General features: G+C 38.3%; 6 protein-coding genes and 4 non-coding genes across 17 annotated transcripts in view; 3 read left to right on the top strand and 7 right to left on the bottom strand.

Moving 5' to 3' along the window:
• st6gal1 (ST6 beta-galactosamide alpha-2,6-sialyltranferase 1) overlaps positions 1-2,857 on the top strand; it is a 34,934-nt gene extending 32,077 nt beyond the window's left edge. For both annotated transcript variants that reach the window (XM_067376555.1, XM_067376556.1), the window contains one exon: positions 1,967-2,857. In XM_067376555.1, coding sequence (XP_067232656.1) covers positions 1,967-2,244 — 278 coding nt within the window. In that variant the 3' untranslated portion in view covers positions 2,245-2,857. The remainder of the gene's footprint in view (positions 1-1,966) is intronic.
• A 13,693-nt stretch (positions 2,858-16,550) lies between these two features.
• Positions 16,551-16,622, bottom strand: trnad-guc (transfer RNA aspartic acid (anticodon GUC)). The gene has a single exon. It is a non-coding gene; the product is annotated as a tRNA-Asp (tRNA).
• A 636-nt stretch (positions 16,623-17,258) lies between these two features.
• On the bottom strand, positions 17,259-17,330 carry trnad-guc (transfer RNA aspartic acid (anticodon GUC)). Its single transcript has one exon. It is a non-coding gene; the product is annotated as a tRNA-Asp (tRNA).
• A 4,154-nt stretch (positions 17,331-21,484) lies between these two features.
• On the bottom strand, positions 21,485-35,505 carry zgc:152891 (uncharacterized protein LOC767741 homolog). 3 transcript variants are annotated; one of them, XM_067375661.1, is made up of 15 exons: positions 35,399-35,418; positions 34,330-34,503; positions 30,510-30,723; positions 30,338-30,419; positions 28,618-28,707; positions 28,380-28,495; positions 28,089-28,261; positions 27,862-28,005; positions 27,554-27,757; positions 26,021-26,107; positions 25,757-25,926; positions 25,562-25,683; positions 22,479-22,579; positions 22,206-22,376; positions 21,485-22,101 (listed from the first exon to the last, which is right to left on the bottom strand). In XM_067375661.1, the coding sequence occupies exons 2-15, from the start codon at positions 34,489-34,491 to the stop codon at positions 21,922-21,924; spliced, it is 2,016 nt and encodes a 671-aa protein (XP_067231762.1). In that variant the 5' UTR covers positions 34,492-34,503; positions 35,399-35,418; the 3' UTR covers positions 21,485-21,921. The 3 variants fall into 3 exon arrangements, with proteins under 3 accessions (XP_067231762.1, XP_067231760.1, XP_067231761.1); XM_067375659.1 differs by having other exon boundaries at positions 21,486-22,101; positions 35,395-35,505; XM_067375660.1 differs by having other exon boundaries at positions 21,486-22,101; positions 34,330-34,516; positions 35,395-35,418.
• A 286-nt stretch (positions 35,506-35,791) lies between these two features.
• On the bottom strand, positions 35,792-35,863 carry trnae-cuc (transfer RNA glutamic acid (anticodon CUC)). Its single transcript has one exon. It is a non-coding gene; the product is annotated as a tRNA-Glu (tRNA).
• A 504-nt stretch (positions 35,864-36,367) lies between these two features.
• On the top strand, positions 36,368-36,439 carry trnaw-cca (transfer RNA tryptophan (anticodon CCA)). Its single transcript has one exon. It is a non-coding gene; the product is annotated as a tRNA-Trp (tRNA).
• Positions 36,440-36,612: 173 nt separating this feature from the next.
• Positions 36,613-47,277, bottom strand: tpst1l (tyrosylprotein sulfotransferase 1, like). The gene is made up of 3 exons (XM_067376879.1): positions 46,783-47,277; positions 44,182-45,332; positions 36,613-37,696 (listed from the first exon to the last, which is right to left on the bottom strand). Exons 2-3 carry the CDS (start codon positions 45,015-45,017, stop codon positions 37,477-37,479), a joined length of 1,056 nt encoding a protein of 351 aa, XP_067232980.1. The 5' UTR covers positions 45,018-45,332; positions 46,783-47,277; the 3' UTR covers positions 36,613-37,476.
• Positions 47,278-47,608: 331 nt separating this feature from the next.
• crcp (calcitonin gene-related peptide-receptor component protein) lies at positions 47,609-56,197 on the bottom strand. Of its 3 annotated transcripts, none has more exons than XM_067376884.1 (6): positions 56,179-56,197; positions 53,787-53,823; positions 51,567-51,665; positions 51,332-51,426; positions 50,869-50,926; positions 47,609-48,093 (listed from the first exon to the last, which is right to left on the bottom strand). In XM_067376884.1, the coding sequence occupies exons 2-6, from the start codon at positions 53,802-53,804 to the stop codon at positions 47,956-47,958; spliced, it is 408 nt and encodes a 135-aa protein (XP_067232985.1). In that variant the 5' UTR covers positions 53,805-53,823; positions 56,179-56,197; the 3' UTR covers positions 47,609-47,955. The 3 variants fall into 3 exon arrangements, with proteins under 3 accessions (XP_067232985.1, XP_067232984.1, XP_067232982.1); XM_067376883.1 differs by lacking the exon at positions 56,179-56,197 and adding an exon at positions 56,069-56,143; XM_067376881.1 differs by lacking the exon at positions 56,179-56,197 and adding an exon at positions 54,975-55,241 and having other exon boundaries at positions 47,610-48,093.
• Positions 55,483-70,386, top strand: asl (argininosuccinate lyase). 3 transcript variants are annotated; one of them, XM_067376877.1, is made up of 16 exons: positions 55,483-55,761; positions 56,795-56,989; positions 60,412-60,495; positions 60,672-60,728; positions 60,815-60,912; positions 60,995-61,072; positions 61,455-61,532; positions 62,916-62,968; positions 63,178-63,240; positions 63,673-63,787; positions 67,158-67,242; positions 68,673-68,732; positions 69,299-69,382; positions 69,582-69,662; positions 69,758-69,864; positions 69,954-70,386. In XM_067376877.1, exons 2-16 carry the CDS (start codon positions 56,843-56,845, stop codon positions 70,096-70,098), a joined length of 1,335 nt encoding a protein of 444 aa, XP_067232978.1. In that variant the 5' UTR covers positions 55,483-55,761; positions 56,795-56,842; the 3' UTR covers positions 70,099-70,386. The 3 variants fall into 3 exon arrangements, with proteins under 3 accessions (XP_067232978.1, XP_067232977.1, XP_067232979.1); XM_067376876.1 differs by lacking the exon at positions 55,483-55,761 and adding an exon at positions 56,425-56,669 and having other exon boundaries at positions 69,954-70,385; XM_067376878.1 differs by lacking the exons at positions 55,483-55,761; positions 56,795-56,989 and having other exon boundaries at positions 60,415-60,553.
• A 549-nt stretch (positions 70,387-70,935) lies between these two features.
• On the bottom strand, positions 70,936-81,029 carry ca4c (carbonic anhydrase IV c). Its single transcript, XM_067376880.1, has 8 exons — positions 80,975-81,029; positions 76,980-77,027; positions 76,703-76,867; positions 73,914-74,059; positions 73,723-73,815; positions 71,572-71,638; positions 71,290-71,450; positions 70,936-71,135 (listed from the first exon to the last, which is right to left on the bottom strand). The coding sequence occupies exons 1-8, from the start codon at positions 81,027-81,029 to the stop codon at positions 70,941-70,943; spliced, it is 930 nt and encodes a 309-aa protein (XP_067232981.1). The 3' UTR covers positions 70,936-70,940.
• Between the last annotated feature and the right edge of the window lie 63,150 nt (positions 81,030-144,179).

Below are 144,179 nucleotides of genomic sequence, written 5' to 3' on the forward strand. Positions count from 1 at the left end.
AACATGTTATAATATGTGGACATGGGAACACTGCAAGAATGCAAGAATGCTCTTTGAAGCAACCTACCGAGTAGAGATGACACGGTATGAAAATTTAATCTCACGATTATAGAAAATGATCATGGTTATCAATATTATCACAGTATTGTGCTGGAATTGTTCGAGTACTGAAATAATACTGAAATAGAAACCACACACATAAATAAAATTAGTAGTACTATACACTTTTTGTTTGCATAAACATTACAATAATGTAAGATAATGCCTGGATTTTAAACTAACAAAAATGTTGGTTATCTACTAACATGTACTACATGTTCAAATAAAAATTTTAGAATCAGAAAAAGATTTATTGCCAAGTATGTTTTTGCACAAACAAGGAATGTATTTTTGCATAATATATATATATATATATATATATATATATATATATATATATATTTTTTTTTTTTTTTATATAAAATGATAAACCTCAAATTTCAGTAGATATTTTATCTGCTCCAATGTTTATCTGCTAAACATTTCTACATAGGCTACCTTATTATCTGAATTAATTCAATTTGTAGAATGCACATTAGCTTATTTTCAACCAAAATGCGGTCAGATTTTCACTTTCTGAACAAAAACGGCAGACAGGCTGAATGAAAATATAAACTCATTCTCTGACAGTAGATTGCACTTTTGAAAAAGGTTGCAAAAAAAAAGAAAAAAAAGAGAGAGCTGTTTCCCTAGTAACCTCTGTAAACAAAGCAGCACTGTGCTTTTCAACACTACTTTGAAAAGCAAATGCCATCAAAGCGTCTGAAGATAATCGGCTCCTCTTAGAGATACATGAATAGAATTCATTCATACATTCTTTCATATCATTTCTCTCAGCATTCTGCCTTCTATCATGCTTTCACACAAAACGAAACCAACACTGCATGCTGCACCTGCATGAGACTGTATCTAATGCCGAACAGTATTTACCATGAGTTTTACAAATCGCGATAATCAAGTACAGCTTTAACAATAATTAAAATTCAAAACAGTAATACTAACCATCAGGAATTTTTATCATGATTTATCGTCAAAATCGGTTTCATCCCTACTTCTAAGCATAAACAAAATATGACGCCTCCATCGATGGAGCTTGTGTGTTTTCCTTTAATGGAAATGAGCTGCTGATCCCGCCCGCTTTCCGGAAGAGGGCGGAGCTTTAACAGCTCACGATTCAGTTGCTCAACAACAACAAAGCTGGAGAATCTCACGCAGCCAAAATGACGACTGTCAGTAACAGTGTTCAGCCTTACATTGTTCAAACCGGAGTCGGACACTGATGGAGAGACACAGGAAGAAGTTACAACTTTTAGGATTCAGAATGTTTCTAAACGGTTAGTGGATAAATTTAAGAAGTTGCTGTGGAGTTGATTCAACTCATCAACTAGCATGTGCTGTCATGTTAATCTTTTGTGCAAATCCAGCGTTGAATTGACCCTCGTTTGTGAAACAGTCCTGCGTAAAATGGCAGCATGGCAAAAACACTCTACCTCTTCTCTAAAGCAGCCCAACATGGCCTCACACCCTTGGTTGCATGTTCTCATGGGCAGGGTTTATGTAAATTTCAGGGTTAGTGATGTCACCAATCCAGAAAGAAGCTCATTGTAGTCCCTACCAGCCTTTTGTTGTAGTCCTTAAACAGAGAATTCTTTAAAAGAAAGAAACTCCCTTTGCATTGAACTTTGAGCGTTGTAACTTTGCCGGTGTTATGCATGCTCTAACAGCAACATTACACACTAAATAAAGTTAAAAAAGTCATAATTAACCACCCATTTAACACTGTGCCACCTATATTTCTGGAATGCGTCATTCCAGTTCTGTACACACACGGAATGATAATTTAGGGGATTCACTGCTGTATTTAAATGCGGTTGTCATTCCTGAAACTTTACATTGTGTACCTATATTTTTCCTTCTACCTTCATAGGCACAGTTTTAATGATGTCCCTGTGTGAAGTGGTACACGTGTACGAGTTCCTGCCTTCGCGACGGAAAACCGAGCTGTGCCACTACTACCAGCGCTTCAGTGATGCTGCCTGCACCCTAGGTGCCTACCACCCATTATTATATGAGAAGAACCTGGTAAAGAGGATGAACCAGGGTTCTGACCGTGACATCTACACACATGGCAAGGTTACTCTCCCTGGGTTCACAACATTTAACTGCACACATAGCTCCACTTCTAACACTCTGTCAAAGACATAATTTGAGGGTAAACTGATTTTCTTGGCACACTTTCAGAATGTAACAGTGAAGCGCATGATTTAGTCTACAACTGCAACAAGTATTCAGTCTGGTCTCTGAGATCAGAAGTCGGCTCACTGGTGGAGAATGAAAAACTAACTCACTTACTGAAAGGAAATTAATTCATATGGACACAAAATGTTGAATATAGTGGCAAGTTCTGTATATGTGTAAACTACTGTCCATTGTTCCCTAACTAGTCCCATAGTGGTAAATTCATACTGTTTGCTGTTAATAGAAAAAAGATCTCAATACCACATATCTGCCTCTCATGTGAGATGCAAGCACTGGCTTTCAAACACTGCCTAATAGGGGTGTAACAGTACACAAATGGTACATACCTCAGTATTGAAGCTACGGTTCGGTACAGCAGGGGGAAGAAAACTAAAGATAAAGTTTTTTGGGTTTTTTTATTAAACAGTGGTTTATTGAACAAATTCTCCCTCTCTCTTTAAATAAATTCAATTATAATTAACATTTTCTTAAGGATAAAAAATCTATCTCAGCTAATACTGTATATATACAGGGAGCCCTTTCTTGCACATTACTATAATATTAAAGGTTACAATTAACAACAGACCCCAAACTATTTAATTCAGTTGCTATTTATTTTTAGATATAATAATCAACGCTCAACGCTTGCACACAAGGCAGTTTTTGCATTAACTTTTAATTTTAACATTAATAATTTTTCAATTATTATTCTATTCTAATTCATTTTTTAAATATAATCATTAACACATTACTGTCATAACTTATTTTCATGTCAAATTTATTATATATTAAATAATTAAGACATTACTAACAGCTAATGTAAATATAATTAATATAGTAAAGCTGCAAGCAGCAATGAAACGGCCCTTGCACCCGTGCCACCACCGCCACCTGGTGGCTTTAGGAGTTCACAGTGTAAAACATTGTGTAAAACATTTTCCTGTTGCCTGCAGGTGGCGCTATGACTGTAACTGAATATTGGTATGTAAATGTCTTCAGGCCAGGACTCTAATAAAACATGAAGTTTGGGGCAAATCGGACCTTGTATGCCCAAGTTACAACATTTCCTGTTTCAAGGCGAAACATCAAATTTTGTCAGGCCGTCTCAAAACTTGAGAGCTTCGCAATTTAATCTCGCAAAGGCCTTTAGATTAGACTGACCAAATATGATGTTTATCTGATAAAATCTATCAGATCTTAAAAGTACATCTGGAAATGGCAGAAACTGCAAAAATTTTGCAGAGAAAATTCAAAATATCTTACGTCCTGTTGGGTTTTCAGATTTTGCTCCCACTGACTTTTTTGTAGGTATTGGGCTATTAGATGTGTCTACCGAATTTCATACTTGAAATGTAGCGTTAAAGGAACACTCCACTTTTTTTGAAATTGGCTCATTTTCCACCTCCCCTAGAGTTAAACAGTTGAGTTTTACTGTTTTCGAATCCATTCAGCCGATCTCCGGTTCTGGCGGTACCACTTTTAGCATAGCTTAGCATAGTTCATTGAATCTGATTAGACCGTTAACATCGCGCTTAAAAATGACCAAGGAGTTTTGATATTTTTCCTATTTAAAACTTGACTCTTCTGTAGTTAAATTGTGTACTAAGACCGGCGGAAAATGAAAAGTTGCGATTTTCTAGGCTGATATGGCTAGGAACTATACTCTCATTCAGGCGTAATAATCAAGGAACTTTGCTGCCGTATCATGGCTGCAGCAGTGCAATGATATTACGCAGCGTCTCTCACAAACGTCTCCATGGTTGCAAGGCACGTTCCCTGTGAAAGCATGGGCTCACAGGCGCTGCGTAATATCATTGCACTGCTGCAGCCATGGAACGGCAGCAAAGTTCCTTGATTATTACGCCTGAATGAGAGTATAGTTCCTAGTCAACTTTTTATTTTCCGTCGGTCTTAGTACACGATTTAACTACAGAAGTCAAGTTTTAAATAGGAAAAATATCAAAACTCTTTGGTCATTTTTAAGCGTGATGCTAACGGTCTAATCAGATTCAATGAACTATGCTAAGCTATGCTAAAAGTGGTACCGCCAGAACCGGAGATCAGCTGAATGGATTCGAAAACAGTAAAACTCAACTGTTTAACTCTAGGGGAGTTGGAAAATTAGCCTATTTGTGTTCCTTTAAGGGCGCTTAATTGAAATTTTGTAGGTGGTGCTATTGAGCCATTTTGCCACACCTAATTCAGAAACCCATATCAGATGTAAATTTTCACCACTTCTGATGCGTGTGCAAAGTCATGAGTTTTCGAGCATGTTTAGGCCCTCAAAAATGTGATTAATTTTGGAGAAGAAGAATAACTGACTGAGCAATTACAATAGGGTCCTCACGCAATCGGTGCTCGGGCCATAATAAGCTAATATAATGCATATATTTAGTGAAATGCTTCCCTCTAGAGGTAATTTCTCTAGTGAACTAACATGCTGTGGAAACTAAATGACTTGCATGAGGTAAATGTAATGCTACGTGAGATATTATTCTCAAGCCAATTTATTGATGTCTTTCCGCGGTTGAAACACTGGTTGAGAGATTACACGTAAACATAACTATGCATAGATCGTATGTCTTTTGTCTTTTCCTGTTGTGGCGATTGGCAAACATCGTTGCATTACTGCGAGCGCCCCCTTCTGTAATGTGAGTCGTCTGTGACTGTATTCGTTATTGGACTGTATGCACCGAACTGTGACGTCCGTACCATGACCTTTCGGGACAAATACATGTACCGTTACACCCCTACTGCCTAATGTGACACATTAAAGGATTAGTTCACTTTCAAATGAAAATTACCTCAAGCTTTACTCACCCTCAAGTCATCCTAGGTGTATATGACTTTCTTCTTTCTGATGAACACAATCAAAGAAATATTAAATATCCTGACGCATCCAAGCTTTAACAAGTTTGTTTGCCCATATAATCTTTAGGGTATTAGGTTAGCTAATTTGGCTTGCTGTCCACTGAGGAGGGGCTTGATGAAGCAGCTTCAACTCGAGCTCTGATACACGTCGGTGATACTTTCGTCGGTGAATCCACCTGTGGACTTCTCCTTCCCAGATCTGAGTGTCTTTGCTGATGGAATCAACTCTAAATCCCACTTTAACGAGTCAGTGACATGTTCGTTTTCAACACAAATTCAGAGACAGTTGTTTGCTTGCAATCTCGGAGACTTGGCTATTGAAATTGGACTCTGATAAAGAGCTGCTAATTAATGGATATAGTGGCCCATTTCGAACTGACCGCGACTCTGGGATAACTGGCAAGACGCGAGGCGGGGGGGTCTGTTCATATGTGAATGAATGCTGGTGCAAGACTGCTGTCGTGAGAGAGAAACTATGTACAAATGACACTGAGATGCTCACGGTATCCCTCCAGCCTCATTATCTACCTAGGGAGTTTCCCCAAATTTTTGTGTCTGTGGTGTACATTCACCCAAAGGCGAATGTGAACTTGGCTATTGTCACAGACACGCCAGGCTCCACCTCACCACAGTACCCACGCACTCAATCACCAGCATACTAATCACCGCCACCTGCACCTCATTCACTCTGCAATCACCAGCACTACAAAGCCACCACTCTCACACACACTCACTGTCCGGTCTCGTTTGCACTACTCCATGTATATGCTTACCTTAAGGACTCCCCATCGACATACTTACCTGCTCCAGCGATCTCCTTCATCTCCTTCGTCTCCTGGTCCCTTCGTGTGCTTACCCTTCTGTGTGTGTGAGTGTCTCCAACGTCTCCCTCCATCTCAGCTCAACTCCTGGATCCACAAACCACACAAGGACAGTATAACTTTATATTCATCTCTCAAGAACCTGATAACAGCCATTATCACTCTGTGTTCCACATATTGTTCAATAAAGCTCACCTGGATTGCTTTTATCTCTGCCTCCGTGTCTATATCATAACAGAAGACCGGACCATAACAACTTAACGGCATGAGTACCGACGATCCATTCCAGGAACTCGTGGACGTGCTGCGTCGAGCACTCACACCACAGCCCTCAACATCGTCATCGCTCAACACGGCTGTCTCCGCACCCACCAGCACCGCTCCTTCACCTGCATTCACCGCCAGTCCCATGGCCAAACCGGCGCCCTACTCTGGATCGGCGGAGGAATGCAGCGGATTCCTTCTCCAATGCGAACTGGTCCTGGAGATGCAGTCGCACCTCTACACCACAGACACGGCTAAAATAGCGTTCATTATTTCAGAACTGCAAGGGAAGGCTCTGCAATGGGCAGATTCGCTATGGACCCAGAAAGGCCCAGTCGTCCAATCCTATTCGGCGTTCGTCTCCCACTTCCGGGAAGTATTTGGGAAGCCTTTGACTGATTCCACGACTGGTGAGAAACTTTACAATCTAAAGCAAAGAAACCTCTCTGTTAACGAATATGCCTTGCAGTTTCGAACGCTAGCCGCCACCAGCGGATGGAACGAGCAAGCCCTCATCACCACGTTCCGTCAGGGGCTGGAACCCTCCGTGCGGCTGCATCTCGCTGCATACGAGGACTCCATGGGATTAGAACGCTTCATCCAACTCGCCATCCGCGTGGGGTCCCGTATGCAGTCGTGTATTCAAGAACACCAGGGCCAGTCATCCATCACCAACCTCCTCCGTCGATCCGAACCCGTCAGCTCCCCAGAACCAGCCACAGAACCCATGCAAATCGATCATTCTCGTCTCACTCCTAATGAAAGACAAAGAAGGCTGGCCCTGAATCTCTGTCTCTATTGCGGGACTATGGGGCACAATCTCTCCACATGCCCAATACGTCCTCCTCGACCCGTGGTGAGTGCAATATTTCCCTCCATTCAGAAAATGAAACCACTCACTACAACTGTAACCCTTACTGCTGCTAACATCTCTGTTCCAGTGGTGGCGCTCCTTGATTCAGGGTCAGCCGGAAACTTCATCTCAGGCACCCTCTGTAGACAACTCAACCTCAAGATCTCTCCTTCACCGACGAGCTATCAAATCCACTCCATCACGGGCAAACCCCTAAGCCGCAGACACATCCGTCACTGCGTGGGTCCACTTCAACTCAGCATCGGAATCTTGCACACTGAACACATCCATTTGCTGGTTCTGGAGGAATCCACCGCTGACGTGGTTCTAGGGCGCCCATGGCTGGAACAACACAACCCCAACATCTCCTGGCGCACGGGCGAAGTCCTGAAGTGGGGCGATCACTGCTTCCCAGACTGCTTCCCAGCGCTTCCTGTTCCGAAATCTCCACTCTCCAAGCCTCTTCTCGTGAACGCCACGTCCATCGAGAGCCCTGTTGAGAAGCGCTCCGTGGATGTCCCCCCGGACTACGCCCCCTTCAGTGACGTTTTCTGCCCGCAACGCGCCTCCAAGCTTCCTCCACACCGGCCATGGGACTGCGCCATCGATCTGCTGCCGGGTGAACCAGTGCCCAGGGGACGCATATACCCCCTGTCCATACCGGAGGAGAAGGCCATGGAGGAATACATCAAGGAGGCACTCGAACAAGGTTACATCCGCCCGTCTACTTCCCCTGCTGCTTCAAGCTTCTTCTTCGTGGCAAAGAAGGACGGAGGCTTGAGGCCCTGCATCGATTACCGTGCCCTCAACAAGATCACCATAAAGTTCCGCTATCCACTTCCCCTCGTCCCAGCGGCCCTGGAACATCTCCGCGGTGCCACTGTGTTCACCAAGTTGGACCTCCGCAGCGCGTACAACCTCATCCGGATACGTGAGGGGGACGAGTGGAAGACCGCCTTTGTCACGCCCACAGGACACTACGAATACCTCGTGATGCCGTATGGCCTGGTCAACGCCCTCCGTATTCCAGGATTTCATCCACGAGGTGCTCCGGGAGTTTCTCCATAAGTCCGTTCTGGTTTATATAGATGACATCCTCATCTACTCCCGGAGCTTGGCCGAACATCGCCACCACGTTGCGGAGGTCCTCCAGCGCTTACGGCAGTTTCATCTCTTCCTCAAGGCGGAAAAATGCTCATTTCATCAACCCTCCGTCCAGTTCCTGGGGTACGTGATTGATCACAGTGGCATCCGGATGGACGAGGGGAAGGTCTCCGCCATACAGTCCTGGCCCACTCCTACTACTATCAAAGAGCTCCAAAGATTCCTAGGCTTCTCCAATTTCTATCGCCGGTTTATCAAGAATTACAGCACTATCGTCAGTCCACTCACCAACCTACTCCGTCACCAGCCCAAGTCTCTGTCCTGGTCTCCACAAGCCACCAATGCCTTTGAGACCCTGAAGAAAGCCTTCACCACCGCTCCCCTCCTCGTCCACCCTAACCCGGACCTCCCGTTCATCGTTGAGGTGGACGCATCTACCACCGGAGTGGGAGCGGTCCTTTCACAGCAGCAGGGGACACCAAGTAGACTCCATCCATGCGCCTTCTTCTCCCGCAAGCTCAACCCGGCGGAGGTCAACTACGACATCGGTGACCGCGAACTCTTGGCCGTCAAGCTTGCCCTTGAGGAGTGGAGGCATTGGTTGGAGGGAGCTACTCACCCGTTTCAAGTTCTCACTGATCACAAAAACCTCGAATATCTGAAGGCCGCTAAGAGACTCAACCCTCGCCAAGCTCGCTGGGCTATGTTTTTCTCTAGATTCAACTTCTCCATCTCCTACCGTCCTGGTTCTAAGAATACGAAAGCTGACGCCCTATCTCGCCTCTATGCTCCTGAGGAAAAGCCCGAAAAGCCTGATACCATTCTGCCGGAGTCCATCTTCGTGAACCCCATCCAGTGGTCCGAAGAAACTATTCCCTCCGCCAATGCCTCCACACGCACTCCGCCGGGTTGCCCCCAAGGCTTGCAATACATCACACGGGCACGTCGCACTCCACTCCTGCACAGCATCCACTCTTCACTTGGCACTGGTCACCCGGGGGTCAAGGAGACCCTCTCGTTGCTCAAACAACGCTTCTGGTGGCCCAACATGGCCAACGACGTCAGGAGGTACGTGCAGGGCTGCAGGGAGTGCGCCATCTCCAAGAGCCCACGCCATCTTCCCACCGGCAAGCTCTTTCCTCTGCCCGTTCCTGAGAGACCCTGGTCACACCTGGGAGTGGACTTCGTCACCGATCTCCCCGAGTCTGACGGTCACACATGCATCCTGGTGGTGGTGGACCGCTTCTCAAAGTCCTGCCGTCTGATACCCCTGGAGGGTCTACCTACCGCCATGGCCACCGCAGAACTAATGTTTAATCATGTTTTTCGCTATTATGGATTACCTGAAGACATCGTCTCCGACAGAGGACCCCAGTTTGTCTCACACGTCTGGAAAGCCTTCTTCTCCCTCCTGGGTGTGACCGTCAGCCTATCGTCTGGATACCATCCTCAGTCGAACGGGCAGACGGAACGGAAGATCCAGGAGATCGGCCGCTTCCTGCGTACCTTCTGTCACGGCCACCAGAACTCCTGGAACCAGTACCTGGGTTGGGCCGAGTACGCACAGAACTCTCTCCGCCAAGCCTCAACGGGACTAACACCCTTCCAGTGCGTACTCGGCTACCAACCCCCGATGTTCCCCCTGGGACGGGGAACCCTCCAACGTTCCGGCAGTCGACTACTGGTTCCGGGAGAGCGAGAGGGTGTGGGACTCAGCTCACCACCAGCTGCAGAGGGCCCTGCGCAGACGCAAGATGGCAGCCGACCTTCGACGCTCCGAGGCTCCTGTCTACCAGCCGGGGCAGAAGGTCTGGCTGTCCACCCGGGACATCAGGATGCGTCTGCCCTGCAAAAAGCTGAGTCCCCGCTTCATTGGCCCGTTCACCATCCTTCGGCAGATCAACCCCGTCACCTATCGTCTCCAACTCCCGGCACAGTATAGTAGAATCCATCCTACATTTCACGTGTCTCTACTCAAACCTCACCACCCTTCTGTTGTTCCCTCCACAGAGCCTGACGTGGCAGCCGCCAAGCCCCCCCTTCCACTTCTCCTAGAGGACGGCACAGCCTACGTGGTCCACGAGATCTTGGATTCCCGGCGCCGTGGTGGTAAACTCGAGTACCTCGTGGACTGGGAGGACTATGGTCCCGAAGAACGCTCATGGGTTCCCAGGAATGATATCCTTGATCCTCTTCTGTTACAGAACTTCCATACCAACCATCCAGACAGACCTGCCCCGCGACCCAGGGGAAGACCACCACGACGTCGGGGTCCGCGGCCCTCAGGAGCGGGCCGTGGGAGGGGGGGTACTGTCACAGACACGCCAGGCTCCACCTCACCACAGTACCCACGCACTCAATCACCAGCATACTAATCACCGCCACCTGCACCTCATTCACTCTGCAATCACCAGCACTACAAAGCCACCACTCTCACACACACTCACTGTCCGGTCTCGTTTGCACTACTCCATGTATATGCTTACCTTAAGGACTCCCCATCGACATACTTACCTGCTCCAGCGATCTCCTTCATCTCCTTCGTCTCCTGGTCCCTTCGTGTGCTTACCCTTCTGTGTGTGTGAGTGTCTCCAACGTCTCCCTCCATCTCAGCTCAACTCCTGGATCCACAAACCACACAAGGACAGTATTACTTTATATTCATCTCTCAAGAACCTGATAACAGCCATTATCACTCTGTGTTCCACATATTGTTCAATAAAGCTCACCTGGATTGCTTTTATCTCTGCCTCCGTGTCTATATCATAACAGCTATGGAGTACATTGAGAAGAGTTTTATGAAATATCAGTCACTATCCCCGGATGCTCCGACTTTTATCATGGGTGATTTTAATAATTGTATATTGGAAAAATCAGTAAACATGTATGGGTATGTAAAGTGTCCAACTAGGTATGAAAGGACATTGGACCAATGCTGTGGCTCTATTAAGGGTGCATAGAAAGCTTCTCTCTTACCTCCTTTGAGTTCGTCAGATCACAACTGTATTCAACTGTATTGTGAAATCTTGGACTGATGATGCTATTGAGAGTTTAAGAGGATGTTTTGATTGTACCTTATGGAATGTTTTTATGGATCTGCTGATATTGATGAGCTTAATATTCATCTGCTGATATTGATGAGCTTAATGATGTGGTTAGTTCCTGGTTAACTTATTGTGTTGACTCTGTCATTCCTGAGAAAGTTGTTAAGATATATCCAAATAGTAAGCCATGGGTGAGCATCAATCTTAAGGGTCTGTTGATTAAGAAAAGAACTGCTTTTCAACGAGGGGATTTGCTTGAAGTTAAAAATTTACAGAAATTAATTAGACAAGAAATTAGGAGGGCAAAAATACGTTATAAGGAAAAAGTGGAGATTAAATTAAGAACAGACTGTATAGGCTCAGTATGGGATAGTCTTAAAATGACGGGCCTAAATATTGGATGTAGAAAACAAGTGAAAGTAACCGGTTATGAGCTAGATAGTGTCCTTGCAGAGGATTTTAATACATTTTATGCTAGATTTGAAGAGCAGAATGGTGGCATAAGGCATGAGTTCTATAAACTATAGTTTATTTGTTTCTTTTAATGTAGAAAATGTAGTCAATCTTTTTAAACAATGTAAAATTAAAGGGAGTCCTGGTCAGGATGGAATAAGTGGTAGGGTCCTGAAACAATGTGCAGAAGAATGGGGTCCAATCTTTACTTATATTTTTAATTGGTCTTTTGAGGTTCAGTATGTACCAAAACTTTGGAAACAGTCGATAATTATTCCAATAGCAAAAAATAATTGTCCTAAAGGCTTGAAAGATTATAGACCTGTCTCATTGACTTCATTAGTAATGAAGGTATTTGAGAAATTAGTATAAGAGGTATTATTGGAAAAAAACAAAACCATTTCTCGACCCGATGCAATTTGCCTACAGGGCGGAGAGAGATGTGCAGGATGCAACACTGACCTTACTGGATCTGCAGTATAAACATCTGGAGGGTAGTAGTAACCATGCAAGTCTATTATTTGTAGATTTTTAGTCTGCTTTCAACACGATTCGACCAAGCTTTTTGGTTCACAAGCTTAGGTCGGGTTTTGGTGTGGATGCAAGAATGGCCGCTTGGTTGCTAGATTTCCTTACAAATAGGTCTCAGAGGGTAAGAATTAATGGCGTTCTGTCAGGCCCTATAATTACATCTATTGGCTCCCCACAGGGGTGTGTACTCTCTCCTCTCCTCTATATCCTATACACAAATGAGTGTCATAGTCAGCTTGAGAATCGGTACATTCTTAAGTTTGCTGAGGATTCGGCTATTGTAAGTTTGTTGGTTGGTGAGGACAGAGAACACAGGCCTATTGTTGAGTATTTAGCAAATTGGTGTCGAGAGGCGGGTCTACTTCTGAATGCTGGGAAAACCAAGGACATGTGCATTGACCTGCGGCGAAATCAGACAGCAGCTTCATGTACTGTTGTCAATAATCAATTGATTGAACTGGTTGAAAGCTTTAAGTACCTAGGTACTATTATTGATAATAAACTAAATTTTTCAGAGAATACAGATAGGTTGTGTACGATGAGCCAACAAAGACTTTATTGTCTGCGGAAATTAGCTAAATTTAATATTGATAGGACTTTGATGACTGCTTTTTATAAGGCATATATTGAATCGATTTTAACCTTTTCATTGATTTGTTGGTTTGCCTCTTTAACAGAAGAATTCTCTCTCAAAGGTTTTAAATTACTGCAGTAAAGTATTGGGTGTAAAATTGCCCGGGTTAGATTTGTTTGATATTCAGGTGATAAAGAAAGCGCAGCACATCATATCTGACACATCTCACCCTCTTTATGAATCATTTCAGACACTCCCCTCAGGATCTTTGTATAGGGTCCCTCTAGCTAAGACAAACAGATTCAAATTTTCGTTTGTTCTATATGCTGTCAGCCTGCTTAATTTAAATAGGAAAAGGTAGTTTTTAACGTGCTATTATTAATTTGGTGTATTTGTCTGTCTTGTATGTGTGCTATCATGCTGCAGAACAAATTGCCCCTAAGGGGGACAATAAAGTTTTTACAATTACAATTATATTACAATTACAAAAATCCATGTTTAACAAGTTATGAAGTAAATTATCTAGCTTCCAGCAAACCGCCTTTTTCTATCAAGTTACGAAGAAAGTGTAAACTGACGTCGTGTCAGTTACACTTTTTCCGTAAGTTGAATAAGGAAAGCATAGGATGTAGCTTAAGCTTTTTGAACTTCTAGAGTTTTACGCTTTCTTCGTATGCTGAATACAGAAGTCGGTCTGGCAAATGTTTGATGTTTTACTTCATAACTTGTTAAATATGGATATATTTTTTTTACACAAATGCATCGTTTTGCTTCAGAAGGCCTTTATTAACCCCCCGGAGCTGTGTGGAGTATGATTATGATGGATGGATGTGGATGAAGACACTTTCTTCAACTCATACTAGTTTGGTAAAGTTCACTGCCATTACAATGCTCGGATGCATCAGGATATTTAATTAATATTTCTCCGATTGTGTTCATCAGAAAGAAGAATTCATATACACCTAGGATGGCTTGAGAGTGATACATTTTTATTGGAAAGTGAACTAATCCTTTAAAGCACTGATGTCAAAAGATCTGATGAATGTCCTAGAATTTTACATAAACACTGAATCTACATCCAGATTATTAGACAAAATAAAGCTCTTTGTTAGAAAGTATTCCAAGATTCTGTCCATAAAATTGTAGCGCGCAAAGCTCTATGTCCAAAGCCAGCCTGCCGCTTCCATAACGTGCAGGTTTTCGATTTATGCAACTGCAATCCTAACACATCATTCATGCAATATTGTACAATAACTCGCAAACACACACATGCCATTAGCAAAATAATGCTTTAAATCAATGTGTTTTATGACATTTTTATTTCAAAGCCTGGAGATCTGTTTGCATTCAGTATTTACACTGTGACGCCTTTCCTCTCATAGCACTCTGTAACCATAGGGCCGTGGAGAATGCATGCTTTACTGAAATTGCACTATCACACCTTTGATAAACTTGTATTTAGTTGTATTTATGAACTTTGGTGAGAAGGAAAACACAGAAAGTGCATGTTTGTCCTGTTTTATATTGATCTGATTTCAATTACAGCCCTTAGAACAAGAAGGCAGATATACTTATGCATTTTGAGGAGGAAAAGGGCATTTATTTTTAGTAGTATTGTTTCTTGAATGTTTATCCAGAATGTGTCAATGTATCTCATCCATTTCTATTTACTCAAACACACAGATTACAATATGTAAATATCGAAACACAAATACGGCTTCTAGCGTTAGATGCTAGCGGGGCTTGACATTAACTTTTTCGTTCACCAGCCACAGTGGCTAGTGGTTTTCCGAAGTTACTAGCCACTCAGCATTTTCACTGGCCACAATTTTGCTGTTGGGAAATTACATTTTATATGATTAAAGTTGACTTTGGCATGCTAAAATCAATTGAGTCATTTTACTTGATTAACTAGATTTTCAAACTTTCAAATGCAGATTGACCACCTAAATCAAGACTAGGCCTACATGGTATATCAGCTGGTATGTCTAGTGAGAGTGGCTGTCTTACCCGCCACAGCTGAAATCTACCATTTGGCAGGTGTTAATGTCAAGCCCTGGATGCTAGTATGAATCCTGAATGATGTGGGACAGGACCTTAATATTCATATATTATACGTTTAGACTTTCTATCTGATAAACATGCTTTATTTTTGCCTTAAAGTTAACATGAAAATGAATTTGACTTTCTATGCTTCTGATACGACTTTTCGGCCAGCGCAAATGGTTTCATGTTGACTTTACAGTAGAATTGTTAAGTTGTATTGTGAATTTAATTGTTAAAATGTGGAATCATGCCTTTTTTCTCCCTTATAAACCTTATTTATATTGTTCTTAGTTTTTTTTTTTTTGACAGGAATCTTTATATGTGATTTATTGCATACAGCAGATTAGTATTATAAATATATTTAGAAATGAAATCTAACAGTTAGCATAGAATGTATTTTTGAATAGGTAACAAATAATTGTAAATTTTTAAAATGTCTGCAGACTGGACTTTGTTAAGTATAATTCAGATGCATCTCTTGTAAATGAACTTAGACATGTCTTGCATGGGTAAACCAATTCAAATTAATCAAACTAATCTGGGCTATGCACATGTAAACAACTGTGTCAAATGTATATATGTTTTATTTTTTTATTTGTATTTCATATGCTTCTCTAATGCAATGACAAATTAATTTTTATTTTTCAAGAATCTTCCCTTTAAGCATTCTGTCGGCATTAAGAAATTCTTTAAATTGATTTACTCTTTGTTAACATTCAAATGCCAAAGTTGTTGTATACATACAACTAATTGTAATGAACAGTGGGACTTGATGGACTGTGATGAAGGTTGTAAAATGAAGCATGACTCAACAAAACCTTTGTGCATTTTGGATAGTATTTTACTTGGATGACATCCAGTGTCCTTCACTTAAAGAAGAATGGGAACAGCCACTTCACCTCACTTGCTATTTTAAGTTACTGGAACAGATACAGATCTAGATAAATCCAGATTAATATATGGTTCACAAGTTTAGGCTATTACTGGGTGAACACGTGGAACATTGTGTGCTCTAAAAAGGCGAGCTTCTAGTTCTTTGTTAACTTGCTGGTGAAGACACTGTAATGAGACCTGGCTGATAAATCTCATCATGAATGACATGGAAAGTGAAAGTGTTACTGAAAATCTCTCAACATGGCAACCTTTACATTTGATTGGTTAACACTCCCAAGTGTTCTTCCTATGTATAAATAATGTGTCACCTTTACTTTGTCGGTATTATTGTTTCAGTTTATATACTGTATGCAGCACTGTACAGCAACGTGGTAAACTCTATAATGTAATGTGATAAATCCTATTAAGAGACTTTAACAAACTTGTTTCTTAAAACAAGAAGCATTTTATAAAATAGACAATTCTGCCATTTGTATAAAGAATACTTCATGCAATAGTCAAGCACTGTTTAAAGTATATCAATGAAATTCTATTCAAATCTGAATAAATTTAAAGCATCATTAAGACTCAGCTTGTACATACTATTAAATTACATTATATTGGCTCCTGGCAACCTTACCAAAATAACCCTGCCTGTCATATTCACTGCAAGACGGCACTTCACTGCAAGTATTAAAAGACTAATAAAACAACTACTGCTTACACTGTGATTTTGTCACTTTCTTCTAGAGTTTTCAATATGGTGTAATATGACAAAAAACTAACAGGCCCATACAAAATTCATGACTGTCTATTTCATAGAAAGAAAAAGTTTTGGTCTCCCCGTCGGGGAATCGAACCCCGGTCTCCCGCGTGACAGGCGGGGATACTTACCACTATACTAACGAGGAGCTCCATGACACCGCATTGCTGATTAGGCCTGAAATACACAGTAATAACACGGTAATAATCATTATTATAATAATCATTAACAGCAGCTATATTTTTTATGAAATACAATACAATTATTTGTTGAAATATATCTAGTTTATTGTTTTATCTATGCTGTCAAAAGAACAGGAAAGGCTAGTCTATCTACCACAACTTTACTCACTGTGTAAACGGAACAAAAACAGCTAAATGACTTTTCTAACAGCTATTACATTTTAGCACACAGGAAATTAATGGGAATTAGCTATTTTATTACGTTCTTCACTGTTTGATAGGTTTAACAAAGTATGCAAATTTGTATACAAAGATTACTGAGACTAGTTACATTATTGTGACAGGTGTCTGTATATTCACTTTGCTTTGTACATACTTCCATTTGTTATTCTGTATATTCTTCAATGTCCACTTAACATTGTACATTTTATGTGTACATGTAGATTTCTGAGGCTGAGTCAGTTTTTTCTTGTAAATGCAAATGTATTTGGCCATATTATTCTGATGTTCGAAAAATTAATAAGTGCTTCAAAAGCCTATGCTGTAGTAAAATAGTATTACATGTTAATAATATAATATTAAATAGGCAAAAATTGTTGCATCTCCCCGTCGGGGAATCGAACCCCGGTCTCCCGCGTGACAGGCGGGGATACTTACCACTATACTAACGAGGAGTGGCTTGGTGGTCACATGCTTCAGGCTGTACAAGAAGAATAACAAATCTGACTCTGAGTCTTTATGGTTTTTCAATGTCTAGTTAATGAACAATGAGAAGGATTTAATTACCTTTGCTCCACTGTCCAAAGAACTGGAAAGATAATAGTGGTCTTCTGATGTCATTTCCTGTACAATAAACAAACATCATGGTTTTTATGAGCTGTGGTTATGGTTTGTCATTTTAAGCTTTTCTCAGTTGGAAAAGGTAAAGAAACAACTAGCAATTAATCACATAAATAAACATATTATAATTTTTTTTATAATCTAAATATAGTTTATATTGTAGGACTAACACCCTATAAATCCCCCTTAAACTTGATTAATTTAAAGCAAAGCGCTGCTAGCAGGTCTTCTACTCAAAATGTTACATGAATTCGGCTCACTAATAACTGCACAAAAAATGGGATTGAACAAGCTTACACTCTAATATTGTAGAACTGTTACAATGTTGAATGTACTGTGTAAAGATGCGGACACATTAGCAATATTTCTGATAGATTTCGCTAGCAAAAGTAAAGCACGGCTCACACAACTTAGTTTCAAGCTTAGCAGCTTTCTGTTGGTCAGCAAGGCGAATTTGCTTGACCAGTCTGAACATGACTGAAACTTTTTCACCCTCATGCTAAACTCCTGAACGCCAGTGAAATGACTTTAGGTGCAAGCGTCTGTTGCCTGAAGTGGACATCACAGGGTATTGCTTGAAATTCTAAAAAAAAGAAAGGAATTAAAAAACAAAACGCCAGTTTCAATTTCATAAATCTGGTCAGCTTAATATATAATATATTTATAGATAAGAAAATAATAATGCGTTTTGTTACATGTGTTTCTGATGCATTTGTTGAGGACTATTGCGCCGCCCGGTGGTCAGTCAGTGCTTTGAAAAATGTAATAGGCTATGATTCTGATTTTATGACAGTTACATTTATTTATTTATTTATTTAAACAACAGTTTTAATGCTTTTTAAATTATGGTTTTATGCTAAGTTTACGGGATGCCACACGGTGTAAATAATGATAATTAGTGTGAAATGGCAACAAGAATAGTTCAAAAGTCGTCTTGAGAGGATGAAAGAAAACTTGAAAGTTACGAAGTAGACCATGCGCCACCTAAATGTGCCATACAGATGATAGAAAACAGCTTACCTTTCATCCTTTCATTAAAATTAAAAGAAAAACAGCTCACCATATTATAGCCGCAATGGCGCCCTGAAACGGCTCCAATCTGTCGACTGTCGCTGAAATGCAACAATATGATTTTATATGACCTGCAAACGCTCCAAACTGATTATATTGTGGATTTTAAAAAGATTAGCTCTACTAATTATGCTTAATAATATTTCGAAGCATGCTAGTTCAAGAGTGTCAAGACAAAATATTAATTACTCAAAAACACTTTCACCTGTCATGCGTTATTAAGTGGGTAGATCATCCAATGCAATAAAACATTTAGCAAAAACTGGTCTTCAAATCAAATTTTAGATGTACGAACAGTTATCAACAGTTGGATGACCGCTGGAAGCGTGACGCAGGAAAAATTGATCCAAGTGCCTCTTTTGCGCCACTAGTGGCACCAAACAGAATTACATACTGACTGTTTCCACACAAGTCTCCTGAACACTACCACCCCTTCTGCCCTGGAAAACACCGCGCGACTTCAAGATTTATGTATTTCAACTTATTGCACTTTACAGAGACAGTCATAATACTGATAATACATCTCAATTAACACGTTTTAATACTTTCAGACATTATTATGTACCAGGGGTTGATTTTTTATTACAAATATCTACAAATTAACAGATTTGTAGATATTTTTGAGGTCATATTTAAAAAAAAGTATAACTTTATCATTATCATTATCAGTATTAAAGGGTTAGTTCACCCAAAAATGAAAATAATGTCATTAATTACTAACCCTCATGCCGTTCCACACCCGTAAGACCTTCGTTAATCTTCAGAACACAAATTAAGATATTTTAGTTGAAATCCGATGACTCTGTGAGGCCTGCATAGCCAGCAATGACACTTCATCTCTCAAGCTCCATTAATGTACTAAAAAAATATTTAAATCAGTTCATGTGAGCACAAATGAATCAGCGGTTTGAATCATGATTCGGATCGCTTGTCAAACCGCCAAACTGCTGAAATCACGTGACTTTGATGCACCGAACTGCTGATTCGACACAGATGATTCATAACGCTCTGAAGCTTCCTGAAGCAGTGTTTTGAAATTGGCCAAAAAATATTCTTGTCGCTTTATAATATTAATATTGAACCACTGTACTCACATGAACTAATATGTTTTTAGTACATTAATGGATCTTGAGAGAGGAAATGTCATTGCTGGCTATGCAGGCCTCACTGAGCCATCGGATTTCAACAAAAATATCTTAATTTGCGTTCTGAAGATGAACGAAGGTCTTACAGGTGTGGAACGGAATGAGGGTGAGTCATAAATGACAGAATTTTCATTTTTGGGTGAACTAATCCTTTAAGTCAGTGAAGAACATGTTTCAGATGAAATATGATACGTGATGTGTGAAGAAAACCTTACCTTAAGAATTTTTTTTATTGTGCATTATGTCCAACAATGTTGTAAATTTGTCAAATAAAGGAACATTGTGAAAATATTATTTAATGCTCTACAAATAATTAAATGAAATATAATTTTATTATAAAAATATTTCTGTTATGACAACTCTTGGAGTGTTTGGCATGGTAATGAATATAACAATGTTGATGTTTGGTCTTGGTGGAATAGATCTGCTATGCTGCTGCTGCTGTTATTTCTTTTGCAGATCAAGTACGCGACTTGCTACTGCCAATACTTACACAACGCTGCTGTGAGCAGGTAAGACATGCTCTGCTGTACAATATAGCGTATATGAATTACCTGTAGCAAATCTATACAGGTGGAGCTGGGGAAGGTGGAGGGTTTCTGAAAGCGCACTGCAACTGCTACAACAAATGCTGACCAAGTATTTGAAGGTTGAGCAGTGAGCTCATTGGTTACTGATACAGCAGGAACCAATCCGCTGTGCCCTATAGAGAATGATGGCTGCATCTGAAATTGCATACTCTCTTGAGTAGGTATTTATTTTGAACAACTACTTCATGACAACTAAAAAAGTACATTATATATATAGTATGAATGTAATCCGGTCATACTACATTCGCCATGCTGTCATTATCATGTGACCTACCAGCGTCAGTTCCACAAAATCCCCTCCTGTGGCTTCATGGGATAGTGATGTGTCCATCACATGTCCAATTCAGAATTTCGCCGGAAGAAGTAGGTCATTCTGGTACTTTTTACCTACTTTTTCATGAGTATTGTGAATGTGACAAACTTCTTTTGTCACATATTGTTTTTTTGCCTACTTTATATTAGGGAAGTGTGTGATTTTGGATGCAGTTGATGTGATTGCAAGCAGATTGTACCTATCATCAGCCTGCACCATCTAGAGTTTCATGACAGAACTTTATGTTTCCATTAATGCCGCGATTATGGAAGCTTGTTTCCGCCACTTAAATAAAAAAGGTAATTGCAACTTTTTCATCTCACAATTCTGACTTTTTTACAATTGCGAGTTTTTATCTTGCAATTCTGACTTTGTAACGCAATGTAACGCAAAAAGTCTCTTTTTCTCAAAATTGTGAGTTATAAAGTCAGAATTGCATAATATAAAGTTTTGCATGATATTGCATGATATAAAATTTTGAGAAAAAGTCTTTTTCTCAAAATTTTGAGTTATAAAGTCAGAATTGTGAGATATAAACTTGCAATTCTGAGAAAAAAAGTCTTTTTCCTTCTGAATTGGACTTTATAACTGAATTATGAGTTGCAGTTCTGACATTATAACTTGCAATTGTGAGTTTATATCTCACCATTCTGACTATAACATGCAATTGTGACTTTATATCATGCAATTCTGACTCTATAACTCAAATGTGAGTTTATATCATGCAAGTCTGAGAAGAAAAGTCAGAATTGCGAAATGTACACTCGCAATTATGAGAAAAAAGTCAGAATTCTGAGATAAAAAGTTTTTTAATTCAGTGCTGTAAACATGCTTCCATAGATAGCTGCACATTTTCTGTTATAGCAGGTTTTTAGAGTAAACTGATATATTTTAGGTTAATCAGTGAATGAGAGACTAAAACCTTTTGGTATTATATTACTTTTTATTTGCATTGTCTTTGGAAAATGAATGATGCATATATTCATCATAGGATCCTGTAATAAACACAGCACAGTTGATTTTTAATCAAGAGCAGCCTACTGTTGAAAGCAAGCCCAAAATATCAAACCTCAAACTTTTAAAGCTGTAAATGTAAGTATAGTTGAAATTGAGACAAAAAATCTACTCTGACTTAGAAGCATACATTTAAAATGCAGACACAAATTTAATACATATCACTGAGGATACACTTTGTAACTGCAGTGGCAGATGAACAGTGGCAAAACACCAAGTTGTAGTACTGTAAACACGTGGCCTTACAGTTACACTCAGACATTTTAATTAATGATTCAACTGGAAAGTGAACTCAAATAGTCACGCTGTTCTCAATGTTGTCTGGAGACAGGTACGGATAGGGCAACACCAGCTGGCTGTTCCTGTTTGCGATGTCTTCTGCTATCATCTTCAGCTCTCTCTGGACCTCCTCCACAAGCTTGACGGTTGCACCACTGCAGAAGTACCACTCACTATAATGGCACAAGGGTACCTATAGAGGAAGTAATGGTTAGATGAACATCACATCTGCATCCTACAGTAAATATAGTGTAAAGTCCATGCAGCGATACTCTGGAGGCCAGTGTTAACACTCACAAAGTCAATGGCAGGCTGTGACAGTAGAGATAGGACACTTAGGACGTGGCAAGAGGAGTTCACCTCCGGAAGGAAGGAGAAAATCTCCTCCTCAGACACTGAGTTTTTGGTCTGAGAAGGGGGGCGTGACATGGACGGTGGAGTGTTCGGTATCCAAAGGTTATAATCCAGCTAAACGTGGAGACAGGAAAATGAGTTAAGTCATTTGAATTTAAGTTGACATAAAATGCTGTTCTGGAGAACTGCTGTCCATTTATTAATCAGTGAACATACCTGAGAGAAGTTCACAGCTGCATGAAGTGCTGAGCAGGAGAAGATCATCATGGTAACAAACTTGCACATTTCGGATGCGGTCTGAAATGACTGTGGAACTCCTGGAGAACATGATATGTAAGTAAAGATCATTGTACATCTCTTTGAAGAATACTGTAAATGAAGTAGATGGATCACGATAAAGTGTTCACGATAAAGAATCTTTTAAAAATCTAATTTAAAATATTTTAAGCTCTTAGAAGCCAAATCTTTGTATTCATGTTGGTTTCATATGATTTTGAACATTTACAAATTAAATTAAAGGATTAGTTCACTTTTAAATAAACTTTTCCTGATAATTTACTCACCCCCATGTCATCCAAGATGTCCATGTCTTTCTTTCTTCAGTCGAAAAGAAATTAAAGTTTTTGATGAAAACATTCCAGGATTTTTCTCCTTATAGTAGACTTCAATGGGCACCAAACATCTGAAGGTCATAATTAGTTTCACTGCAGCTTCAAATTGTTCTACACGATCCCAGATGAGAAATAAGGGTATTATCTAGTGAAACCATCTCTCATTTTCTAACAAAAATTGAAAATTATATAAGTTTTAACCAGAAATGCTCATCTTGAACTAGCTCTCTTCTTCTTCACCTCTTAGAATTCCAGCAGTGTAGACACTGCTAGGTGTATTACTGCCCTCCACAGGCCAAAGTTTGAACTAATTTTTATATGCAATATGCTAGTTCAATAGTATATAACAATTAGTTCAAACCAGAAAATGAGCAATGGTTTCACTAGATAAGACCCTTATTTCTCATCTGGGATCATGTAGAACAATTTGAAGCTGCAGTAAAACTAATTTTGACCTTCAACTGTTTGGTGCCCATTGAAGTCCACTATATGGAGAAAAATCCTGGAATGTTTTCATCAAAAACTTTAATTTCTTTTCGACTGAAGAAAGAAAGAAATGGACATTTTGGATGACATGGGGGTGAGTAAATTATCAGGAAAAGTTTATTTAAAAGTGAACTAATCCTTTAAATTTAATGATTCTAATGTGGTGTAACCATCAAGTAAAACATAATAAAATATTTTCCTTATACCTTGAATACATAATAAAAAAAACATATTATAAGTATATAAGCTATACATTTCTTTTCCTCATATGCCATGAATTGTTCATTCATAAAAAATGTTTTTGGAGTCGCACCACATGACATTTTACAACCTGAACTAATCTAGCCTGGTCGTAAAAAGGTCAAATTATCTGATGTTTGTGAGACATTTGCAAAGAAAAAAACAATAAAAGATTACATACATTACTTAAGGTTTTCTTTTCCAGAATTTCATTCAAATTATCTAATATTTTAAGAGATCTTTAATCTTAATATTTTAAGAATTTAATCTTAATGACACTTTTTGTCTTCATTATGATATCAGTATAGAATCTCACTGACATTTTTTACTTTAAGCAATGTCATTACCGTATTCAAGGTCCAGAGAAGTAGCAAAGACATTAAAATAGTCAACATTACTACAGTGGTTGAAAAAAAAACTTGTTTAAATATGGATTTTTTTTTTTATGCAAACGCATCGCTTCGCTTCAGAAGGCCTTTATTAACACCCCGGAGCCGCGTGGAGTACACATTTATGATGGATGGATGATAATGGAAGCACTTTGTTCAGCTCATACTCAGTGAACCCTATGACTGCCATTATAAAGCTCGGATGTGTCAGGATATTTATTAATATTTCTCCAATTGTCTTTATCAGAAAGAAAAAAGTCATATAGACCTAGGATGGCTTGAGGGTGAGTAAAGATTGGGCTAACTTTCATTTCAAAGTGAACTAATCCTTTAATGTTATGAATACTTTTTGTGTGCAAAAACAAAAATAACTTTTTTTCTTTACCCTGTCAGACTCGAACACAGTTGATGCAGTGAAGGCAGTTCAGCTCTTCTGTGTTTAAATCTGAACGCCGGCTCATTATTGGCTGACGCTGTTCACGTGAGCAGCACAAGACATGCGTGTGATGCTGACGCAGGAGCCGGCCAATAATGAACCAGCGTTCTGGCGTAGAACCTGAAAGCGCTGAACGTAAACAGTGTAAGAGAATGACACGGAAGAGAGGATATTGTTGAATAGAGTCATTATTTTTGTTTTGATTTTGCACACAAAATGTATTCTTGTCACTTCATAACATTAAGGTTGAACCACTGTAGTAACGTTGACTATTTTAATGATGTTTTTACTACTTCTCTGGACCTTGAATACGGTAATTATGTTGCTTTCTATGGAAGATAAAAAAAAACTCTTGGATTTCATTAAAAATATCTTAATTTGTGTTCTGAAGATGAAAGTTCTTACGGGTTTGGAACGACATGAGGGTGAGTAATTAATGATTTCATTTCAGGGTGAACTATCCCTTTAAAACCAGTGTATCTATTCTGGTATGTTACAGGAAATGTCTGAATTTGGTACCTGAGAGGTGACTGAGGGTCTGACTCATGTGAGGAATACAGTAACAGTGTTTTCTCATTTAGCCTGGTTTAAAGAATTGCCAGTTTAATCTTTAATCTTATTCAATTTATTCTGCTTTTCTCATGTTAGCTGTATGAGGCAACTGTGTCTAAGGTCATGAAGGTCAACAACAAATTACATGTATCCACTAATGCATATGCATACTTAGCATGTGTAATTCTTTTTAGGATTTATAGCACCATTGGTCACTATACTGTATGTTAAACTATGACAGCGAATCATGTGTAGAAGTTTCTATCAGAGCTCTGTGTGGTAGTTTTCATATTCTGTTCGAGAGACCTGACAAAACGTATCCTTAAAGAGAAAAGATATTGCCTTTGTTTTATCTAATTGTGCATTCAGGGGTTATTTATTATTAGAGGCATGTGACCACGCCAAAGGAATAGTCTCCAGGAAAGTTCAACAGGTTAGTTCGAGGCTAGATCCTCTTACTCTTTTTCTACGGCCTGTAAAGTGTGGAGGACTTTGCCTTCAGTAAACTCTCTGTCAACTTGATTAACTTCAGCTTTGACTCATATTGGTCTCTTTATGTGGTCTAACTGTCATTCCCCTACAAACCTATGTGAGTGAGGCCGAGAAATCCCTCCGTGAAGATCTCTCTAATCCAGTTCTGTAGTTCACAGTCATGCTGGACGTCCTCATCGTTACAGTAATACAAACGAATCCAGCCTGCAACAAACCTGAATGGGAAATGCAAATCATTTGCTCACTTCAAACCTAAAGACGCAGATTCAGATAATGCTGATGATGTACCTGTGTAGAGCGTCCCAGACCCTGAGAGCATCTTCTGCGTAATAGCAGATAGGTAGTGCATCCAGACCTCTCTCTCTAATGTCATCTGGCACACACAATGAGCTGTAGCGGAGGCGTTGTGTTCCTCGAACAATCAGCTGCGGAATTGCCTCCAGACCACAGGCTATTGACTATAGAGAACCGAAACAGAAACTGTGTAAAATTAAACTAAATCTCTCTTTCACTCTCTTCACAGAGTAAACGGTAGATAATAAACACACCAACCTTGTCAAAAACACCTTTTGTGGCCAGAAGAGTGGCTCTAGCCTGAATGTTAATCTGAAGTGTGCTGCGGATATGAGGCATCAGGAGCTGAAAAGGCACAAGTTACAGGTTTGGCTAAAGAAATCAAACATTCACTCTCAAGTGCAACCATGTTGAGGCCCAACTCTTTAAAGCAGTACATGAACATGTCTGTAATGAGAAAAAAATGGGAGCCCATTTCTACCTTATAAGAAAGAAACATGCTTTGGAAAATCATAATTATGACATAAAAAGTAAAAAAATATGAGATATTATTAAGCCATAATTAAGAGATAAAATGTCAAAATTATGACATGGCAAAAGGTCATTATATGGAAGCCCATTTCTGCCACATAAGAAAAAACAATTATGCTTTGATAAACCATAATTATGAAATACTAAGTCATGAAATAAAAAGATGAAATTATGACATTCTAAATTGCAATTATGAGAGTAATTCACAATAATGAGAGTAATAAGTCTAAATTAGTATAAAAACTCCCAATCATGACATAAAAAAGTTTGACTTATATATCATAATTATAATTTGCCAAGGCATGCTATTTGTTAAAAGATATTTGGGCTTCCATACAATTATGAAATAAAAGTTTACAAAAATCTTTTGTTGTTAAATTATGGTTTTCATCTCATAATTTAGACATTTTATGTAATAATTTTGACTTTGTAATCTCATAATTATGACTTAGTATCTCATAATCGACTTTTTATGCAATAATTATGACTTTTATGTCATAATTACGATTTACCAAAGCATGATATTTGTTTAATATTGTGGCAAAAATGGGCTTCCACATAATTATGAAATAAAAGTTTACGAAAAATGACTTTTTTTGTTAAATTATGGATTTAATCTCATAATTTTGATTTTGTAACCTCATAATTATGACTTAGCATATAATAATTGACTTTTTAGGCAATAATTATGACTTTTATGTCATAATAACGATTTACCAAAGCATGATATTTGTTTAATATTGTGGCAGAAATGAGCTTCCATATAATTATGAAATAACAGTTTATTAAATTAAAAATTATGGATTTCATCTCACTTTTTATGTCATAATTAAGATTTTGTAACCTCATAATTATGACTTAGTATCTCATAATTTACTTTTTATGCAATTATTATGACTTTTATGTCATGATTACATTTTACTAAAGCATGATTTTCTTTTTTATGTGGTGGAAACGCTTCCATATTTTTCCTTAAAAAAATAAATAAAAATCAATCTTCTCTTTTAGGGCTGCTTAGGCCACAAGAATAATAATTAAATAGATGCTGCCCCCAATGGTCAGTAGAGACACTGCATGATTACTTTTTTATTATTATTAAGGTGTTGCCCTCCCAGAGCACCTCAAATATCTGGGAAAAATGATAATAATAAATAGAAAATTATTTCACTTTGGCCTTCAGGGCTTCTGTAAATAACTCTTCTGCAGAGAAGATTAATTTATTTGTCCTGTATCTTTAGGTTGAGCATTGTCTGTTTCTACCTGGTGTAGAGGATGAATCTCCGGCAGCTGTCTGAGCGTGGCGGTACAGCACACCTCTCCTAAAAGATGAGTGCGCAAAAAATGGGAAAGTAGTTGATGGACCATGAAATCTGAATTACGGACCCACATCTTTGCTAACAACCAATCCGGTGCAGCATCAGACGGCAAGAAAACAGGATTCTGTGGACCAGGAGCCTGTTGAAGCTGAAATATTAAGTTTAAGATTTCAGCTTTCAATAAAATTCAGCCAAAAGAGATTTTTGTGTAACTAATCACAGATTGCTGACTATTACAATATGAAACCATACTTGTATGGCAATAGGCTTTAGTTCTCCATGTCTGTTGTAATGCAGCAAACATAAAGGAGCAGACAAGTAGGTCTGTTTCCCATTGACAATATTAGCAGGCAGCTGATCAAGCACTTCATAATCCAGAAGATACACATGTCCTCTCTGTGGAAAATACAAGTTATAAACAACAAAAATTATGTTACAAAGTCATAAATACAGATGCCCCCAAATTCACACAAACACACCTCCATCTCCTGCTCCAATGTTGAGTTCTCTGGTAGAAAAGGTCTGACCATCTCTGAAGTGACAGACAGGTTAGGTGGCAGGTTATGGATCTTTTTGATATACAAAGGATTGCAACCATTGAGGCACTGATATCCAAAGAACGCATCCTCGTGCCAGTGAGCCTGAACATATCCTACAAGAAAAATGAGAGAAAAAAAGAAAAAGAAATATATACTTATTCATATTTATTTTTGCATTTACCTTTGATTTGTTTTATGTATTGTAAAATGCACATTATTTGTTTGCCATACCAGCAATTGTGTTCTCCCTTCCATTGAAAAGGAAGAATGTCTCAAGTTCCTGTAGGCTGCCCCAAGATGTTTTTCTTTCAATTAAACCCTTTATGTAGTGCACATTGTGAACTGGGCTGACAGAAAAAACAGAGTGACAATATCCCACTGTCAATTTCAGTTCAGGTGACATAAAAATTAATTAATTAATTAATGTCAAACTAGTTTGTAGTTAAGCTTTAATAAAGTGAAACCATACCGTTTACGGACGTAAGTCAAGTTGATTCCTAGAGATGTCACACTGGACATGTCCACACAGTGAGGACCACCTTCAACAAATGTGCCCCACCTATAGATAAAAAAAACAAACAACTTCTTTATTAACTAATAAAAAAGATGAAAGGTCAAGTACAGCTGCACGATTAATCGTTGAAAGATCGCGATCTCGATCTTAACACCTACACGATCACACGATAACTGACAGTGATTTGCATGTGTCTATTAAAACTTTTGACAAAATCACACCAGAACATTCAAATTTGTGTTCGTGCTGCCATTGACCCAGAGAGAGCATAGAGCAGTTATGATGTATGGGCAGTGTTGGGGGTAACACGTTACAAGTAACTTCAGTCATGTAATCAGATTACTTTTTCAAGTAACTAGTAAAGTAATGTGTTACTTTTAAATTTACAATAAAATATCTAAGTTACTTTTTCAAATAAGTAACTTAAGTTACTTTGTCTTCACATTTATTGACTGAAAGTTCTTCTGTCCCCATGCTGAAAGAAATCGAGAGTAAGTGCAGAGGTGTTAACATGATGGTTATTGTAGTTCTAGACTAAATCATCTCACTGGCACAAAAACAGAGTCAGTATTTCTCAAAATGAAGAAAAAAACAAAACGGTGAAACGCAATCTCAGAATATTCCACAAACCTGCAATAATTAAATATATTGAATTAAACAAATATACTTTATATATTTAATCTCACTTTATTAACCAATGTCTTTGCTGCTGACCTTCAATGATCCAATTTAACCATACTAATAAGCAAAAAATGACTTCAGGAAAACATCACATTTGTGATCAGCCTGAGGCTTATTCATTACACTTTTGGGGTGAAAGGGCCTTTACATTTGCCAAAAATAGAACTTTTTTGTTATTAGAAAACAAACAAGCAAGCCCAGCCCATGTGAGAATAAGTAACGCAGAAGTAATGTAACGCAACTAAGTAAAAAGTAACTGAATAACACAATTAGATTTTTTTTTGAGGGAGTAACACAATATTACTTTTCATAAAAGTACCTAAGTGATGCAATTAGTTACTTTTCAAAGGAAGTAACGCAATATTGTAATGCATTACTTTTAAAAGTAACTTTCCCCAACACTGTGTATAGGTATGAAACAGCTTCAAACAGCTACTGTGTGGTCTTTTCAACCACACTGTATCGTTATTTTTTGCGTTGTAAATTTTCAAATTATATTAATACTGTTGTCTACAGAAGCGATTATAATAGAGCAAACCACATTTTGAAGTAATTTGGTGCTTCAAATAACGACTGTATTGATTACATCATTGCGTTACTAGGTGGCGACAAGTGATTGTAAAAAAAATAATTGGCATTGAATCATTCTGTCAAGAGATTTGTTCAAAAAGGCTGATTCATCCAGTAAGGAAACAAGCAAAGTATTGTGGGTTATGGGTTAAAGTGTCTCAGCTGGTACTGCAGTGACTCATTGAATCATTCATTCAAAACGATTTTTTAAAATAGCTCATTCAACTTAATTGAACATTTTAAATAGAATGCAGCAATTAACATTTTTTCAGAACTTCTAGTAAATTACATGTTATTTTGTTTAGTTGTCTGTTCAAAATCATGGGAGAATCGGGAAAATCTCTTTTTGAAACAAAAAAAATCGTGATTCTTAATTTATTCAGTATTGTGCAGCTCTAACTGATGTATAAAAATTTTTTTTTACCTGATAAACTGTTGTTTATGTTGGAGATCCCTCTCCCTGTGATCGGTTAGGATAGCTAATGTTTCCTCCTTTTTCAGACACACTAAAAGAATTGTGGGAAAGATTGAGAGAATTTGCTATGAGGTAAAGAAAATAAATAAATTAAGAAAGAAAATAGACAGAAACAGCTCACCTTTGTCATTCCGAAGCTCAACATAACCATCTGCCGTCCTTATCCATTTATGACAAGGAAAAACCTCCATCTCAGGATCCTCAGCACTCCGTCTCACCAGCACATCCCGACAGTGCCAGTCCAGGTCTGGAAAGCCAGGCTGCGCCTCAAGACGGAGTCTCAACAGAACCACTACGCCAACTTCCTCTTTAGGCTTGATGACAACTGTACAGGCCTGTCTCAAAAAGATAAACAGCACATTTGCATGCATTCATGCTAGATTAATTTACTATGGGGTCATAGTCCGAAAGAACGCTGCCATAGTGAATGAGTCTGTTAACAGTCAGCTGATATATTATAGTGCACTGTATAAATGAGTACACCCCCTCTGAACAAAAACAAAAGATGTATTTTCTTTATAATCACTAATACAATTCATGGAATGATGGCAAAACTAAAATGTATTAAACATATACATAATACAAACTGAGAAATATATGTCATTAATAGTTGATGAATTAATAGTTAATTAATAAAATAAGTAAATTAGCCAATTTTGTTTAAATTAAGGATTGCAGAAATGAATACACCCTAGGTTTAATTCAACAAATGTATAATATTCCATAACTTGCCCTCCATAATTTTGAATATACTGCTCGGAACCTTCTTGGCACGGAGTGCACAAGTTCATGACAAATTGTCACATCTGTCCTGTTTAACTCCTGGATGATGAGCTCCTTAAATGCCCTGCTCTTTAATGGGGAGTGTTGCTCAACTCGTCTCTACAGAATCCCCCACAGGCGCTCAAGAGTGTTAAGATTGAGTGCAATACATGTCCACACAAGGTTTTTCACCTTGGGAGAATGCATATCTTCATTGTCATGTTGAAAAAATGCCCAACAATGCAGGAAATGAGGAAAGGGTAACATCTTCTGTTTCAAGTTTGTGCATTAATTTACACAGTGGTGTGGGAATTCATGACAGCATTGATAAAGCACAACTCCCTCACACCTTCAGCACTCATTCATCCCTATATAAGAGCTTTACTACCACTGAACTTTACTGTGGGAACCAGGCACTTCTCACTATACTCCTCCTCTAGCAACACCATAACGTTTTGGATGCTGTTAGATCCAAAATGATTGATTTGGTCTCATGAGACCAGAGTATTGATTCCTAGAATCTATATTTTGTAAATATGGGCTTTGGAAATGTCTGACTTTATTGTGCTTTGGCTACAGTAGGTAGTTCCAGTGAGAACAACAACCATGCATGTCATTTCTGCAGGCTGCATCTTACTCTGTGAGATAAACAGTTACTCTTTTCATAGCTTTTGCTGGCTCTGAGACACTCGCTTGGTATTTCTCCTGCTCTTTGTCTAGCAAAAAAAATCCCTCATCACTAAATGAAAGCTTAAAATGAAGGCCTGATTATTTCTGGGGCCTTGTCACACGTCCATTGTTTTTGAATGTATGTGTTACTTTTGCTATATTTTCACACTTAAAAAACAATGTTTCGGCAATCCTCTTGTTCCACTGTCCTCTTTTGTGCTAAGAAAGAAGTCCCCTGACAGTTCTCTCCCGAGTGCTTTCATTGTTGTCAGCATTAAGTCTGAGAATGATTCAGTGGGCTATATAACACTTTTAATTGTCAAGAAATTACTTCTCGTTAAATGTTTTGGTTACACATATTTACCTGTTGATCAATTATTGCCTTAAACTTACACCAGATTATTATTATTATTATTTTATTTAGTAACTTTTGGGAGGATATACTCATTGTTGCTACACAACATTTCATCACCTTGATAAGAAAATCTAATTTTCCTGAATAATTTTAACATGCTTCTTTGGTAAATTATTAAGCAGACTTGCTGGAACATTATATCTCTAAAGAACCTTAACATGTCATGTCATGTAATTGAGTTATTGCTGACTTTCAGAAGTTTCAGAGAGGGTGTACTCATTTATGCTGTGCACTGTACATGCTGGCATATCTAGTTGGGTTAAGTATGGGTTTAAGTGCTTCAGCAGGTACTGCAGTGACCTGCAGCTGTTATATACTATATGTTTTTTAGATTATTTACATTTAGGCATTTAGCAGATGCTTTTATCTAAACCTACTTACAACAAAAGTAATTTTTCAAAGAGCCAATATTATTCGTAATATACAATGCCAGGTTTGTTAGGCAATTAGATTAGAAAGCAAGCTGCAGAAGAAGATGCAGAGAAAAAAGAGAAGTTTTTTTTTTTGTGCAGTGTGTGTGAATGTAAGTGTGTAAATGCATTGGTTTAGGGGTGTTGCTAGTGTTGCATTGTTTCAATGTCTGTGCTTAGTATGTTACCGTACAAAAGACGGTAAAGAAACTAATGCTTTTATTAATTAAGGATACATTAAATTAATCAAAAGTGACAGTAAAGAGATTATTTCTATTTCAAATAAATGCTGTTCTTTTGAACTTTCAAAAAAATCCTTAAAAAAGGTCTCACGGTTTCCAAATGTTTTTTTTAACTGTTTTCATCACTGATGATAAAAAAATGGTTCTTAAGCAGCACATTAGCATATTAAGATGATTTCAGAAGGATCATGTGACTGAAGACTGTGGTAATGATGCTGAAAAATCAGCTTTGATCACAGGAATAAATAACACTTTATAATATATTCAAATATAAAACTGTAATAATATTTCACAATTTTGCAGTTTTCACCATATTTAATAATATATATCAAACTTTTGAACAGAAGTGTACGTAATTATTTAATGTTTATTGTGTTCTAATATTATTTACAACTACTCTTGTATTTGATATTAAAGAGACTTTTTAGTTTTGGACATAAATAGGCACAATGTTTATGCGGTTCAAAAAGAATATACCTCCATGAAAGTAAAAGCCAAATACTGTCCCTTAATAACAAATTAAATTTTCAAACTGTATGGGCTTATGTTCTTATGATTGCATCGTATTTGTAACTGTTAAACCTGTACTGTTAACGTTCTTAAAGGGTTAGTTCACCCAAAAATGAAATTTTCTGTCATTAATTACTCACCCTCATGTCGTTCCAGACCCGTAAGACCTTCGTTCATCTTCGGAACACAAATTAAGATATTTTTGATGAAATCCAAGAGGTTTCTCCCATTGAAATCAATAAAATATGACCAAATTCAAGGTCCAGAAAAGTAGTAAAGACATGGTTAAAATAGTCAACGTGACTACAGTGGTTCAACCTTAATTTTATGAAGAGATAAGAATACTTTTTGTGTGCAAAAACAAAACAAAAAGCAGTTAACGCAGTGCAGTGCTTCCAGATTCTACGTCAGAACGCCAACTTATTATTGGCTGGCTCCTGCGTCAGCATCATACACATCACACCGCTGTGGTGCTCACGTGAACAGCGTCGGCCAATAATTAGCGGCGTTTGTGCGTAAACATGGAAGTGCTGCACTGCGTTCACCTCGTCAACTGCGTAGAAGACTGACAGGGAAGAGGAAAAATTGTTGAATAGTCGTTATTTTTATTTGGTTTTTGCACAAAGTATTCTTGTCACTTTTTAAAATTAAGGTTGATCCACTGTAGTCACATTGACTATTTTAACAATGTCTTTAGTACTTCTGTGTACCTTGAATGTGGTCATTTTGTTGCTTTCTATGGGAAATAATACTTCTTGGATTTCATCAAAAATACCTTAATTTGTGTTCCAAAGATAAACAAAGGTCTTGCGGGTTTGGAACAACATGAGGGTGAGTAATTAATGACAGAAATTTCATTTTTTGGGTGAACTAACCCTTTAATTTCATCCTCATAGCCATGTGACCTCTTCTCACAAAAAGCGAATATCTTACTGAGTCTGGCAAGAGACGCTGTTCCACTCTTACTGGAGGGCTCTCGCACAGAGTACCAACCAAAGAGATCCAAACGCTGCCATACGTTCCTGAGAGAGAAAATGCTGAGGTTCGAATGGTCACATGAAAGCCATCCATTTCCAGCGTAGAGTTCCCGAGCATTAAAAGGTGCACCTATGAATGAAATCTGTTGAAAACAGCCAGACCTTTACAATATACACATTCACAAGAGCTCAAGACTGTTGAAATAAATGTATAGCTTCCATGAAATCACAAGGACTGAAGTTGAAATTTTAAATAAAAATTAGAAGGGAACATAGCAAAATAATGTGCAAATGAAGAAGGAAACAAACAAATTTGAATGCAGAAGCAGGGGTGTGAAAAGAAAACAATAGGAAAATAATTTTTGTAGACGTGTAAGGAATATTCAAATGTTATTCGATGATAAGAAAGGTTAATTTCCAACTAGCAGTGAGTTTGATACAAGATACACTTGATACTTGAATAAATGAACTTTCAAAACAGCAGGCAAAAAGGGCATACTCGTTTATGCAGGTGCATGAATCACAAAGACCTCACTGTAGCATATGTTTACTTTCTGATATGTAGTATGCTACATTATGTTAATAAATCGCCATTTTCTCTAGGCTATGTTTTGTATTTTTACTCGTGTCTTTTTAATCTCTCATCGTGATCTTTAGAGGATGGTAACACTATTATGTTCGTTATTTGCAAATATTTGCATATTGATGTGACAAAAACGGCATTCCGTATTTGAATTGTAAATATTATTTTTTTATTTGCCAAAATAAAACAACTACATTCCATCTAAAAACTAAAGAAACATCAAAACGACATAATTCAGACCTTTTCTAATCTTTTAAAAAGTTTAAACATTATTTGATATCAATATCTTTAAAGTAAATCTCATTAGATTATTGCGACGTTTAGTGCTTTTCTTCTCATCAGTGTAATATTTTTCACGCTGGGTAACATGACAAGATCAGTACAAAAAACAACAACACAAAAGACAGTGAATGTGCAAGTAAAAATGCATGAACTTACCGACCCAACACTTTAGCTGAAGATCTGAGCCGATCGCACTGATGGAACTCACAGTTTAGCTATCACATTATCTCACCTCAACCAATCGCGTGCGTGAGGAGGCTAGGCGCGCTCTCTTCCGGATGTCCTTGGTGTTTATGGTTATTATAATTAGGAGTTACGTGTCCTAAAGTAGTGTGAGAAACGTTGTGTAGTTATTGTAGTCTGCATAAGCTAGCTAACCTTTACTCTGACGTTCAATTTACATGCAGTGTAAGTGGATCACCAAATAATTATGTTCGTGCAATACTTATTTCTTACAAATGAGGTCCAAATATAAGGGATGTATTTTATTATAACAACTAGTGTGTATACAGTTGATGGTTGTTAAAGTATAATAATAATAAAAAAACGTATGTTCCCTGACCGGGAATCGAACCCGGGCCGCGGCGGTGAGAGCGCCGAATCCTAACCACTAGACCACCAGGGACATACGTGTCCAAGTAAACACTAGGAGTTATGTAGTCATCCTAAACTTCATGCGCGTTCAAACGACTGGAACGATTTTCAAAACCTTTTTATATAGCGATAGATGTTTTTCGCCGGTTTTATATGATAAAAAAACTACATTTAAGTTACTGTCTTTACTTTAATTAACATATTTGGGAAACACCGTGAGCGTAGATAAAAGTTTTATAACTGATAAATGTGCTTTTCGAGATTGTGAAAATGTTTTGTGATCCCAAGATACAATTTAATGAAATCTGAATGCATGGACTATGTGGACCTAAGTATTCCAGTTTGTCTTAGAAATCATGTGATGCATGATTATGAAAAGGCTGTTGACAAGCTCATCCTTTGTGTAGTGACAAATTACCATAAAGAAAAGTTTTATGTACTCCAAAACTGCAATAAAACTTCAAAACCAACCAAGTCGATAAATCATATTTATCGTATCATTTCATATACATGTAATGTGTCCATAAAACCACAAGACCTCGTGGCGCAACGGTAGCGCGTCTGACTCCAGATCAGAAGGTTGCGTGTTCAAATCACGTCGGGGTCAATGTTTTTTTTTTTTTTTTTTTAATCATTAAATAAAATGAACTTCTCAATGGAATGACAATTCGACGCCTATATAAAGTAAAAGTAAATTATTTAAAAAAAAAAAAAAAAATTCTGTAAATTTATTTTCATGACACCATATAATAATAAGACTATCTCACACAGGTTTCTTTCAAAATAAGCAACATTTAATAAATATGTTTTTTATGTAACAAAAAGTACATGTTACAACAAGCATCAAAAAGTGACATGATGAGACTGACTGGTCCATTGTTGCTGGACTTTTATTATGAAAGCATGTTGAGGACTGAGTTCATCCACATAGAGATCAAAAAGAGATCAAAAGTAGAGTCAGGAATAGCTGCAGTTTGGAGAAACATATGTGCCAAACCCCTAACTCTACCTTGCACCCTTCACAACTTTCAAAGAACTTTCGAGACACCTCCATTACTCTGACCTGCAGATACACACTTACATATTTGGACCACATTTATTATGCAAGTCATATATTCATAATAAAAGCCATACAGCGAAATGAGATTGTCTTTGAAAGCTTAACTTGAGAAACATGTCTAAACTTCCTTTGTACTCCTGCAGTCCAAAGAGAACAAGACAAAAAGTGGTAATTCTGTGTAACAGTTGACTTCCTCTTTCAACAGGCATAGTTTCCTGTGTGATAATCACTCATTTGGACACATTTGCAAAGACATGCATGCATTAGCACTTACAAAAAATATTAAAAGACAACCACAATACAGTCGTTAGACTGACATTATTAGCAACACCATAGCATCATCTATACAAAAAACATCTAAAGTGAATTTAATTGAAAAAAAAAAAACTTACAATACATCATGAAAACTAGATTTTAAAACATTTTATCACTTTATGAAACTCTTGCCATAAGCAACAATAGTGCCTGCGGCTCTGTTTTGTCATCCTACATGTTGTTAATTCAAGTAGAGGCTTTGTGTGCTCATAAAATGCACAATGTTTATTGCTTCCAAGTATTCCCAGGTTGTATCCACAGACGGCCTTTTAATTTTGGACTAACTTCACTATTTTTGTGTTGTTCAGAAATAAGAAATCAGGCTTCTTGTAATTTGGCGGGTTAGCCAGAGGGTCATAACCTAAGCGACTTAACATGGGGGCAAGGTTGGCCATATCATTCACCACATCAGCAGGGATCTTGCCCACCCATTTAGACAGAGCCTCCGTATTCACCGGCTTGACTACTTGATCAGTTGACAGCTCCACCCTGGAAAGGAATAAAAGAGACAATGAACAATTATATATTTATTAAGGAACACTGTAGTTAGGATTATGGCAGACAAGGCCTAAGTGCTAGTCTAAGATATTATGAAATTAATATAAGCTGTCTTCTAGAGAGTAAGTGCAGTACGAATTGACAATTAAAAGTCAACTTATTCCAGTGGAAGTTTTAACGTCTACCATTGGTTCCATTAATACAGGCCTGTGACCAAATTAGTGCTCACCAGAGGTCTTTGAAAATGCTTTCTGATCAAACAAACACCCTATTTACCCCTAATATATTTGTTTTACAGCTCGTATTACAATGCAGTGATATATTTACACAGAGAACGCTAAATCCAGCTCTTGACAAGGAAATGTAAACCTGCATGTCTGACCCATTGTCTGAAAAAGCCATAGATGTTAAAAGGAAATGCTGGATGGAAATTATTAACAGGTGACAGACTCAAATAGAACAAAGGTGTTTTTCTTTTACTTACATTCATAATGCCATATCAGTATCAAATACAGCCTTTAGGGTTAGTTTACCCAAAAATGAAAATTCTGTCATTAATTACTCAGCCTTATGTCATTCCACACCCGTAAGACCTTCGTTCATCTCCGGAACACAAGTTAAGATATTTTTGATAAAATCCGATGGCTCTGCATTGAGGCCTGCATTGAAAGCAAGTTCATTTACACTTTCAAATGTTAAGAAAGCTACTAAAGACATATTGAAAACAGTTCATGTGACTACAGTGGTTCAACCTTAATGTTATGAAGCGACGAGAATACTTTTTGTACGCCAAAAAAACTTTGTTCAACAATATCTAGTGATGGGCGATTTCAAAACACTGCTTCATGAAGCTTCAAAGCTTTATGAGTCTTTTGTTTCGAATCAGTGGTTCGGAACGTGAAAGCTACGTGATTTCAGTAAACAAGGCTTCATTAAGTCATAAGTGTTCTGAAATTTCAATGGTTCACCACTGGGAGGGGTGTGTGTGATTTTGGCAGTCTGATACACGCTCCACACCACTGATTCGAAACAAAAGATTCGTAAAGCTTCTAAGCTTCATGAAGCAGTGTTTTAGAATCGCCCATCCCTAGATATTGATGAATGAAGTTTTTTTTTTTTTGGAGCACAAAAAGTACTCTTGTCGCTTCATAATATTAATGTTGAACCACTGTAGTCACATGAACCATTTTAAATATGTCTTTAGTACCTTTCTGAGCATCTGTGAAAGTGTTAATTTTCTTGCTTGCTATGCAGGCCTCGCTGAGCCATCAGATTTTATCAAAAATATCTTAATTTGTGTTCCGGAGATGAATGAAGGTCTTATGGGTGTGGAACTACATGAGGGTGACTAATTAATGACAGAATTTTCATTTTTGGGTGAACTAACCCTTTAATTAGAAAATGAGGGAACAAATTAGGTCAACGTGCCAATATTGAACTAAAACGAAGGGAATTAATTAATAAAATGTGGCCGCAAATTAATAAGTCATGGGAACGAATTCTATTTTTCCCTGCATGTGTGGGGCTTATGTGTGAGGTTATATTCAAGGAAAAAAAAAAATAAATAAATAAACATTATTATATTATACACATATATAAAAACTTTCCCAGGTGAACCTGTTTTAAAACACCCATTACAGTTTTTCTCAATTGCAACCACACTGGTTCACTGGTTCAGTTGGCCCAGCGTTCCAAATTTCTCAATGTTTTCTGCAAAACTCTACACAAAATGCCCTCATTTTGCACAGGTTTAACAGTGTTCTCATTCAGAAAACAAACACATAATATATCCAGTGTTGGGGAAAGTTGCTTTCAAAAGTAATGCATTACAATATTGCGTTACTCCCTAAAAAAGTAACTAATTGCATTAGTTACTTTCTATGGAAAGTAATGGGTTACGTTACTTTTGCATTACTATTTATCATCTGGGCTGTTTGTTTGTCAGGAAAAAAGTTCTATTTTTGGCAAATGTTAAGGCCCTTTCACCCAAAAAGTGAAACGAATAAGCCTCAGGCTGAAGGAAATGCAAATTAATGCATGTACAGTAGAGGGCGCAGCTCAAACTAACAAGCCTTTCAGCTGTACTGCCATTCTGGAATATAAAGAATAGGATGTGTATGCTCTTATTTAGTCTAGAATAACCATCACATTTACACAGAGCACAAAACACCTCTGCACTTACTCTTGATTTCTCTCAACATGGGGACAGGAGAGCTGTCAGTCAATAAATGGGAAAATGAAGTAACTTGCGTTACTTATTTGAAAAAGTAACTCAGGTATTTTTGACGAAAAGTAATCTGATTATGTCACTCATGTTACTTGTAATGCATTACCCTCAACACTGAATATAATTACCTCAGGTATACTGTGAACTCAAATAGCACACATTTATACATGTGTAAACATTGAGTAGCAAAACTGATGACACACCACTCGGAATATCAGGATAATATAAATAGGGCCACATGTGATTGTGTGCTTTGGAAAATGAATCCAAGTGGTGGGAGACAAAGAGAAAGAGGAGAGGAAAAGTAGGGGACAGGATCAAAGGACATTTATTTTTGATGAAATACAAAGCACTATAGTTGACCATGTTCCGGTGTAGGAATGACTATGAGGGAAGTTCGTCTACAGGCTCATCTACAGGGTTTTTACACATACAGTATCATTACAGTACACAGTAGCAGTACTTTAGCCCTCAAACTCACAACTGTGAAATTGATTTTTTGCACAGTACTTCTTACATTTCTTATTTTTGGAGAACTTAGAGAGGACTGCCAAGGGGAGGGAAAGTCTTGTCAGAAAACAAAAGATGTGTCCCAATTTGCATACTTTGCATACTATGATGTTTTTAAGTATAAATAGTGCAAATAGTGTGTTCACACTGAAAATTCCAAAAAGAAAAAGTACATTTTAAATACCCAGATGATGCACTAAATTAACGGAAAAAACTAAGCGTGGAATGTTGGGCACTTCATGCACTCAACTGTCGCAGCTTTAATTACGTAGTGGAGGGGAAGGTTAAATGACAAAATTGTTAAATGACAAAATCTTTTACAATTCATGCACTACATGGATGAGTACATAGTGCCTAAGTACACAGTGTATAAGTGCATATAATATATAGTGTTGTTTTGGATACAACTTAAACTGTTAGTAAAATAGTAGAAAAATAGTATGGTAATGCTGAATTTATTTATTACTGTACTGTAATTGACACTATACTGTATTGCAATTCCAAGTTCATGTTCAATTCTTTGGTATTTTAACTTCATCTACTGCAAGATATTTTTACAGTAATGTAATGAAAATAAACTTAAAACTTGATAGCTAATTTTTAATGTATCTGCATTTATGTTGCACACTCTAATAAACATTGAGCGGTAAAATGATACTTGATTTCCAAAGGAGGTTTTTGTAACAGTGTTGTGAATTAATCTCACTAGTGTGTAACATGTTGTAGTGTGTGTGTTTTTGAGGGCATGAGTTTGCTTTTTCAGCAAGATTGAATGGTTTTGAGAGGAGAGCTTCATTTTGACCTGAAAATAGGAAGTATGGGGAATTTGGTGAGAAGTGGATTTGCGTTTACAGTTTCGAGAAAAGGAGGCTCAATTTCAAGAAATGTGTTTAAGCAATCGAGAAAACTATTGAAATTTCTATATAAAGCCATTTTGATGTTGGTTGTCACTTAAAAGTTAATGTTTAAAAACACTAACAACAAAAATCTCCAAAATTAATATCCATTTTTCATACCCTCCATTCTAACATTGGGATGCTTAAATTCACTATTAGTTTTTAAAACAATTAAAAGGATAGTTCACCCAAAACAAATTGTCATTTACTCACCCTCATGTTGTTCCAAACCATGAGTTTTTTTCTTCTGTTGAACACAAAAGAAGATATTTTAATGAATGTTGGTAATCAAACAGTTGACAGTAACCATTGACTTCTATAGTAGGGAAAATAAATACTATCGAAGTCAACGGCTACTGTCAACTGTTTGGTTATCAACATTCTTCGAAATATCTTATTTTTGTGTTTAACGTAAGAAAGAAACTCATACAGGTTTGGAACAACATGAGGGTGAGTAAATTATGACAATTTTCATTTCTGGGTAAACTGTCCCTTTAATTTTAGTGTTTTACTTTTAATTATTTAGACAACATAGTAAAAATATTGTAATACCGGACATATAGTGTTTACCATCAAGCATGTGAAAGGGTTAGTTCACCCGAAATTTCTGTCATTTATTACTCACCCTCATGTCGTTCCAAACCCGTAAGACCTTCGTTCTTCTTCGGAACACAAATTAAGATATTTTTGATGAAATCCAAGTTTTTTTTAATCCCCTATAGAAAGAAACGTAATGACCGTATTGGCCGACCTGTTCACGTGAGCCCCATGACGCATGCGTGTGAAGCTGAAGCAATGCTGAGCCGGCATTCGGACATAAACACGGAAGCGCTGAACTGTGTTTGAGCCTGACACTGTAGATAAGAAATTATTGAATAAAGTCATTATTTTTAGGGCTGGGACGATACATTGATTCTCGATCGATACAATGAATCTGGATCGATCCTGATGTTTTCTCTCTAATTGATTTTGAGCTCAGTTTTAACAGCAGATGGCGCTCTAGGTTAGTTTTTAACTGTACACTCTCAACCACTCATGAAGAAGACTGCTGGACAGCGCTCGTGTGTTCGAGTCACGCAAGTGATTAAATATACTTGCACCTCGGCTCAGAATGCTTTTATGATGCGAGATTTGTAATTCGCTTCAACCTTTTCGAACTTTATGAATGATTATTTTAGGTTTAAGTGGTGTGTGTAAAGGAACTAGAAGCAGGCAGCGTACAAGTGTTTCTAAAGCACGTATAGCAGTGCCATCTGCCGTTTAAAAACTAAGCTCAGAATCAATTCGAGAATCGCAATAAATCGTAAAATATCAGAATTGCTCCCGATTCTTCGTATCGCGAATCGAGATTCAATGTATTGTCCCAGCCCTATTATATTTGTTTTTGCACACAAAAAGTATTCTCATTGCTCCATAACTTTAACAGGGCTAGTGTACCTTATATGTACGTTACGTTTGTCACGATAACTGGCGCGCTCTGCTTTACTAGTGTTTTTTCCCGCTCGCTGCTTGAGCCTATAATGCTTTTGTTCTTTAGGCCTATATTTTTTGTTTACACATATTGTTTTTAATTACTGTTTTAAACTGAATGAAAACCTTAAGATAAAACACAAACTTGTTGTGTATATTACCTAATCATAAGTTTGTTCAGAAATGGTGACGACAACTTGAATAAAAAATAAAAATAAAAAACGTCTCTCATTTTCTCAAAATAATCGTAATTTAAAGCTGCTGTCCGCGATTTTTGGCCCTCTAGCGGTTAATAAACAGAACTGCATGCGTCTTGCGGAGGAACATTCTAGCCGGAGCTATGTCTGGTATGTCTATGGCGAGTCACAAAGTCATACTCTGCGGCGAGCCCTACCAGTCCGGTCTGAAATAGTCCAAATATAAACACTTATTATAAGTTTACCATAATGATTCAGGATAAGACAGAAACACGGTTTGGAAAATTGATTCATGTTGTATATCTCATTATATATTTTTTGTACATTTTTTGACTGCAGCTTTAAATACACAAATATTCGAAAATTCGCAAACATTAATTTATTGCACATTTATTGGAAAGTCTGAATTTATCAGAAGTCCGAATGTGCGAATATAAAACCAATTTTACCCAAGTATGACTTACTGTACTCATAGGATATGGTCCCACATCGATCACGATCAGTCTGTAGCCAGATGTGAATCAATGTGACTGACAGATGTCCTCCTCTGTAGCTAACTACTTCAGCGAGCATCTGAATCAGTGCGCGAGCCCGTGAATCACAGAATGTGTCGTTGGAATCAGAACATAAATATTTTTGTGGCGGGAATATCTAAATCTTACCCGGATACAGTAATTCTATTTTCTGATTGGCTGTTCGGTAGCTATATTTTTTTATTAGATTAACTGGTGCGTGGCAGGGCCTTCTGAACTCTTTGGGGAACTCGCTTGATTCCTCTAATAGCGGCGCAACTTGTTGTGCGTTATCCTGGAGATTTCTCTGCGTGAGAAATACATGGTGTGGCGTGTGAGCGTGTAAACGGGTTGAAATGCGTGTGTCTCACGCCCAATGCGTGAGACTTGAGAGCCCTGCTTTAAGGTTGAACCACTGTAGTCACGTTGACCATTTTAAAAATGTCTTTAATACCTTTCTGGACCTTGAATGACGGTACTTACATTGCTTTCTATGAGGGACCCAAAAAACCTTGGATTTCATGAAAATATCTCAATATGTGTTCCAAAGATTAACAAAGGTCTTACAGGTTTAGAATTTCATTTTTGTGTGAACAAACTTGAATGCAACAAAAATCTCTCAAAAGTATGACAGCACATATATCAAAGCACCAAACTCACTCACTTTGACAATGAAACTCCTCCAGCTTTCCCAATAAGCTGTTCGTGGTGCAGCACAGCGGTGTCCCACGGGAGATCCAGGAACTGAAGAAGCATGCGCATGACCCGCTCGGGGTGCAGCACCAACTGCTCGTAGTGCACGGGCAGACAGTTGCCATCCGCTGCAGCCAGGCACTGATCATACATCACCTCCACTGCCCGGTTCCACTTCACCAAACAGTCCCGATAGCTCGTCAAGTCAAACCCAGTGATAGTCACCTTGCGGGAAATCATAGAGTGTACGGTTGCCCTGCCATCGCGAAGCATAAGAATAAACTTCGCTTTTGGGAAGAGCTTGGAGAGGTAGGAGAGGGACTTCAGAGCAAACGGGTCCTTATTGCAGAGCCTCGGAGCGGGCTCGCCGTGCCCCACTATGATCTCCAACAGGAAGGCACGTACAGCAGAGTCCAGGACCTCACCGGTGACGCCAGCCTCATCGAGACGGAGCCGCTCACGTGCGGAGTGACTCCAGGAGGCTTGCATGGCTAACAGCCGGGGGATGACGCGGGTCTCTTCTCCACACCGAACGTGAGGGTGGGCGTCCAACATAGCCCGCATTAGGGTGGTGCCGCTACGAGGGACTCCACCAATAAAAATAAGAGGGGTTTCCTCATTGTACTCCTCAGGGAGATGTAACGGGTCACTTAGGTTTCTGCCAGCGTGTAGATTTACTGCCCACCCATGATGTGCTGATCGAGAACGGGCATTGGGACAATCTATCGTGCTGAGGCCAAGATAAAACACCGTGATGGAGCTGATGACCACACAGATCAGGAGAACGTTGCATGTTTGTTTTCTCATGACTTATAGTTAGGAAAGAATGCGGTCTGTGGTTATAAAAAAAAAATGAGACCGGCGAAATTGGAAAAACAGACTTTGCAGAAAGAAGGGGGGAAAAGGTCAGGATGGATCTTGGAAAGACAGAGCGAATGCTTTCCAGAAAGGGTCACGGTGAAAGAATGTAGAACGGCAGCTTAGGTAAAACAGTTTTTGGGGGAGGGAAGGGATGGGCAGATTTTTTTCCCCAGCCAGCAGCTCTTCAGGCCCTTGCTTGGGGCTTCAATAAACTCAGACTTGGTAAGTCAAGCCTTATGTTCTCTGTCAGCACCATTGTGCCTGTAGAAAGGAGAAGGAAAAACGCTTTCAAAAACAGATTTTGCCAGGTCTGTTTCAGCATTGGCTAATATTGTGCGTCTCACGTTACATTAAATGTCACATCTAATACCATTACAGTAAAACATTACCGTAATAGTATTATACAATTAGAGACAGGCAATTTGTAACTCAAGAGCTACGCTTGAATTACCAGCATTAACACGACAAAGGAAAATGTAACTAGAAAAACAAGGTAACGCTGTGGAAAGAATGTTGTGTGTGTATCTTGACAATCTTTTAGCCGTCATATGTAGTTTAAGATTGTAAAGATTCTCAGTTATCCAGGCCAAAGCAGAGTAATCTAGTACAAGTGGTTCTCAACCTTATTGACTCAACATTCAATGCTGTAATGATGCCAACACCACTTCTTCACCGACAGAGCATCAAGCATCGATAGATCAAAATAATGTTTCTGATGTAACAAATAAAAATAAGAAACAATTTGTCAGTTTAGTTTGTTCATCTTGCTTTTTAATGGTTAACCAGAACCAATCTACAAGAACATCTAGTTTCCCCTTTGCATAAGCAGGTGCGGTTTGGTTACACTTCTACCTCCATGCGTGTAGTAGATCACACTTCCTACCTGTTTTTGAGTGCCTACAGCACCTTTCACACACATGAACTTAAAACTTTGGCAAAACATGCATGTTAACACCTAGAATCTCTAAAACATCCTGTTGTGGGCAGCATCTGTGGTTGCAAAGTGTCACAAATAACACCTATGCACAGGAAACTCCTAAATAACACCTGCTTAAAAACAGATAATTCATGAATATCATATGAGAGAAAATGCAGTAAACCGAATGTACAAGTAAACAAGATTTTTAACATAAAAAGTCTTTTAAATAGCTTTAAACAGTGTATTTTCTTGTCGTTTGCTGTCTGGTGGTCTTCATTATCTTGATTTTACCTCAACAACATTTTTAAGAGCCACTGAAACGCATTTTTGGGAATCGCAGCAGAATTCGAATTATCAAAATGTTAATGCGTGCTGGCGCGTGCGTCGGGTCTGTGATATCAGATCGAAGCCGATTTGTGGGAAACGTGAGCGCAAGTACTGCAATAAAGCAACAAGTCGACAGAGCTGTATCGTGCAATATGTGGTCGATTCGTTAGATTATGATTCATGTTTAGTTGAAACAAAGCTTTTCCACTTGAATAAAATTCGTTTGCTCATAATTATAGCTGCGTTCACTTGGATGCTGTTGCTGTGACACGAAGACACGTTTAAAATGGTCGTAAGGGAAACCGAAGACTGAATCTACCTGGAGATCAAAGTTATTCGCCAGCACGACTGACTGGCGGCCTGCAACAAGGAAACTATGTGTGAAACACACTCACGACACGTAAAATACCAAAACAACTCCATTAGTCTAAATAGTTCAGCAAAACTGAGCGTGTCGTGCCTTACCGTACAGAAAGTACAACTCCTCGAATCCTACATTCTCCAGAATCACGTCTCTCTGATGAAATGCAGACGTGAAGATCGTGTGAAGGGAGCTAGGAAGGTCTGACGTTGAGAGAGACAGTCTCACACCGCGAACACATTTCTCATGAATCAATCTGAGGAATGATTCACTGTCAAACGATTTCGATTCCAGCGAAACCCTGATTTACAAGTGTAGAGGTTTTAAATTCATACCAGTTACCACAGCGCTACAGAGCAACTCTCAAATTTCATTGGTTACAGCAAACGTCTATTGCCAATAAGATTGTTTTCATTGGCTTTCTCTATATGACATGGCATTGCTGTCATAAATCAAACTCCTGTCGACGTTTATCAGTCTCTTTTCTCCTCAGTGGAATTATGTCAATGAAAATATATATTTCAATCAATAAAATCATACATATGGTCGTCAGAGTTATTAAAAATAACGACCTGCAAATTCTCTGTCCTCCTGTTGTTTGTGAGGGGCTGAAATTAGTCTATTTACGATCAAAAAGACGATAAAAACATCTATTTACGATTCGATTGTGAGACAACTGAATTACAAAAGCATCACATTAAGCAACTTTATGGATAAAAGTGTTGTTATAAGAGCTTAGTAGAAATTTGCAGCAGACATCTCATATTCACACAGGTTAGAGAGACTGACAAATGATAAATCACTTAAATCTCTCTCAGTTCGCACCTTAAATGGTCAATAATACATTATAATAATAAACCAAATTGAAGAGAAACAATACAGGAAGGATTTTAAAGAGGAAGTGAGATTGTCTTGACTCCAGAAGATTGCATGCTTCCCCTCTGAAAGATCAATGCAACTACAAATGGGTTTGAAAAAAAAAAAAAAAATGCTGACAAAGATGTGGTTTTTTGTTTTTATCATGAGCCTGTACAATATATACATTAGGTTAAATAAATACACACTTTTATAGACATCACTTTTGGCTCTAAATTTACCTATTGCTGACATTTTCATTAATATGTTATAAAGAGAATATATTTTATAATAATATAATGAAGATCAAAAGTATACTAAAGTATTAGCACTGTCAACAAATCTGAAATCAGTTTCTTGTGTTTGGGAATGAAAGCATTTAAAAAAAAAAAAAAAATCATTATGTTGTTCAAGGGCTGATGCTACTGGTCTGTCTCCATCACAGGGTCGGCAGATGCACCGTCTTCTTTCTGGGGGTCACCAGGCAGGATGTCTGTGACTTTCTGTATCAGTTCATCAATCTGTTCTTCTGTCAGTCTTTCTTCACTCTCTTCTACCATCTGTAAAGGTTATGTCATATACATATTAGAAAAAAATGATATTATTATTGACTCAAATTTATTGACTTAACTTATTAACTTAAAATCGCATGGGGTACTTCAAGTAAATAAATTAGGCCAAAGAAGTTTGGCTGACAAAAAAGTTTTCCTGCAATACATGTAAATATGAAATTATGATAATTTTGACTTTAATGTGTTTGAAAGACAAAAATAGTTGGGGAATCCCTGCAATGCAAGTAAATATGAAATGACGTGAATTTTTACATTTTAATGTGTTTGAAAGACAAAAGCCTTCCAAAGACAGTAATACATGGTTAAATGACTCACTGAATGATAAATTCAATTAATAATTTAATATTATTATAGTTTTTTTTTTTTTTTTACTAATAATCAAACAAGAAATATATTTTGAAAATGTAAATAAGTGGTCTTCGCTCTATATTTAACATTATGATATATTTTATTCACCATCAGTTTCTGCTGAACATACATGCATCCAGCCCGTGTCTATTTCTGCCCAATTTTCAGTTTATTTAACCATTTTTCTGTACATTTGACTTGGGAGGCGAGCATGAGTTGCTCTCTAATGCCTTGACTGAATTCATGTAAGAAAACGTTTTTTTTTGTTGGTCGGTATCCAGATCTTGTAGTTTGTGCACCTTATCAGCGTTGTGTTATGTAGTATGAGCTCTGCTAAGACAAGAAGATGACAGAAGACAAGAAAACTTGTGATTCTTGTAGTCTTGTAGTTCTGTAGTGTGAGCTTGCCTTTAAGTGTTGTAAACTAAAGACTACAATGATGCCAACTCAAAATGTCCACCCTGAAACTCTGAGTCAGCCTGCAAGGGTGAAGTCACAGCAGCATGACACCAATCGTTCAATGCAATTATACTAAAATCATTTAATTTGTAATATTTAAAAAAATTACTTTGAATTGTGCAAAAATTATCACAAATACTGTAAGTATTAATGGTGTGGAATCCTTTTCTATTGATATAGGTCTCCTTATTTACAGTTTGAACAATGATGTAAAGATGAGTTCCATCAATAGCTCTAACAACTCCAGAAAAACCTGCAATCCTCATAAAATTGGCTTGCTTTTGCTGCATGGTTTGACGGTCGGTTGGGTCTAGTCTTAACACTTAGGAACACCTAGCTGAAACCTAGTCTTAACACTTAAGAATAAGCACGATTTATAAAGATTCCTAAGTCTAAGAATAAAAGTAAAATTACATCATTTTTCGAATTTTGACACACTTAAGACTCAAATTGTACTCTGAGCGGGTTTATACATATGGCCCCAGATTACATGTGCTGAGCTACAACCCAGCACTGGTCATATATTTTATACATCTAACATCCAGCGCTGGCCACTCAGAAAAAAAAAGGGCACCAGTACCAATAATACTCCTAATATTGTATTATTATATAAAATAGTCCCCAGAATTTTGTGTCAAGAATGAATAAAATCTGTTTATCTGAAAATCTATTTACATGTACTACTTCAATTTCATTGTTTTTTGTTTGTTATATTCTTATATGCTTATTTAGTTCACCCAAAATGGAAAATTATCCCATGATTTACTCACCCTCAAGCCATTCTAGGTGTATATGACTAGCTTCTTTCAGCTGAACACAATCTATTAAATTATATTCTCCCTCTTCCAAGCTTTATAATGGAAGTGAATGGCGCTCCAGATTTTGAAGTCCAAAAAAGCACATCCATCCATCATAAAAGTAATCCACATGACTCCAGTGGGTTAATAAAGGTCTTCTGAAGGGAAGCGATGCAGTTTTTATAAGAAAAATATCCATATTAAAAACTTAATAAGCTAAAATAACTAGTGTCCAGCAGACGGCTTATGCAAATCGAGTTATGGCAGAAGAGTAAACCCTGACCCAAAGCATGATGCATTGATGAACTCGGAAGCACAGAGGATTGAGCAAAACAAAACACTGGTCACCAATAAGAAGTCTAAAACGAGAAATTTTAAAGAGAAAAGTTGGAGGATTTCGACATAAGAGAAGAGGAGCTTGAGTTTGTTGCCCATTTGTTTGAACCACAAAAGGCCTCTAAGCTTATGCAACTCCTACATCCTACATCCTGCGTCCTGCGTCATACATCCCATCAGAAGTTACTCTTTTGGCATAGGTTGAATCTAGTTATTTTAAATATAGATGTTTTCCTGACAAAAACCCATCGCTTAACTTCAAAGGGCCTTTATTAACTCCCTGGAGCCGTATTGGATTACTTTTATGATGGATGGATGCACTTTTTTGGACTTCAAAATCAGAAGCGTCATTCACTACTATTATAAAGCTTGGAAGAGCAAGGATATTTTTGATTATAATTTTTGGGTGAAATATACCTTTAAGTTTAATTTCTAACCAAATATCTGAATATTTGCTTCTAAACTTTATTTCAAAAAAGTCGATAAGTTTTTTTTAAAATGCTGAACAAGGCTGCATTTATTTTCTCGAAAATACAGTAATATTGTGAAATATTACACTTTTACATAACAGCAGCTTTTACTCCAGTCCTCAGTGTCACATGGTTCTTTTAATGAATAGAAAATTCAAAAGAACAGCATTTATTTCACATAGAAATCCATTTTTACATTATAAACGTCTTTACTGTCAATTTTGATTAAATTAATGTGTCCTTATTCAAATAAAAGTATCAAAAGTATTAACTGATCCCAAACATTTGAATGGCATTGTACATTCTTAGTATTTTTCAAGAAATTGGCTGTAAAGAAAGAGAAAGAGTCTCACCAGCTGGATCTCAACAGCAGTCTGGGGTCTGTGGTTAAGGAGCTGCAGCTTTTCAGCTCTTTAAACAGGAACAGAAAAAGAAACAGCAGTCTGTTAACTTTTGGCTAAAAAAAGCAGGTTCAATAATAATAGACTTATTATCAAGTGCAAAACAACCACTCAGACATGTACTGTAGTCTCAAACATCACATGATACAAATCTTCATAATGAAGCAACTCAAACTCAAAATTACAAAGTGGTTGTAATACACTGTACAGTGCTCAGTGTAAATGAGTACACCCCCTTTGTAAAGTATTACATTACTCATTTACGCTGAGCACTGTATTTAATGTGACAAATTCTATGCTTGTCACATTAGACCGGATCTATAGGTCTATTAAACAAGGCTTTATCCATACAAATGTCTAAAGCAAATGGTTGAAAAAAAGACAACATAATTCTACAATGTTTACTGAAACTAACTTAGTGAGCTTGTGAGGCAGCATGGCAGCGAGGAACTCCTTCACATTCTCTGGATTCTGATGAACACACGGCGTATTGGAGAGGTACTTCAGGGTCTATTGAGGCATATACATCACATGTTAAAGGGCATGAGTGAGCAACCCTTTCTGAAGATTTTGAAGAAAACAATCTAACAAAGATGGAACTATAAATATCATCTTTGCTTTGGATATGTTTAAAGTCAAAGAACAAGCACCTCATACATGATGGTGTTGAGATTCTGCTGCCCGGTGCTGTGCTTATTTTTAACGGTCTCCTTTCTTTTTTCTTTCAGGTCTGTGAGGAGCTGATAGACCTGGTGGAGTAGAGGGCATTTGTACAGCCAGGAACAAACTGAACAACAAAGATTCTACTTGAAATCTACAACATGCATTTCTGATACACAATTTTAAAAGTAGGGTAGGCATTTTTTTATAAACATTTTTTGTTATACTGGGTGAAACTCTCTTCCTGCTAGCATTTAATACTAAAAATGGTCTTAATACTAAAATATTTTGATGAACTGTGCAAGTCTCAGGACCAAAGATGTTCGTCCAATCATTGCATTCGGATACGAATTCGGATCCTACCTGCCAGTCAACATATGTATTTCCATACCTCCGCGCACCCTGCTCGCACAGACATCACACGTCACTAGCGCAATCCATGAGGCTATGCAGAGTTGTAGACAGACAGTTGCAGAGAGCCGCAAACAAACAGCAGGCACTTTTACAGTTCCTCCTGAACTAAAACAAGGAATGCTGCGTTCACACATACCATAACCGTAATTACGAGATGGCAGCCCGTGACATTCTACCCAGAGCTGTTCACATCCTCAGACTTGGATTTATGTGTTTCTATGTCAACACTATCAATGCCAAAATAAATCTGCAGCAATCAGGTGGTACAAGTAAGAGCTCTGCAAGTTGTTTACTTTCATTATTAATGTAATATTATGTGCTTATGTGCTGTGACATGAGGTAATTTAACGGCGTCTCTCATGAGCTTTGCAGACTCTGCTATGTGCGTTTATGTGTTTTGAAGGAGGCGTGGCTTTGGAGATCGCTCTGAAGGAAAGGTGGGATCTTATGTTTTCAAAGTTAACTCACTATTGCTAGCCACTTTGAAATTGCCAACCCTACCTTTAAATGTACAACACACTCCAACTTGAATCTAAAAAGGTTTAATGTACAGTTGCATGAAAAAGTATGTGAATCACTTGCAGAATCTGTAAAAAAATGTGAATAATACAAAATAAGAGAGATCATTCAAAATGCATGTTATTTTTTATTTAGTACTGTCCTGAGTAAGATATTTTACATAAAAGATGTTTGCATTTAGTCCACAAGACAAAACAATAGCTGAATTTATTAAAATAACCCCATTCATAAGTATGTGAACCATTGATTCTCAATACTGTGTGTGGTTACCTGGATGAACTACGACTACGTTTTTTTGTTTTGTGATGGTTGTTCATGAGTCTCTTGTTTGTCCTGAGCAGTTAAACTGAGCTCTGTTCTTCAGAAAAATCCTCCAGGTCCTGCAGATTCTTCAGTTTACAAGCATTTTTGCATATTTGAACCCTTTCCAGCAGTGGCTGAATGATTTTGAGATCCATCTTTTCACACTGGACAACTGATGGACTCAAACACAACTAATGAAAAAAGGTTCAAACATTCACTGATGCTCCAGAAGGAAACATGATGCATTAAGAGATGGGGGTGAAAACATTTGGAACTTGAAGATCAAGGTAAATTGTATTTAATCTTTCTTCCAGGAAACATGAAAGTATCTTCTGTTGCTTCTGAAGGGCAGTACTAAATGAAAAACAATGAAATTTAAACGAAATAAAAAAATAATTGGACATCTTCATCCTGTTCAAAGGTTTTCACCCCTGACTCTCAATGCATTGTGTTTCCTTCTGGAGCATCAGTGAATGTTTGAACCTTTTTTAATAGTTGTGTTTGAGTCCCTCAATTGTCCTCAGTGTGAAAAAACTGATCTCAAAATCCTGCAGTCACTGCTGGAAAGGGTTCAAATATGCAAAAGATGCTGGAAAACTGAAGAATCTGCAGGACCTGGAGGATTTTTCCGAAGAACAGAGCTCAGTTTAATTGCTCAGGACAAACAAGAGACTCATGAAGAACCATCACAAAACAAAACAAAAAAACAGTCGTAGATCATCAGGTAACCACACACAGTATTAAGAACCAATGGTTCACAAACTTTTGAACTGGGTCATATTTATAAATTAATTTTTTTGTCTTATGGATTATATGTAAACATCTTTTATGTAAAATATCTTACTCAGGACAGTACTAAATAAAAAAAAAAATAACATGCATTTTGAATGCTCTCTCTTATTTTGTTAAATTTTTCACATTATCAAAGATTCTGCAAGTGGTTGACATACTTTTTCTTGCAACAGTATACTGACCTCATAATTGCTCAGCATTGCAGCATTGGCATCCCTCCTACAAAACAAAATGTTTAAATTAGGATCAACTTGTGTTGAATGACCTAAAATAGTTTCCTAACAGCAGCTATAATAGACCTTTTGTATGGAAGCTCGTTTCTGCCACAGAATAATAAAAAAAAAGGATATCTGCGACATTTTAACCACAATTTGGACGTTTTTTCTTTTAGTTGTGAGTTTATATATAACAATTCTGAGAAAAAAAAGCAGAATGGTAAGATAAAAAGTTGCAATTACCTTTTTTTATTATTATTCTGTGGTGAAAACAAGCTTTAATACTTTGGAACACTGCAAAACACAACTGCATTTTATGCATATGTGTTTGAGCAGTGGGAAGCTCCAACCTAAGGCACTATCTTTACTAATTATATATATATATATATATATAATTTTTTTTTTTTTTTTTTTTTTTTAAATAAATAGTGTTTAGTGTCCAAAGTCGGTCCTGGAGGGCCACTGTCCTGTAGAGTTTAGCTCCAACTTGTCTCAACACATCTGTTTGGATGTTTTTAGTATGCCGAGTAAAACTGGTTAGGCGTGTTTCATTTGGAGTTGGAGCTGAACTTTTCAGGACAGGCAGAATTGTACACCTCTGGTTTAGGTAGTTCAGATGCGATGATTTAACATTAACTCTATAAGGAATACTAATATTCTTATTTTAGCAGCTTTCAGTGTGTGCTGCTCTCAAATTCTTATAACCTCTACGAGTTTTACTTCACTTGTATTAGTAGTTTTTTTGTTGGTCTATTCATGTTGACTATTTGTTGTGAGTTTCCCAAATTCCACTCGATATTATACATATACGGCCGTACTCAACACGTACAAAAAATTACACAATCTTACACCCAAACGATTTTATAATCAATTATTGGTGATTGTACATTGTATTTCAGACAGATCATCTAGATAGATCAGCTCATAATCAAGTTTATCCGAGCTTTAGGGATGTAACTACTGTAGTTCATATGCAGAGTTTACGGTCATCAACAGAGTGACCACGTGAGCTGCATATAATAAATTCATTATAAATCTTAAAAAATATTTTTTTCTCATCAGAGCGCCAGATACTATTATTTCAACAAAATATCAACTATTATATGGTTTGCCTTTTACATTCTTAAATGTGTAGAAATAAATTAGATCGCTTACACTTCCATCCTGCTTGCCTTGTTGGTTCGACAACTAAAAACGATCCGGCGAGAAAACGAAGCTTTTTGTTAAACGTTCCCACCCAGTTGTCATGTTCAAATTTGTTTCTAGACTTAAGTATTAAATATTTTTGAAGAGATTTTAATAAAAACAAAACGAATTGCAACAAAATGAATCCTTAAAATATTAAAAAATGTAAACATATCAATAAATCATGATATTGCACGGTTTTAAAATGTTATAAAATATTGATTAAAAATGTAATATCTTAGTCTCAACATATATTGTGTAGGTCAACGCCGTAGACTGTAAAAAAAGACGCACAGAAATCATTCGGGTTAGAGAAAGTAAGCTGTTCCCTGTTTGGAAAAAAATATTATTAAACATAAAGGAAGATAAACTACAATAGAGCACTTGAATGAATTTATTGTAGAATATAATCATATATATGAATATAAATATATAATATATATTTATATGAAGTATAGACCCCTTAATCGCTTACGTCACTGTGACGTTACCGCTCTAGCTGGAGGCAAAACATAAATAAGAACTAATAGCGGGCGCTAAAGGGTTGAGGTTTTGACTTTAACATGTCGTCTTGTTGTGTTTTTGGCTGCCAGAATAGAAGGAACAGGACTTTTGGTTCAAAACTAAAGTTTTACCAGATCCCGTCAGACATTCCTTCACAGAAATCAAAAAGATAATTGTGGTTGAAAGCAACACGGCGTACAGACTGGACGGAGACGATCATAAATAATACTCGTGTTTGCACACTTCATATCAGGTAAAATAATCGATGCATACTGTATGTAATGGTGTGTTGGTTTTATCTAGTACAAATCAGCAAGTTTCTGTTTTATAGGTGAAAAGTCGCCAACTTTCAGCGCACTAGCTAGCTTAATGTAAAACAAACATACAGCGATAGATGTGTGTGCCATCCTTTGAATGGTCTCTTAAAATAATCCACATTGCAAGCCACAATCATAGTAAGCCCAGCGTTCGGTTACATTAGACAATAAGCATTGACAAAATTCCCCGAACCACCCGAAAGTATGTTGTCTAGGAAATATCCAAAACTTAGGTTAATTTACAAAAATAGCTGTCACGGTCCCGAAGAGTGAGTGACTGTACATATTCGGACAGTTCTGAACCTTCTTCTGCATCTATGTTTAATAAATCCCTCCTAAACATGCTCGCTTACGCTTGTCAACATTGAGTCCAGCGTCTCTTTTTGCCTCCAGCTAAGCCCCGCCCACCAGGAAACGTTGCAATGTTTACAAACTTTTAAGGGGTCTTTAGATTCATTCTTATTAGTGTAACTTCTCGGTTGAATGAAATAGGGGCACAGCGCCATCTACCATCACAAACTGTAAACACTCGGAAAATGGCGCTTAAGATTTTGGTTGGTTCGCGAGCACCTAATTAGCATATTACGGGTGGAGCTTTTGCAGTCCCAAAATAAACGAGGAAGAAATGCCAAATGCACGTCGCTATTTGCTGGATGTAGTCTACAGGCTCTTGCAGTAATTCAATCTCATGAATCGATGAAAGCAACTAGTTGATCCTTCAATTATCTGACATTTCCTCTTTCCGTTTTAATAATATTTAATTATAATTCGTTTTCCGTTTGTTCATCGCACATAAAGACTGCTTGAGAGTCAAGTTGAGACTGTTACCATGGCAAGTTCAGAGGTAAAGATCGCTCATCTCTCTAAAGTTTGCCCGATTTAGTGGGTTTCTTGTGTGTCACAGGCTTTCCAAACCTGTCAATAACCGGCTTACCGTAATGTTTATGTTCTTTATTTTGTGTTGAACAGGGAAATAAATTATGGGGTGGTCGTTTTGTGGGAAACATCGACCCTATAATGGAAAAGTTCAACTCGTCAATCTCCTACGACCAGCGCATGTGGGAGGCTGATATTAAAGGGAGTAAAGCATATGTCAAAGCCTTACAGAAAGCAGGTCTGGTCACCCAAAACGAGATGGAACAGATCCTTACTGGCCTTGACAAGGTGATTTCACTACTTATCGCACTACCTTATTCATAAACCTGTCTGGTTGCTTCCAGGTTGTTTGTGTGTTATTTTACAGTGTTATCTTGCTCATGAACCCTGTGCACTATTGTAACTGCTTTGTAAATATTCAACAGAATACTGTACCATAGTCCATTCCCCCTTTGACACCAAAGCTTAATACATCACAGACAAAAATATGCCCTGACACAGACATCTCCATGTTCACACAACAATAAGCATGTGACAATGCTGATGATGCCTATTGTAAACTTCACCGAAGCTGCAGTGATCCAACATGTGGCATTTTGTCCTGACAACATGATAACCAGCCAACTGGGGCTAGTTGTCACACTGAATATTTTATTTTTGAATATCAGTACATGTATAGGTACATTTCAAAAAAGCTATTGTAAATTTTCACTGTTATTGAACAGGAAAAAAGACATTGATCATGTGAACATGGCTCAGTATTTAAATAGTAAAATAACAGCAAAAAATCTAAAAGGTAATTTTAGATTATATATATATATATATATATATATATATATATATATATATATATATATATATATATTGTTCCATTTTAAAAATGGAACAATATGTTATTTGCACAACAGGATGGACAACAGAATTGCTTTATTTTGAGGTCGAAAAACAGGTTTTTCTACCATTTAAAATGCAATAATTTATACTTAACTATCAAATATATTATGTAAATGACATAAAAAAACAATGCTGAATAAATATTATAAAATATATAATGAAAGTAGTGGTCCCCTGGAGTTGTGTCACTGGTGTTAACATTTAACAAAAATCCCTTATTTTGAAATAAAAATCACACTGATGACATCACTTGACTTCCCTTTTCCTATTTCCTGAAGATCTATGAAGAAAGGCCAATGGAAAGTCCAGTCTCTTTTCACTTTTAATCAGAAAATAATAATTTCATATGAAGCTTTTAGCCAAACTCACTGGTATGACCTACTTTATTGTTAGGGAATTAAAAAAAAAAAATAGAGCTACTTAATTTACTTAATGAGTGTACCATGACTGACAACATGTGGTTTGATACCTTGCAGCAGCCATTTTGTAAAATGCATTTTTCATAAAAATTGTCCCTTGTGTTACTGTTACTGGTGTCTCCCATTTATAGATAGACTTTATTCAAAGCTATTCATTTAGTTCTTTTGCAAAAAGATTACATGATTCCAACTTTTATTTCTCATTGTTAATCCTCTTTGGGGCATGTATGGCTGAATTGACTATATATGCACGGTTACTTCCTGGTTGTCGTTAAGCCAGCTTGGGCGTTTCCGAACTATTATACTATTGCTTGAACTATTATCTGATAATACTGTACTCGCTGTACATTGACACAAAACCATCAGTGGTTGACTTTTTAATGTTGTATTCAAATTTTAATGCAGTTATCACATTTACCTAATTTGCCAATAAACCAGTTTTCTTGATTGCAATAAAGACGAAGCTATTGGGACCGTTTAAGAAATGCTGTGTCTGTAATTAGACACATATACACACATTTTTTTTTCAGCGCGTAATGACCACAAACATTTGTTCATCCTTCTGAGATGGATTTCCTACATTTTGAATCAAACATTTGATAGAAAACACTTATTAAAAAATAAAAACAACATTAATTACCACTATAACCAGCTGGTGGTGGCAGAGTAGCATTTATTTGCTCACATATCAGCCATTTCCTCTAATAGTTCAGTTTCTCTCAGTTTCACTTTTAAATAAATTTTAAACATTATAAAATAACTATGTTTTAAAATACATTTTGTCAATGTGAAGTATGAAGTACTCGGAAAATCTCTGATGTGAATGAATTACACAGAAAGCGAGCACCGTGCTTTCCCTTAGTAATCACAGAAGCTGTCAGTCAGTGCAGCGCAAGCTCAATGATTTCAGCACACAAGTCTTTGAATGTATACCAAATGTAAAAATTTAGTCCCATCTACTTAATTATAGTTGAAGAATAAGAATCTTTGGTCTTATGTATACGTCACTGGTGATTCATTGTGTCACTGGTGTTACTGTTTTTTTTTTTTTGTCTGTCACGTTAAACAAAATGTCATATGTAACATGGTAATAATTTTACATCCATTGAATTATGCTACACTCAATAATTAAGATTTAAAGGATTGCATCACTTGTTTATAATTTCATTGTTAATGAAAATACATGGTTGACATCATTCAATCACACTTTTAACAAAAAAAACCTTAATCTCCTTATTTTTTGCATTATCATTATTTTTCTGTAACTCTGACTGCATGTGGTGAAAAAATTGAGAAATAATATTTCATAAAAACCTTTACAATTGCCAGAGAAGTAAGGTATACAACAACAACAACAACAACAAAAAAGGTACATGTGATCTTTAAATAAATGCACTAAAAAAATCATTAAGCTGTCATTTATGTGTATTCATAATCTAATAATATGGTCTAAGTTTAAATGTTAGAAAAAGAAATTCATTTTAAGACATCTTGCCATACCAAAAGTGGACGTTTCTGTAGAATGACCCAAAAACGTAATTATTGTTGTTCAGAGAGTAACCTTTCAGATTAAATCTATATAGTTCTTATCTGTATAATATATATACTTTTTATTCATTCCAGTTTGCAATATGAAGCTGCACTGTTTTTTATACATTTAAAATAACATAAAACGGATGACACTGGAAGCCTCGCACATTCAATTTAAAAATGGTTGCACCTGCTATTAAATTCAAAATAAAGTCGAAATTTTACGCTTGAAGTTTAAATAAATTTGGAAGATTTTGGTATTTTAGTTTGTAGGATAATTTTAAAGGGATAGTTCACCCAAAAATTAAAATTAAAAAATTCTGTCATCATTTACACACCCTGAAGTAGGTCCAAATTCATGCATGAATTTCTTTGTTCATCTGAACACAAAGGAAGATATTTGGAAGAATGTCAGTAACCAAACAGATCTCGCTCCCATTGACTACCATAATATTTTTTTTTTTTTTCAAACTATGGTAGTAAATTGGGGGCGAGATCTGCTTGGCTACTCACATTCTTCCAAATAGAAATTCTTACATGTTTAGACCTACTTGAGGGTGTGTAATTGATGACAGAATTTTCATTTTTGGGTGAACTATCCCTTTAAGACTGAATTTGAAACCAGCATAACATGGCGGCAGCATAACAACTGCTAGAAAAAACATGCACATTTATTTAATTGGATGTTAATTCAAAAGATAACAAGATATAGCATTTGTGACACCTAGCACTGTTACCCCATATATACCTGCAAATGAATAGCATAAATTTCAGTAAAAAACAAATGATGATAACAAATCAAGAGTAATCAGACATTTACTTCATTGTCACTGACTCTTTACAGATATATAAAAATGTCTTTATCAGGTTTTTGATGAGTGGTCCAAAGGCGAGTTCAAGATCAAACCAGGAGACGAGGATGTTCACACAGCCAATGAACGCAGACTGAAGGTCAAAAGAAAACACAGTGATTCTACTTTCATCGATTAAGAAGATGAAATACCACATGGTATGCTGATTTTTTTTTTTTTATCAGCATACCATGTGGTGTAGTTTATAATTCTTTATAATGAAAATAATATTATAGGAACCAAAAATTCAGTCAATGTTCATGTCTTCTTTTAAAGGAATTTATTGGTGATCCAGCTGGAAAGCTTCACACAGGCAGGAGCAGAAATGATCAGGTTTGGCTTGGACTGAATTTGGTCACATGATATTTCCTATACAGGCATACGACTTTGACTGAACAGTTTTCATTTGTTGGATATAGGTTGCAACAGATATGCGGCTCTGGCTACGAGACGCTATTACTACTCTGAAAGAATTTGCTTTGCAGTTCATCAACACTATGGTGGAAAGAGCTGCTGCGTAAGAATGCCCAATAATCTAGATACCTGTAGAGATCTGACTAATGTACAATTACCAAACACACCTTCCTTTGTCCAATCAGAGAGATTGACATCCTCTGCCCTGGATACACTCACATGCAGAGGGCCCAGCCAATCAGATGGAGCCACTGGATTCTCAGGTACATTTCAAAGAAGAATTCAGTCTTAAAGGGATAGTTTACCCATGAAATTCTGTCATCATTTACTCACCCTCAAATTGTTCAAAACATGTAATAATTTCTTTCTTCTGCTGAACACAAAATAAGGTATTTTGAAGAATATGGGTAACTAAACAGTTGATGGACCCCATTGACTTCCATTGTATGGAAAAAAATTCATCATTTGGTTACCGACATTCTTCAAAATATTGCGTTCAGCAGATGAAAGAAATTCGGTGAGTGAGTAAATGATGACAGAAGCTGAAGCTACAGTAGTGTCAAGTGTTGTGAACTTGTACAAATGGACTCCATCCTGTTGATACATGTCTAGTCACAATTATTCAATGTTTATCGTTTCCTGCAGTCATGCAGTGGCGATAAGCAGGGATGTTGAGCGGCTGGAGGACATCAGAAAACGTGTTAATGTGATGCCCCTAGGAAGGTTAGTTTTGTGTATATCCACTATAATGTCTTAAACAGTAAGTATCTTATCTTTGAGAATCAAATGCTCACCAAGGCTGCATTATTTGATCAAAAAATATGCTGATTTGTTTCTCAAGAAACAATTTTTTTTTTGCAGTTTTGCAGGATTCTTTGATGAATAGGAAGTTCAAAAGAACAGCATTTATTTGAAATACAAATCTTTTGTAATCTTATAAATATATTTACGGACACTTTAGTTCATGATTTTGTATTTAGGTCTTTTTTTTTTTAAAATATGCTGAACGGTTGTGTATGTACACTCTTCACACTTTCATTGTATTAAATAAATCTTTTTGATATACACTATCGGTCAAACGTTTGGAAACATTACTATTTTTAATTTTTTTTTAAGTCTCTTATGCTCATTAAGGCTGCATTTATTTCATAATAAATACAGAAAAAACAATAATATTGTGAAATAATATTACAATTTAAAATTATGGTTTTCTATTTTAATAAACTTTAAAATATCATTTATTTCTGTGATGCAAAGCTGAATTGTCATCATCATTACTCCAGTCTTCAGTGTCACATGATCCTTCAGAAATCATTGTAATATGCTGATTTATTATCAATGCTGGAAACTGTTGTGCTGCTTAATATTATTTTATAACCTGTGATACTTTTTCAGGATTCTTTGATGAATAAATAGTTAAAAAATATCAGCATTTATTTAAAATAAAAATCTTTTGTAACAATATACACTACCGTTCAAAAGTTTGGGGTCAGTAATTTTTTTTCTTTTTTTTTTTTAAAGAAATTAATACTTTTATTCAGCATGGATGTGTTAAATTGATAAAAAGTGATAGTAAAGATTTATATTGTTATTTTGAATAAATTCTGTTCTTTTTAACCTTTTATTCATTAATCCTGAAAAAAGTATCACAGGTTCCAAAAAAATATTAAGCAACAACTGTTTTCAACACTGATAATAACTGAGTATCAAATCATCATATTAGAATGATTGCTGAAGGATCATGTGACACTGAAGACTGGAGTAATAATGCTGAAAATTCACAGAAATAAATTATATTTTAAAGTATATTAAAATAGAAAACCATCATTTTAAATTGTAATATTATTTCACAATATTGTTGTTTTTTCTGTATTTATTATTAAATAAATGCAGCCTTAATAAGCATAAGAGACTTTGTTCAAAAACATTAAAAATAGTAATGTTTCCAAACTTTTGACCAGTAGTGTATATCAAAAAGATTTATTTAATACAATGAAAGTGTGAAGAGTGTACATACACAACCGTTCAGCATATTTAAAAAAAAAAAAAAAAGACCTAAATACTTTTGTTCAACAAAAATCATAATATATATAATTTGCCTTGCAGTGGAGCCATTGCTGGGAATCCCTTCAACATTGATAGAGAACTTCTTCGTCAAGGTGACATAATTATATGAATTTGATTTCCTGAAATTCGTGTTTTCATATTAAATGTTAATTTCTTTTCCCATATAAGTAATGATTCATGAAGTATGTTTCTGTGATATATGTTTGTGTATATAGGTCAAACTGGTCACCTGTTTGAATTTTTCCATCTGATTTATAACTTTTTTTTTTTTTTTAAATTTTGTATTTTTATCACTCCCCAGAGCTAAATTTTGACAGGATCAGCATTAACAGCATGGATGCTACTGGACAGAGGGATTTTGTTGGTATGTATAATCATGCTTCAAAAATCATCTAAGAGTAAGTAAGTAACAGACATCAGCGTCTCTCATAATAAAAGGGATTGTTCACCTAAAAATGAAAATTCTGTAATCATTTACTGACCCTCATGTATTTTCCTGTATGACTTTAATTCATCTGTGGAACATAAAAAAAGCTATTTTGAAAAATGTCTGTTTTTTGTTTAGTTGGTTTTGTTTTGTGTTTTTTGTTTTGTTTTAATTTATTTATTCCATACAATGGTCAATAGTCACCAAAACTTTGGTTACCAGCATTCTTCAAAATATCTTTTATGTTCCACAGAAGAAAGAATTCATACAGATTTAGAACAACATGAAGATGAGTAAATGATTACAGAATTTTCACTTTTGGGAAAACTATCCCTTTAACGGAATGTGTTTGTGTATGTTTTTGGACAGCGGAGTTTCTCTTCTGGGGATCAATGTGTCTCACACACCTCAGCAAGATGGCAGAGGATCTGATTTTGTACAGTACCAAGGAATTCTCCTTCATCACTCTGACTGATGCATACAGGTGAGGACAGCACATGATCCATAATGGGAAGTGACAGCAGTGGTTAATCTTGAAAACAGAATACAAAAATCATTAAAGGGGTGGTTGATTATGATTTCACTTTTTTTATACTTTATTTAGTGTGTAATGTTACTGTAAGAGCATAAACAACATGCAAAGTTACAACGCTCAAAGTTCAAAGCAAAGGAAGATATTTTCTTTTAAAGAATTCGCTGTTTAAGGACTACAACAAACGGCTGGTAGGGACTACAACAAGGTTCTTTTCCCAGGTTAGTGACATCACTAACCCTAAAATATACATAAACCCTGCCCCCGAGAACACACAACAAAGGGTGTGAGGCCATGTTGGGCTGCTTTAGAAAAGAGGAAGAGTTGTTGTAGTTGAGTGTTGTTGCCATGCCGTCATTTTACACCAGACTGCTTCACAAACGAGGGTCAATTCAACGCTGGATTTGCACAAAAGATTAACATGATGCCACATGCTAGTCATTGAGTTGAATCAACTCCACAGCAACTACTTAATTTTATCCACTAACCGTTCAGAAACGTTCTGCATTACATAAGTTGTAACTTCTTCCTGAGTCTCTCCATCAGTGTCCCACTTTGTTTTGAACAATGTAAAGATGAACACCGTTACTGACAATCCTCATTTTGGCTGCGTGAGATTCTCCAGCTTTGTTGTTGTTGAGCAACCGGAAGCGTGAGCTGTTAAAGCTCTGCCCTCTTTTTAAAAGCAGCCAGGAGCAGCAGCTCATTTGCATTTAAAGAGACACACACAAAAACGTCATGTTTTCGCTCACCCCCAAATAGGGGCAAATTTGACAAGCTATAATAAATGAACTGTGGGGTATTTTGAGCTGAAACTTCACAGACACATTCTGAGACACCAGAGACGTATATTACATATTGTAAAAGGGGCATTATAGGTCTCCTTTAAAAACTACACTCATCTGGCTGTGCTTGTGCTAGAGCTGCATGATTCTAGATAAATTGAGTCATGATTTTATTGTTTAAATTAGAGGTTACAATTCTGAAAAGACAACAAAACAAAAACAAAAAAGTCTATTTAAAAAAATTAATTAATTTATTTAATTAATTTGAACTTTTTTTTTTAAATTGGTTTGAATGAATTATTCAAGGACTCGCTCATAAAGGCTTCACTTGTTTCATTACTTGATGAATCAGCGATAAATCTCTTTAATGAATGTTTCAGTGACAAATACATTTTTTAACAGTGATTTGTCGCCACTTACTGGCGTAACAGTGATTTTTATTTCAAGCGTCAAGTTTCAAAGGTGATTTACTCTGTTTTGATTGCTTCCATAGATATCAGTGTTTATATCCGAACTATAAACTTAAATGCCAGGATTTTTTAATAAGACTGTTTGTGAAGCTGTTTCATACCTATACACTACCGTTCAAAAGTTTGGGGTGAGTACGATTTTTTAATGTTTTAAAAGAAGTATCTTCTGCTCACCAAGCCTGCATTTATGTGATTAAAAATACAAACAAAAACAGTAATATTGTGAAATATTATTCCAATTTAAAACAGCTGTTTTCTTTGTCAGTATACAGTAAAGTGTAATTTATTCCTGTGATCAAATCTGAATTTTCAGCATCATTACTTCAGTCTTCAGTGTCACATGATCCTTCAGAAATCAATCTAATATGATGATTTTTATGCTCAAGAAACATTTATGATTATTATCAATGTTGAAAACAGTTATTTACATTTTTATTTCATGATGCTATGATGAATAGAAAGTTCAAAAGAACAGCATTTGTCTGAAATCTAAATCTTTTGTAACATTAAACACTACTGTTCAAACGTTTAGGATCAGTAAGAATTTTAATTTTATTTTTGGGGGATAGAAATAAAATTAATCAATACTTTTATTCATCGAGGATGAGTTAAACTGATCAAAAGTTACAGTAAAGACAATTATAATGTTAGAAAATATTCAATTTTAAATAAATGCTGTTCTTTTGAACTTTTTATTCATCAAAGAATTTTGAGAAAAAATTGTACACAACTGTTTTCAACATTGATAATAATAATGAATGTTTCTTGAGCAGCAGATCAGCATATTAGAATGATTTCTGAAGGATCATGTGACACTGAAGACTGGAGTAATGATGCTGAAAATTCAGCTTTGATCACAGGAATAAATGCCACTTTACTGTATATTGACAAACAGCTGTTTTCATGGTAGTGTACATGACAACTGCAGACTCCAACGCAGATCTGAATGTTCGCTGTGATCGTACTTGTCAAAGGTTTAATAGACACAGATGAATCTTTGGCATTTAGGAATAAGATCACGTAGGTGCTTGAATCAAGATCACGTTTTTTTTTTTTGTAACGATAAATCGTGCAGCTCTAGCATGCGCCCATGACATATAAGAGTCCTAGGCTCACGGTTTGAGTCTGCCCTGGGTCATGTTCCAATCCCATTCCTCTCTGTGCTCTACTGTCCTGTCAATGGAAAAAGCCCCATGTTTCATGAGCAGCAAAAAAAGCATATTAGAATGATTTCTGAAAGATCGTGCGATGCTAAAGACTTGAGTAATGATGCTGAAAAATCAGCTTTGCCTTTTTTTTTTTCTTCTTTTTTTTTACAACGTTGGTGAACATAAGACTTTTTTCAAAAGCATTAAAAAAAAAGATTGCAGATTTAAATGTGGCTGAATTTGACTTGTAGAAAGATCTTGTAGAAAACAGTTATTAACCTACAACAATTTGCCTAGTGGTTTGAACTCAAGAATGTGTCTTGTGTGAAGGCCCCATAATTCCCCATAATGTCACAGCAGACAGAGATCATTAATTTGAAGACATTGGGTTAACGGCATTTCTCCTTACATGTTCTGCATTATTATTACCCCGCTTGCCACGTATGCACTATTTCATCATGAAACTGGCTTGTGCTTAAGGCAGAAATGCAGTTGCACAGAAATGTCAGTGACGTACACATGTACGTGCTCCTGACATTACACACTTTCCGTTGTAAGAGGAAATCAGTTTTCTTCTCATACTATAATTCTTTATGGCCTGTAAAATGTTTGGTCTGTTAACATTAACTTTATTGATTTATCTTTATTAACCACAAGCTGGCTGCTGCACAACTGGTACTGACCTTAGTTAACTAGTAAATGCTCGCTCATAAATAATTATTACCTATTTATTAACACAAATACCATGTTAGGTAAAGCTGACTATCTGCCACGGAGTGCAGGATTCAAACAGGTTGTCTTAATTGGTGGATGACACGAGCTGGCTGATGTGTGCTGAGGGATTCAGTCCACTTCTGCTTTGTATGTGTGCCTAGTGTGTGTAGTTAATCAGCTGTTGTGTTTATGTTTGTGAGAGCAGCACGGGGAGCAGTTTAATGCCTCAGAAGAAGAACGCAGACAGCCTGGAGCTCATCCGCAGCAAAGCAGGACGGGTGTTTGGCAGAGTAAGATACTACATTGACTAATGAAGCCAACACAAGACACGAGTAATCACGTCATTAAAATAACTGGACTTATGGTTAAGGTCAATCTATGGGAAATTTAATAATTAGTACTAGGGCTGTCATATATGTAATAGTGCGTTAGCTTCTATTTCTAAATTTAGATTACATTCACTGTCATCTAACTCTCATTTAATCTTCAAAAACATGAATAATTGAATAACATTGTTAAATATCATCTTTATTATGAATAATATAAAAATGATTATTATTATTTTTATATTGTACATTATAATGTTGTGATTTATTGTTAACATGAAAATAAGTATCGGCCAGTATTTTCATAACTTTGCATATATTTTTATATATACTAAAATTTAAAATATTAATACAATTAAAAATATTTAAATATTAAAAGTAAGAGTAATATTTAAAATATTATTTATTAAAATAATAAATATTAACACTCAGATTTACAATTAATTTTTTTACTACCAAAACCATCAGGATTTATCTCAAAATTATTTTTTCATATTGTACATTTTAATGTTGTGATGCCTAAATTCTTTTTAAAAAGGAATCATATTTAATAAAGATAAAATTATATTTTAATATTGGCCATTTATTGTTATGTGCCATAACATGAAAACAATTATTGGCCAGAATTTTTGTACCGGTGCATATATTTTTATATATACTAATATTTAAAATATTAATAAGATTGAACATATTATAATATTAAAATAATATTAATAAAATTAATAAATATTAACACTCAAATTTACAATTAACAATTTTTACAACAAAAACCATCAGGCTTTATATCAAAATTATTATTCATTTTTCATATTGAACATTATAATGTTGTGATGCCTAAATTAACTTCAAAAGGAATTATATTTAATAAAGATAAAATCATATTTTAATAATGGCAATTTATCGTTATGTGCCATAACGTGAAAACAATTATCGGCCAGAATTTTTTCATAATAGTGCATGCATCCCTAGTTTAATTATGAAGAAAGGAATATTACAAATATTTAAAATATTATTTAATAAAATTAATAAATATTAACACTCAAATTTACAATTACATTTTTTTACAACAAAAACCATCAGGCTTTATATCAAAATTATAATGATGTGATGCCTAAATTCACTTCAAAAGGAATTATATTTAATAAAGATAAAATCATATTTAATATTGGCAATTTATTGTTATGGGCCATAACATTAATTATCGGCCAGAATTTTCATAACAGTACATGCATCCTTAGATTAATTATGAAGAAAGTAATATTTAAAATATTTATAAAATTAAAAAAAAAAAAATGTAAAGGTAAGATTTCTAAATATTAACGCTCACCATTTTTCACCATTTTTACAAAAAAAAACATCAGGCTTCATCTAATTTAATTTTCTTTGTAATACAGTGTGCAGGGTTTCTGATGACTCTCAAAGGCTTACCCAGCACGTACAACAAAGACCTACAGGTATGTCCATAATCTCACGATCACAGTCTGTTCCTGTTCACTCCGGACTCTATTTCCCATAATCCTCCCTGTCAATCACATGCACTCACTCCACCAATCACCTGTTACCACATACAGTCATGCACACTCCACACTAATCACTACACCCAGCTGCAGCTTTTTAACTGGACTATAAAAGGACTCTCACTCACACCATCCAATCGCGAAGTCTTGATTACCCAGTGTGTCATTTCCGAGCATTATTATTCCTGTCTGCCTGTTTGTTGCCGTTACTGCCTGTTTCCTGTTTATTGACCCATTGCTTCCTGTCCTGACCCTTGCTTTGTGTACCGACCTGTGAGTGATATCTGCCAGTCCCAACCTCTGCCTGTACCTGGATTACGACTCTGCCTGTTCCTCACTGTTCCTGTTTGTTCCTGTTTTGACCCTGCCTGTACGACCACTCTCACATTTAATAAAGCTTGCAAATGGATCTTACCATGAGCCCGAATCGTTACACATAACAGGCAGAGAATGTGATTCTTTTGCTTTCAACCATCCTCTGATTATACGTTTTATCACTACAGGAGGATAAGGAGGCCATGTTCGACACGTATGATACAGTATGCGCTGTGCTGCAGGTGGCGACAGGTGTCATTTCAACTCTAAAGGTGAGAGACAGGTTATACTACAAGTTTATGTTGTTTTGTTATGGACAGTGTGCAAATCAAAAACAAAACCTCGGTTAAATAGCAAGTAGGTGAAATGCTGAAAAAGATGCAAATGTGCTGGGCATGTATCCATTGTCAGTCTGCAATTTGAGCAATGTAATGAATTGTTGTTTTATTTCCTGACTTTTCCATTCCTCAGGTCAACCAAGTAGCGATGGAAGCGGCCCTCAGCCCAGATATGCTGGCCACTGATCTTGCCTACCACCTGGTCAGAAAGGGAGTGAGTCCATCGATCTGCTTATAGTATATAACTTTTGCATTTCAATTGAGCTGAATGAAATCTGATATATATATATATATACATATATATCAAAGATGCCTTTCAGAGAGGCCCACAGTTGTGCTGGAAAAGCAGTCTATATTGCTGAGACAAAGAGCATCAGTCTGTCTAAACTCACTGTAGAGGACCTTCAAACCGTCAGGTCAGCAGGCACATTCAAACAATTATGGCTTATAGAAGTATATGAAATGGTTTTATTTTCATTATTTTTGTTTCTTTCTTTCTCTCCAGCCCTTTGTTTGACACGGACGTTTCGTCAGTGTGGGACTACACCAAAAGCGTTGAACAGTACAGCGCACCCGGTGGCACGGCGAGGAGTAGCATCACAGCCCAAATCGAGCACTTTAGAACCTGGTTACAGGCACAAAAGCAGTAACCCTGTTTTCAACGTCAGCAGCAGGTGCTCTTTCTTCAAAAATGAGTTTGGCATGTCATCACAGATTCAGTTTAAGTCAAGGGTTTGTCTGCTTGTTACATATAATTTCAAAATGAGGATTTTATATGACAAATGAAATATGAACTGTTGGACTTAAATAATTTGTGCAGTCACTTCATTTGAAGTTTTATTGACATCTTTGGAAACTTAAATAATGTACAACTTCCACTTCACATGCCCTGCATATGTGCACAATTCAATTTTAATCATTAAAGCATTGCTGTATGAAACACTCAATTTATAGTTTTTTTTTCAGGAAACATCTGAGAATTTAAAAAGTTGGCATTTCCAGGCATGGAAAATCATGAAAATGTTATAGTACTGGACAAGTCATAGAAATTCATCTTAGTCGAGGCTCAGAAAGCTTCAAATGATCCACATTCAAATCCCAAATATAGACTTTTATACAGTTTTATAGTTGTTACAATGAAAAATCGAACCCCTCTGTTAAAAAATACTTCAAATGCAGTAATCATGAACAACCAAGTCATGGAAAACGGATGAGAATCCATGAAAGTCAAATAAAGCTGTCACTACTTCTAAAGGGGAGTGAATGTAGACATGAAAAGAGATACTATTGGGACAATTGATGGTTGTGAACAGAAAATAATAACAAAATAATAATATTGTCAGATTTCTCAACCTTAACATGGTGCAAAGATCCATTTCAGTAGCTTCAGTTCAGTGCTTTAAAGATTGATTAACTTTACTTTGTACAGAACCTCCTGAGTTAAAAGACAAGCATTCAGTGAAAAAAAAAAAAAGACACGCATTCATACCATTCAGTGAAAACACCTTTGTTGTCCAAAAACACAAAAGAGGCACAGAAAGAGGTTGATTAGATTGGGCAGGACACACAGACTGTGAGATGGCACAGATGTGTAAACAACTCGTCCATTCAGATTCTGCACAGGACGGAATATTCCAGTCATTGGTTTTTCTGTTGCGAATAACAGCTGTTTATACATTGACGTCAGCTAAAGTAGAAAAAGAAAGATGGCCCAAAAGGATCAGTACATTTCAATTAAAATCTACCACTAATGAACTCAACCTTTCTATAAATACATACTTAATTGAGATCTTCTAAGTATCTCCTGAGATATTGGTGAATCTAATTAAATGATCACAGACCTGAGTTTTGCTTATGGGCAGAGCCTTTTGGAAGACCGTCCACACAACAGCCTGGTCACAACCTGGTGTGGTCAGGGAACCAGAGTACCGATAGTAGCTCAGTTTATCGGCTTGAGGGACGATGTCAGTAAGTCTGAAGTCTTCAATTTTACTGCTGTTCCCTTTTGATCAAATTGCATAATGTGTAATAAAAATGCAAACATGTTAAATAGATAAACTAATCAAAAAAGAGAAATTCAGTTTCCAAAAAAAGACTATGTAGTCTTTCTTTAAAGTACTCACCTTTATGTTGGACTTTTCCTAAAGCCTCTATAACTCTGTCGAGCTTTTTATTTTGCCCTGAAGACACCTAAAGAGGGATGACAAAAGTCTGTGTTTAGTTATCAACATAGTTCATTAAAGGGATATTTCACCCAAAATGGCTGCAAAATGAATGGTGTGGACTGACAAATATGCAGCATAAAATAAAAAAAGTAGTCCATATGGCTCCTGCGCTATATTTATGAAGCTATTTCAAAACATTGTATGAGGTCAAAGTGAAAATTTATTCAGAGTAATTCTTTTCTAATTTTTTTTTTTAAACTAAATCTTTACTAGCATTGCTTGGCACGTTCATGTGATATCTGATTCATGAACGAATTGAGTCGGCTCTTTCAAGCTGATCCAGTTCACAAAACCGATTTGAATGAGTTCTTCATGTATTAGACTGATTTTTTTTTTTTTTTTTTCTCATCATGCTAAAGCCTTCAAAAGTCTTGTTGTATAGATCACATTTATGATCCGCTCTATGACATTTTTTCTACTTTAAAAAATGACATTTTTTCTACTTTATGGAAATTCTTCAAAAATCACCTTTCAAGTTTCACGGAAGAATGTCAGTCATTTTGGAATGATAGGTTTTTTACATTTTGGGTGTAGGGTTATTAGTTAAAGTTCACCCAAAAAATGTAAATGATCCCATAGTTTACTCACCCTCAAGCCATCCTAGGTATAAATGACTTTCTTTTTTTTAGCCAAACACTATCAGAGTTATATTTAAAAAAAAATATCCTGGCTTTTCCAAGCTTTATTATGGGAGTAAATGGTACAATTTTTTTTTAAGCCCAAAAAAGCACATCCATTCATCATAAAAGTAATCCATATGGCTCCAGAGGGTTAATAAAGGCCTTCTGAAGTGAAGCGATGCGTTTTTGTAAGAAAATACATAATTATAACTTTATAAACTGTAATCTAGCTTCTGGTAATTGCAATTCACACATTCACGAGAGAGCCGCGTTCCAGCTGTGATGGAATTTTTTAATTAATCATAACTAACATTCTTTTTCCTTGCAGGAATAACATTTATATGCTTTTGAAACCTAAATGTCCTCAAACCTTGGGCCTAAGTCAGTGTGTGTCTGAATCATGTCCAAATGTAAGGGGAAATTAAACTTGGGGACAGCTAGACAACCATCTAAATATAATAGCTCCATGATATTCAGTAACCAACAAACTAATAAACACATGATTTGAGCAGATCTTGCTTTACCTAGTAACAGAAGGGTTTGACATATGAAGAACCAATCATATTGTAGAATGCTTTACCATGCTCCTATCCTATATAAACTGTTGTATTCTTTTTGCTTGTGGGATTCTCTGTGATTGATACAAGGTCCTCCGACCATGATTAAAGCATATTCTAAGGCATAGTCTGGAGTCTGTTTGGTTTTTAGTAATTCTGTCAAGACAACTCTCAGAGTGTTTGGCATGGTAACGGATGTGACAATGTTGATATATTTGGTCTTGGTGAAATAGATCTGCTACGCTGTTATTTCTGCTGCTGCTGCAGAGCAGGTACGGGACTTGCTACTGCCAATACTTACACAACGCTGCTGTGAGCAGGTAAGACATGCTGCTGCTGTACAATATAGCATACATGAATTACCTGTAGCAGATCTATACAGGTTGAGCTGAGGAAGGTGGAAGGTTTCTGAAAGCATGTTGCAACTGATACAGCAAATGCTGACCAAGTATTTGAAGGTTGAGCAACAAGCTCATTGGTTCCTGCTGTATCAGTAGCCAATCAGCTGTGCCCTATAGAGAATGATGTGATTGCAAGCAGGTTGAGTTAAGGACCTATAAGCCTGTGCCATCTAGAGTTTCCTGACAGAACTTTATATTTAGGAGTTTATTGAGGCAAAAGTCATAGTTAAAGTAACAGTTAATAGTGAGAAATTGGACCCTAATCTAAAATGTGACCAATATGTCTTTGAGTGAAAACAGAAAATATAAAAGATAAAAATTCAAAATATTAACAAAAACTATAATTTTATCTCAATAATAATAAAATAACACTGTGTCAGAGCTTGTGTTCAGATGATTTCCTCACAAATATAAGTATTTATTTAATTAGTATAATTAGTATGAGACAAAATATCACAAAGGCATCAGTACCTCAAAAAAGAAGGCAAGTGCTGCCACCCCTGTAGAGTCATTTAGAGCCTCTTCCAAGTTGCTGTACTTTTCTTTAATGTGAACAATGTGGAGCTGGGAGGCAAAATACATCATTAATACCCATCATAAAATAATAGGCTTTGTATGCATTTGATCCTCCATATGTCATTGACTTTGACATGGACTCTCACCTCCATGGGATAACGCTCCCCGTCCACAGAGTGCTCTGAGCCCTGGCCGCCGTCCTCTCCCCAGTGCAGGTGGAACTGGATAGCCTTGTATATGCCTGACAGACCCCCACCACGGAGCCGCACAGATTGAGGCAGTGTAAAGTGAGCTGGGAAGAAGCATAGAGCATGTTATTATTTACTCTAAGATTACACTACTTAAAAGGTAACAGAATTCAAACAAAGGTAAAGTTAAAGTCAATTGAATTAAATTGAATGGAATTTTACTGAACTGAAGTTTGAGTCACCATGAAAACAAAATGGGCAGTATTTATTTTCAGATTACAGCAATAGCAAACCACAAATAAATTCCCTATGGACAAAATCAAGTTCTGCCCTACATTTTTTGAGAAGCTGTTTTACTCGGATATACACTGCCAAAAGTTTTGGGATGCCTGCCTTTACGTGCACATGAACTTTAATGACATCTCATTTTTAATCCATAGGGTTTAATATGGAGTTGGCCCACACTTTGCTAGCCTGACTACGTCAGACTTCTTACTTCCGCTCAATTTCATTTCGCTTCTATACTCAGTCTGAGACAGCGTCAGAGCTTTCTGTTTGCCACCGGTCTGGAAACAGCCGGGCCAATCAACGAACAGAGGACGGGCTGAGAACCGTGACGTAGATGCTAAGCACCGAGTTTTACATTGTAGGTTAGAGAAATCGAAAACCGAAACGACTGCGGAAATGGGAAACGAGACACGGGATGCAATTCGCTCTGTTATGGAGAACATTCAACTCTTTATCAAACTGAAGCCAGAACAAGAAGAGTGTTTGATAAACATTTGTTTTATCATGTGTTTACAACAGGTTTACAGTGGAAGTTCAATCATAGATTTGAGTTCGATGGATGATGTCTGTGCTTCGATGCGGCTGTACAGACGCATAACATACATCATAACTAAACGTATCTGATTGGCTTACGGGTAACCAATGATTTTAAACTTCAGACAAGCGCCCCCTAGCGAGAGAGAAAACACTTCTCTATTATGCCATTCCAGACTCTGTCTACGAAGCAAAGTGAAGTAGCAGAGTCTGGTATTACCAGGCTAACACTTTGCAGCTTTAACAGCCTCAACTTTTCTGGGAAGGCTTTCCAGAAGGTTTAGGAGTATGTTTATGGGAATTTCTGAAAATTCTTCTAGAGGCGCATTTGTGAGGTCAGGCAGTGATGTTGGCGAGAAGGCCTGGCTCACAGTCTCCGCTCTAACTCATCCCAAAGGTGTATTACCTGGTTGAGGTCAGGACTCTGTGCAGGCCAGTCAAACTCGCTCATCCATGTCTTTATGAACCTTGGTTTGTGCACTGGTGTGCAGTCATGTTGGAACAGGAGCTGTTCCAACTGTTCCACAAACTGTTGCACAAAGTTGGGAGCATGAAATTGTTCAAAATGTCTTGGTATGCTGAAGCATTAAGAGTTCCTTTCACTGGAACTAAGAGGCCAAGCCCAACCCCTGAAAAACAAGCCCACACCATAATCCCCCTCCTCCAAACTTTACACTTGGCACAATGCAGTCAGGGAAGTACCGTTCTCCTGGCAACCGCCAAACCCGGACTCGTCCATCGAATTGCCAGACAGAGAAGCGTGATTCTTCACTCCAGAGAACAGTGGCGGCGTGCTTTACACCACCACATCCGATGCTTTGCATTGCACTTGATGTAAGGCTTGGATGCAGCTGCTCGGCCATGGAAACCCATTCCATGAAGCTCTCTACGCACTGTTCTTGAGCTAATCTGAAGGCCACAAGAAGTTTGGAGGTCTATAGCTATTGACTCTACAGAAAGTTGGCGACTTCCGCACACTGTGCGCCTCAGCATGCGTTGACCCCGCTCTGTGATTTTACATGGCCTACCACTTCATGACTGAGTTGCTGTTGTTCCCAATTGCTTCCACTTTGTTATGATACCACTTACAGTTGACTGTGGAATATTTAATAGTGAGTACATTTCACGAATGGACTTATAGCACAGGTGGCAACCTATCACGGTACCACGCTTGAATTCACTGAGCTCCTGAGAGCGACCCATTCTTTCACAAATGTTTGTAGAAGCAGCCTGCATGCCTATGTGCTTGATTTTATACACCTGTGGCCATGGAAGTGATTGGAACACCTGAATTAATTGATTTGGAAGGGTGTCGCAATACTTTTGGCAATATAGTGTACATCACAATAGGAAAGACAATCATAACTTCCATTTCATGCCCACTTTTAAAGGATAGTTCATCCAAAACTTTGTTCCATAAGACTTTCATTCACCTTTGAAACACAAATTTGATTTCTATCCCTCCATTCACAGTCCAATTCACCAAAACTTTCACAATAAAAAAGTATATGAAGACATCATACATGTTATCCATTTAAATTGAGGGGTTTAAGTCTTCTGAAGATACACAAATGCTTTATATGATGAACAGATTTCATTTTTATTCACATTTTATAAACACTGATAAATGCATGTGGATAGAGCGCATCAAATATAGTAAACAGAAGCTCAAACATACTAATGAGGTTTGTTCATTCGGTTACACTTTATTTTACAGTGCCGTAGTTACATTGTAATTACTCAAATAAGTACTGAGTACTATTAATTAACTACATGTACTTACTATAGAGTTACAGTTAGGGTTTGGTTTAGGGTTAGTTACTTGTAATTATGCATAATTTACTGTTATTACTATAGTAAGTACAAGTAGTAACATGTAACTACGGCACTGTGTCTGTTAACCTTTAAATTTCAGTTCCATCTACCTGATTGTCCATGATTTTCCACACTCATGTTGAAAATGTTCTCGTGGCCCTCGAAGATAAAACTGGTCAATTTTGAGTCCTGTTTCACTTTGCTTGTAACAATATTGATGGGTGATTGTCTCTCACCTCCACAATTAGGAAAATATTTTTTCCAGTCTGAAGGCCCTGAATGACACAAATGGAAAACACATTTTCACTGTATACATTCAACTGTATAAAACACTGTCAACAAGGACTTTGCTTTAGAGATGACAATGCAAAAACTTGAAGTTCTCACCTTTACATGTGTCTTGACAGGAAAACTGGCTCTGGTAGCACCACTCACCTGGAACAGTCAAAACAACCTGATGTAACTGGTTCCATGGATCACTATTGGAAAGTATTTAGATCTGTGACTCGAAGCCAAGGTTCAGAGCAGTCTTAAGAACCAGTTATGATGGTGGTCATTAACTAACAAATTTGTTTATTTTGCGGCCATATAAAGCTGTGCTTTGATTCACAAAGTTTTTCCTGATAATCAGTGAGCCATCTAACTTGTCCCCCTCCTGATCACCAGGTTTGATCGAGTGCAGAACATGTGCTTGAATGCAAGGGCACCTTAAGTGTTTTCATATTACCCACTGTCCACCTGTGCACTTTCATCCCATTCAGCTTAGTTTGCACAAAAAGGAAAATTCTGTTATCATTTACTCATTGCAAACCTGTATAACTTTCTTTCTTCATGAAACACAAAACAAGATATTTTGTCCATACAATGAAAGTCAATGGGAACCAATGTTTTTTTTTTTTTTCTCTCTCAATATCTAATTTTCCCCACAGAAGAAATAAGTCATATAGGTTTGGATTTGGAACAACATGATGAGTAAATGTTGACAGAATTTGAATTTTTGAGTGAACTATCCCTTTAAAACGGGGCTATTTTAAACTTGGCATTAGAATTTTTTGTTTCAACGTAAACAGTCATTCTTCTTTGCAGTGAACAATGTTGCATTTAAAACTATACTGTTGCATTTAGAATGTGATGCTGGGTGTAAAGCATGCAAATGTCTTTGGGTATAACAACAGAAAATAAATAAATAATAGATAAAAAGAGAAGTTGTTCTGCAGCTGACGTGGTTACATGTATTACATCTTCATCCGTCCTGTAAGTACAAGCGTGTGAAATCATAAGGAGATGGTGAACTTTGAAGAGGTCATAAACGATATGCACAAGGTGACCATGTGTTAAAAAATAACCTGTCTGGATTCAATAACCCAAGATGCACTGCGCTACAGGCTAGATTAACCAGTGACAGAGCAAAATCACTGACAGTCAGAGTAAATGTGCAGCAAAACATTACAACTTGAACTTGACATGTGCAAGTATCATACTGAAGTCCTTCATTCACAAAAAAACAAAACAAAAAAATATTTAAAGGATTAGTTCACTTTCAAATGAAAATTAGTCCAAGTTTTAATCACCCTCAAGCCATCCTAGGTGTATATGACTTTTTTCTTCCTGATGAACACAATCTGCAGTTATATTAATAAATATCCTGATGCATCCAAGCTTTATAATGCCACTGAACAGGGTTCACAAGAATGAGCTGAAGAAAGTGCATCCATCCACATCCATCAATCATAAACATACTCCACACAGGGTTAATAAAAGCCTTCTGAAGCGAAGCAATGTGTTTGTTTAAAAAAAAAAAAAAAAAAAAAAAAAATCCATATTTAACAAGTTATGAAGTAAAATATCTAGCTTCCGCCAGGCAGCCTTCTGTATTCAACATCTCAGAAAGTGTAAAACTCTTGCAATTCAAAAAGCTTACGCTACATGCTATACGCCTTCCCTATTCAACTTACTTAAAAAGTGTAACTGATGCGACGCCAGTTTACACTTTCTTTGTAGCTTGAATATGGAAGCCGGTCTGGCGGAAGCTAGATATTTTACTTCATAACTTGTTAAATATGGACTTTTTTTTTTTTTTTTTTTTATACAAACGGATTGCTTCACTTCAGAAGGCCATTAACCCCCCGGATTGGAGTACATTTATGTTGGATGGAGGCACTTTCTTCAGCTCATATTCATGACCCCTGTTCACTGCCATTATAAAGCTTGGACGCATCAGGATATTTATTAATATTTCTCTGATTGTGATCATCAGAAAGAAGAAAGACCTAGGATGGCTTGAGGGTGAGTAAATCTTGGGGTCATTTTCATTTGAAAGTGGACTAATCCTTTAATATTATTATCTGCAAGTGAGTTTACTAAAAATATACAAAAATGCACATGTCCCTTCCCACAAAAACACAAACGAAATATAGCCTACAGTTTACATCTGCCTTTACTTTTGGATCATAATTATTTTTAAAATATTGCATAGCCTACCTTAATAAATTACCCCAACTTTTCAAATAATCCCTGTTTTTTTAAACTTCAGGGCAAAGGCTAATACAAGAGCACACAATGTTGTATTTGATATAGTACATGTGCAAAACAAAGAGGGCAGGTAGACAAGACACAAAGAAATGAACTATTTTAGAGTTCAAGAATTCAATGCATTCCACTCAAAGGACAAGGAGCAGGAGAATGAGAGGCTGTGATTCGACTAAAATTCTACCAGACAGCTGGTAGAGGTGTTTATGCATAGGAACTGCTTATTATACCTACAATACAAACATTTACAACAATTTTTCCACAGCGGTTAAGCAATCTCAAGCTTTCAACAGCTTTCAGTTGACTTTCATGGCACATAATTTTGTGCAATATGATAGGTCTATCTACATTTTCTTTTTAAATAAGTTATTTTATATAATTAATAATTTTTATATGTAGGCCTGTATGATGTGTAAATAGTCCACCACAGTGGAGCCCAAAGGTTCATACTACATTTTCTATATAGCCCCGAATGTAAATTAGTAAATTAACGTTGACTCTGTTGTTTATGCGTCATTAATAGACAAGCCACATGTCATATTTCAAAAGTATGCAATTATTTGCCGGTATTAGCCTAATTAACCACTTCTTCCTGCAGGCTGCAGCCTCCACTTATCCACGTCACTTTCACGAGATCGCGCCCGCTCTGTGTTCCACGCGCTCAGCCTTCTCTCATTTCAAACTGCTTGCGGGTTAGTTTTTCCGAGCAGCTCCCTCTGACAAACTTCGCCATCCTCTTTCAGTTTTGCTGCTAACTGTTTATTCGCTCATGGGGAAAGTCTGTTCACCTACTAGAAGGCAAAATGGTGAAGGGATGGAGATTATGTCTATGTTTGCGTCGTACAGGTACGAATCGCAATATAAAACGACTCCTTAGCTATAGCTATTCACTGACAAAGCCTTACATTTTGATTTTATCCGGTGATGACTTATAATTTAAACAGACGAAGACTATTTTTATTTTAGAAAACTTTGACATATGCATTAGTAACCAAGATAAAAATGACTGGGAAACGCTAAATAGATGTTTACTGGTCTCAGACTTTTGGACTGTAACGTTATATGAAACAGTGAAATTATTGTTGATATCATGTTGATGTTTTAGCATATTGATGACTATTTAAGTTGGTGGTTCCTAAATCTTTTTAGACTACACTTTTTATTAGGCTACTATAATTTAGTATTGATGTATACAACTAAACTATAATTATAAATAGGCCTATGTTACCTATTATTTAGGCTACACGTTGTAGACTCACGGTCCTAAAGTGTAGAATTAGTAACATCCCGGTTAATTTAGAATCGGATATGTTAAGGAGACAGTGTGAACTCATAATAGCTATGAATGATTCGCATTTGTCCATGAATCGGACATCATTGCTAGTGCTGTGTTCATTGTTGCATGAAGACAGGTCTATCTGATGAAACCGAAAATGGGTTTCCAGACTGTCTAGATTACAAACTGTTATTGTAAAATTTTATTTTATCATTTTTTTGGAGCCCTAAATTAATTATTTTTTCAAATAATTGTATAAAATGTATACAATACACAAATGGTACTCAAAATAAAAGTTACTGAATATTGCATTTTTTAATTTTATTCTAAAAACTGCATAAAAAATATGAACATTATTTAAAAAGATATTATTTCTATGCAAGACATAGAAAGAAATGTTAGTTGTACATTTTGTCAGGCCAAAAATCAGCCTCTTCTGTTATTCATAGAGCATTCAGATTCAGAGACAGAAACATCCAGAGACAACCAGACAGAAAGACAAACATTAGATGGAGATAGATAGATAGATAGATAGATAGATAGATAGATAGATAGATAGATAGATATTCTACCTTACCTGAGCAGAGCTTTATAGCAAACAGAACAGATAAGAGAGACAGAATAGATGCCATGACTACAAAACCAATACAACTCTCACTGCCTTGTGTGACAGGAACCATTTTTATACAGTGAGGGAAAGGAAGGAGGGGAGAGGGAAAGTTTTACAGGTAAGAGGTGAAATGACAGGTGTAGGGCAGCAAACTAGGGCATTTGAGGCCCTTGATAAGGACATTAACTCTCACAATACAACCCACGGCCAGTTGAACCTGGTGAAATTTTTCCTGAACTCTGGCTAAGTGAATTTGCTTTATCATACAGCCTGCAGAGGGCACTAGAGCCCAAAAAAAATATGTTTATTATTCCTGTAGGCAGGGCATGTGGTTTTAAGCACGCTGTAAAGTTTGTCTTTGAGGGCAAACACATGCTTTAAACCCTCTGCAACACTCATATGAGTAGAAATGAATGCTAGCTTCTTTGAGCGACATATATCCATGGAGGAAACCATCTCAGTCCCTCTAGGTGACTCTGAGACTAATTAAGCATGTGGGGTGTCAGAAAATGATTGGACGTTTTGACTCAAGTGACTCTTTTGAGAATGATGAGGAACAAGACGGCCTGTCTTGTTAACCACATCTTGTTGCTTTGACACGGAAATCAGTTAGCACGACAAAAGCGTCTAATTAGAGATAAGGGAAAACAACAATGCCGCTATCATAAATCACCCCAGCCTTTTTCCGACATAATGAACGCACTCCTTCCTTCTCATACTTAGCCTCTTGCGATGCCGTCTTGGTCTTTTAAAGATGGGAAGCATGTGCTGTAAATTAAATTAATGTTAGCCTCCTCTCAATCATTCATCATTCCAATAAAATGACTGGAGCTGTTGTACTGCGTCGTTAAAACGGAGAGACCTATTAAAAAGTCATTAAAGTAAACTCAGCATGAAGGTCTGCCCTGTTGAGCTTTAGCCATGCAGCCAAGATGGAATGACTGCATTTTATGGACATCATATAGCACAGACGTGTGATTATGAGTGAATGAAGTGGAAGGTAAACCGTTGGCAGCAAAAGGACAGTAGAGAATTAGAGAAAGGACTTAAAGATACTGTAGTGGCCCCCAGATTTATTATAGCCCACTAAGAGTGAAAGTTCTGGACTGTGATGCCTCATTGACTCATGACTCATTGTGGAGAACCATTACTAGATACATCTAAAGTAAAGGTGGGCATTTTTTTGAGCGATGTTGCTTGGGCACTTTCCCATTTAGAATGGGTAACAAATTTCGATATAAAGTATCCAGATAGAAATTTGTTGCCCATTCTTAATGCAACATTGCTTGGCAACACTGCTCAAAAAGTTGCCCCTTAAAGGGACTTTCACTGTATTTGTGTTCTACATACCATACCTAAACTCAAACAAGCTGCTTTCACTGTGTTAATGTGGACATCATATCCAACTTTTTCCTTACAAGCCTACTGCGTTTTAGATTTATGGAAGGCATTTCTGGTTTTGGGAAATTCCACTCAAAAAGATTGAAACAAATCATAATGTTGCACTACAAATAATCCGGTTACACTCCGGTTTCATTAGTTAAAGGATTAGTTCACTTTCAAATGAAAGCTTTGACAGCCCTTTTTGAACTAAAAGAGTTTTATACTTTGTATGCTGAATACGCAAGGCGGTTTGGAGGAAGGCAGTCCGGAAGCTAGATAACATTAGTTAACATGAACTCATAATGAACTGCACTTAAACAGCATTTATTAATCTTTGTTAATGTTAATTTCAACATTTACTAATACATTATTAAAATAATAATGTTAATAATGTAGATTAGTAAATACAGTAACAAATGCATTGCTCATCGTTAGTTCATGTTAGTTAAAGGTGCCATCGAACATTTTTTTACAAGATGTAATATAAGTCTAAGGTGTGCCCTGAATGTGTCTGTGAAGATTCAGCTCAAAATACTCCATAGATTTTTTTAATAAATTTTTTTAACTGCCTATTTTGGGGCATAATTACAAATACGCCGATTCAGGCTGCGGCTCCTTTAATTGCTCGTGCTCTCCACCCCCTCCCGCGCTCTCGACTCTATCATTGAATAAACAAAGTTCACACAGCTAATATAACCCTCAAAATGGATCTTTACAAAGTGTTCGTCATGCATGCTGCATGCATACATCGGATTATGTGAGTATGGTATTTATTTGGTTGTTTACATTTGATTCTGAATGAGTTTGAGGCTGTGCTCCGTGGCTAATGGCTAATGCTACACTGTTGGAGAGATTTATAAAGAATGAAGTTGTGTTTATGAATTATACAGACTGCAAGTGTTTAAAAAAATGAAAATAAAGACAGACCGTGAATACAGTAAGAAACGATGGTAACTGCCATCATTATGATTTGTTGTGCATGATGGACAGCCATCATGCACAATCAAGCCTCTACAAATGATTCAGAACGCAGCAGCACGTCTCGTCTTCAACGAGCCCAAAAGAGCCCACGTCACGCCTCTCTTCATCTCTCTTCACTGGCTACCACTTGCTTCTCGCATCAAATTCAAGGCGTTGACGCTTGCTTACAGATCTACCACAGGCTCAGCACCCTCCTACTTCCACTCACTCTTACGAGTCTACACTCCTACCAGAAACCTGCGCTCATTAAAGGAGCGAAGGCTTGTGGTACCATCACAGAGAGGCACAAAATCACTTTCCAGAACATTCTCATTCACTGTCCCTTGCTGGTGGAATGATCTTCCTGCCTTCATCCGGAATGCGGAATCCCTGGCAATATTCAAAAGACAGCTGAAAACCCATCTCTTTCGTGAGCACTTAACCTCATCTTAAAAAAAAAAAAAAAAAAACTTCTTATTCCTATCCTTTCACTTCCTCTAATCCCTCTCTATTGTAGCTTAGGATAATCTGAGCACTGCCTATAACTTGTATTATGAGCACTTCTTGTCTATTTGCCTCGTCATAATGACTCGCTTGTTGTATTCCTCACTTGTAAGTCGCTTTGGATAAAAGCGTCTGCCAAATGAATAAATGTAAATGTAAATGTAAATGTAACTTTAACCACATTTATCAGTACATTAGCAACATGCTAACAAAACATTTAGAAAGACAATTTACAAATATCACTAAAAATATCATGATATCATGGATCATGTCAGTTATTATTGCTCCATCTGCCATTTTTCGCTATTGTTCTTGCTTGCTTACCTAGTCTGATGATTCAGCTGTGCACAGATCCAGATGTTAATACTGCCTTGATCATGGGCTGGCATATGCAAATATTGGGGGTGTACATATTTGTCACGAATACGGTCTCTGTGACTTCCTCCGATCGCCACCTGAGGGCACCCTCACCGGAGTATTAACATTCACTGGACTACAGCTCCCATAATCCCCCACCTGGACTGATTACACATGCACCTGATCCATATCATCTGGGACTATTTAAGACACACACACACACACACATTCGCGAAGTCTTGTTCTGCCTAGTCTGACATTTCTGAGCGTTTTCTACCCTATATTTGATTCTTGTGTATGACCCTGGACTGTTTACTACCTCTGTGTTCTCACCGCCGCCTGCCTTGTGATTCTATTGCCTGTTTACTGGATAACCTCGTCTTGCTTGCTGCCTGTCCTGATCCTCTGCCTGGTATTGATTCTGATTTCGTCTTGCCTGTGATACTGTTACTGCTGTTCTCTGACCCCTGCCTGTACGACTACGATTACTGTTTAATAAAGCTGCACATGGATCCCATCGAGTCTCCCGCCCCGTTACAGAAGACTTCGCCGGACCACGATCCAGCAGCTATGCATCGTTTGTCTACCGAGCTCTCCACGCAAGCCAGCGTGTTAGCGGTCCATCAACAGCAGCTCACTCGTCTCACCTCTATTACTGAGGAATTGGTCAAGACGCTCCATAGTATGCGGCCTACCCACGCCGATCCGCCATCACCCACTCCACCTGCGGCGGCGTCATCATCAGCCAGTAATCCGCGCCTCGCTTTTCCTGAGAAATATGACGGCTCTCCTTCTCGTTGCAAGGGGTTTCTGCTACAATGTTCCCTGTTCATATCCCAACAACCAGCGCTGTATCCCACGGATGAGAGCCGCATTGCATTCATCTGTTCCTTGCTGACTGGTAAGGCCCTGGAGTGGGCAACCACCGTGTGGAACAATGGCCACACCTCCTTCTCCTCACTAGAGAGATTTCTACAACGATTCCGGGAGATTTTCGAACACGCAGAGGGCGGAAAGGAGGCCGGTGAACTCTTGCTTGCACTTCGTCAAGGTAAACAAACGGCCGCAGAATATGCACTCACATTCCGAACCCTGGCCACCCAGACCGTATGGGTTGACGACACACTCAAGCTGCTTTTCCGCAAGGGCTTAAACATGGAGCTTCAGTCTGAACTGGCCTGCAGAGACGAGGGAAGAACTTTGAATGACTTTATTGATCTAGCTATAAGAATTGACAATCTGGTCCGATCCCGTCGCCCCATGCGAAATCTGGCTCCACTGCCCGTCTCGACGCCCACACCATCGACCTCTGAAACTGAACCGATGCAGGTCGGTGTCACTCATCTGTCCCCAGCGGAGAGAGAAAGACGAATTCAACAACGCTTATGCCTCTATTGTGGACAACCTGGACACATGAGAATGTCATGCCCCATTCGTCCCACCGGACGAAGTTCCACACCGGTGAGTTCAACTTCTTTCCCTCACAACATTGAATTACCAGCCGAATTGTCAGTCGGAGATAAGATTATTCAAGCACAGGCCATGATAGACTCTGGCGCAGCCGGTAACTTTATGGATGAGGATTTCGCCTCGACCCACGACATTACTCTAACCCCTTGCGACTCTGTGTTAGCAGTGGCAGCGCTAGATGGACAACCTCTGGGGACTGGTCGAGTTCATCAAATCACCGTTGACATAACCCTACAGATCGGATCCATCCACAAAGAAACCATACAATTCTACATCATTAAATCTCCGCTGAACCCCATTATCCTCGGTCTACCCTGGTTAAGACGACACGACCCTCAAATCTCCTGGGCTGAGAACCAAATCACACAATGGTCAGATTATTGTCAGCAGACCTGCATCCAGTCCCTGCAACGCCAACACCCTACCACGTCAGCCCAGAATCAACTACCTCCCGAGTATCAAGATCTAGCCGAAGCTTTCAGTAAGATCCGGGCCTCTCAGCTACCGCCTCACCGATCTAGTGACTGTGCCATAGATCTGATCCCAGGAGCTGTACCACCCAAGGGACGCATCTTTCCCCTCTCGCAGCCTGAATCAGAATCCATGAAAACCTACATAGAAGAAGAACTAGCCAAGGGTTTCATTCAACCATCCACCTCTCCAGCTTCAGCCGGCTTCTTCTTTGTGAAGAAAAAAGATGGGGGTCTGCGGCCCTGCATAGATTACCGTGGGTTAAATGAGGTCACCATCAAGTTTCGTTATCCACTGCCTCTGGTTCCCGCTGCCTTAGAACAGCTCCGTACGGCCCGCTACTTCACCAAGCTAGACCTTCGCAGTGCGTATAATCTCATTCGTATCCGGGAGGGAGATGAATGGAAGACGGCTTTCTCTACCGCCACCGGCCACTATGAATACCGGGTCATGCCCTTCTGCCTTTCCAACAGTCCGTCTGTCTTCCAGGCCTTCATTAACGATGTCTTCCGGGACATGCTGAATCGGTGGGTGATCGTCTACATTGATGACATACTGATCTACTCAGATAATTTCCCCGAGCACGTACGCCAGGTCCGAGCAGTTCTTCAGCGTCTCATTGAACACCAACTCTATGCCAAGCTGGAGAAATGTGAGTTCCACAAGACTTCCACCTCATTCCTGGGTTACGTCATCAGCGCGGATGGAGTTGCCATGGACGAAAACAAGGTGCAAGCCGTTATTAACTGGCCTCAACCCACTACAATCAAAGATCTGCAACGCTTCTTAGGATTCGCAAACTTCTACAGACGATTCATTCGAAACTTCAGTCTGATCGCTGCTCCACTTACTTCCATGCTCAAGAAGGGAAACAACAAATTGGTTTGGTCCGCTGCCGCCTCAGACGCTTTCCACAAACTCAAAGACTTATTCACGTCAGCTCCCATTCTGCATCATCCAGATCCAGAACACGAATTCATCGTGGAGGTCGATGCTTCAAGTACTGGTATCGGGGCCATTCTCTCCCAACGTCAGGGCAATCCTGCCAAGCTCTACCCCTGCGCTTTCTATTCCCGCAAACTCACACCCACGGAACAGAACTATAATGTCGGTGACCGAGAACTCCTGGCCATGAAGGCAGCTCTGGAGCAATGGCGACACTGGCTGGAGGGGAGCAAACATCCTTTCACTGTTCTCACAGATCATCGCAACCTGGAATACTTACGCTCTGCCAGACGCCTCAATCACCGACAGGCCAGATGGGCACTGTTCTTTACACGTTTCCAGTTCACAGTCACCTACCGGCCAGGGTCAAAGAACATCAAAGCCGATGCTCTCTCTCGCCAATTCGAGTTCAGTCCTGCACCATTGTCCAACGAGCCCATTCTCCCGTCCTCGATAATTCTTGCCCCAGTCCAGTGGGACATAATGACCGAAGTTACCGAGGCCCAACGGACAGATCCACCGCCAGCCGACTGCCCAGCCGATCGCACCTACGTACCTCTCCCTCTTCGTCAAAGGGTCATTCAGTGGGTGCATGCATTACCCAGCGCAGGACACCCCGGAATCACTGCCACCATCCAATTGGCCAGTAATCGTTTCTGGTGGCCTTCTTTACAGTCCGATGTCATTACATATGTGCATAGTTGCTCCGTCTGTCAGGCTACAAAGTCACCCCGTCAGCTACCAGCAGGACTATTACACCCTCTACCCATTCCGCAGCGCCCCTGGTCACACATCGCTATAGATTTTATAACAGATCTCCCCAGTTCCCAGGGTCAAACCACCATACTAACTGTGATAGATCGCTTCTCCAAGGGGTGTCGATTCATACCATTGCCCAAATTGCCCACAGCCTTGGAGACGGCGGAACATTTATGTAATTTCTTCTTCCGTTTCTACGGCTTGCCTGAGGATATTGTTTCCGACAGAGGGTCCCAGTTTACATCACGTCTGTGGACAGCATTCTTCCAGAAATTAAATGTGAACATCAGCCTAACCTCCGGGTACCATCCTCAGGCCAACGGACAAGCAGAGAGGGCCAATCAAGAAGTTATCCGGTTTCTACGCTCCTATTGTCACCAGAACCAGGCTGATTGGAGTCGGTACCTGTTCTGGGCTGAATATGCTCAAAATTCTCTCATGAAACCAGCCACTGGTCTTACCCCTTTTAAGTGCATCCTGGGATACCAACCGCCTCTGTTCCCCTGGTCTGGTGAACCCTCAGACCTCCCGGCAGTAAATCAATGGCTTCAGAGAAGTGAAGAGGTGTGGAACAGGGCCCATGTACAGCTTCAACGAGCCGTTCGGCGTCAAAAGGAACAAGCCGACCGCTCCAGGCGCCCTCATCCTGACTACCATCCAGGACAGCTGGTCTGGCTATCGACTCGCGATCTACGCCTTCGGCTTCCCAGTAAAAAACTCAGCCCCAGGTACGTGGGTCCATTCAAGATCACTCGTCAGATCACCCCAGTGTCTTATCGTTTGGCTTTGCCTCCAGAATACCGTATCTCACCCACTTTCCATGTGTCTCTGCTTAAGCCCGCAGGTGGTCCGATTGGAGGGGAGGGTCTAGACGAGACCGGTGACCGGAGACCTCCTCCCCTCATTGTGGAAGGCGAGGAGGCTTATCACGTTCACGAGCTCTTGGATTCCCGACGCCGGGGCGGTCGCCTACAATACCTCGTTGACTGGGAGGGGTTTGGCCCGGAGGAACGGTCCTGGGTCAATGCCAATGACATCCTAGACCCTAACCTGATAACCGAATTCCATAGGACCCATCCGGCGCGTCCGGCCCCTCGCCCTCGTGGTCGACCCCGGCGCCGCCCGCCTCCTCGCTTCAGGAGCCGCTCGCAGGGAGGGGGCTCTGTCACGAATACGGTCTCTGTGACTTCCTCCGATCGCCACCTGAGGGCACCCTCACCGGAGTATTAACATTCACTGGACTACAGCTCCCATAATCCCCCACCTGGACTGATTACACATGCACCTGATCCATATCATCTGGGACTATTTAAGACACACACACACACACACATTCGCGAAGTCTTGTTCTGCCTAGTCTGACATTTCTGAGCGTTTTCTACCCTATATTTGATTCTTGTGTATGACCCTGGACTGTTTACTACCTCTGTGTTCTCACCGCCGCCTGCCTTGTGATTCTATTGCCTGTTTACTGGATAACCTCGTCTTGCTTGCTGCCTGTCCTGATCCTCTGCCTGGTATTGATTCTGATTTCGTCTTGCCTGTGATACTGTTACTGCTGTTCTCTGACCCCTGCCTGTACGACTACGATTACTGTTTAATAAAGCTGCACATGGATCCCATCGAGTCTCCCGCCCCGTTACAATATTAATGATCCCGACAGTTACGTAACAGTCGGTGTTATGTTGAGATTCGCCTGTTCTTCGGAGGTCTTTTAAACAAATGAGATTTACATAAGAAGGAGGAAACAATGGAGTTTGAGACTCACTGTATGTCATTTCCATGTACTGAATTCTTGTTATTTAACTATGCCAAGATAAATTCAATTTTGAATTCTAGGGCACCTTTAATACATTAACTAATGTTTAACTAATGAACCTTATTGTAAAGTGTTACCAATAATCCTTATCAGTCAGTTTGACTGAATGAGCTGTACAAATTAACACTTTTATTTTAATTAATGTGACATGGTAAAACGAGAATATCTCATTAATTTAATTCTGTATAATATGATCTATTCTATGAATAATCCGGTTTGTTTTCACATGGATGCTTTAAAATGAATTTTCACTTCTAATAGCAGTGTTTTCTGGAATGGTTCTAAAGCAGGTAAATCAAATATTTATTGTTTGTCAAAATGATGGAAATCATTTCAAAATATTATCACTCAATGTTCCAGTTAATGAACATTTTTTGATTAAGGAAACGTATGTTACATAATACAGACATATATTACTACAGTGATATTTAGTCACATCTATAATATTGCTGTGGAAATAATCAAGCTTTTGAGGTTATTCATGGTCTGCTGTAGTAATTTGTTAAAGCTTTTACATTTTAAATTTCCTTTTAATGTTCGATGGTTGAAGGGTGAGTAGAATAATGTAATCTGGTTGTTCCCAGTTTTTGTAAATGCTTATTATTGCATTCATAGAGCGAACCTTTCGCTGATTGTTTTCAGTTTAATGGAAGGTACTCCCATAATTCACGCAAAGTGCCATTAGGCGTGGTAAAAAGGTGGACAGACACGAAGGTTTTTAACATGGAGGTAATGAAATTCACTATTTTACTATACACAAACCTGTTGAAATCAGTAGATTTAAAGCAAAACTTATTTGGCCAATGTTTCATTATATTTTTATTATTATTTGGCCCTCACAAGTATAGTCAAACTTATACATATGCACATACAATTCACACATGTAATGTTTGTGATCAGTCTGTGCTGAACAAACTAAAGAATGTGCAAACATTAAAAACATGAAAACAGCTTGCTACTGGGACTATAACCTTAAAGGAACCTTACATTTACATTTTTTCAAAAGTCATTTCAATAGAAATTCATGCGATCTGCTATTTCACAAAAAATTTACTTGCAAATCAAGCAGCTTTCTTTTGGTCATGTGGATTCGCTGTGTTGACCAACAGGAAGGTGCAGTAAGTAATTTCTGAGAAATGCTGAGCACCAAAACACACTTGTAGCCAATCAGCAGTAAGGGGGGCGTCCATTCATGAGGGAGGAGGTGCTATGTGTTGCATAGTGTGTTCATGAATTTGGGGGCGGAGCTTTAAAGATAGCGGTATGATCTTCCGTGTGTTTGTTTAAGGTTATTTCAAATATCTAGCCTGGATGCCAGCCGAACTTAGCCCCGCCCACAACATTTTGAAGTCGGAGAGTTCGGTCTGGACTCGGTCCGTAGAGGAGTAATTATGCCCGAACAGAAACTGTTCGGACCAATCACATTGTCAGGGCGATGATTGACAGATTATCACCTGAAACGTAATCAGCCACGTCATCAAAGAGCGCTTGGGGAGTTTGATTGACAAGCGATCTAACCAATCAGAACGCCGCATCTGCTATTTTGTCCGACAAAGCAGTCAGGTGTTAGAAGATTAACATCGGTGGAGTTAAACTTGAAAAATTGTGCATATTGACGTCTTTCCGCGTTTGAAACAACATTCATTCTCATGTTCATTCATGTTTATTTGATGCTATAAATGGACTCGTAGGAAGAGATGATCGGTTCACGAGCCTCTTGAGCTGAGGTGCTACAACAATCTGTCACGATCATGGTCACAACACATTAAAGAGCCACAAAATGGTTTTTATTGTTTGAAATTTTTTAATAACTACACAGTTTAAAAAATGCTGGGACTTTGTTTAATATCATAAGTAACCTGCTCTGTCTCGTCTGTCGAAGTGTTGTTTCCTCTTTGCTCCGCGATGTATTTTCCACTCTGTGTGGCGTGACAGCGCCACTAACAACTAAGGGGGGCGAGTCTTTGCGAAAGGTCAATTAGTTTACAGCAATGATGGCTGTTGTTGAAGATCTGAGATGTGTAGATTCCGCCATCGCGTCCGTTATAGAAAATATAGCGCATTAATTTTAAAAGAGGAACAGAGGACCGCGATCAAGGCATTTGTCGATGTGAAAGATGTCTTTTCCATCCTTCCTACGGGATTTGGCAAAAGTTTGATTTATCAGCTGGCCCCGATGGTCGCTAAGAAGAGTTCTGTTGACAACTATGCGTCGCTCAACATACGTCACTTACTCTGTAGCTCTGATTGGTTGTAGGTCTATCCAATTGAGGTCTTTCCTGGATCGGTTGAAATACGCCCCCATAATCAAAGCCCAATGGAGCAGTATCAGACTCATATTCGAACTAGAATTGAGTATGACCACGTCAGGCTATCAAATATCAACAGTGTTATTAGAAATCACTTACTGCACCTTTAAAGTGACTTCTGTGTGATCTGTGTTTAAAGGGGTCATGAACTGCATTGTTTTATTGTTTTATAATGTTTCCTGGGGTGCACTTATAATGTTAGTATGCTTTTTACATCCAAAGTTGTCATAATTTATAAATAAAAGGCATTTTTCCTACCCTGATTTTAGCCCTCTGGTTTAAACGCTCTGTTTTAAGGGGCGTGTCTGCTGTGAGACTTCAGTGTAAATGCCCACTGCTTTGATTGGCTAACATCTTTCCATTTAAAATAGAATTGAAGTATTACTCTCTCTTTTTGTGCGTTTTTACTATTACAGCTCTCAAGGTTAACTAATTGTGAAAAGTGCTGCATTACATTTAGATCTATGGCATTATATTTAATATAGTATATATAGTGGCATGAAAGGTTGCATATGTTGAACAGTGATCTCGTCATTGCAACTCAATTTTTTTCACTAACAAATGCTTTCATCTTCACAAACAGTGCAAACGCGAGATATTTGTTGAATAACATTATCATTGTACTAAGAGAAACAATGGAAGACGTTTAGTCACTGGTTTGATTTACTGACACACAGACAAAGAACATCTGACTGTACACGAATCATTACATTTCAGATCAGGCATTAGATTTAACAAGCGCTGCAAAATATTTTGTAATCCTCAACGGCATATTTATTGTTTGGTAGCTCAATCTGGTTTAGCCCCACGTAGGCCTATGTTACTTAGCCTACCTATTCTATTGCCTGTCATGTGCGAATCAGTGGGCGGGGCTAAACAGGCAGTGATGAAGTAGGCGTTGATCTTCTTCTATGAAGGCGGTGCTTGCTGCCCTTTGACGTCATAGATCCCCACTTTGAAAATCCTGTCGTTTGCTGGGTCTGGTGTGAATAAAAGCTTTTATTGGACTAACAAGGAAGTTTTCAGTTCTGAAACTTACATGATATTTTTATAGTATGATGACCCCTTAAATGTCAAAAGCTCAAGGAAAATTTGATTTCTCTGTTCATCGCACCTTTAAAGGGATAGTTCACCCCAAAATGAAAATTCTGTCATCATTTACTCACCCTCAAGTTCTTCCAAACCTGTATACATTTCTTTCTTCTGTTGAAAACAAACAAAGATATTTTGAAGAAAATTTGTAACCAGGCTGCTTTGGGGCACCATTGATTTCCATAGTAGGAAAAAAAAATACTGTAGAAAGTCATTGGTGCCCCAGAACTGTTCAGTTTCCAATGTATACAGGTTTGGAACAACTTGAGGGTGAGTAAATTATGACAGAATTTTCAATTTTGGGTGAACTATCCCTTTAATACATCACTACACTGCTGACAACAGACAACGGATCATTTTTGCCAGCGAAATGTCAGAAATTTTGCTAATGTGACCATACCTTAAATGTAGAATTTTTTTGCACGTTTGTGCCTAATGAGGTTTCTCAAATTTGATGGTAAACTGCCATTTCACTGCAAATGGCAGATCAGTTTGTAATTAGGAAACTCTAGCAGAGGTTACTTTGCATGCGCTTTGGCATTTTACAGCATATTTGACAAACATTGTACTTAATTCTGATACATTGGCTGTATCTAAACCATAAACCTACTGCTTTTTTGCATCACTGATCCGTCAGTCAATGAGGAAGTTTCTAACATCACATACCCAGGTGAAAAAAAAGTACATTTCTATAATGTACTTAAAGTGCTCTATTTTTGTGCACTATTTTTGTACTTAATACACTAAAGATTTTTCTTTAGTACATCTTAAGATAATCTTAAGAACATCCAAGTGTACTCAACTGTGCTATTTTGAGACACCATGAAATTTGAACTAAAACGTGCTTTTAATATACTATCTCTGTATTTAAAAAATGTTATTAGATATAGTACATTTGAACCCATAGTGTACTACAAGTGGTAACTAAATATATATTTTCTAAATACAGAGATAGTATATTAAAAGCACGTTTTAGTTCAAATTTCATGGTGTCTCAAAATAGCACAGTTGAGTACACTTGGATGTTCTTAAGATTATCTTAATACACTAAAGATTTTTCTTTAGTACATCTTAAGTACAAAATTAGTGCACGAAAATAGAGCACTTTAAGTACATTATAGAAATTTACTTTTTTTCACCTGGGTATAGTCTAAAACTAAGCTTTGGACATATTTGTTGATACCTATTTCTCAGTAATAAAAAAGGGATATTTATGAATTTATTGACTTCTTTCAGCCACTTCATCAGGGACTGCTTTTAGTCTTTCATTATTTAAATGCATTGGATACAGCAAAGGATACACTATGCCTCCTTCAAACCAACTAGAAATGACCGTAGATAGGATGTTATGCAAACAGTCGGATGTGCCTCAGTGCCTTTCTTTCCCTGTATGCAGCAGTTTTCAGATTTGTGATGCAGCCACTGTATTATTCCAGCCTACAGGGTTTAAACTTGCTGTATTTTTGCAACCAAATTCTGAAAGAATAAGAAAAATATATTTAAAAAAAATATAAATTAAATGTAATAAATAATAAAATATTCTAATCATGGTCTTGAGATTTTATTTAAGGCTTCTTAATGATGGCCCTGAAAGGTGTTGAACACTAGGGGGTGCTGTGGCTTTTCTGATATAGTGGTCCATACAGTAGGATAAGATTTCCTTTTGATGTCCATCTCCCCCTTCAAATATGAATAATAAAAAAAAAAAGTTCTCACAGCTTCAGTTTCATTGGAGTGACATCATTCAGATGACTTGAGTCAGTGCATTTCCTAATTGGAAAAAAGCTTAAGACCAGTACCAGGTTCATTATGTGATTCCATCTTAAGTCCTTTAATAAACAATTAACTGTGCAATAGAGTGGTTAATTTGATAAGAGGACGATAAACATTTTCATTTGTTTGGGTCGCCATTCATCAGGATCCCACGGGGAGCCGCGGCAGAATGCAGAGCGAGTGATTTTCAAGGATCCCAAGAGGTCAGACATCAATCAGAGGCAAAGCCGAGCTACTCCGTGCAAGCGGCCTAATTGGTATACAGTAAGATCACCTGAAAGTGCTGCTGGCAATTCATAGTCTTCATTTTTGAAATAAAAGAGATTTGTATTAATTTCAAGCTCAGCTGCGTCTTGGAAATGGAACAGTTATTGGTTACACTTCGCTGAGAGTCGTCGGGCATATAGGCTTTCTGTTTTGTGTTAGAAGGTCTGATTACCTCCTTAGATGTTTTAATCCACTTTGAATGAGCCGTGAGGAAGAACGAGAACAGCCGGTGTCCTGACAAATCGTAGGTGCCCGTGTGCACTAAGGATCCAAATCCATCTTAATTGAAACAAAAGAATCTTGAGATCATTATCCACATTGAAATATGTCTGCGATTTAAATTAACAGTCAACAGCTCCTTAATAGTTATTAGGATCATTAGCAGCAATATGCACCTGGCAAATGTAATTACCAAGCAAATGTGAAATGTATTTTTTCAGTGCTTGTTCTAAGATCTTATTCTGTATACATGCGCAAGGCAGTATCATGTCAGTACTTGAAAGGACAAAACAGTAGGCTACCTGACTTTGTTTTTAACGCAGAGTATTACCAGAATGCTATTCCGTCTTGCTCTCTCAGTCCCACACAGTCACCTCTCGTAATAGCTCCCTGGAACAAAATAAACAAGCCACCACATGGCCTCAGCCAGGGTCATAATATCATTTCCAATGGGTAAATGTTTTTCATCCCCCTAGTTCTGCTGTGAGGTACTTAAATAAAACATTCTCTTTCAAAATATTAATGTTTCATTGCTCTTTTCTCCCCATTCCAGCATCATCTCCAACCCGAGGTTGAAAAGCTTTCAACTTTATAGAGGGCAAGGATACCTCATGGAGGGAGGCCCATTTTTTTACATGCCTGAATTTATTAATGACCACTGGTGATTTGGAATTCTGAGTCAGGCAGAGTGAGAATGTTCATAACTGAATCCTATGGAGACTCCTTCAGTTGTAAACGTTGGTTACCAGTGAGGAGAGAATCCTGCTTGGGAATATTCTTACCAGTTGCAATGAATTACCAAGAATTCTAAGTTGTTTGTTTTCAAAACAGCTTCTTCAGACATTAAAAAACGAAAATTATCCCATGATTTACTCACCCTCAAGCTATCCTAGGTGTATATCTTCTTTCAGAGAAACACAGTCGGATATATCCTTAGTCTTCCGAGATTTATAATGGTTGTGAATTTGAAGTAATAAATAATGGATCCATCCATAAAAAAACAACAAAAAAGTAATCCATACAACTCCAGGGGGTTAATAAAGGCCTTCTGAAGCAAAGCGATGCGTTTTTGTAAGAAAAATATCCATATTTAAAACTTTATAAATTCAAATAACTAGCTTCCGGTGGACATGATGTATGACTCTGACACGATGTATGACGCAGGATTTAGGAGTATTATTAAGCTTAGACTCCTTTCGTGGTCTAAACAAATAGGGCTGTGCAACTAATTTAAGCTCTTCTCTTATATTGAAATCCTCTGACATTTCTCTTTCAAAATTATCGTTTTACACTTATTATCCGTGATAATTTTCATTTTGGGATAATTTTCATTTTTGGGTGAACTATCCCTTTAACTTTTTGCACATGAAGGCACAACTTACACCATTTAAACTGTCAAGATGTATAGATACATGAGGGACCATTTGTCAGAGTTCTGTCACTTATGTTCCAGTGTATTCTTGGTTTTGTGACACTCCCATATTCTCTTTACTTTGTTTCTTGTGTTTATGTTTGGTGTGAGCACATGGCTTGTCTTGTGTTTCCTTGTGCCATGTGCTCACCTGTCTATTGTCTGGACCCCGCCCATCTTGTTATCTGTTCATTGGTTAATTTGCCCCACCTGTTCCACCTCATTACCTGCCTTGTTTTTTCCCTACTTATACTCCTTGTGTTTGCAGTCCTGTGTTGGTTCGTTGTTTTACTTTGGATGTTCTCCTGTGTGTTTACTTGGACAAGTCAAGTCAAGTCTTGCTGTTTTTTATGTGTTCCCTCGTGGGGTTGTTTTGGTTTGTGTTTTGTTTTATTTCTTAATAAAAGCCCATCATCTGCACTTTTGAGTCCTCACTCTTTCCAACCAACCACAGACCGTGACACAATTTTGTGTTCCTCAGAAATGCAACAGACAGGGTCTGGAAATAAATTCCCATTCATTTTGTCCAAAGGGGAATTGATTTTTAGCGATAACTTATAAACCATTAAAGACAAACTTATACTCTGAGCCTTATGTTTCTTCTTCTTCTTTTTTTTTTTTTTTTTTTTTTGATGCAATGGTATAATTCACAGGGCTACATTTGAATTGTGTCCCTCATTGAAGTCTTGAGTAAAACGGTCAACTTGAACCTTTGTCTTTTTGTCCTGATTTTCAAATACTTTTTTGTTTCAAATCAAGCTTCATGTTGTGATTCACCTCATAGCTAGTTGTTTTGGTTCAAAGTGTATTACTCTTTAACAAAAATCCCTATGAGAAAAATGAATGAGAAAAGTACTTCTGGAACCAAGGCAAAGCTACTTTGTATTTGTAGCCCGGCCTGTTCCTAAAACTTATTGGACTGAAGTACTATTATATTTATCACATAAATGTTGAGAAACTGTTTTTTGAAGTTTAAGTTATTACAAATCTTCAAGCAAATCATGAAAGTTCCACAAGTAAAATAAGAAGTATACAAGGTATAGCATAAAAGTATGACCTTATCCATGACAGATGTGAAAGTGAGACTGTGAGGGATAGACTTGCTGTGTTTTCAATGGCATCCACTGCACTGTAAAACCAAAAAGTGAAATTAATTAAATGAGTTTGTTTCACTCAAATAATAATGAAAGTTCATTGTACTTAATAGAAAAAATTTGCATGAACTCAGAATTTCATTATAGTAAGCTGAACTTAATATGATTGAGTTGAGCTGCAGCAGATTTCTAATTCCCAGCATGCTTTGCGTCAGACCAACTGTTGAAATTAAGTGTTATTTTGTGTGTTTTTGCACAAGATTAACATATGGAGATATAAGTTAATGTTTAATGTTGTGTTATGTTGGGATTCAGGGGGCTTCTGTTATGTTAGTTTTGTACTGTGGTGAAGAGTAGACCGTGTGGTTAGGTTGAGGATGAACTGAAGTATGTATGACTTTCTGATAATGTCTCTCTGATAGTTATAATAGCATGTGTTATTTGCTATGTAACATTTAACCAAGATCTGAATGTGATGTTTAAAATTAACGTGAAATTAACTGTATGTAATTAACATTATGATGAGTTGGGAAAGGGATGCTGGTGATTGTTGCTGGATTGTTAGTGAGAGACACCTGTGCACCACACTGGCCTTGATCCGCTACCATGGCTCTCAGCCCTGCCCCACTTGTCACAAAAATTTTAAGTTCTACCAACTTTAAAAAAATGAGTTAGTTTACTTAAATGTTTTGAGGTAATACGTTTCCTCAAATGTTTTGAGTATTCTGAACTTATTGGGTTTTACAGTATGTAAGAAGCTGTATAAAGCTCCTAGATCACATATAATATTCCACAGCTTATGTTATCTGGAATTTTTTGTGTACTGAAATTTCTTGGAAAGATATTCTTGCAGTGTTTTGTCAGCAGAACAACCAAAAAACATTAAATAGCAGTACAACCCACTGAAGAGATGTAGCAACGTCTATCTATCACAGCCTCGCTTTCATTTCCGTAAAAAAAATCCAAGATGGCGCTACTGTGCTCTTCAGCTGCAGCGTGCAAGCCGAAAGAAGTACCATTCTGACTGATTAAGTCAACTTTGTAAGTTTTTCATAGAACTGGCCTTTTTGAAACTGTAACTAAAGATTCTTCTGAAGGTTCTTTCAGTGTGGTTGTGATGTGAGAAACCCCAAATGATGCCTTAAGTATTGCGTACATTTTAATGATTGATTCACTTTATAACATTCCTATTCATTATCAACTTCAAAATTGATTGATCAATTTGTTATGGTTCTCTAACAATGGATTGCATATACACCAATTTCTTGAAGCCAATGCCATCAGGGCATGAACAGCGCAGCACAATCCATCACCCTCCAGAGGAACACCTATCCCATCATACCTTTCACCCTCCCAATCTGACGGAGCTATAGGCCTACATATTCCTCATGCCTATTCACCCCTGCCATTATTAATAGAGTGTCATGTACAACAGTCAATATTCTTAATATCAATTTTACTGCTTGGCAGTCTGTGACAAAACATGTGCTGAGGGTTTGAGATGCTAATTTAAAAGCTGCTAGTGGATTGATTGTGTGATCACGCATGGTTATTCCATACTTGTAAGAGCGGTGTGCGGAGACGTGTGGCGTGGTGCCGTGTCTCTTGCGATCGTACATTTTGGAGTGCTGATTAAATGTGCCGTCACTGAGTGGTACATCTCAGCTTCATCACCCTGTGGGGGAGGACCGGAGGAGGGTGTGCTTCATGATGATTCAGGATGTGAATGAGGCCTGGAAGTCGAAAATATGGAAGATGTTCGCAAACTGGCATTGGTAAAGAGAACATCTTTTTAATGGTTCAAAAAAAAAAAAAAAAAACTGGTATGTTCAGAAGTTCTGTGAAATGCAAACAGTGGTGCTCAGAATTATTGGCACCCTTGGTAAATATGATTAAAGATGACTGTAAAAATAAATCTGCATTGTTTATCCTTTTGATCTTTAATTCATCAAATGAGTACAAATCTAACCTTTCATTGAAGAAAAACAATTGAAAGTGGGGGGAAAATCACATTATGAAATAAATGTTTTTCTCCAAAACATGTTGGCCATAATTATTGGCACCCCCCTAGAATTTTTTATGAGTAAAATATCTCTGAAGTATATTCCCAGTCATATTTAATTTTTTTTTTTTTTTTAGCACACCAGGGTGATCATAAACATGAAATTGTGCAGCCATGACTTCCTGTTCCACAGGAGTATAAACATGAGGAAACACAAGGGCCAAATTCCCTTAATCATTCATCATGATGAGTAAACCAAAGAATATAGTTCTGATGTGCAGCAAAAGATTGTTGAGCTTCACAATATAGAAAGTAGCTGTAAGAAAATAGCTAAAGCATTGAAAATCCCCATTTCCACTACCAGGACAATAATTAAGAAGTTCCAATCAACTAAAGATGTTACAAATCTGACTGGAAGAGGATGTGTGTCTAAATCATCCTAATGTGCGGTAAGAAGGAAAGTTTGAGTGGACAAAGACTCTCTAAGGATCACAGCTGGAGAATTACAGAGATTAGTTGAGTCTTGAGTCTCAGAAAGCGATAAAAAAAAAAAATCAAACTGCACCTACATCCCCACAAGTTCAGGAGGTTTTCAAGAAAAATCCTCTGCTCTCATCCAGAAACAATCTCCAGCATATTCAGTTGTCAGACAAGACTTGAACTTCAAATGGGACCGGCTTCTATGGTCAGATGAAACTAAAAAAAAAAAAAAAAAGAGGTTTTTGGCAGCAAACCCACCAGATGGGTTTGGTGCACACATGGATAAAAAGTACCCCATACCTATGGTTAAATATGCTGCTGGATCTTTAATGTTGTGGGCCTATTTTTCTGCTGGAAGTCCTGGACATCTTGTTCAGATATATGGTATCATGGATTCTACCAAATATCAACAGATACATCAAAACCAGCACAAAAATGTGTCACTGAGCACAAAATGAAGCTTCTGCCATGGCCATCCCAGTCCCCTGACCTGAACCCTAAAGAAAATTGAGTGGAATGAACTGAAGAGAAGAAGCACCAACATGGAGCTGGGAATCTGAAGGTTCTGGAGAGATTCTGTATGAAGGAATGATCTCTGATCTCTTTTCAGGTGTTCTCCATACTCATCAGGCATTATAGAAGACGAATCAGAACTGTTTTCTTGGCAAAAGCAGGTTGCAAAAACTATTGAATAAAAGGGTGCCAATAATTGTGGCCAACGTGTTTTGGATATAAACATTTATTTCATAATGTGACTTTCCCCCCACTTTCAATTCTTTTTCTTCAATGAAAGGTTAGATTTTTGCTGATTTTTTAAATTAAAGATAAAAAGGATAAACAATGCAGATTTATTTTTACAGCCATCTTTGATCATATTTACCAAGGGTGCCAATAATTCTGACCACCACTGTATTTGAATGTGCTCTTTTGGTCTCACTTTCAATTCAGAAAAACTATATTAAACAGCTATTTCATAACAGAATAATTTAAGAAGAGCAAATAATGGGCTGCAAATCCACAGTTTCAGCAAAGCATGCCCTCTTTAGGGTTTTCTTTTTAAGAGGAAAGTACATAGATCTAATGAGGATGACCCTTTGAGTATTTGAACTTAGTGCTCAATATTTTACAATGCACTCATGAAAACTAAACCCTCCACAATCATAAACTAAAATCCACTGTGGCATTTACTGTGTATCTCGAGGAACTCTTAACTTTTCCACTGATTAAACACACACTAATAACCTTTATAAGTACCACTCCAACATATAATTAACTAAGACATAAATTGCTGTTTTAGTCTTAGAAGGATAGATCAGAGATATTGTGAATCATTGCCTTTTCTGGTAAACCTAATCAGCCTCCAAATTCATCGCAGTTAATGCATTATCCTTTCCAGAAGGAAAGAGAATTAAAAGGATAGTTCATTCAAAATTAAAACTCTGTCATCATCTCAGCCTTTGTTCCAAAACTGTATGATTTTCTTTCTTTTGTGGACCACAAAAGGATAAATTACAAAGACTGTGTGGGTCAGTCTTTTTTTATAAACAATGAAAATGAATGGGTTCTAAAAGCGGTGTTTTAGCTAGCTGAAAACACCAGCGCTCTTCTGAAAACACCTTGCTGTAGATGCTTGAGAGTGCTTCGGCAGCGCAGCATTATTATTTTTTCAGTTGAGATGGTATATGTGCTTTGATATGGAATATGCACAGAACTGTTAGTATCTGATCCGACACAATGTAACGTACTTGCTCTGGCACTAGTTTTAGATGAAGAGATGTTCTTGTTGTTGTCATTTGTTATTGTTTGTACAAGCAGATTGTGACGGTTGGTCAGTTTGGTATTTATCTCACCCCTCCTCCACTGTGACTGTACGGCTGGGTAAAAAGTGACAGAGATGAGCACTGCGTTTTAGCCAGAGTTGAACATTCTTCAACTCAGTTAAAAACACTTTGGTGTACACATAGCTTAAAAGTGGTCCAAATGTCTACTGAGGCTACTAAGTCTTCTAAAGTCATATGGTAACTGTAACACAGTTCGTAAGTATGGGAAGAAGGAGGCGGGAACCAGCGAACGTTAAACATAACTTTAATACCAAAATAAACAAATACAAAACGAAAGTAATGCCGGCAGACCCTCGCGGACGTCTGCCGGCCACACAAACATAACAAAACATAAAGTCCAGGCCTGGTCCTCTCTCGTCTTTCACTGTCGTCGCTCCTCCTTTTATGCTTCCGGAGCTCCTCCGTGAAAGACTCGAGGCCGGTGCGCCTCGCAGGGGGAGCTCATTATCTCTCGCGTCACCTGCTCGCCACAGTAACTTCACATACAATACAGTCACAATGACATTACCAATTGGCGATTGGCTCTATTGTGGAGCAGTTGTGGTCTAATGGTTACATTTACATTTAGTCATTTAGCAGACGCTTTTCTCCAAAGCGACTTACAAATTACAATAGTAGAAGCAATCAAATCAACATGAGTACAACAGTATGTAAGTGCTGTGTCAAGTCACAGTTTCATCAGTAGTGCTCGTAGCAAAGAATTTTTTTTCTTCTTTAATACACAAATAGATGGGGAAAGAGAATAGAAATTGAAAAAAAGAAAAGTTAAATAAAGAGTAAATGCTACTATTACTGGGTCAGGTGTTGATGAAAAACGTCAACGGTTAATGGTTACACTGTAAAAATTTTATGTGATTTTAACGGTAAAATATTGTAAAAACGCTATGGAAAAACGTGTAAATAGGTTAACAGTAAGTTCCCGTACTATGTACAGGGAAAAACTGTAAAAGCTCTTACCAGACATTTTATGTAATTTTCACAGTAAAATGCTGTAAATTTTTTAGAAGTAAAATAGAACAAATCAATGTATAATTTACAGTAAAAAACTGTAAACTGATATTCCCACAATTCCCTGTGATTATTTGTTTAAATAATCATGTTTCTTAATAGTTTTTGTTATCAGTTATGTACATTAGGGTTTTATGTTACATCTCCTGTTGTTTAATGAAAGTTTATTGCATTATTTAAGTATTGTGGGTTACCATGATGGTGTTTTGCGTTTGCGTAAATGACTCTTTGCACCTTCTTTATATTAGTACTTCAGCTCGTGGAAAAGCTACTTGTGATGAACTATGATTTTTCATGTGGCTTTCTCTTTTACCACTTGCATTATTGTGGTTGTCAGTATCAGTATATGTTAAACGTACAAATTTACTGGTTTACAATCAAATTTTCTTGTTTGTAAATTACAGTTTTATACTGCAAAATTTACAGTTTGTTCTGTAAATGTGTTTACAGTTTTTCTGTATTTTTTTTTACAAAATTATTCTGGCAACCACAGCTGCCAAAATTATTTTGTAAAAACTACAGAATTTTTTTTACAGCTTAGAGAGTCGGACTTGTACGGAAGAGGATTAGGGCCAAGCAATAATAAAAAAAATAAAACCATCTCGAGATTAAAGTTGTTAAATTTCGAGAAAAAAGTCAAGATAAAATCTTGAGAATAAAGTCATTAAATTATGAGAAAAAAGTCGTTAAATTTCGAGAAAAAAAGTCGAGATAAAATGTTGAGAATAAAGTCGTTAAATTACAAGAAAAAAGTTGTTAAATTATGAGAACAAATTCGTTCTCTTTTTTTCTCGAAATTTAATGACTTTTCTCATAATTTAATGACTTTATTCTCAACATTTTATTTCGACTTTTTTTTCTCGAAATTTAATGACATTTTTCTCATAATTTAACGAATTTGTTCTCGTAATTTAACAACTTTTTTCTCAACATTTTATCTAGACTTTTTTCTCGTAATTTAACGAGTTTTTTTCTCGTAATTTAACGAGTTTATTCTCAACATTTTATCTCGACTTTTTTCTCGAAATTTAACAAGTTTATTCTCGATATTTTATTTAGACTTTTTTCCTCTAAATTTAACAAGTTTTTTCTCGAAATTTAATAACTTTAATCTCGAGATGGTTTTATTTTTTTATTATTGCTTGGCCCTAAACCTCTTCCGTAGACTTGTAGCCTGAAGGTTGCGGGTTTGAGTCTCAGTACCGCCAGGAAATGTGGGCGAGGGGAGTGAATGAACAGCGTCCTCTTCCACTCTCATTACCCACAACTGAGGTGTCCTTAAGCAAGGCACCCAACCCCCAATCACTCCCCGGGCACCGCAGCAAAAATGGCTGCCCAGTGCTCTGGGTGTGTGTTCACTTGGATGGGTGAAATGCAGAGCACAAATTCAGAGTATGGGACGCCACACCTCATGTCACTTATTTAGAAGGTGGGACTAATTCCTCTCCAGTTCATAGTAATCTGTGTGCACAGTCTTTCTATATATATGTCTTTGATTACACCCAACACTGCCTTTAAGCACGCCACATTCCTGCCTCAGCTATAACAATATATATCGGATACCCTTGTCTGCCATCATAACACTATCCTGGTTGCCGAAAAATCTCATGGGTATCCATCACTCTGGCCTGTTTATATATCTCGCAGTGGCGAGATCCCATAGAAAGCTGATGCCACCAAGGTCTTTTACCCAAATTGAATTCTGTCCTGGATCAAAGGTCAGCTTTTCGCCTTCTCTCTGTGAGATTGCTCTGCGTATGGGTGAGGCAGCAAGTGGCTCTGTACTGAAGCTGATGGGGGCAGAAGAGAAATAGAAGGTCATGGACACAAACGCAGAGTAGCAATCTTGTTTCTCCAGCTCAGTTTACTCGCTCTCCAGTTAGTGAGAGACACACATCCTACTCTCCGTTTATTTGTCTAAGTGTGTGTGTGACGTGCACAAATCTGTATGGGAGATAGAGAACATGTGAAAATGGCAGTTCCATCAAGGCAATGCAATGTGCAATTCCCCAGTACAGATTAAAGTCAAAGAAGTTATTCCCAGTCTGAATGCAGGGAGCTGACAGACAGCTCAGACCTGAGTGAAAGAAGATTACAACAGTCTTCTAAAATGAAGGTGACCTCGATTTCATAGATCTGTGGACATTTACCATTCTGAGTGACCAGACAGTCGATACCTTCATATGAGGGACAGCCAGAGTGGGTGTGTGTGTGTGTGTGTGAGGATGTAATTAACATCCACAGTGATACGGAGAGGTCAGACTCTAATAGACTCTGACCACGAGTCTCATTGTGAGGGATGCCGCTAGCTGAGATTTAACTAAATGCAAGACAGCTCTGAGACCAGCAACTGATTGGAAATAAATGAGAGAGTTGAATTAAGACAAGGCAAAGGTGGATTAGCCAGAGCTTCTTAATGAACACTGATAAAGTGAATAAAACAACTGTGGTTGATTAAAGGAGAGAGACAGCACATCTGAACTGGGCCTTTCCAGTAATTGGCGGTGTCAGACTCACAAGGTCATGTCATAAAAATGTTACAGCCATAGATTTCTACATTTTTTTCCCTGCTTTTTTTTTAATTGAAGGAATCAGTATTTTTGAATGAAACTTTTAAGTGAACAAATCGGTGACTGAAGCCTCGCCCCTTTGAAATAAGTAACTGCTTTCAAAGACACAATAAGATTTGAGTGCGAACTGTGATGCTGAATTTCAATGCTGGAACGATTACAGTCAGTTCAAGAAAAACTTGCTGTTTTAAATCTGTATGAGATTCAACTAAACATTTAAATCATACAATGTAGAAGGGGCATGTAAGTCAGCCTAATTCACAAAAGAAGATAAAAATGGTGAAAGGATTATGAATGATTATGAATTACTAATGGCCATATACAATTAAAATGATGCAATGACATTATTGACCCTCTTAATTTATTTCCATAGCTTGAAAGTAATGATCAGTGGTTCCAACAATCATGTAATTTGTGTTTTCTATCAGCTATTTACAATTACCAAAAATAGTTTTGAGAATAATTCACTCTTTGGATGCGAAATGATCATGGAAAAAAGGTCTGAAATAATTCAGTTTGATTCATTTGGACAGTTCAAGTGAAATAATAACAATAAGTGCACTCTAAAAAATAATGTGTTGGCTTAACAACAAAAACATTTTCTCAGTTTGCATCAATTTTTTTTGAGTTATGACAACTTTGAGTCAATTTACGTTTAACCATCCAGCTACATTGAGTTAGAAAAACTTAATAATTAGTAGCATAAATACAAATTTTTAAGTTGATTAAAAAAAAAATCAAGTCACTCCAATACCAGAGTTGTAGCCTCGGAACCAATTAATCTTATATATTTCAGTTCAAACCCACAGTTACCATAGCACATGCTAAATGTAACTTATTTAGGATGTATATTTAGTGAATGAATAAGATATTACTTGTCACCGGCATTAGTGCAGTCATTACTTTTAGAGTCAATGTAGTGTTTACCTTCATGTATCTACTCTTCAGCACAATGGGAACCACAAAAACTTAAGCATTACAGAAACTTTTTTAAATGTCAAACATAACAGCATTAAACACTAACAGGTCTTTCCCTTCACTAAAAACAAATAAATTAACATTTAATTTCTCCTTATCCAGTCCTATACAATGCATGCTAGGAACTTGAAATCCACTGCCTAATTTCTGAAGGTATTAAGACAATTTAATTAAGTTACTACAACCTTTTTTTTTTTTTTTTTTTTAAAGCCAATTAACACAGAAATGTGAGTTTAAATTACAGACAATATTAAGTTGATGTAATGATCAACATTATTAAGTCAACAGAACTCAACAAATTAATGTCTGCAACTTAAAAAGGTTTAATTGAAACAATAAATTAGAATTTTTATCTTGCAATCATGCTTTTATTTAAAATGTGGTAACAGGTCCCCTAATATGTTATGTTTGACAAAAGTGAGGAAAATGCTTAGGGTTCATTTTCTGATATCTGACTTTTCTGGTAGATTTTAAAAAAAAAAAAATTCAAACTATTTTTAATGATTGAATGACCAATTAAACACAAAAATGGTTATGTAAACTGCATAAAGAGCAAATTTGGTAAACAAATTTGAATAAGTATTTTTGGTTAACTGATTCAAACAATTTGCATCACTGGTTATTAGCTTATAAAAAGAGGTTTTGTTGTTGATACCTTTTGTACATAAATACAGATTAATCCACTAATGTCTGTAAAGTTTTCTGAAGGAAAAACTGTTTAGGGTATTCACGTTAGCCATGATTTCCCTAGTTTAAACCACTGCCATATTTTATTTACAAAAGATACATAGAATAAACGTTAAGCTACTCGCTGAGTGAAAAAAAAAAAAAAACAAAAAAAAAACACACGTGTCATTTCATTCTGAAAAAGAACAAAACAACAACAACAACAACAACAACAAAACAGGTAAAGAATTCCTTACAAAGCCCACACGTTTGGCCTTTACATAGATTGGAACTCTTCAGCACGTAACACAAAAAATAGTCCACCTGAGGAAGATAATGGTCTGCTATTATGTCTGAGGAGGAGCTTGACGATTTTAAAGCCTGTGCTATGAATACTGCAGTGTTTAGTCGTCTGCATCATTGCTTGTGTATAATTGCCTTTAAGTGGCATCATTAAGAGATTGTGAAAAAGACAGTGAGGCTGTTTTGAGACAACCTCAGCAAAATCACATTATCATTTTACACAGTGCTGTCAATCCACAAGGACACCACACTTGACGAGAATATTTATTGTCAGTGTGTGTTGCAACAGAGCTTGCTTTTTGCAAAACCACTGCATTAAGAAAAGTGGGCCATTTTCTTGTAAGTGGTCTCTTTGACTCCCTGTGCTACTAGATCTACTCCTCTTTTCTGTCATTTATTTTGCTCTTGACTTGCACAAGCAATGTATCCATAACTGACCACATGTATAACTTGGCTCCCCTCCTGCAATTAATTATAGGATATGCACATGAAAAAAAATCTATTGTAACAACATTGTACAGATTGTACAATCGCAAGAATTTTGTGACTTCATGCTAAAATAAGTGGCCGCCTGTATATTTGGAATATCAACTAGCCTGTTATAGTTTTAATTTAATTCTCAAACACATCAGTGGAGTCTCATGTCATAAATTCTGATGTTCCTCAGACTGTAGAATGCAAACCTATCAGGCACACAGTTTCACAGCCCTGTCAAAACACGGGTTTCTCTGTTATTACAACAAAGTCATAATCACATCACCAGCTGCAGAGACACAGTGACACACATGTCAGACAGTTTGCTAAACTCAGACCTCAATCCTTAGAAATGATGCCTTTCAAAGAAACTGGCAGGTGGAGAATTAATACTTCAATGGACAAACCTCACTAAAATGGACCTGACCTTGTACCCGCACGATTGCAAGTGTGATATCTCTAATAAACAAGAATTAACTTACATTTTTGATACAGTATTGCCAGAAGTTTTGTCTATATTTGCTCCGTCTCAGTGTTTTTGAATGAATCGGCTGAGTGAATGATTCAATGATTCAAGCATAAAAAAAATGTTTTCATTTCTAAATTCATTAGTGTTTTTAAACGATAAGTTAATGATTAAATTATTCATTCATAAAGACAGTCGCGTTTCGCTGCAGTAACACACACACACACACACACACACACACACACACACACACACACACACACACACACACATACATATACATATATATATATATATATAATATATAAGTATTTGAACCACTTGCAGAATCTGTGAAAATGAGAATTATTTTAATAAAATAAGAGGGATAGCAAAAAATGCATGTTGTTTTTTGTTTAGTACTGTCCTAAAGTAAGATATTTTACATAAAAGATTTTTGCATTTAGTTCACAAGACAAAACAATAGCTGAATTTATTAAAATAAGCCTTCATAAGTATGTGAACCATTGATTCTCAATACTGTGTGTGGTTACCTGATGATCCACGACTGTTTTTTTGTTTTGTGATGGTTGTTCATGAGTCTCTTGTTTGTCCTGAGCAGTTAAACTGAGCTCTGTTCTTCAGAAAAATCCTCCAGGTCCTGCAGATTCTTCAGTTTTCCACCATCTTTTGCATATTTGAACCCTTTCCAGCAGTGACTGAATGATTTTGCGATCTGTGTTTTCACACTGAGGACAACTGAGGGACTCAAACACAACTATTAAAAAAGGTACAAACATTCACTGATGCTCCAGAAGGAAACACGATGCATTAAGAGTCGGGGTGTGGAAACTTTTGAACAGGATGAAGATGTCACAATTTTTCTTATTTTGTTTAAATATCATTGTTTTTCATTTAGTACTGCCCTTCGGAACCAACAGAAGATACTTGCATGTTTCCCAGCAGAAAAATTAAGTACAATTTACCTTGATATTTGAATTCAAAAGTTTTCACCCCTCGACTCTCAATGCATCATATTTCCTTCTGGAGCATCAGTGAATGTTTGAACCTTTTTTCATTATTTGTGTTTGAGTCCCTCAGTTGTCCTCAGTGTGAAAAGATGAATCTCAAAATCATACAGCCACTGCTGGAAAGGGTTCAAATATGCAGTTTAACTGCTCAGGACAAACAAGAGACTCATGAACAACCATCACAAAACAAAAAAACAGTCGTGGATCATCAGGTAACCACACACAGTATTGAGAATCAATGGTTCACATACTTATGAATGGGGTTATTTTAATAAATTCAGCTATTTTTTTGTCTTGTGAACTAAATGCAAACATCTTTTATGTAAAATATACTCAGGACGGTACTAAACAAAAAATAACATGCATGCACCTCTTATTTTATTAAAATAATTCTCATTTTCACAGATTCTGCAAGTGGTTCACATACTTATATATATATATATATATATATATATATATATATGTATATATGTATATGTATATATGTGTGTGTGTGTGTGTCTTTAGAATTAAATTATTTTTTCTATATTCTATATAGAATTGCATTTTAATCTTTTACACTCTGATGTGCGTCACAATACAGAGGAAAATCTGTTGTCATTTCCGGTGCATCATGACTTGTAACTTCAGGGCGCAGCGGTTCCCAATGAGTCACACCTCTGATGTGAGGTTATTAGAGGGGTCAGTTGAGTTGTTCCCTCTCGGGAATACACTTCAGGGCATCGAGCTGACTACTTGAAGTACACCAGAGTCCAGTCTCGAGAGACTGGTTCCCTTAGTAGACTATCTGGCAGCGTGGAAACTTCTGCTAAATGTGTCATGTGTCACATTTCATCGTTCCAAAGAAGGATGGTGGTTGCATCCGTTAACTTAGCAAATCATGACTCAGAACTGAGGACTGGATTGTCAGGATAGACCTCAAAAATGCATACTTCTATATATCCATCCTTCAACACAGGAAGTTCCTCAGGTTTGTTTTCAGGGGCAAAGCATACCAGTATAGGTTTTTTTCCTTTTCACACAACCACTTTGACAAAATGCATGGATGCTGCGTGTTGAATTACATTGTAGAGGTCTACAAAGAAGACCCGAGACCCGAGGACCCGGGACCCGTACGGGTTCGGGACTATATTTTAAATGGTCAGCCGGGTCCGGGTCGGGTCCTAATCTATTACTTCGGTTCCCGGGTCTGATTAACATTGTGTGTATACCCGAGCCGATTTGATTCGGAGATCACCCGGCCGTATTGGGAGTCAGTCAGCGCTGTGCGTGTTTTGTAACTTGCAAAGTATGAGCCGGGAAATAAGGTGAAAAAACACGAGTGACCCCAGCCATCAGGAGAAGGAGGTCTCTGCGGAACAAAAAGGGGCGATTCCCAACTTTGGGGTGTTGTCACACGGAAATAGGTGTTTTTCAACCTCTTTACCTGATTTGCTCAAATCGAGTGTGATATTTCCACAAAAACAATAAGATATATGTATTGTATATGAATGTAAGTGTATTTTTTAAGTTGTTTAACAGTTGTTTAATGTTTATTTTGTGTGACTATGCTTGCTAGCTCGTAAAAAGCTCCAAGCATTCTACCACTCACTTCTAGCGATAACTATTATTAGCTAACATTCGCTATTCTATTTGATGTATCTGTTAGTCACTTGATTTAGTTTTGCCGTTAGGTTGTGGCTACAGTCTGTGGTCAATAAAATGATTATAAAGTTTAAAGTCTTCAGAGTCATAATTTCAGGTTAACACTTTTTTTTTTTTTTTTAAGTTTACACAAGGTCAGTAAGTCAGTAGTCTTAATGCATATAAAGCTTATACACGCTGTGGCAGTCATGTGTTTCTGTGGTTGATAGCCTATAAAAAACAAACACTGTCTAGCCTACGTATTCTCTCTGCTTGTCTGTTGATATAGTTCAGTGGTTATGTCATTTTAATATTATATATAATATATATAATACTATATAGCTTTTATGATGAAGGTATTATGCACGTGAAATTTGGCATGCGAGAGATTAAATTAAATAGGCTGTTGATCGCGTGCCTGCTCTTCTGTGTTATTCATATTGAAGAGCATCAATTATTAAACAAGACTTGTAGCACAAGAAGGATCTAGCCTTAAGAAACTATTTGAGGTGAAAAAGGTGAGGTGAAAAAATACCGTAGTAATTTATAGTACGTACTATAGTGTTTTTGAACCATACTTGAATTAATTTGTTGTGGTAATTCTAAAGGCTATTGCTGTGGTAATATAACAACTATAGTAATTAACAAATTACGTTACCCAATACTGTACTATGTTTTCTTTAAACTATATTATACTACAGTACACGCAGTTAACTATAGTACAAACTAAAGGACTACAGCCTATGCTGTAGCAATAATTAACAAGTGTTGTAAATACTATATAGTATATTTACTGGTTCAAAAACACTATTTACTATCAATTACTATAGTATTCTTAAACCCTATGTCCAACCAAATGACGCCGATTGGATAAGTTCAGACAAATGACTATTTGTCTATGTAAAATATATAGCCATTGTGACAAAATTACATCCCGTGTCATTATAATTCGTAGGCTAGTTTATGCAAAATAATAATAATAAAATAAATAAATAACTAGCACTAAAAAACGGAGTAGGCTAATAAAACTTGCATAAATCATATATATTTCGCCCTCTCGAGCTATAAGCTACAGGTCCTGTAAAATAGTTCATACTCTTCAAAATAAATGAATGTATTATAGTAAAATGTTTCCATATATCTAGGCAAGCACTCGGGAAAAATGCATACTTTCCTTGTTACGGAAGTCGAGCATGCAGCAATATTTTATTTATTTTTCATTATCTCGACATAATTGTTTCTCGGGATCTAAACATTAAAAAAGTAGTTGTAATCATAAGAAAACAAGAAAAAAAAAAAATAATGATGAATGGCCTTTCGTACTTTAAAAAAAACGCATATCCCGGCTTCCGTACTTTTTTGGTTGGATTGTTATAAACACCTCTCTCAGTTAGAAAACACCCCAAAATTGGGAGACACCCCTCTTTTGTTCCGCAGAGACCCATACTTGGCCATCAGAAGCAGAGCGGGCGGAGTTAATGCAAGCGAACGGTGATCATCGAGTTTTCCTATTCCTATCGTGTGCAACAGTAATGCAAACAAACTTCAAATCTCAAGAACTGCTTGTAGCCTTGCACATTCGCAAAAAAATAACATTTAAATAACATAGCCTATTTCAAATCATTAACAAAATATGAACTATCACACGAATGTCGAAACTGTGACGCTTAAAGCGTATGTTTCAGGTTGCTCCAGCTAACACGCATGTCTCATGCGAGCACACTTTCTTTCTCTTATTTTTATAATAACATTATGCCGTCTTGTTATATCTAAAGTTTTGGTCAGACTCGGCTCAGAAAGCACAGAAATGACCGCAAATAAGTATGCTAACGTCAGCGGCCATGTCACTGAACAAGCAATCGTTATTATAGTTCAAAAGGGCAAACACTCAAAGTTATTTTATTATGTGAGTTGAATCGAGTCTCGAGATACAACGAAATAATGCAAAACTGCAAAGTCGCATTGGTCACTTTTAAAGCTGGAATAATGAGTGGATTAAGCATTTCAATCGGCAAGAGAGGAATAACGGATGAACTTTCTTGGCAAGTGCATCACAGTCAGGTACAAGGGAGAAAGCTATAGCCTACTAATATTAGGTAAGACAACACGTTTTATTTTTGCAACTTGTTTATTGACTTATTAATAGCAATTTGCTGAGGAATAGACCTATGTGCCGATCGGGTCCAGACGGGTCCGGTCGGGTTCGGGTCCATCTTAGACGGGTCCGGGTAGTACATTTATGGCATTTCTCGGTTCTGCACGGGTTCGGGTCCAACTTTCAGAATAACAGTCGGGCCGGGTCGGTTCCGTGTAGCACATTTACGGGTCTCTTCGGGTTCGGGTATGAACTTTTGGACCCGTGAAGACCTCTATTACATTGACGATTGGTTGATAATAGCTCAATCAGAGTGCTTGATGGTTCAACACTGAGATGTTGTTCTCACTGATATGAAAGATCTGGGATTGAGGCTGAATGCCAAGAAGAGTGCTTTCTCCAACACAGAGAACCACCTTTCTGGGTGTAATGTGGGATTCTATGATGATGCAGGCACTTTTGTCTCCTGCACACATAGATGTAATCCTCTCAGCTGTAAAAGAACTGAAGCTAGGCCAGTCACATACTGTCAAACAGTTTTAAAGACTGTTGGGTCTGATGGCAGCAGAAGCCAACGTAATACCTTTTGGCCTGTTGCCCCTACAACAGTGGCTCAAGACCAGGGGGTTTTCCCCGAGGGGCAGTCCGTTCCACACAATCTCAAGGTTACAAGCAGATGTCTCCATACCTTGACGATGTGGAAGAAACCCTGGTTCTTGTCCCAAGGTCCAGTGTTGGGAGCTCCTTGTTGTGTTGCGTGATGCTTACAACAGATGCTTCTCTCAAAGGTTAGGGGCAGTCCTGGAGGGCCGCTCAACTCGGGGTCTGTGGAAGTGCCATCATCTATCATATATATTGCCTAGAGATGATGGCTGTTTTTCTGGCATTGAAAATTCTTTTCCCAGATCTAAGGGGACATCATGTTCTGGTCCAGTGAGACAATACATTCGTGGTTGTTATTGCTGAGAGTAGCATGTATCCCTGGATGCCTAAATCAGGAGCAGACATTCTGCAGAGACAATGGAGACTTCACCCCAATGTTGTGGGTCTCATATGGAAGAGGTACAGCCTAGCGGAAGTGGGAATATTTTTGCCTCAGGAAAGGACACACTGACCGCAGTGGTTCTCTCTAATGCATCCAGCTCCCCTGGGGTTGGATGCAATGGTGCAGACATGGCCGAGGCTACGTCTGTATGCTTTCCCCTGTATTGCTTTGCTCCAGGAAGTTCTGGAGAGAGCCGAGAGGGTGCTCGTCTGTTGTTAGTGGCTCCTCTTTGGCCAACTCAAGTTTGGTTCTCGGACCTGTTTTCCCTCCTAGATGGCTCCCCTTTAGAGATTCTGATCAGGAGGGACCTTCTATCTCAGGCGGGGGGGTCAATATTTCACCCCCGTCCAGAGTTATGGAAGCTGTGGGTGTGGACCCTGAGGGGGCCCATCTCATAGAGGCTTGGTCTCTCAACTGATGTTGTTGAGACAATTCTTCACTCCAGAGCTCCTTCCACAAGGAAACTTTAAGCTTTTAAATGGAGATTGTTCTTTTCATGGTGTGAGATTCATCATTTAGACCCAGTGAACTGCCTAGTTGGTACAGTGCTGGAGTTTCTGCAAAGAACGTTTCTCTGCAGGGTTATCCCCTTCTATGCTAAAGGTGTATGTGGTGGCTAAAGCTGCTTACCACACTACTTTCGGTGGTGTAACTTGGGGAGAGACCCATTAGTATCTTGTTTCCTCCGTGGCGCTTTGAGGCTTAGGCCTGTAGCTCACACAAGGGTTCTGGCATGGTATTTGTCTGTAGAACTGCAGGGCCTTTTGGCTGCTTCCTTTGAGCCTATTGAGGAGGTTTAAAAAAAAAAAAGTGTTGGTCATTACATCTCTCAAAAGAATTGGAGATTTACAAACCCTTTCGGTTTCCCCTTCGTGTTTGGAGTTTGCACCTGCTATAGTGAAGGCTTTTTTTCTTTGGGTCCCCCAGAAAGGGGTATCCAGCATCTAAGCAAACAATGAGCAAGTGGGTAGTTCATTTCATTTGCTTTTGAATCGGTCAGCCCTCTCCTTTGGCAGTTCAGGCCCATTCTATTAGGAGTATGGCAGCTTCAAAAGGCTTAATTTCTGGGGCTTCTCTTCATGACATATGTGCGGTGGCAGGCTGATCCTCTCCGCACACATTCGTCAGGTTTTATGACCTTGACCTTGGCTCCACTCCAGGTTCCCAGTTGCTGCAGTCTTAGTTGTGCTCCAAACAGGATTCACACTAGACAATCACTGGTCAGCATGGCACAGTGGGTATTAATGTTCCCATAGTGTCATAAACATACGATGCTGCATGAGTTCCCTTGAAAGGGAATGCCTCAGTAACGACTGTAAATTTGGTTCCCTGAAGAGGGAACAAGATTATCTTAGCTGAGTAACTTAAATCCATATTTGAAGTTTACTTAAATCGTCTATGTGTGCAAAAACTTGTAAAAGTAAAATTAAGTAAACTTTATCTTTATTTTATTTTATCGTTTTCCAAGATCATGCTGATCTGCTTGGCAAGAGCTCTCTTTGCCATTATTGCGCTAAGGAAAAAACACAATCACGTGATTTTTAAAGGGAAGTTTTGTCACCATATATGGTTAATTGGAGGCGTTTCCGAATGCTAATGACCTTGAACATGAAGAGCATGGTACTTACGCACATGTGGGATTTATCAACAATGATTGCTTAATCATGTGCGTAAGAACTGTGTGCGCACGTTTGATAAATGTGGATTTTCTTGTACTTAGGCACATTCTAAATTTCATTCGTTGGACAAAATATAGAACCTTTTCTACGCACTGTTGATAAATGAGGGCCCAGGACGCTTATGTAGGACTTTAAAGATTTTCTACACAAACTTGTTCTTACCTGTTCCCCATATTCACTTTTCCAGCAGGAACTGACCTAATAATGAAGCATTTTCAATGAGTTTCTATGGTGGAATCCACGTAATATTCTATGTAAAGAGAGACACTCCCTTGAGACACTGTTAGATATTGGAGAGAAAGAGATTTGCCTTATTAGCCTCAATCACAGAAGGAATTGTCAAATGTCCTTGAGTAGCAACTTCACAGGCTGCCTGATATGACAGAGAATTACAGCTAGACCAAAAGAATGAGAAACAAAGAGAGAGCAATAAAGAGAGACAAAGTTGATGGAGAAAGAACTCAGTTCCTTTCTTTACTCTCCCATACTGAGGAGAGGCCAGGCTCCCTAATGGATCCTTGTCAGCATCAGACACTTCAACATCTTCAGTCAAGCACAATGAAAGACAACTCCCCTGACTCCATAAAGAGCCTTTCCGTGTCACTCGCCTGCTTCTTCCCAAGTCAGACTATGTTAGGTCAGTTTCGGACAATCCATAAACTTACCTAATGTTGCCAGCTGTACAAAAATTGATCTGTATCAGTCTGATTTAGTCTGAACGTTTGTCCATTCAAAGGATTACATTGTCAAAACATCTAGATGGATGCCAAATGCAAATAATTCCCTAAATCTTTCTAAATGAATACTCCCAAAATCAGCATAACAGATTTTTTTTTTTTTTTTTTTTTGAAACCACTGAAAATATGAGCTCACTATAGAGATTGTAGTGAATTAATTGGGCCATTTTAACAGCAGTGGCACAGAGCCTAAACTACCAGCAAAGCAGACACTGACAAGAGGCCAGTGAAGGCTTTTGAAGAGCAGATCAAAGCAGTGAGTCTTTGATGATCCCGCATGGCTGGGCTAAGGAGGAGCTGCTGTTAAGAACTGGACCCCCCCTCAACCAAATCAGAAGCAAGTGCTCATCTTAACCTTCGCTTTTCACTCCTTTATCACATCAACAGGTGCTTTCATGCAGCCTTCAAAAGAGCAATGCACAAAACACCTTACTGAAAAGTAATAGCAGTGAATAATTTGAGGATGTCACTGTTATATGTCTTGTGGAAGGTCACATTATGTATTTCTTGGATTCTATGAAAGTATTTAAATTATAACTATGGACATCTGGAATCTTTTTGGAAAATTTGAGCAAACCTCTTTTCTAAAGCATGCACAACGCTTGTCTAAAATTTGTGTGAAGTATATAGTGAACAAATGGCTTGCAAGTTATTAAAGCTTTGTAGAACATATCTCTGTAACCCAGACACCTGCAAACAATCTGCATAAATAGACAATTACACAATACTGCAGGTAGAAAATAAATTGTGAGTAAAAAATAAAACAGATGAGTGTTGTGAGTTTTAAATAAAAAGTCAAATTCTGACTCACAATTTGAGATTTTTTTTTTTTTTTGGAGTCACATTCTAAGACATGAAGGCACACTTCGAAATACAATTGTGAGAAATAAAGTCAAGTTTGGGGTCAGTAAGTTTTTTTTTTTTTTTTTGAAAGAAATTAATATTTTTATTCAGTAAGGATGCATTAAATGCATAAAATCTAAAGTGACAATAAATTAAACATTTCTAATTTGAATCAAAGCTGTTCTTTCGAGATTTCTATTTATCAAAGAATCTTAAAGAGTTAGTTCACCCAAAAATGAAAATTATCCCATGATTTGCTCACCCTCAAACCATCCTAGGTGTATATGACGTATCTTCTTTCAGACGAACACAAGAGATATCTTTAAAAATATCGTTAGTCCTCCAAGATTTATAATGGTTGTGAATGTACCCCAAATTTTGAAGACAAAAAAAAGCATCCATCCATAAAAATAAAAATAAAAAATGAACCCATATTACTCCAGGGGGTTAAAAAAGGCCTTCTGAAGCGAATCGATGAGTTTGTTTAAGAAAAATAACCTTATTTAAAACTTTATAGTAAAATAACAAGCTTCTGGTGGGAATGCGTATGGCTGTTGCATCAGAAGCTTGTTATTTTACTTTATAACGTTTTAAATAAGGATATATGTCTTAAAGGTTCAATAGAATTGAAAATTGAATTTACCTTGGAATAGTTGAATAACAAGTGTTCAGTACATGGAAATGACATAAAGTGAGCCTCAAACACCATCGTTAGCCGTGCAACACACTATCAAACTCATTCAGAATCGAATTTTAGCAAACATCCACAAAATACATGCCACTTATGTGATCTGATATGCTGCAACATGAACAGTTTGTAAAGATCCATTTTGAGAGTTATATTAGCTGTGTGAACTTTGTTATTATTTATGCCATGTTTATTGGAGTCGCGAGCTTGGGGGCGGGAAGCATGAGCATTTAAAGGTGTACACACACCAAATCAGAGCATTTTTAATGCCACTCCAAAATAGTCAGTTAGAACATGGTATAATAAAAAATCTATGGGGTATTTTGAGCTGAAACTTCACAGACACATTCTGGGGACACCGTAGACTTATATTACATCTTGTGAAATGGACATTCTATGGCACTTTTAAACAAACACACCGATTTGCTTCAGAAGGCCTTTATTATGGCCTATTATATATATATATATATATATATATATATGGATGCATTTTTTTGTCTTCAAAATTTGGGCTGCCATTCACAACTATTATAAACCTTGGAGGACTAAGGATATTTTTAAATATATCTCTGATTGTGTTTGTCTGAAAGAAGATAGTCATATACACCTAGGATGGTTTGAGGGTGAGTAAATCAAGGAACAATTTTCATTTTTGAGTAAACTATCCCTTTAAGAGAAGTGTATCATGGCCTTCACAAAAAATAGCACAACTGTTTTCAACATTGATAATAAGAAGAAATGCACCAAATCAGCATGTTAGAATTATTTCTGAAGAATCATGTGACACTGAAGACTAATGTTGCTAACTTTTCCATTACAGGAATTAATTATATTTTAAAATATATTAAAATAGAAAACAGTTATTTTGAATTGTAAAAACATTTCACAATATTACACAATATTTTTACTGTATTTTTTATTAAATAAATGCCTCTTACCAACCCCAAACTTTTAAACAGTAGTGTAGGCCTACATGAGGCATATGAGATATAAAACCACAAGAAATAATTAAAGTCACATTTACCTTTTTAGTCTGAAACAGTCCATAGTGCAGTGATTAAATTTGCGTGTGGCAAGCACATCTCCCAGAAGTCACCTCATCAGCGAGAGAATGGTCACAGCACATTAGCAGTATGTGTGGTGTGATCTTGTTGGCCATGGTCGGTGCTCTGCGGGGTACTTGTGTTTAACATTCCCCTCGTGTTTTGCCCATGACCCTACTGAGGGCACTCATCTCCACTCCTGCAAAGAGGAAGGTTAAAGCTCACCTATTCCCTCACCGCTGCCGACCTACTTTCCCTTTGCTACTGTTTGCCCCTTCTATCTCTTTGTGCAGCCAGGCATCGACCTTCCCAATGGCAGCTCATTACTTTTTCCTCAGGTTTCTGTTTCCATTTCAATTCCTGCTGAAACATCCTGTTGTTTTGTCTATGAATTCGATAGCGAGTTGATGAAAGAGGTTGAGAAGCTATACCAGGCCGTGTTTGTAGATGATTTTAGTGGGAATCGCGTGCGCTTCACGCGTTAAATATTAACAGGTCCGTTGACACGTGCTAACATGACACAAGTATGTCTGGAGATTCCGTCTGGTTGCTGGAGCACCACAGAGCAATTTACAAGGTCATACAGAAGCGGGACCTGCTTTACCTCTCTCAAATGTAACATATTTGCTTTGCATTTTGGATGCTTTTTTCTTTAAACACATTAAAATGCAATTCATGAATTGAATACATCTCCTATGTGACATGCTTTCTGAGTTCTGAATTAAATGAAGTACATTTTAAAACATTGAGTAAAAGTGTCAAGAGTGAAAAGAAAATCTTGACAATATTTTCATTTCTTAAAGGGAAAAAAGGCATAACTGATTCACTGCTCAGCGAATCTAAATAACTGAAAAATCGGTAACACTTTTACAGTAAGGTCTCATTTTTTAGCACTAGTTAATGCATTAACTAAGATGAACTAACAATAAGCAATATATTTTTATAGCATTTATTAAGTTTTATAAATATAGTATATATAAATATTCATGTTCATGTTAGTTCAGAGTGCAGTTACCAATGTTAACAAATTCAATTTTCGAACTTAAAAATAACATTAATAAAGATTAATAAAGGTTGTAGAAGTATTATTTATTTTTAGCTCATGTTATCTAAATGTTGACAAATGAAACCTAATTGTAAAGTGTTACCGAAAAAGCTATGTCCTCAAATCAAAGTCATGTGGTGCAACCAACATGCAGAGGAACAAACTAAACAGGAAATGATATGATAGGAACTTTAAAGAACCTCATGACTGTGTGAAAAGGCCAATAAGTCTCCTAAAATAATAAATAATTTGACGTTTTTGACAAACCAAGGTAAAGTAAAATTAAGAGTAAAACTAAAAAAAAAAAAAATCACGTGGTGCGAGTCCCCCCCAAAAAAATAATAAGGTAATTGTAACAAAGTTCGTAGATAAGGAAGGAGGAGGCGGGAACCAGCGAACATTAAACATAACTTTAATACCAAAATAAACAAATACAAAACGAAAGTAATACCGCCACACAAACATAATAAAACATAAAATAATATCCAGGCCTGGTCCTCTTTCGTCCTTCACTGTCGTTGCTCCTCCTTTTATGCTTCCGGAGCTCTTCCGTGAGAGACTCAAGGCCGGTGTGCTTCGCAGGTGGAGCTCATTATCTCTTGCGTCACCGGCCTCGCGCAGTTCCCTCACGGCTCTCGCCCGCCCTGCTCGCCACATACCCCCATCGCCCCTCGCAGGCTGGGGGGTACTCCCAAGACTGCGCTCTATTCCTCCCCAGGGCCTGTCTTGGTGGCCGCAGCACCTGGGGGTAAGGACAGATGAGACGAGAGAAAGGAGACTGAAGCACAGGGAGCGACAGAACGAGAGAGGGAAGAGAGGAAAAAGAGAAAATTCTTGGTCCAGTTCCCAGACACACTGCCGCTCGGTCCTCAGCCAGCCGAGAGGCTCTTCCTCGCAGTGCCATGCGATGGTACTGGACGCTCGGTGGACGACTCGATCCTCCTCCGCCCCCTGGCGGCCGGCGATGTCTCCTCCGGCTGAGGGCAGCCGGCAGCGAGTCCACCGTCCCCTGCTTCTCCCCTTCATGGCGGACGGCAGCAGGCTCCGGCCCACGGCAGACGACGGCACTCCTCCGCTCCCTCCATGACGGCAGCCACCCCACCTCGTGGCATCCGGGTCTCCATTCCACCTTTCACAAGGCTCCAGTACCACCACCTCAGGCAGCTTCTCGCGGTCTTCATACTCCCGCGCAGCCCGAACTCCGCAGCACCGCGATCCCCCTCACCAGCGAGGGTTCTTCGACAGCATATCCCTCCTTCCTCCCGGGTTTCGGCACCAATGTAACAAAGTTCGTAGATAAGGAAGAAGGGGGCAGGAACCGGCGAACGTTCAACACAACTTTAATTACAAAATAAACAAATACAAAACGAAAGTAATGCCGGCAGACCCTCGCGGACATCTGCCGGCCACACAAACATAATAAAACATAAAATAATATCCAGGCCTGGTCCTCTCTCGTCCTTCACTGTCGTCGCTCCTCCTTTTATGCTTCCGGAGCTCCTCCGTGAGAGACTCATTATCTCTCGCGTCACCGGCCTCGCACCATTCCCACACGGCTCTCACCCGCCCTGCTCATCACAGTAATAAAATAATGTAAAATATTTAAGATGAATTAAAGGATTAGTTCACTTCTGAATGAAAATTTCCTGATAATCCCCCATGTCATCCAAGATATTCATGTTTTTTTTCTTACAGTCGAAAAGAAATGAAGGTTTTTGATAAACATTCCAGGATTATTCTCCTTATAGTGGACTTCAATGACCTCCAAACTGTTGAAGGTCAAAATTAGTATTTAGTTAAGCTTTAAATGATACCAGACAAGGAATAAGGGTCTTATCTAGCGAAACAATTGATCTTTTTCTTAAAAAAAAATAATACAACTGTATATGCTTTATAAACACATGTGATCGCCTTGCAAGTGCTTCCACCATTCTGCTTTCAATATTCTTCAAAAAGCTTATGCTGTATATCCTATGCCTTCCCTATTCTACTTACGAAGAAACGGAACTGGCGCCGCGTTCGTTCCGTAAGTTGAATAGGGAAGGTGTAGGACATACAGCATAATACGGAAAGGATACGGAAAGCGGAAGCACTTGCAAGGCGATCATTTGTGTTTATAAAGCATATACATTTGTATTTTTTAGAAAATGACAGATCGTTTCTCTAGATAAGACCCTTATTCCTCATCTGGTATTGTTTAAAGCCCTTTGAAGCTGCACTGAAACTGTAATTTTGACCTTCAACCATTTGGAGACAATTGAAGTCCACTATAAGGAGAATAATCCTGGAAGGTTTTCATCAAAAACCTTCATTTCTTTTCAACTGAAGAAAGAAGGACATGAACATCTTGGATGACATGGGGGTGAGTAAATTATCAGGAAAATTTTATTTGAAAGTGGACTAATGCTTTAATGGTGGTTACAGATTTTTAAAGTTATTAAACTGAAACTTTTTTGAAACATTAAATCAACATGAATACAAAGACTACATTTTTAAGTACTCAGCATATGTGTTTAAAACTAGATTTAAATGACACTGACACTGTTTTTTTTTAATTTGTCATTGACTGTTTTAAGTTTAGTTGGTGGTCTGCAGTTAATTAATAATTCAGATAACTCAACTGAAGAATTTTTACATATCTATTCCACAAATATTCCATTAACCCACTGTTTCTCTCAATAACTGAGGTTTTTTTTTTATCAGTTCTCCTGTGTGCTCTCTTCTTCTGATGTAGTCTCTAAATTCAACTTCAAAGACATGAAAGGGATTATAAAATGCTGCTTGTTTGTTATTGTGTTCTCTCTTTAATACTATAAGCACTTGTGCATGTGCTCTCTTTCTAATTCTACACACCTGAGACTAATACAACCTCGTTAAACCAATAAAACTGTACGGTTATGGCCTTTATCTGTCTGTTCCATATTGCCGTTCGTTGAATGCCATTTTGTCATGCGCCATCCTCCAAAATTGGAGGTTTTCTCTAAAAACAGGCATTTTGCAAAAGGACACAACTCCCCAGAGCACGTAAATTTGTCTGTTGGTGCCTAGACAGCCGTAGCTATAGATCTCAGGTCATTCAGACAGGGAGAAGTGTCATTGTCTCTTACAATCACCGGCTAATTGAAAGGCCTCTCAGTGCCTGTGTGTCATAGGCTGGCACACCGCCACGGACATTGAAGGCTTTGTGTTTCAGTGCTGAGAAAATCCATAGCTAAAGGCATTCCCCCCTCTGTAGAGAGGTCTTCAATGATTATATGTTTGACTTCATAATGCTTTTGACACTTTGCCATGCGTTTGCTGTAATTGCTTCATTCCTCAGGGTTCTACAGGTCGACTTTTGAAGTCCAGATATCGGCATCGTGCCTCATGTGAACTGATCTCAGGGGTCTAAGGGTCCCTGCTATGTGCAGCTCCTCATCTCGTACTTTTAATTTAATTAAATATTTTAACTGAGTCATTTTGTGAGAATTATTCAGTCTCTAATGTTTGATTTTGCATATTAGCACTGTGGTGAAGTTTCAATGCAAATGCGTGTAACTCAATCACTCCTACCCGCCACTTTGGCGGATTAAATTTTATATATAATATATACACTTTTCAATTGTAGTCTTTTAAAAAGGCATCTGAAATAATAAACAAAGTGCAATGTAGTGCAAAACACTGAATTTTCGGTATTGAAATATCTGAAATGCTTCCAATAATCATTTCCCACAGAACAGATACACAATGGCAGCTGCGATTTCTTGTTTTCTCATCTCAAGGTGATGATACACAAGGCAACTTTTTGAGCAATGTTGCTGGGCAATGTTGCCGTCAACGGGCAACCTGGTGAGACACGGCAACTAATTAAGGCAACGGAGAGAGTTGGCAGCAACCAATCAGAGAGGAGCAAATCTATTGCAACCCAATAAATATTTTATTTTTAAACACTTAATTTTTATTAAATATAAATGCTTTTCTGATCAGTTTTGTGATGGGAAAAGGGAGAAGAGCGAGTTTGGCCAAAGGTGGATTCGTATCCAGGTCGATCGTGCCATTTTTAGAATTTAACTAAAAATATTCGATTGCTAAATTACAGTCTATGTACATTCAGTTTGACATTTGTTGGTATTTTAAGCTAGACTGGGTAAACCCAGCCTGATCTGCCGGCGATTTGATTTCGCCCGGCAACTCAGTCTGGAAACCCGTACATTCATTTCTGCTGCATCTGTTACACGTTTGCGGGAACCAATCACAGAGTAGCTTATCCACCTTGCTCGCTATTGGCGGGTACAGAGCTCTTTCTATGGCTCTGGGCGGGTATAACACGACACAATTCCTTTTAACCTCTCAACGATGCTGTGGCGAGGGGGGCGTGGTTCAGCGAGGTCTGCAACCGGAGAGAATAGCGGGAGACATTTGGTAAGTGAGAGGGTTGGATACAAATCACGAACACCTGTTTCTCATTCCAGTGATTGGCGCGGAGACAGGTTAAAACGCCGTGAGAAGCAGGAGCGTGTGAGAGAGAGGGGAACTGTTGACTGAGTCGAGTCGAGGTTCGTGGAGTGAAGCCCTTGTGGATGGTGTAAACCAAACTTGGAGAGAAGCCCTTGTGGATAGCGTATGCCGAACCTGGAGTGAAGCCCTTTGTGGATTGTTTATTTTCGTTGTTGTGCGTTGCACAGTCCTTCTGTTGACATTCAATAAAGACTCAGTCAGCAGTTGTTTGTCGTCCCTGACCACTTCCTTCCCCACTACGAACTTAAATCTACTACACTGGTGCCGAAACCCGGGAAGGAAGTCGGTGAGCATGTCGCCATGCAATCTTCGTCCTCCGCCACATTTGTGGACATCATCGCGTCCCTCGCGGTCCTGCACCGCAAACAACAACAGGCCCTGCTGGAGTTAAGAGGCGACCAGGAGCGGTGTTTCCAAGCCATTCTACAAACCCAGCAGGAGGACCGCGAGGCGTTCCGGAGCTGGATTGACCGGGAGGTTCCCCGGGAGCCCACCGAACCACCCGCTGTGCCTGTCCACCTGCCATTAAATAAGATGGGTCCACTGGATGATCCAGAGGTGTTCTTAGACCTCTTCGAGAGATCCGTGGAGGCGTGTAAATGGCCGCGGAACCAGTGGTCGATGAGGCTTGTTCCCGCTCCTCTCAGGAGAAGCACAGGTGGCGGCACAGCAGCTCCCCGTCCCGAACCTCCTGGTCTATGAAGACCTACGGCGGGCCATCGTCCAGCGGGTCGGTCGGACCCCGGAGCAGCACCGACAGCGCTTCCGCTCCCTCGACCTGGGTGAGTCCGGCCGGCCCTTCACGTTGGCCCAGCAGCTCCGGGACTCGTGCTGCAAATGGTTGCTGGCTGAGGGAAGCGACGTGGACCTGGTCGTCGATCGCGTGGTGCTGGAGCAATTCATCACTCGGCTCCCGAAGAAGACGGCCGAGTGGGTCCAGTGCCACCGCCCCACGTCGCTGGTAGCCATCCAACTGGCGGAGGATCATCTGGTGGCGTGCCAAGGGGGCGGCGAACCCCTTCCAGCTGCCTCTCTCTCTCCCTCTCTTTTGTCCCCCTCTCTCTCTAGACCTGTCCCTCTCCCTAGGTCTCGTCTGCCCGGCCCACCTCGTGTTCCGCCCCGAGGGCGGGGCGGAACGGGACAGGCACCTTTCTACGGACCCAGGGGGGCGGGACTCCCTGCTGCCGGGACGGACCCCGCTCCTGCTTCTCCCCTCTCTCCGCGCCATGTATTTAGCCCACTCTCTGCCACTGGGGCGGCGGGCAGGTCTGGGCCGGCCTGTTGGCGGTGCGGGGATCCGGATCATTTTGTGGATAAATGTCCGGTTATGGAGGTCGGGGCGGTGATCCGGGTCCCCGACGAACCTCAGGCCGCCCCTGGTCAGGCTGGCGGGTACCAAATACCTGTGAATATCAAGGGGGGTACCTATCAGGCTTTGGTGGACTCGGGCTGTAACCAAACCTCTCTCCATCAAAGCCTGATTTCGTCTGGGGCACTGGATACAGGCCGCATGGTTGGGGTTCGGTGCGTGCACGGGGATGTGGTAAAATATCCCGTAATGTCCGTCATAATTAAATTTAGGGGAGGATCATCTGGTGGCGTGCCAAGGGGGCGGCGAACCCCTTCCAGCTGCCTCTCTCTCTCCCTCTCTTTTGTCCCCCTCTCTCTCTAGACCTGTCCCTCTCCCTAGGTCTCGTCCGCCCGGCCCACCTCGTGTTCCGCCCCGAGGGCGGGGCGGAACGACACAGGCACCATAAAAGGCACCATAAAGCATAGTGTTGAGGTGGCAGTTAACCCGCACCTCCGGCATCCGATAATTTTGGGAACGGATTGGCCCGCGTTTAAACAATTATTGGGATGTCTTTGCTCGGATGCCTCTTGGGGGAAAAGAACGCGGGGTGAGCAAGCGCGAGTACAGGTGGGAGAGACTGATCAGAGACCGGAGAGTTCTGCTGCAGGGGATCTGAGTGAAGCCGGAAGACTAATTCTTCCGGAACGCGATGATTTTCCCCTGGAGCAGTCTCAGGCTAAGACATTAAAAAATGCATTTGATAGGGTCTCGATGATTGATGGTCAGCCTCTCCAGCCTGGACGTCCGCTTGCTTACCCATATTTCGCGATTATAAAAGATAGGTTGTATTGAGTGACCCAAGACACTCAGACAAAAGAAGATACAACCCAGTTATTAGTGCCAAAGAGCCGCAGGGAAATGCTTTTCCACGCGGCTCATTCTAATCCAATGGCGGGGCATTTGGGACAGGCAGCGACACTAAATCGTCTCATGACCCGGTTTTTCTGGCCGGGCATTCACGAGAATGTACGCAGGTGTTGCGCGTCTTGTCGTGAATGCCAGTTGGTGAACCCGCCGGTCACCCCAAAAGCGCCATTGCGCCCTCTTCCATTAATGCAGGTCCCCTTCGAGAAAATTGGTATGGACCTCATCGGGCCATTAGAATGATCAGCAAGGGGACATCGCTTTGCATTAGTCATTGTTGATTATGCAACACGATATCCTGAAGCAGTGGCTCTCCGCAACATTTCTGCTTAAAGTGTTGCGGATGCACTGTTTCACTTAATCTCCCGGGTGGGGATTCCAAAAGAAATCCTCACTGATCAAGGCACGGCGTTTATGTCACGCACGTTACGCGAACTGTACGAATTATTGGGCATTAAATCGGTTCGTACCAGCGTCTTTCACCCACAAACGGACGGGCTGGTCGAACGTTTTAATCGCACGCTTAAATCCATGATTCGTAAGTTTGTTCAAGAGGACGCCAAAAATTGGGATAAGTGGTTGGAACCTCTGTTATTCGCAGTACTAGAGGTCCCGCAAGCCTCCACGGGGTTTTCCCCCTTCGAGCTTCTCTTTGGGCGCCAGCCCCGTGGGGTGCTGGATGTCCTCAGAGAAACTTGGGAGGACGGACCATCTCAGGCCAAAAATGAAATTCAGTATGTGCTGGACTTGCGATCAAAACTCCACACTTTGCGGCGGCTATCAATGGAGAATTTGTTACAGGCCCAGCACAGACAGAGCCAACTGTATAACAGACAGTCTAACCTACGTAAATTCGCACCGGGGGAAAAAGTGCTTGTATTGCTCCCTACTTCCAGTTCGAAATTACTTGCAAAGTGGCAAGGACCCTTTGAGGTCACACGGCAAGTCGGCGAGCTCGATTACAAGGTGGTACGGTCCGACAGGAGGGGGGCACGTCAAATCTATCACCTCAACCTCCTAAAAAAATGGAATGAGGCAGAATCAGTGATGCTGGCGACGGTGATTAGTGGGGAGGATGATCTCGGACCAGAGGCGAATGTAAAATCTCAATCTCTCGCTCTGGTCCCGGGGGGAGATCACCTCTCGCCCTCCCAGCTCACTGATTTATCCAAATTGCAAAAGGAATTTGCAGACGTGTTCTCTCCCCTGCCGGGACGTACCAACCTCATTCAGCACCATGTCGAGACGGAGCCGGGCGTGGTTGTTCGCAGCCGGCCGTATAGATTACCTGAACACAAAAAAAAGTAGTTCAGGACGAATTAGAGGCAATGCTGAAAATGGGAGTAATAGAAGAGTCCAGCAGTAACTGGGCGAGCCCTATAGTTTTGGTTCCTAAGACCGACGGCTCGGTTCGTTTCTGCGTGGACTATCGCAGGGTGAATGCAGTGTCGAAATTCGACGCGTATCCAATGCCGCGGGTGGACGAATTGCTTGACCGGCTAGGTGCGGCTCGATTTTATTCGACACTGGACTTAACGAAAGGGTACTGGCAGATCCCCTTGTCGCCTTTATCCAAAGAAAAGACAGCTTTCACGACGCCGTTCGGATTACACCAATTTGTTACGCTTCCGTTCGGGCTGTTCGGGGCACCGGCCACCTTTCAGCGACTCATGGATAAAATTCTCCGGCCCCATGTTGCATTTGCGGCTGCCTATCTAGATGATATTATTATCTATAGTAATGATTGGCAGCGGCATATGCAGCATGTGAGAGCCGTCCTGAGATCGCTGAGAGCGGCTGGGCTCACGGCCAACCCGAAGAAGTGTGCAATTGGGCGCGTGGAAGTAAGGTATCTGGGCTTCCACTTGGGGCATGGGCAGGTGCGTCCCCAAATTGACAAGACGGCAGCGATTGCGACCTGTCCGCGCCCCAAGACCAAAAAGGAGGTTAGACAGTTCCTCGGGCTGGCGGGATATTATAGAAGGTTTGTACCTAGTTATTCAGCCCTCACCAGCTCGTTGACTGATCTAACTAAAAAGGATGCTCCAGATACGGTCCAGTGGACGGAGCCGTGCCAGCAGGCTTTCACCCAGGTAAAAGCTGCTCTATGTGGCGGGCCATTGCTTCACTCTCCTGACTTTTCTCTCCCTTTTCTGTTGCAGACTGACGCGTCGGACAGGGGGCTGGGTGCTGTCCTGTCCCAGGAGATAGAGGGTGAGGAGCGGCCGGTACTGTACATTAGCCGTAAGCTCTCGAAGAGAGAAGCTAAGTACAGTACCGTAGAAAAAGAGTGTTTGGCAATCAGGTGGGCCGTCCTCACCCTCCGCTATTATCTCCTGGGACGGGAATTCACTCTCTGTTCGGACCACGCTCCCCTGCAGTGGCTCCACCGCATGAAGGATACCAACGCGTGGATCACTCGTTGGTATCTGGCTTTACAGCCTTTTAAGTTCAAGGTGGTCCACAGGCCGGGTGTTCGAATGGCTGTGGCCGATTTCCTCTCCAGAAATGGGGGGGGGGGGGGGGGGCGCAGGCCGGACGGCTCCCCGGCCTGAGTCGGGCGGTGGGGGTATGTGGCGAGGGGGGCGTGGTTCAGCGAGGTCTGCAACCGGAGAGAATAGCGGGAGACGCTTGGTAAGTGAGTGGGTTGGATACAAATCATGAACACCTGTTTCTCATTCCAGTGATTGGTGCGGAGACAGGTTAAAACGCCGTGAGAAGCAGGAGCGTGTGAGAGAGAGGGGAACTGTTGACTGAGTCGAGTCGAGGTTCGTGGAGTGAAGCCCTTGTGGATGGTTTAAACCAAACTTGGAGAGAAGCCTTTGTGGATAGCGTATGCCGAACCTGGAGTGAGGCCCTTTGTGGATTGTTTATTTTCGTTGTTGTGTGTTGCACAGTCCTTCTGTTGACATTCAATAAAGACTCAGTCAGCAGTTGTTTGTCGTCCCTGACCACTTCCTTCCCCACTACGAACTTAAATCTACTACAGATGCTAAATGACTTCTTTAGTTTAGCAAACAAATTGCTCGACTGGGTGTAAATACCACTCACTTTCATGTTTTTTTTTGCACGACCTGCAAAAATCGCTCGATGCCATTGCTGCTTCTGCAAACCGCTGATCAATGCTACAAACCAATACAAACTAAACCTGTCTGGAGTTTTCGCACTGCTCTGCAAAAGTATGTCACCCGTATCGTTGATCCGATTGGTTGAAGGGCCATCCAATTGCGTGAATAATGCTCGTTGATCACGCCTCTTGTGCAGTAGGAAATACATACAGACTCCCCAGACCAATGTTCAATTTTAACTTGAGATTGGTCTGGTGATAGCCAGACAAATTTTAAGCATTAAATGAGGTAAATTCCCTGTTTTGGGTTGACACATGAAAACTTAACAACGTAAAAAGATATAAGTTCATGCTTCTTTTCTTCAAACCCACATCCCCTTGCGCACTCCTTTAATTTGCTCCGGATGAATATTGTTAGTGGTACAGGGCTAGAATTTTGAATTTTCACTGCTATTGCACTTAGTCAAATACACACAAACAAATGTAAAAATGCCAGTCTTGGTGAGTATTCACATGAACACAGTCAGTTATGTTTGAAGTGAATTTAAACAGTTGAGAAAGAAAACACATGTGTAACAGTATAATGGATATGTGCATCAGGTCTTAAAATGACAGCAGCCTAATATACCTAACATCAAGCCTGTCACAGTTAATTCTTGGGTAGAATTGTATTAGTTACTTCCTGCCACATCCGATCCCAAACTAGCTCAACTGCCTGATGTTTCCTATCATATTTCAGGAGGTAAGCAGACACAGCCGCCCATTTTCTCGCATTTTTTCAGTTTTGATTCCACTCATGTTTGCCGATGGATCAGGCCTTGACCTGATTAGAGGCGATTTCGCAAAAAAACAATAGAGAGCTGAACTGTTTTCTGTTGACTGGGGTTTTTACATCACTGTCACTTTGATCACTGACTCAAATTGTGTACAATGAAATGCTGTCAAGTTGTGGTCAGAAGGGAATTGGCCTGTGAAAGTGCTTAACGTTAATTTCTACCACACTGCCGTTTTAAACATCATTGTCTGCTTGTCATCACTTCACGGTGAAATGGGCCTGCTATTCTCCAATGAGATCTCCTCTTAGTATAGGAGCACAAGATTACAAGCATAGATTTGAGGGAAGGTAATTGAGCTGATTATCTTAAAGTGGGGAATATCAAATGTCCTATGTAATACTCAGTGGTATTTTTATCCATCTATAGTTCGTCTTGCTGAAAAATGATTCAGACAACCTTATATCAAGTATAAATTAATGTACCAGAAAGCTCTGCACAACTCCCTATTGTATTTCATTGGGGATTTCACTCTTCACAACTATGTAGGCGGTTTTCACGTCACTGACGTTCATTGATAGTGCAGAACTCAATGTCAGCTGAGAGCTGAAGACCTCGTTTCTCAAACTTCAGGCTTGTACATGTCATTCTCAGCTTTGCTTGTCTCACCTGTAACCATAATATGACATAATGAAGTTAATGTCTTCCTAGCTCCAGGGGAAAGGGAAGTAGTGCAACCACTAGCAAATCTGACTTTTGCAAATGCATTACAATGCATTGTTCTTATACCTGCAGCTCATCCCCGGTGAACATACAGTTCTAATAGAGTGCAACAGTGTCCGTCGACTTTTCAGTTAGCATTCATTTTCCTGGGAATTATAAGCCATAAACCAAACCACTCAGCTACAAGGTGAATCACAACATCACAAACTTTGATTTGAAGCAAAAAAGTATTACATGTGACCCGTGCTGGCAAAATGAGTCGCAATGAGGAAATGTTCAAAAATGAGGTATTGTTATTCTCACATTCTCTATTAAAACTTCAAAATGATGTATGATTTATTGGAATCCGACAAAAAAAGACTGAGTTACACCTGTTGAAGTTGATAGAGTCAGCAAAGTCCATTTTGAGAAAAAGTGAGTTAAAGTTTTCTGAAGGTTCCAAAACAAAATCACCTTAATACCTTAATATCCCTGATAATACCACCTAATTTGGCTGTAACCACAGCCAACTATAGCCACAAACCCCATATCTATAGGAAATTATATTATATATATATATATATATATATATAACACATATTCAACTTTTTTCCCCCATGATTCCATAATTGTTTAATTAACATTAATGAAACAGACAGCCTATATATTAAGACCTACTAAACAGATCTAATATATTTTACACATCAGATGTTTTTCCCCAACAGTTAACCAAATGTTCACTTAAGACATAACAGATAATTTTTGCATGAAAATTCACCAAGAATGATGTAATTCTGTGTATACGGTTGCAAGAAAAAGTATGTGAACCACTTGCAGAATCTGTGAAAATGTGCAAAATTTTAACAAAATAAGAGAGATCATACAAAATGCATGTTGTTTTTTATTTAGTACTGTCCTGAGTAAGATATTTTACATAAAAGATGTTTACATATAATCCATAAGACAAACAAAAAGCTGAATTTATTAAAATAACCCTATTCATAAGTATGTGAACCACTGATTCTTAATACTGTGTGTGGTTACCTCATGATCTACGACTGTTTTTTTGTTTTGTGATGGTTGTTCATGAGTCTCTTGTTTGTCCTGAGCAGTTAAACTGAGCTCTGTTCTTCAGAAAGATCCTCCAGGTCCTGCAGATTCTTCAGTTTTCCACCATCTTTTGCATATTTGAACCCTTTCCAGCAGTGACTGAATGATTTTGAGATCTGTGTTTTCACACTGAGGACAACTGAGGGACTCAAACACAACTATTAAAAAAGGTTCAAACATTCACTGATGCTCCAGAAGGAAACACGATGCATTAAGAGTCGGGGGTGAAAACATTTGAACAGGATGAAGAGGACCACATTTTTTTTATATTTCGCTTGAATATCTTTTTTTTTTTTCATTTAGTACTGCCCTTCAGAAGCAACAGAAGATACTTGCATGTTTCCCGGAAGAAAGATTAAATACAAATTTCACCCCTCGGGTCTTAATGCATCGTTTTTTTTTGTTTTTTTTTCTGGAGCATCAGTGAATGTTTGAACCTTTTTTCATTAGTTGTGTTTGAGTCCCTCAGTTGTCCTCAGTGTGAAAAGATGGCTCTCAAATCATTCAGTCACTGCTGGAAAGGGTTCAAATATGCAAAAGATGCTGGAAAACTGAAGAATCTGCAGGACCTGGAGGATTTTTCTGAAGAACAGAGCTCAGTTTAACTGCTCAGGACAAACAAGAGACTCATTTACAACCATCACAAAACAAAAAAACAGTCGTAGATCATCAGGTAACCACACACAGTATTAAGAATCAATGGTTCACATACTTATGAATGGGGTTATTTAATAAATTCAGCTATTTTTTTGTCTTGTGGATTATATGTAAACATCTTTTATGTAAAATATCTTACTCAGGACAGTACTAAATAAAAAATAACATGCATTTTGTATTATCTCCCTTATTTTGTTAAAATGATTAACATTTTCACAGATTCTGCAAGTGGTTTACATACTTTTTCTTGCAACTGTATGTGTATATCGGGATTACATGCTGTCTGAGGCATCTTTGTGCATGCACTTTGGATCTGTCAGTCAGCGCTAGTAAGATCATTTTGTTTACATCAGCATAAGTTTGAAAGTCACATTTCATTGGTTCAGACTCATGCCATCATTAATCCGCTATGAATATTCACAAAGTTGTAATGCTGCACTTGAAAACGATACCAAACTTGTACTGAGGGGAAGTGCCAGTACTCGAGAAGTGAGTGGAGGAAAAAAAGCATTTTTAATGGACGAAGGAAGGTACTCCTCTCAGAAAACGTACAAATAAAGATACTTTTAGATGTTTAATTGCTATTTGGAGCATTGGGATCGCTAGATGAGGGCTTAATGAAACTTATTTTTGTGAAAACATTCATTTCGACCAAAATTGACATTTTTTTCACTTGTTTTGCCTGAAATTAGCCCGCACGTATTCCGACTCATTTTGGCAGCACAGGCATTTATATATATATAAATGCCTACAATATATGTACAAGAAGTTTGATAGAGTAGAGATACTGAGGGTTTGACTGAAATCGCATACTCTCTTAGTAGTTCTTTCGAATTAGTAATTACTTCGTGACCATTAAAAAAGTATGTTCTATAAAGTATGAAAGTATGTAGAATGAATGTAATCTGGACGTACTTCATCCGTCATGTTGTTGTCATGTGACTTATCAGCGGCAGTTGTGTCGCTTCACTGCCATTCACAAATCCTCTCCCATGAACTCATTGGATAAAGTGTCCAGTGGATGTGCACTTCAGAATCTCGCCAGAAGAAGTAGATCATCTAGGTATTTTCACCTACTGTTTTATTATGAATACTGTGAGTTCAGACATACTACTCTTTTCACATACTGTTTTTTACCTAAATAGTAGGGAAGTAGCAGTTTCTGATGCAGCTCGACACTAACAAATCATTCACAGAGCTTAACAGAGTGGGTGTTCTTTTGCTTATTTTGTTGGAGATTTAGCAGCATCATGGGTAATAGTTTTTCATCAGGAATTCCGCTGTTAAACATAATTATTCAAAAAATAAGTTATATAAGAAATCATGCGTCTGATGGCTTCAACAAAAGCATATAACTACCTTGTGGATCACAGCCAGCAGGTCTGTCTTTAAAGGTTTATATGTTATCTTTAAAAGTCAATTTCTCTTTGAAGAAAATAAATGAGATTATTACTTCCAGAACCCGCCTGATGCACTCTATTATAGTGTCTGCATTTTCAAATTTCTCATAACAATGATACACATGATGTCCAGGGAAATTTAATCTTGGTTAATACTCCCCTTTTCCTTATATAACACAGAGCATTGCATGTCCACTTTCGAATGGGAAAAAAAATAAAATTACATATGTGTTTAAATTGAACGGAGGAGCAGAGCATAATCGCATAATTGGACCCGTTCCTCATGCAAAGCTATTTAAATGGGTTCAGATGACTTGCAACTTTTAAGTAACTTGGGAAAAAAAAAAAAAATTATATATATTATATATATATATATATATATATATATATATATATATATATATATATATATATATATATATATATATATATATATATAAATTATTATTATTATTATTTTTTTTTTTTGGAGCTTGACAGCAGTGGTGGAATTTACAACAGTTCGGCTGGCAATGTATCCACTACACACATTAGTATATTAATCCTAATACATTACTAAAACTTACTGAAATACCAAAAATGACTAATTTCAAGCAGTAAATCAAACTAATTTTTAATTTTCTGGAGGAAATTGTAGTGATCACCCCTTCATTGCTATGGGGTAGTTGCCAGGGCTTAATGGTATAATTAATTTATTCTGAATTTAGCATTATTAAGCAAAATGCAACCAAGAGTGTCAGTTTCTGTAACTATTTCCTCCAATATGCTTCACTGACCAACATATCTAAAATGAAACATGATACTTTTGGGCCTTAACACTGCCTTTATGCATTTCAGATACAGAATTTTAACATTCCAGACACGTAGAGTTCATGACCCTGAATATGTTATTGGTGGAATATTTAGGTTGTTTCATTTTGAGGTTCATGGTCTGTGAGTCCTTAAGAATCAGAAGATCCCCTTAATGTGTTTTACATTTCCAGCCTTCTGCTTAGCAGAAAATGAAATTCAAGGAACCTTCTCAGATGGTTTAGTTGATCCATGCAGAATCCCCCCCAAAAAACATACATGGATAAATCCTGGTTTTTGATCACCTAAGCACAGCTGCCCAAACTCCTAATCCAATGGCGTTAAAGCAGATGAATCTCTGGGCCGACAGCAGAGACTTGAGTGGACATGAGGGTTTTCTCTACGCTACTGTGATCATGTGTAGTCATGAGTGACCCTACATTTGCATCTCCAAATGATGCTCATAACGGATGGTGAGGCACAAAGAGAGCGCATGTGCAACCCAAGCGTTCGCCCTTTTATCCATTTTGGAGCCACATTTTTAAGAGAAATCCACTGAAATGGTTTGTCAATACTGCAATATTAGAGACCCGAAAAAGCAGAAGAGGTTTGCAGAAGAGAAAGAATCGTTAATGGGTTGGAGGGGGAATATATTTTCTGCAGAACCAAACACCATGAGAGAGCCATCATTTCAGTGAGCTGACAGATGAGGAGGATGGTTCATTTGTATGGTACATCATTTAGCAATTTGCCCTCTGACAACAAAACCAAATCGTATTTCATATTTCTTGTCGGCCTCCAAGTTCCTCTGGCAATTTAATTATCTTTGTTGAATTTCTGTCGATGGTTCATTTATTTTAGAAAAATTAGAGGTGTGAGTAATGAAGCAGAAGTTGCATGCCAAAAATATCCATGCACATCAATATGCACACCTGTAACGGCTACCATAAAGACATCTTAGAGGAAACTTTAAGTATGTCTGTATCAGTTGCAAAATGTGGTAAATTTGGCCTAAGGACATCATTATGCATGTGAATTACAATATAAAACGTCTGACAGGCCAAATGCACCCTCAGGACGAAACAAGTGGCCATTATGTGAGGAGAAGTCAAGCTAATAACAATGCATTTGTGCACAGTTCCATTGGTCAGGTCTGAAAAAGCAAGATTTTGAATTGCAAATAATATCAGATCAATAATGCTTATTAAGTAAATACACAGCTGGTGAGCTTGTATATATTAGCATAATTTCAACTGGCACATTTGTATAGGTGCATGTGCATTTGTAAATTTAAATGTGAGAGAAGGAGAGAAAGAGGTAGAAATAGTAAGTGTTTGTCTGCATCTATGTGCCTGCATGTGCGTGACTGTATGTGTGTCAGTGTGTGTAACTTAAGGCCGCCATCGTGCCCCAGGGCACTGTCCGGATTGCTGACGACCAGACTAACATAGACAGGACTGGAGCATCTAGTCTGCTGCACGACAGGTAGCGCTAATAAATAATCTTGACGAGTCTCTGAGGCTAAGAGATGTGGTGGTAAAGATTCAGATTCTTCACAGATTCATTGTCATGTAGTTGAGATTGTAATTAATTATAATTATGTAATTATGTAAATTGTAATTTTGTAATTAAATTGGTCACATTAGCTAAATTTTTTTCACAGGTCACTCAGAAATCACCAAACCAAGCAGTTTTCTGTTGGTCAACGGAGTAAATTCGTGTGACCAACTTGAATCCTTCGCAAAATCTGCATGAGCAGGGATGGGCAGTATTTATTTATGATACATGTATTTCAAATACGTATTTCAGATACAAAATAGTATTTTGAAATTTGTATTTGATAGGGTTGATGAAAATGGCTTTGTATTTTGTATCAAAATACTTTAGTTTTTTGTATTTTTGTAGTTTTAAAATACTATAAAATACTTTGTAAGAAGTCAACATGATGACATCATAAAATTGCGGCCTCTGATTGGTGCCTACTCAATAGTTTGCTGAGACTTGTTGAGATCAGAACAGAAAATTGATCCATATGGAAGAAGGTGGTCAAGAAACATGCAGGCTGCCAGCTTTCCATCAATTTTTAGTATGAATTGCTATCATTTTTAACAGTTCATGTTAAGTTTTGGTGTTCGTTTTGGTAGCCTAGGCTAATAGTATACCAATTTACATAATGTTCTTGAAAACATTATCGAGCAGCAATCCCCTATATTTATGATTAACAATCAAATGATTAATTGGTTAAAATCTAGTTGCTATGAATACAGGTGCCGTCACTTGTCTTCATATAAATGAGTTGTTGTCATTGAGTCAGTGTTGCTGATGCAAAGTAGGCCCTTCATTACCAAACACCAAATAACTAAATTAGGATACAATTATGAGTCATTTGCAAACATTATACTGTTGGTTACTTTAAAACTAACCTTCATCAGGGAGATCACAGGGATATGTGAATATTTGATCTGTTAAAGCCACAATATGTACATTTTTGCCTCTAAAGATCGCTATTTCAAAACAAAGGCGTAGCTCGATGACACCTTGATTTCACGCAATCATGGGATGTGTTGTCTATGAGACACTTGTTGCACACTGCAGTAAAATAGATCAATATTAGTCATGGTAAAACATGGTACTCACGATAAATCAAGAAAACGAGATTCAAACAAAAAGACTTTTACTAACAGCCTGTGCCAGCGCAAACCCTCTTTTGCCGTTAAAAAACTACTGTCGGGATTTACTAAAGACGCAGTATAAAATTAGCGTTGAAAACGCGTGGACTGAGTTGCGTTTTCGGATGACCTTATTGCATATGCATTTTTAGGAGATTCCCTTTCAGATGCAAAATTTATGGGAGGAGAGTATTTAAATGAATCACACAATGCGATTTACTAATGTTTGTGCTCGTCAATTTACTGGTATTTACACCATTATTAAAAGCATGTCTGAACCCATTTTGTGGCATGGCTTAGGAGGAGACACCGCAGAGAACAGAGAGCGCTTGGTAGAAGGATCATTAATTTCTTTGAAATGCCAGAGTAAGACCTTATCCGAACATATTGTTTGCCTATATCTATATCTATAGGCCAACATAGCTTGGCAAACTATATTATACAGGATATGTGTATGTGTTTGTCAGATTATATGTTAAGTTGCGCCTGTGTCGACCCGCACCTGATGAGAACATCAGCATCAAGATTCAGCTCTGTTTATTTGCGACCCAACTTTAATTTGCACTGCTCTTGGTATATTGCGTTAGCCATTATGTAAATGATCTGACCGTGTCTGTGATCTTTAATTTGCATGTCAGCAGATCACATGCAAAACTTGCCACTCCCATCTACACATTTGTGGAATTGTGCTCTCACACTAATTTGCCACGTTTAGTAAATCTGGCCCTCAATGTGTTAAGCGATATAACATGATGAGATTTCTGTCGATTAATGTATCCATACAGTTGCTTCCCTGTCTAATAAAACTCATAATATACAGTACTGAAGTGTCTTCGATGTTTCCATGGTTTTTCGACAAAATAAAACAGGAAATCGAGGGTAGTGATGTCATTGATAAGCAACACACGGACACGGTGTGTGTGTCCTGGTTAAAATTGCTTATTTCTCTGGATTTAGAATTTCTTGGAAACATTTGGGATAATGTAAGTACACAAGTCAACAAAAAAAACATTGTTTTAGTGGTTTTTGAATATTTTAATCTAAAAATCCTACATATTTGTGCCTTTAACTGGTTGCATATGTGAGATTTATTGCATGACTCGGTGATAGATCAAATGGGCCAGTTGATGGAAGGTTTGCGAAGAAAATTCATGCTCCCCTTGTAAAAGTATTTTGTAGTATTTTCAAAATACAAAAATACAGTAGTTTATTTTGATACATGTGTGGCTGCTGTATTTTGTAGTTTATTTTGATACATTTAAAATTAAGGTATTTGCCATTTTATTTTAAAATACATTCTGATGTATTTTTGCCCAACCCTGAGCGTGAGGACATCTTTTACCCTGGTGTGAACTTCCAGATCACTTTGATATATTATTTTGCCCAGTAGAAATGTAACTTATAATATATTGTTATGGTGCTGTCACTCAATATGACTCGTTATATAAAAGCAAATAAACTAAAAGCTGCAAAATAGAAAAGTTCAGACATTTGTATCAGTTTTTAAACCCTTGGATTGTAGAAGAAATGAACACCTCTCAAAGTCAGTTTAGACCTGTCACAGTCTTTTGATATCATGCTTGCACTATTACACTGTATTGTTGCATGCTGGTTACAGCAGCCATACAGTACTTAAAAAGACCACCCTCAAAATAATGACTTTTGTACTTTAAAGCAATTCTCTTCCACATTTAAACATCTTATCTGAAAATGACAGTTATAATTGTTAGGTGTTTCCAACAATTAACAATTAGTGAACCTCAACCTCAATTAAAACATTTGTCCTCAGGTGACCATCTGTAAAACGTGTGTTTTAGTAGAAATAATTAAAAGTGGTGTCTTATGACTTCTACATATTCATTTAGAGGATCTGTGAATAGGCAATAGAAAGATGTCCAAATGTGCTTTTATCCAATCACAGCTGGCAGAGATACCATCACTTAAATGGTTCAGTCCAGCTCTTTTTCAATTGCACACTTAACTTCAGCTTCAAACCTGCAATACTGTCGAGTGAATTGTTCATGAATAGATAATGCAATGAGAATTAACACTGTTTTCATGCAACTCATTGTTGTGGACTGTAGCCAATTTAATGAAGGTTGAGTGTATGCCGTAACATCAATTTACCACCATTCTGCTCAAGAGAGGACCTGATAATTACACTGGTGTTTCAGGCCTCGGCTTTTAGTGAAATATTTTAATAAGCACAGTTTTGCATCACACTGTTTCGCATTTCATTAGCAGTGGCCCTGTTCTCCCATCTGCCATTCTCCGCTTCTCAATTTAGCTCCATGTTCAGTGGAACATTCCGGCATTAGCATAATGGGAGAACTGTTGCACTTTAAGAATGGCACAAATACCAGCGGGCATAACAAATAGACCGTACGAACGCAGCAATGATGGGTTAGTGGGAGATTTGATGAACGTACTCTGATATCGTGTTTTTCCAGCAAAGTCATTAACAAGAAAAATATTAGGCAGTGGAATATCACAGTGAAGTGTGATTTTGAGAAAGGTCCTGTGTTTGTGTAAGTGACGAACGAGTTAGGTAGTAGGTGCACTACAAAAGCCCACCGCTAACTTTGAATTTGGCCTTTATAATACTCAATGTATCCACAGACTAATGATGCCCAAGGCCTAATAAGATTTCAGAGGAAACTGAAGCACTTCTTTGCTCCTAATGCTTATAAGAATCTAATCCCAGCATCTAAAGATAAATGATAACCAGAAGTGGCATGTGCATTTAACTTGCATGTGTCATCAGATTTTTGAGCAAAGTGATTTTATGCACCATCAAAAAGGCTGGGCTCAGTATTTTTTATTTTTTTTTGAAGAAAATAACACTTTTATTCAGCAAGGATGCAAATTGTTCAGATGTGACAGTAAATACATTTAGGGTTTCTATTTTAAATAAGTTTTCTATTCATTAAATACACCAATCAGGCATAACATTATGACCACCTACCTAATATTGTGTTGGTCCTTTGCTGCCAAAACAGCCCTGACAGCCCAGGCTTTCCCAGCAGAACATTGCCCAAAGCATCACACTGCCTCTGCCAGTTTGCCTTCTTCCCATAATGCATTCTGGTGCCATGTGTTCCCCAGGTAAGCGACGAACACGCACCCGGCCATCCACGTGATGTAAAAAGGAAATGTGATTCATCAGATCAGGCCACCTCCTTCCATTGCTCCGTGGTCCAGTTTTGATGCTCACATGTCCACTGTTGGCGCTTTCAGCAGTGGACAGGGGTCAGCATGGGCATCCTGACTGGTCTGCGGCTATGCCCCATACGCAACAAACTGTGATGAACTGTGTATTCTTGCACCTTTCTATCAGAACCAGCATTAACTTCTTGAGCAATTTGAGCTACAGTAGCTCATCTGTTGGATTGGATCATACGGCCAGCCTCCACTCCCCACATGCATCAATGAGCCTTGGCCCCCCATGACCCTGTCGCCGGTTCACCACTCTTCCTTCCTTATATGATAGATACTAACCACTGCAGACCGGGAACACCCCACGAGAGCTGCAGTTTTACTAAAATGTCATTCGAATTTGACAAATAATAAAATTTCTTTTCCCTAATAATAAACACAATGCAGGGGAAACTGTAATATGAACTGCAGCAGTGCTAAATTGCTCACAGCATCATATAATACACAAAATGTATGAATCAAACTCACAAGACTGCCGACTGTTTCTTTTCCACGCATCATTTAATTATATCCATGTATGAACAGTCAAATCATATAAAACAGTGAAATCGCTCCGGAACTATTCTTGTCTGTCTTGCCTGCACTCGAGACGGTGACGTGAGCTCCAGAGAGCTTCATTCCTATTGGCTGTCGCTCGCGAAATTCGCTCCTGATTTGCATAAAGTTGAAATATCTGAACTTTTGTCGCTTGACACGCCTACATTCCGTCGCCAACGGTCACTGTCGCTCTTGTCGCCGGAAGTCGCCAGCGGTCCATTGAAATGAATGGGATCCTGTTGCTTTGTCGCTGCTTGTCGCTGGCGGTGTGAACGGGGCTTAACCCATCAACATTGAGGACAAAATGTTAATTTGCTGCCTAATACATCCCACCCACTAACAGGTGCCGTGATGATGAGATAATCAGTTCACTTCACCTGCAGTGGTCATAATGTAATGCCTGATTGTTGTATATCTGTCACGGAGTCACCATGCTCTCCCACCACCATGCAACGATCCCAATCACCTGAACACCTGCACTTAATCAGCACACCTTCATCAGCTCCAGCACAAAAACACACATCTCAGCTCAGGTGCTCTCTGGCCTCAATTTGGATAGAGACTCTCTCTAGTGATTTCCAGTATTCCAGTGAGTTATCTCCAGTTCTCCTGTGAACAATCTCTGCTGAACTTACCTGTTATTTCCTCTTCTTATTCCCTGAGTTGTTCTCTTATACTGCATTACCATCCTGAGTTACACTCTCCATTCAGCTGCTGAGATGTGTGCTTCCCAGCCATCTCATCCTCTACTTTTGACAATTTCAGTTTTATTCACTCATCTGCACTCTGCTCCAGTCCATCCATTATTCCCTGCACCTGCCTGTGTTTACCACACTGTGTGATCAAATAAATTGTTGGATTTTTCTTTTCTTTTTGTCCAGCGTGTATTTTCTGACAATATGATGGTTTACACAAAAATATTAAAGGGGTGGTTGGTTATGATTTCACTTTTTTAACTTTAGTTAGTGTGTAATGTTGCTGTTTGAGCATAAATAACATCTGCAAAGTGACGATGCTCAAAAGTTCAAAGCAAGATATTTTTCTTTTAAAGAATTCTCTGTTTAAGGACTACAACAAATGGCTGGTAGGGACTACAACGAGCTTCTTCCTGGGTTGGTGACATCACTAACTCTAAAATTTACATGATATTACGCAGCGCCCGTGAGCCCCTGCTTGCACAGGGAACGTGTCTTGCAACCATGGAGACGTTTGTGAGAGACGCTGCGTAATATCATTGCACTGCTGCAGCCATGATACGGCAGCAAAGTTCCTTGATTATTACGCCTGAATGAGAGTATAGTTCCTAGCCATATCAGCCTAGAAAATCGCAACTTTTTATTTTCTGTCTGTCTTAGTACACGATTTAACTACAGAAGAGTCAAGTTTTAAATAGGAAAAATATCAAAACTCTTTGGTCATTTTTAAGCGCGATGCTAACGGTCTAATCAGATTCAATGAACTATACTAAGCTATGCTAAAAGTGGTACCGCCAGAACCGGAGATCGGCTGAATGGATTCGAAAACGGTAAAACTCAACTGTTTAACTCTAGGGGAGTTGGAAAATGAGCCTATTTTCAAAAAAAGTAGAGTGTTCCTTTAAACTAAACTATACCTGTTCTATCTTCATGCAGCACATATTCTCTGACTCTGTAGGATCTTACAACAGTTCCAACACGAGCGATTTATATTATCATGACAGAATATGCTAATCAATGACTTTAAGATAGTTAACTCCACATCGGCTACATAAATTAATCAACTAACCATTCTACATGTTGTCACTTCTTCTTGAGTCTCTCCATCATTGTCCGTTTTGAACATAAAAGGCTGAAAAGTTTCTAACATTTTTAAGTGTCTGCATGAGTTAATCGGCGCTGCTAACATGAGCTCTTGAAGCACCGCCCTCTTCTTGGGAGCAGCAGCTCATTTGCATTTAAAGGGACACACAAAAACAGAGCATTTTTGCTCACCCTCAAAAAGTGACAAATTTAACATGCTAAAATAAAATATCTGTGGGATATTTTGAGCTTAAACTTCACATACACACTCTGGGAGCATCAGATACTTTTTTTACATCTTGTAAAAGTGGCATTATATTACCCCTTTAAAGG

This window comes from Chanodichthys erythropterus, chromosome 22 (genome assembly GCF_024489055.1).
Source record: "Chanodichthys erythropterus isolate Z2021 chromosome 22, ASM2448905v1, whole genome shotgun sequence".
In the NCBI taxonomy this organism is placed as follows: Eukaryota; Metazoa; Chordata; class Actinopteri; order Cypriniformes; family Xenocyprididae; genus Chanodichthys; species Chanodichthys erythropterus.

What these genes read in the sequence shown, in the direction of transcription:
- zgc:152891 (XM_067375661.1), bottom strand. Translation starts at nt 34,491, where the DNA reads ATGCTCGGGAACTCTACGCTGGAAATGGATGGCTTTCATGTGACCATT. An exon ending in TAAAGCCTATTGCCATACAA is followed by an intron (nt 27,758 to 27,861) that starts GTATGGTTTCAT and finishes TTAATATTTCAG; the next exon opens with CTTCAACAGGCTCCTGGTCC. An exon ending in TCTCGGCCTCACTCACATAG is followed by an intron (nt 22,580 to 25,561) that starts GTTTGTAGGGGA and finishes CATGTTCTCCAG; the next exon opens with GAGTTCCACAGTCATTTCAG.
- tpst1l (XM_067376879.1), bottom strand. Translation starts at nt 45,017, where the DNA reads ATGAGAAAACAAACATGCAACGTTCTCCTGATCTGTGTGGTCATCAGC. An exon ending in GGAGGAGTTTCATTGTCAAA is followed by an intron (nt 37,697 to 44,181) that starts GTGAGTGAGTTT and finishes ATTCCTTTCCAG; the next exon opens with GGTGGAGCTGTCAACTGATC.
- crcp (XM_067376881.1), bottom strand. An exon ending in TCAACACCATCATGTATGAG is followed by an intron (nt 51,427 to 51,566) that starts GTGCTTGTTCTT and finishes ATGCCTCAATAG; the next exon opens with ACCCTGAAGTACCTCTCCAA. An exon ending in CTGCTGTTGAGATCCAGCTG is followed by an intron (nt 48,094 to 50,868) that starts GTGAGACTCTTT and finishes TAACCTTTACAG; the next exon opens with ATGGTAGAAGAGAGTGAAGA.
- asl (XM_067376876.1), top strand. An exon ending in ATGGTGGAAAGAGCTGCTGC is followed by an intron (nt 60,913 to 60,994) that starts GTAAGAATGCCC and finishes TTGTCCAATCAG; the next exon opens with AGAGATTGACATCCTCTGCC. An exon ending in GTGTCATTTCAACTCTAAAG is followed by an intron (nt 69,383 to 69,581) that starts GTGAGAGACAGG and finishes TCCATTCCTCAG; the next exon opens with GTCAACCAAGTAGCGATGGA.
- ca4c (XM_067376880.1), bottom strand. Translation starts at nt 81,029, where the DNA reads ATGGCATCTATTCTGTCTCTCTTATCTGTTCTGTTTGCTATAAAGCTC. An exon ending in CTGTCAAGACACATGTAAAG is followed by an intron (nt 76,868 to 76,979) that starts GTGAGAACTTCA and finishes TGTGTCATTCAG; the next exon opens with GGCCTTCAGACTGGAAAAAA. An exon ending in GGGAGCGTTATCCCATGGAG is followed by an intron (nt 73,816 to 73,913) that starts GTGAGAGTCCAT and finishes TTTGCCTCCCAG; the next exon opens with CTCCACATTGTTCACATTAA.